Source organism: Abramis brama (assembly GCF_963993115.1).
Source record: "Abramis brama genome assembly, chromosome: 1".
Taxonomy (NCBI): Eukaryota; Metazoa; Chordata; class Actinopteri; order Cypriniformes; family Leuciscidae; genus Abramis; species Abramis brama.
Window position 1 is genome coordinate 23,227,728 of NC_139963.1, and position 142,431 is coordinate 23,370,158.

Sequence of the window (142,431 nt, forward strand, 5' to 3'; positions counted from 1 at the left end):
TCATTTTTCTTCATTAAAAAGATTAACATAGCCTGTTAACCAGCTGTTAACTCTTTCCCTGCCACAGACTTTTCCGACTTTCCGTGTTTTTACTGTTATACGGTAGGGAGCGCTAATACGAATCTTCTGGAAGAGTACACAGTCTCTGGATCAAAACAGGGAAAAGGAGCAGAAACAGGCTATAAAAGCATTGGTTATGCACGTTGTAGGCTATCTTTGAAAAAACGTGATTTTTTTTTTAGCTCTTTGTTTTAATGAAACTTACCCACATTTATGCATGAAGCTAGAATAAAAAGGCTGTTCTTTTAATATATTACATGTTTATATATTCATACAACAAAATATTCTAGGGGCCATTACATTTTTTTTGTGAAACATCAAAAACGCTGGCGGTGGCTGCAACTTAAATGCTGTCGGGGAAAGAGATAAAAATAGCATTTTGAAAACTTTAACCTCTTAGACCTGATTTTAAAAAAAATTATTATTAAATACCTACTTGCTATTTGCGCTTCACTGTAGAAATGAATCTAAACACATATGCATATATACACACCCTGTAAAAAAAAAAAAATACATGATCAATAAGTCATGACATTGTTTTTTTTTATTGCTTTAACTAATCAAAAATAAGTTTAACTTTTTAAAGTTACACAAGAACCAACTATTTTTTAAAAGATAGTTTAATGTAATCCAAGTTGAAATGACTTAAACATCCAAGTTGATTGGATGTTTACTCTCATGTAATTACTAGAAATACATTTTCAAAAATAATTATTGTTTTCAGTATGGGTCTGTATAATTTATGGTCACCACAGGCTTTATTTTACTAATAAATTGGAAAACACCTATAGAAAAATCTCGAGGGCTGACGTCATCCCTGCGCCAAGGTTTGCACACACACAAAACACGTGATGTCGATCCAGTGGACGCAGGGTCCGAAGGGGTTAAACTCATTGAGCTTCACGTGACTAGACGATTATTAGCTCAGAGAGGAGCGCATTCATGACGAATAGAATACATTCTAAAGCAATTTGTAACCAAATACTACAGATTTTGCTTGATACTGCATTATTGCCAATAGGAGTCAGTATAATGACTAATTAGATGTACCTTTCCAATTGAGCACCTTCAAAGTCGGTTCACTCGGTCCAGCAATGTCCATGAAGTCATGAAAGTACAACACCTACTACCTATCTGAACTGAAAATTTGCCAAAATTGTTCCAGAAAAGTCAAATCAACAATAATATCTGAAATAATTTTCATCTAAACGTTGTTTTAGATTAAATCATGTAAACAGTGAAGCTAAAGTGCATTGACTTTCTGCAGTAATTTAAAAAAATAAAAATAAAAATCTTTTATCCCTCCCATTTATTAGTGGTCTTTAGCTTCCTTCTCTACAGTTTCTGATAGTTTTACTTGAGTGGCCCTTTATCCAGCTATCTGTGGAATACATAATAAAGTCCAGTGCACATGAGTAACCTAACTTTCTCCATTGTCCTTGAACATTTTTAAAAAAAATATATACAAATATTTGTAACGGGATCTGGGTTAAGTTTAACGTCATAAAAAAAGCGATCCAAGCAGAGACCTGTAATGAATAATCTTGCTTCTTATTAACCTGATGAAAACATTTCACTAGTACAACAGAAAGACAGAAGACATTTGAGTACAATATAATTCACTTTTAATTTGAGAAGCACAAACGTTGCCTGTCTGTCCGATCGGCCAATTATCCATAAACTTTTTTTTTTCTTGTTGCCTCTGCATAAAGAAAGTGTTAAATATTCTCATGTGTCTTCTCCCTAGACAATCAGGACAGCTACAGCCTGAACATCAAACACAGTAAAGAATCAAACAAGGTATGTACAAAATAAACTTTTTTTTGTTGTTGTTTTGTACAAACTATTACATGCTAAAGGATATACCAGACTCACCCAACCCTCATTCACCACATTGGAAATTCAAAGTATGAAAATAACTCACACGATACAATATTGGCTTTTGAAAGCTAGTCAAACCTTATGGTACATTTGCCTGATAAGTACACAGACCCCCACAGAGAGAGACATAAAACCATAATTAATGATAAAGAATGAAAGGGGCGGCGGGTTTCTCAGCAGGAAATGGGACAGTCGTTGATGGTCCCCTTACAATTTGCCACACAACCTCAAAAGAAGAGATTTCTCTGACACTATGAATGCTGTTATGCTCCAGTGAGATAAAAAAGGAATATATTAAGGATTTCTGGTTTACATGACATCCCTTAAACAAGAACAAATGGCTACAATAGCTAGATTCGTGTGACAACAGATACAGAGAAGCTACTTATAAAATTTTTAAGTAACTGGTGTCCGCTATTAGACTTTATTACATTCATATTAGTTAAAATAACAGGAAGGAGCTGCAAGCAGTGACTCGCTGACTGGGGAACTAACAGAAATCGTTCCTCGTTGTTACCAAATGAAAAAAAAAAAAAGAAAAGAAAAAGAAACGGGGCTGTGACCGACAGCAACCGAGGAGCCAACGAATGAAATTTTGCCAAATCCTCTCATCAAGCACTCCAGCTAATGCTATAACTCATCATAAATCAAGTTACGGGATTTGATGATGGCTGTAAGTATTGCAGATTGTTGTATTAAACGAAGACAGAGTTTAGACCTGACCAATCAATGGAAGAGCTCTTTTCCACGGGGTTTGGAGATAAAAGGAGGAACCATGTTAAAAGGGAAACAAGGCAGGAAATTCCAGTTTATATTGGAGTGACTGCATGTTCTTTGGACTAACCTGGTCATGCATAGTACCGCCAAGTGCTTTAAAACTCACTGACGCAAGCCCACACGAGATGGGCCATTCCCCGATGCTGAAAGCAGCGAGTGCAGTCGAGTCTCCAATATCAGCAGCCTGTGCATGTTTATTCGGGTGCTGATTGTAGGATTCCTGGAAATAGTGTCATGCAAGAGAGACCAATTAAGTGCTCTAATCAGACCTGGTGGTGTTTAAAAAGCGCACGAGAGCAACATGGCAGTTTCATCTCCTGGCTGTGATGAAGGCACCTGCTATCTCCGTCACGTTGACAGAAATGGGACACATACGGACCATGGTATACAAGAGATCACGGGACAAAAATTGTGATTTATGCAATTCCCAGGCATTAAATATGAGGAAGTTTGTCTGTCCAAAATAAAAAAGGGAATGTGGAAAGATTTCAAAATGAAGTGCTTTCAGAGAGAACTAAGACGAGCATTGGCGCCTTCGTGCAAGTCTCTTGGTAATCATTATTATTGGCTTTATTTTTTGCGTTTTATCACTCCAGTATAAACTGCAAGGCTGAACGAGTAATTTTAGGTGGGATTTTGGAAAACTTCTGGAAGAGAACCACACACAATGCAAGCTGAGCCCCTCAGTACGACAGCATGCTAAGGGGGAAGTGCTCTTCTGCGATATACGATACGTTTTCAGAGCTTCTTATTTTGGTTTAGCACTCAAGCTAATCTCTCTTTCTTTTAATTGCATTTATCTTCCTAAACATTTTTGTCCTCCAGTGACCCAAAAGAAAGACTGAATTAAAACAGGTCTATATATATATATATATCGCCATACAATTCACTAAAAACTGTGAAAGAATTGACTGATGTTTGAATATCAAACAACAGGGACTTTCATTCGTTTTGTTGGTTTTCTTTCCGTCTACGTTGCTGCTGTTTCATAAGTTTCTGAAAGCTGGTGGGTGGGCAGAGTCTAGGCTTCATCGGTGAGTAGGTTTGGGTGGGTTGGTTTGTTGCTGCTTGGCGCAGTCGTCGCCCAGAGGTGACGAAGGCCCTGCGTCGGACTCCGACTTGGAAGTCCTGCTGCCGGACACACGTCGAACAGTCCTACAGGGCCTCTCGCCAGCCGGACTGAGATGGATTTCGCACTCCTGTTGCGGGTCCACGTCCAGCGGAAAGGTCCGGAGTTCCCATGGCTGTACCGGTTGGGGAGCCCGTAGGGACAAACAGAGACAGACTAAGTAAATATCTGCACACACAATTGAAGACAACTGCACATAAAGGTTAAAAAAAAGGTACTTTTTTTTTGTAACTGACTTACACTGGTGTACAACTGAGCATGTGTGAAATTGAATGTACAATAAAGCCTCTAGTTTATATTGGCGCACTAGCCAAATTCAACAATGGGCCCTTTTCACATTTCCGGGGTTCTCACAAGTGGAAGTCGTCATAGTTGGGTAAACCTCTATAGTGGTGAATGGAAACTACGACAAATATATTTTTTTTGCATTCATATTTGGAAAAAAACAAAAACACACAATAACATTTCTATGACTTTAAAAAAAAAATTGAGAGATTGTTCAAATTTGGTATTAGCCATTGAATTAAGAAACTTTCATGTAGCCGTGATAACTTTTATTTAATACAGAGGTGGTATGGTGTAATCGATGTACATACTTTTTTTATTTTTTTTATGAAATAAAACTAAATTGACATTTAATAACAGATCATTTTAATAACCATGATGGCGCTTCTACTTTGGGGGCCTACCATTTCCTCGCAGGTATCTGGGGTGGAGCAGCGCGTGTCCTCATTGGACAGCATCCGCTGGGAGTCTCTGGATCCAGGCGTGTACAGGCCGGACAGCATCAGCATCTCCGGGCTGACGGGGCTGGAGGGAGACGCCACTGAGCTGTACTCGTGCAGCAGGTGGAAATGCGCCGTGTCTGGAGATGAGGGCTGCGGCGTGGAGGGGTTGGTGCCGCACAGCAAAGGGGTTGTCCGTCCGTCCACAGACTTGTACGACCTGTGGAGAAAAAGACTGGCGCTGATTATCATGTAACTAACAGTGCGGCTGCGGTGAAATCAGTGTAATGCTTATTGCTTCAATGACTTCTCATTATAACATGTTGATGTAAGTGAACAGCCTGGTGTCATTATTCACTGCATTTCTTATCTCTCGCATTTAAAACTGTTGGTTTTCTTTTTTGCACCTCATCTGCCATCATGAAGGGCAAAACTCAAAAATCAGCCACATGTAGACAGCGGCAAAGTTGTTAACCAGGAGAAATCGCACTTATCCCTTGAAAGGGCTGAGAAAAGCAGTGCAAGTGGTGTTCCCTAACCTGCTGCCTCTTCTCATTGCGACGTTGCTGGCGGTCCAACTCCAGCGAGAGCGCTCCTGATCCTGATACGGAAGGTGAAGCTCAGAGAATGTTGCGTCAGAGAGATCCTCAACCTGAGAGAACGAGAGAAGATTATTAAATACATACACCAGGCAACATAGGGCTTCAGGCTATACAAAATTAAAGTCCTAAATGAAACATTTAGGAGATGAATGACAAATTACAGAATTGCTTAATAAAGAAGTTCACTTCAGTTCATTGAATGTAAATATTTAAATGTTTATTTTATCATTATAAATTTATTACAACAAAACATTTTGAATCTGGAATTTTGATTCAAAACACTAAAATGTTAATCTTGTTGTCTGACTCAGAACAAATTAGTTAATTTTATCAGTACGGTAATCAGACATTGTGTGGCAGTTTCTCCTTCCGGTCACAACACACACATACTTTAGTTGGAATAAATATGTCGAAACTGCATATGGACACACAATTTTTCCTGACTGTCTAGATTTTAAATTAGTGTTGCACATTTGTTGTTACATCTGCAGCCATTTTAGTTCAAAACCTATTGAGCTGCCTATCAAGAAAGCATTCTGAGGCATTATCGTCACATTCGAACCCTGCATACTTGGTGAAACAAACCTAGAATACCCTAAATTTCTAGGTAGGCGGCTTACAGTCTTGACAGCCTAAAATAACTGCTGGGTGACCCACAGCATGGCCGTACCTCCACTGCATCATCCTCTTCAGCTATTGGTTTTGCAAAAACGTCCACTTCTCGCCAACTACAATTAAAAAGCAAAAGGCAAAATAATCAGCAATTAAATCTTTGAAGATTCATGTGGCTAATAAACACGTGGGGAAACTCAGTTTGTGTCTCTGACCTTGGGGTAAGGATCTCTTTATACTGTAGTTTCTCCACTCGGGTGGTGGCGGCCACAGACATGGGGATGACGATGTTATTGATGTCAAAAGGGCTCTCGCCTCTCCGTCTTCGAATAGTCTGTAAGAATCACACACAGGCATAAGTAACTTGGTTCTCATGTGTTTACACAATCAGAGATGGAAAGCTTTCAAGAGCATCTTACAGAGGCGCTGCTGTTGAGGTGGAGGGGTGTGGAGGTCTCGGAGATCGATGGCTGTCTCATCAAGGGGCTGTGGGTGGGTGTGTTGAAAGCGGACAGAGATGGGCATGGACTCCCCATGTCCATATACAACTTCGTAGCATCTATAGAAAAAGTGTGTTAAAGGACTGAACTCAATGTTGATTAAGAGAGAGACGAAAGTAAACAAGACTGACGTGAATAAAAGAATGAATGAGAGGGAAAATATAATGAAGAACGTACTTTCTGTGCGGTCCAGCGAGGGTTCACGAGGTCTCTTGCGGCTGTGGCTCCTGTCAAAGGAACTGCTCTGCCGGAAATGCTGGCGAGAGTCAAGTTTACTGGCACTCATCGGGATGTCTAACTGCTGCCGGGACACCTTATCTGAGCGCACCTTATGATGCGGCAAACCTGAGATAAAGCAAACAGGAAGAGGAAATAAGAGAAAAAAGAGTCAAGTATGAAAGGAAGAGAATGATATAAAGGGTACATTTTATTACTTGTCAAATTAATATACATTTTTTTTTATAATTCTCATTTATATATTTATATATATATATATACATATACACACACACGTACATGTGTATCTATGTATATATAATACTACATTTGTTTTTAGAACTTTGCAATCTTTGTATTTTCAGGTTATTTTATGTATGAGATACACTGTTTTTGTTCTGCACTATTATTTATATATTAATTTCTAACATATTTTGTTTTAATTGTTACGGTTATCTGTTTAACATTCCCTTTTCAGTTACTCTGCATATTTTGTCTGATTATATCTTTTTTGTTGTTGTTGATTTGCTTTTTTACTTTTAACTTAACATTTAATCTGTACTGTTATCAGTCTTAATCTTTACAGTTATTTTACAAAATGTATGTGTTGCTTTGGACATTTTTTTTAAATCTCTAATTTCTAATCTTTAATGTTATCCTTTCTTTGTCAGTATACGTCATCTTTATTTTACGTAATTAATGTAAATAATTAATTGCCATGTCAAAATCTCAAACAATAAATTGCATTAAATAATACACAATAACCAATAATAGTAATTTCTTTATATTACATGTGACTCATTCAACTATACGCTACAGATGACCAAATCTGGACGCTTTTCAAAGTTCAATAATTCATACCCGGAACATGGGGAAAGTGTAAGCAACCGTGGCTGGACTTGTATGATGCCGGAAATAACTGCTGAGTCACTGCAGAGAGCAGCTAATGACGGCCAGACACTCACAGGTCACTTTAACTGCCCATAGGGGCTGTCACGTTTAGACCAAATTTAGACTCTCCTAAAGGTGTAAGAATTTGCCTCCATTGGAGAAAACTCGGCTCTTGACATTTCAGACACTGAGGATGCAGGGAATTTTCTCTCATAATTTAGTAGACCGTCAGAGCAGTGGCCTAGGCGCCTAAGCCTTGGTTCCTGTGCAGCCACCTCCATTTCCTATATCCTTTGTATTTTCATGTCCATGAAAGTGGAGAAAATGCCCTTTAAGGCTAATTAATAAAGTGGTGTTGTTTTCTTTTCTTTTTTCCCACACTTACGGACTGTGGAGAGGAGAGAATTGGCGAGCCTGTGTTTGTCTTTGGAGGAAGGGTCTGAGATGCGGCTACCCAAACACAACTTGTGCTTGAGCGAGATCTTCTTGATGGGCTTGATCTTCTCCAGAGGACGATTCTGCCAGTGTCCCTTCAGCACACGCTGCATATGGAGATTCATCATCACATCTGAGAAAAAAAAAAAGAAAAAAAAAGTTAATCATTTTTGCATTGATTTTGGTTTTGCATTGTCAGAGACCTCAATCTTAGACCTAAATGTAATAACTTTCTCCACCCCTGAAAGTCCTGGCCGACCTCGAGGCTATGAGTCAGACACAAACGTGTGCTGATTGTGTTACACGTACATATACATTTGCATATATCCATCACACATTCAAATGAATTTTCCAGATTTTCAATGCATTTAAGGAATAAGTTTTATCATTAGGCAAGTTTATTTATATAGAACATTTATTAAACAGTGGTAATTCAAATTGCTTCACATAAAAATGATTTAGAAAAATGAAATGATTTTTAAAAATGAAAGATGTAAAGAAAAGTTAAATAGAAAAAGGTCTACATTAAAATGAACATGAGAGACATAAAGGACAATTATGTGCATTCCATAGAAATCGAACCCAAAACCCGGAGTTGCTAACCATTTGTCATTGCTCATTCAGAAGCCTTTTCATCCTTTGGCTACTGTAATAATGTGAATAGTGAATGACCTAATGGTCTGTAAACATCTAAATCAGTGACACAATGTGTACCAGACATGTGTGTAATTCTCCAGAAGGGGGAATCAGAGCTTGATTCTAGAATTCATCGTACTTTGGTTCCTCTTTCTATTTCCCTCCATCTGCTCGGGTTTCACCAGCGGTGTCACCTGCCTCTTCTACGCCCATTATTCATTTGCACAATAGACGCCAGATTAGAGAGGACAGCGGGCTCATATTAATGAGGGAAAATACGCCTGTCTCAGTTAGTCTGATAAAGCTAGCCGCTACTGGCACAGTTAGCCAGAGTCAGGTTGCACTGCTCTTTAAAATGGTCATCACTGCTAAGGTCAGGCAGATGAATGCATGATCAGCTAATCTGACCAGCACAGGGAAGGATTGCTGATCTAAGATGAGCTCTTCAAATCAAATGTTACTGAATTCTCAGACATGAAAAGCAAAAACAGTTCTGAGATCTCAGCACTAATGACCTGCTCCAAACCCAGAGCAGCCTGCAGATTATTTTAAGAAGTGCAATAACCAGATCCAGAATAATTAACACTTAAATTAGCACCTAATTGTTATGCAGTAAAAAATCCTTGAGGCAAACTGGGAAACAATAGGCGGAGGACAGATAGAGCTGCGCCGTGTCTACGTACATGTACGTAGACACACCTCTATATGCGTCCGTGTCTACGTACATGTGTGCATTCTGGAAAGAATGAAAGAAACGTAAAGAGCCAGGGTGCGTCCTCACCATCTGGAAAGGAGAGGATGGGGTGAATGCAGGGGTCGAACTGTGCCAGTCTGTCCAGTAGGGGGAGCTGATGCTGGGTGTCTGCAGGAGGGAGAGCACATCCACTGCACATCACACACTGAGTGTTCAGCTCACAGCCACAGCGAGGAGCCACTGACCTCTGAGCATGACAGAGAGAACAAGGAGAAAAGTTAGTGTATGTGTATGAATAGTAATTATGGCGACCAGTCCATAAAAAAACAAACAAAACCCAACTGAAAAAAAAAAAAAAAAAATATCAACCTTTTTAGCCTTGCTAAATATGATATTCAGAATTCAGTAAATGATGTAACTATAAAACTTTTTTTTTTTTAAAGAAATTAATTATTTTATTCTGCAAGGATGTATTAAATTGACCAACTGTGACAGTAAAATTAATATAATATTACAAAAGTTTTCCATTTGAAGTTTTCTATGGACCAAAGAATCCAGAAAAACATGTATCACAATTTTCACAAATATAGTAAGCAGCACAACTGCTTTTAACATTGATAATAATAAGAACTGTTTCTTGGGCTCCAAATCATCATATTAGCATGATTTCTGAAAGATCATGTGATGCTGAAAATTCAGCTTTGACCTCAAAGGAATAAATTGCACTGTAAAATATATTTAAATATATTAATTTAAACAAATATTATTTCACAATATTACTGTATTTACTGTCATTTTGAACAAATAAATGAAGCCTTGGTAAGCATAAGATATTTCAAAAATATTTTTAAAAAAATAACCTGCAGCAAACTTTTGAACGGTAGTGTAACTTGTGTATTAAACGGATAGTTCACCAAAAAATTTACATTCTGTCATCATTTACTTGCACGTTCCAAACCTGTAAGACTTTAATTCATCTTTGGAACACAAATTAAGATATTTTTAATAAAATCTGAGCCAGTTCAGTATGCTTCATTCATAGCTACACAACTACCACTTCGACACTTCAAAAAGTTCATAAAGAGATCGTAAAAATAATCCATATGTAGTTTCGTCCAAATTTTCTGAAGAGAAACTATTGCTTTACACAGTATGATAAAAATATTGAATTTAGGCTTATTAATGACAAGAATTGTTTAATTTTGGGGTGAACTAACCCTTTAACAGTTACTAACAGACAGAAATGTTTACCTACACTAAAACTTTGCAATTCATATAAAATGACCTTTGATGGATGAAAATGATGATCAGTTTTGGGAACAAATTTAGGACTTCAACGAATAAGGCAAGACTAAACTGTTTGTTGTCTGTTTTGCTAAACTGGTAGATTTAAGACATTAAGGATCCGTGAACCCACTACACTTTTTTGTGTCTGGCAGTAATCCCAGCTCCAACCTTGGTAGAATCAAATGTGAATTTTTCACGAGTTTTGCAGAAAGAGCCTTTATATCAAAGCATATATAGACTGTCATCAATTATGCTTTTTATTAATAATAAATCCAGTCTTTCAAGTGCCTTCCACTGTGATCCTGCTTTAGTTAATAAAATCTCAGGAGCATCAGCGACTAAAATGTAGTTCTGCCAGGGATCAGCCTTTCCCTTTGTTTCCATATACTGGAGTCAACCTGATGCTCTCATTCTCTGCAGCAGATGACCACACATGGATCCTGAGCTGCTCACCCAGTTTTGCATGTGGCAGGTTCTCTAGTACTCATGTGCTCGTGTCATTAACCCAGAGCACAGCACTGGGTAGAAAGGGTTGCTATTGGCAACTGTGCCCGGTTTTTCCGAGCCTATTCAAACAAGAGTGCTTCACATTAGACCAGGACAGTTTGTACAGGGACCATAATCTCTGCAATCACACAGAAAACACCTGGAATTACAGAACTTATCTTCTTTCTTGGTTGTAATGAAATGCAAATTAGTATTTCACGATCCATTTTGAACATTTCAACATCAACTACTTTACTTACAATGAGATTAAGCTAAACAGTACGTTTCGGTCTTTGTCAGTGTTCAAACATAATGGTGTAAATTTTAAAAGCCACCGAGTGTCTGCCTCTAACTGGGATAGCGTTCATCTAGAGTGCTTGTTATAACGTTAGGATTGGACTGTACATCAGATAGCAGGTAGTTTATAACTGGCAGTGTGAGTGAATTTGACTGTTAGTACATTGATGACACTGGCAGCATTTCTCATAACATTTCAAGAGCGCCGTCTCTGAATGACATCCAAGCGCTGTTATTTGTAATGGAGCTGAGAACGACTGGGGTTGCGCTTATTGTTTTAGCACATGCCTGCGCGTTCTCGCTCACAGTGGGCCTGTGTTATGGGAGGAATCGAGTTTTAAAGGCTGCTCAGAAAGCAAACAGATCTATAAAAGCAGTGCTAAGACTTTGAAGCTGTGTTATGAACGCAGCAAAATGCTAGTGTGAATAGGGCAGATATTGCTCCATCATTCAGAGGACAGCTGCCTGTTGGACAGGAACTGTAACACCATGTCATAACCAGGTGTGAGGCGATGAATGATAAAAGTTATGGTTTCATATCCAAGTTTCTATCTTAACCAGCCAAACTAGTTTTCAAACTAAATCCACTTGGCTTCTACTTCACATGAAAAAACACTGAACCAAAATCCTGATCCTATATATTTAAACACCAAATATAATATTCATAGTAACTTAAAACACAATAAACGAGAGTAGTGTCAGTTCTGGAGCAGCACTGTGATCTCTCCAACACTGCAGTTTCTGTGTCACCTCCATTTAATCTGTAACCTTTGCAGGAAGCCTGCAGGGACCTTAAGGAGCTCAGTGCATCTTCAGTAAAACACATCCACAGGTGACACTGAAAGAGCTTGTTTGTTCTGTCTCACACATCTCTCACTACAGCTTTCAAGGCCCATTCACACCAAGTGACCTTCTTCACTTAGAATCTGACACATCTTACAGCAAAGATCTGTCTGTTTTTAGTCAGAATAAAGGGGGTTAAAATAAGTAAAAAACCATCATTAGTGAATATTTTTAGTGCAACTATATTAGTTATGCGTCAAGTATTCATATCAGACTCAAGTGTGAACAGCCCTTTTTGCTCAAAACTACACCAGCCACTGGATCTTGAGAAGATGCACATCTCTCCTTACCTTACGATTGAGACTGGCGAGCGAACCGGGCCGGAGCACCCTGCGTTTCCTGCAAGAGAGCAGTGGCCGCGTGCGGGACGACACACATGTGTTGTCATGCACAGAGGAAGCCAGAGGGCCCAGCTCCAACTTCTGCTGAGACTCAGAGCAGCTCTGCTCGTCTGGGCTCGAGGTGACAGGGGAACCGGGCCGTAAGCTGGATGAAGAGAGGAAATAAGCATGAATGAACATGACGGTAAATTTCTTTTTAGGGTAAAATTTTAAATGAAGAGAAAAAAAATTAATGAATGCACCTTTAAATAATATCTGTCATACCTGTTGATAACACCATTGACCTGTCTCACAGGTCCACAGCTTTTCTTCAAGCCAGTCTCTGTGACGATGCCATTGGATGATACAGACACTTCCACTCCAACAGTATCATGCTCCTAAAAAGTCAAAATAACAAAAACAAATGTGATGTTGGAAAGGACATTCCACCAATTTTCCCCCTGAGTTGGTCTGGAAGAGTTGAATGGTATCTTGCTGCATTTCTTCACTACTCTGATTGAATGAAAAGGTCAGCAGCGCTTTGCATACAACAGACAAAGAGATCGAGTGTTTGCAGCCCCTATTCTCAATCCTCTTGCTCAACAATCCCAGCATTCTCCTAGGCTGTGCGTAGGCCAGTATCATGGGCATCTTATCTGTTTGTAGGAGAATAAACACACTAATGGGTCTTGGACTGTTTTATGGATTGATAAATGATTACCTGTAATCTAACAATAACAGTAAATAAATGCATTGGTCTTGAATTATAGTTTGAACTAAGTTCAGGAACTAAGACTGGCTCTGTTGGTAGTTTATTTAATGTGGTCATGTGTCTGTGCTCCTGGCCTTACCCGTGCGACAGGGCAGGTAATGTTCTCTGTCCTTGAGTCACTGCTGTCCTCTGGTGCTGACTCACACACTGAGCTCACCCCAAGTACAACAGAGCCCTAGAAAACAAACAACCACACAAATTATAGACCAAAACTGTGAGACAATGCTTTTCCTCCCCTGTCAAAATCCTCAAATCTTTTTCTTTTAGATTTGCTAAGTCTACAAGCACACAGCAGATCAAATGTTTCTGTAGTAAATCACAAAAGAAGATTGGCAATCTGATGGTAGTGTTAATGCACTTGCTTTAATTCAAATAAACAACTTTTTGAAATCTGCATTGGCCAATCACATTCATTTGATCTAAAACTGCAATTTGCAAAATATTAGTCCAGTTTGAAAGAACTGTTTTCTATTTAACTTTTCTATACATTTCTGAAGTTTCACATTGAGTCAGAAAGGTTTTTAAATACTAGGGATGCACCGATACCATTTTTTCAGAATCGATCCGATACCAAAAATTCTGAGTATCGACCGATACGATACCAGCGCAGTTTTTTTTTTTTAATCAAGTAGAACTTCTATAACTCTGTGTTGAACTGATAATCACTATTGTGTGTTAAACACAATCTACTTAATACTGACAACTTCATTATAAAGAAAAAAAAATAAAATAAAAAATAATTATATATATATATATATATATATATATATATATATATATATATATATATATATATATATATATATATGATCATAATCTGACATAAATGCTATTATAAACTAGATTAGTGGATAATTCAGCAGTAAAATTTAGTCTAGAAAAATCACGAGTGCACAATAATTGTATAAAATCTGAACGTTTTGTGAAAAAAACGTTTAGTGGGGAACAAATTAGAGACAATAAGTGTAACACTAAATCTGGTAAAACTTTACACATTGCTCTTTGTATTGTTGTAAAATACATTCATGAAATACAAAGATAAAAATCAAAAATAGCAATTATTTTATATATAGCCTACTATAAAATTGAGACATTTTTTAAATGTATAGCACAGCTGTTTAATGAGGTAGCAACATATGATAGATAGGACAGAACAAGAAGGGCTATTAATAATCTTTCACTGCGTCACTGTATTATGATATGAAAGGCTCCAATACAGTGCGGCACAAAGCGCTTATGCGCATCCCGAGCGCAGAATGATGCGCTTGAAGCAACATGAGTCACAGCGCGTGACTTAAAAGAGTTTAAAGCACAAAGAAAATACATATTGATGCGTAGTGTATTATACAGTATCTATCTATGCAATAGTCTATTCAGCATTTTCTTTTAACAGTTTTAAATTTCAGTTATTGTGCACGTGAAGAACAAATAGTGCTCTGACTTTACTCCAGTGTTGTGATCTAACAGACACCCGGTAGAAAGTAACATGATAAAGGTACAGCAATAAAGTCCAGCAAGATAAAGTTGTTTTATGCGAAACCATAGACCTTTATCTACAGATCAAGTATAATAATAGTAACATTGAATCATTCTGGAGAGAGTTTCATCGCGTTTACTGTGGTAACCGAACGCGACGCGCTGTTTGAATGCTGAATGAAGAATGATTGACAGCCGCAGCTGAGGGAAACGTTTACGTGAGCTTGAATTTAACGACTTAAATATTAATTTCTATCTCACATTATACTATATAATGGCTTCAGAACACTTATAATATTGTGCACGAAAACTTATGGTGCTTTATAATGTTTGTGTGCCTTTTGTGGGGCTTAACAATAACACAATAGTATACGCACAATATCGGATTTGGATCGGCCTCGTCTGACCGATACCCGATCCGGCAAAAATGGCAGTATCGGAGCCGATACCGATACGGAGTATCGGATCGGTGCATCCCTATTAAATACATCCATCACTTCACATGTCAGATGAAAGACTTGATGATATTCTCCAAATTATGTTTGTATCACACAGGGACAACAAACTGGAGAAGCGCTTTGAAACAAAAACAGTGAGCTCAAGAAACATGAAACAACGATCCCACAAGAGTACAATTCACCACGGGAACACGAGAGAGAACCTGCGTTGCCAAGTTACCAGAGGCAGACGGCACCTCCGCTGGGTTAAAACTTAAACTACACTCTGAACTGAAGCTTAAACTAGAATTTCCATGATTCAAAATTTAAAAAAGCATGTGTGAATGTGCATGTTTTGTGTATCTGTGCACACCTTGCTGGAGCGTATTTGTCTGTAAATGTCGGTCTGTTGACGTATACGGTACTCCAGGTCTGAGACTTGGGCCTGTAGCCAGTTCCAGTGACTGATGATGGCGGCTCTGTCCACAGCATAACGGCCTTCTGCTCTCCTACATCTGGAAAACACACAGAAATATACTGGTTACAATTTAGGACAACAGTTTAACAAACATTTTTCATTCATGTTTTAGGCACTATCTGTCTTAGTAAATAGCGTTCACACTGTTTTTAGCTAAATGCACAAATGCATCCCCATTGACTTTTGCTAGCAGTTAGCATAAACATTCCAAATAAGATAAGCTAATTTGGTTTGAGTCATTTGCAGATTCTTTTCCTCACAATTTCCAATCCATTTTTCACTGCTACTAGTCAATTAAACAAGAAAAGTCAATTAAAAAAAAAGTAAGGTGTAATGACAGAGTGAAAAACATCAAGTAACCTAGTTACAGCACATGGTGACGTGGAAGTGAGAAAACAAAACCGAGAAACAAAACCTGACAGGAAGTTAACCAAGAACATCAGTTCAATCCAAAACTTCCTCTAGCTGTTTGTATGCGTGTGTGTGTGTGTGTGAGAATTTAGCAAGCCGTTTGTCACTGACCATTCGAAAATCCACTGGATTTGTTCCCATTAAACCGTAATTTAGTCCACACAAATAATAAAAAAATAATAACATCGGGTCAAGCACCATTTCGAAAATGCACTGAATTGACCTCTGACCTCTTTACATTAGCTCCAGTACAATCTTGCATAACCTCTGGTTTCTAAGCTCATGCAGTGAGGCAACATAAACAGAATAAAGCACATAACAAAATAAAAAGATTGCAAAACATGAGGAAAAATAAACAGCACATTTTCATCTGAAGCACAATAACATGAGTCAAGATTTCCCTGAATCAGAGAGAGAGAGATAGAGAGAGACTTAAGAGATGAAAGTGAAGGAAAAAGAAAAGGCATCACTGAAACCACAGCGGAGAATGATGAGAAGAAAAATAAAAAATTTGCTGAAACACAAGACAGAAACATGCACACATCACTACTTTTTGTGTTTTCTTTTAACAGTCCAATAAGAACGCTCTTTACAGGCTGGAATTACACTCAGCTCTGCTTCAGAGGAGCCTGACAACAACAAAAGAACCACACTAGAGAATATCAAATCAATGAACTCAACCAACAAGCCTCATTTCTACCCTTAGGATTTTTTGGTGTTTTTATCCTTCACTCTCAGATGTACACAGGGGCCAACTTTTTAAGGTTGTGTTACACTAATCAAAAGTTTGCAGTTCTTTTTCAATGGGAGAAAGGCAGAAGGTATCAATGCTCATCAAGCTCATGTACAACAATCCAGCCACTTCATCAAGCACGACTGTTAGCACACACACTGGGTAGGACAAACACATTTGCATGTCATTGAGCAATCATGTGTGACATTATTTACAACCAATCAAATGACACTTCCTTTTTATGTAGTCAAAAGAACCACACTGCAGCAAGGCACTAGTTATCGACAAATAGCATGCATGAAGTGTTTGTGAATGTTTTGAATGCTTGTTTTATGTCAGTAGGGCAGTGCATGGGTCCTGACTTGAGTTATCACAACCAACACCTAAAGAAATACCTTATTTTACTTGGCATTATTTCATTTAGCATGACTTGTTAAAGTATCAGTACTTTTGACACTTGCAATGCCTAACTGTATATTAGAGGCTGGAAAGATAACTGGCCCAGATAAGAGCCCACAATCTGTGATCGTGAGGGGATCGGGCAATGTGTCCGTACTAAAGCCAACACACACATACAAAAAATAAAAAATAAAAAATCATGCTCTGCCACACTCAAAAAAAGAAGAAAGGACAATGTACATTTGTTTCATTCTTTAATAACGCCATTTTGTTAATATTAAGAAAATTTAAAAACAAAAATAATAGAATTCACATTAACTATAATATTAACTATTAATCTTGTTCATAATTACAACAATAATATATTAATGTTATAAAAATGATCAGAACACCACATACGGGCATTAAAATGTAAATCAAACTTTCAGATTTTCCAGGAAATGTGACAATAACACAAAATCTATTCCAAAGAGGCAGACAAAGACAAGTATGAGGGCTCCTGTAAACATGCTATGACTCCCTGGAACAAACTAAACAAACACTGTGACCAGTCGTCATCTTCTTTACTGGAATGCCATGTTTCCACTCTTGCCAGTTCAGATGAGTGTTTTGTATTTTAGGCCTTCAAAATGTTTCCACATGGGTTCAAGGTGGGGAGGGGGCAGACACATTCTGTAATAGACACAGTTTGCCACAAGAGGCAGCTTGTCAACATGAAAGATTATGGAGCATGTTTGCTAGTAAAAAGAAATGTGACAAGATTTTCTGTCTAGGTACACAAAGCTTTTGAAATCATAAGAGAACAAACTGAGTGACAAGTCTGATCTGAGTGAGCGTTTGTGGTGCAAAAAGATTGAATGTGCGCAGATGAGGTATTTCCTGACCTGTTGTCCTTAGAGGAAGCAGGAAACAAACAGGACAAGGCCAACAGACACCATGTGAAGATCAAAGGCAGAAAGCTACATACAGGCATTAAAATGTAATCAGAAAACTGATTTTGCAGGACGTGCATATTCATTTTAACAATAACTACAATCTATTTTAAAGAGACCGACCAAGACAGGATTGAGGCTCCTGTAAACATTCTGTACGATGAAATTACAACACACACTCCTAGGCTGGGTGTGAGTGAGGATAATTTGCATAGACCAACATGATCTACAATATCTCAATGGCCTACAAGCCTTCAAATCAGTCACGAGTCAATGACCGATACATGGCCGCTATGACACATCATGCCCATGTAGAATAAATAAAAAGCAATACAACTTAGTAGTATTAATTCAATTCAACTTTACTCAAATGTTAAAAAAAATATCAGAGGACAAGACCTTCAATTTGTCCCATCCAAACATCCTGTTCACAAGGAAATTTGTCAGCACAGAAACAAAAAATGCATTAGTCAAGGGAATCTAAACAATTCAAAACGATAAACCCACAGGACTACTGCATTTTTAAACGATCAAATATGCTGTCAGTATCTTTAGAGATTTTGCTATATTGTGTTATGTAAATATATTTAGCACTACTGACACACCAGAGTGATGAAATGCATTACTGAGAATATAAAGAATGGGACGTGATTGATGTTAGAGGTATAACTGCAATATATCCTAAAAAGGAACTGGGTGCGGTGCTCGTGCTGACTGGCACAATGCCAAAGTGTGCGCAAAGAAAGCTGCCTCTCTCAGAAGGCGATCACAGATTTGGGACTTGCTGGATTTTAAAAAGTGTTAAGCATAAACAATAAGCAGTGAAAAACAACTCAACGTGGTGCACAGAAAGCTGCGTCTCTCAGCATGTGAATGTAAATTCAGTTCTCTTTCATGTCTTATTGCGCTTGAATGGTTGAATACACACGTAATTATGTCAAAATGCACATCGTTTGGAGTATTCATGTAAACACAGCCGGTTATGTCTCAAGTGAAAGTAAACAGTTGGGTGTAAACCGGATTTGTATCAGTACAATGGATCCGTGTGTTTGGTCTTAAAGTGACAGCAGCCTAATATACCTAACTGTCATTAATGTGAATCAAACAAACGAGAAAATAACTTACTGCTCTTGACTGAGTTTTTTTTAGCTTTAATAATAATAAATGTATATTTAAATCATACAGTGAAGACTATGAAATGTAGATATCTTTTTTGACATTTGATTACCACACTTCTGTACTAATTCTAACTACATGTTAAATAAACCTATTGTACCTGAAAAACTTTTGTTCTATTGCATTTGTCCTATTGTTTGTAATTTGCTTCTTTTTCCCCTTAATTTTAACAACAGGAATGAGATAAAATAACACAAACTAACTATAGTGATATACATAGTTATTGTGAAATAAAATTTCCCATTATCGTGAAATAAAAATGTGGTCATATCGCCTACCCCTACTGTCGGTGATAAAACCCCCAGCCAATTAGCATTTAAAAACAACCCATTTTTCAAATAAACCACTTTTGAGATTGAGTTTTGATCTAACTTTGACAAACAATAACAATAACATTCCATTTGACAAAACAGAAATAATTCAATAGGAAAATGACAAGCCCTCAACTAGTGATGGGCATTTTTCAAAAATATTGTATTTGAATATTTGGCCTCATAAAAATCTAATATTTGTACATTTAAATGATGTTTAACGAGAAAGACGTAATTTTTTTATTCATCAAGTCGTCGTCACCATTTCTGAAGAAGCTTACGATTAGGCAATATACACAACAAGCTTACGTTATATCTTAAGGTTTTCTTGTAGTTGAAAACATTAAACAATGTGTAAACAAGAAATATAAAGAACAAAAGCATTTAAGCAGTATAACACTAATAAAGCAGACTGCGCCAATTATCGTACAGAATGTACTTTCGCGTCAGATGGTTATCGTGTTTATATTGTTTCACATGTTCATGTTGAGAAAAACAAACGAACAAATGCCACATCACATACAGCCAAACATTTACAGGCCAAACAATCTAGAAACCTTCAGCTGATCGTCAAGTGGGTCATTATAAGAAAAGATTCACATTCACACTTCCAATGCTTACAAAAATTATAAATTAACAGAAAAGTGACCAGATTTCAAGATGCAGTGGATAATTTTGTGAAGAATCCTTGAATTATTACTGATTTTCTACATAAAAGTATTTTTTTTATTTATAATAAAATACTTCTTCCAATCCCAGTTTAAAATGCAGAGACAATTATGAATAAGCCATTTGCAGGTTAATTCACTTGTGGAGCTATTAAAATGTTGTTTGAGCATCCCCACACAAATGTTGTGACTTTGGGGCAGGAATATCTCTTTGAAAACAGTCATAAATTTAACAAAAGAAATAAAAAAATGACAACACCCTTAAAGCGAGCATTTATACCCCAAGTCTCATCTTTCAGCTGTCAATAAAACCAGTACACAAACAATGTTGAAGCTTTAAATCGATGGGAACATTACCAGACAATCTTATTCTGTGGAGCGCTTAAAATCATAGCTTGCGAGTGGAGAGCAACCACTTAAATGTCCCCAAGTGTAGCGAGACAGAGCTGATGATCAACAGAAATAAAAGGAGACATATATACCTAAAGATCCTTTCTCTGATGGTTCTTACAAACTGTGAGCCCTGTATAGAACAAACCATGATAACATTAGCACTTCAGCTAAGACACAATCACAGACCAACTCAAGCGCAAACGTGGAAGGACAGGGGCGTCCGACCTCAAGGTCAGAAAACACTACTGAGCTAACACTATCTCTCTGTAACACACACAGTCCTTGGGGATTTTGTCAACTCAAGCAGTACAGAAATGTGTGAAAAGACTGATCACCACATCATATTTTTGTAAAAAACAAAACTAAATATATATTTCTAATTATAAAAAAATATATTGTTGACATTGTTATAAAAAAAGCAATCATTATTGCTACAATTATTCATCATTAAAAATATATTTTATACGGAAATATGATTTTTATAGAATCTTTTGTAATCTAATTCTACTTATATTGCATTTAAGGTATACATTTGATCAGTTCATGCATTCCTTGGGAATCGAACCCATCACCTGGGCATTTGCTAGTTCCATGCTCTTCAATACTACTAAAAATAAATTAATAAACGTAAAAAACAAAAAACAATGAATAAACAAATAAATACACACATACCAATGTTGACAAAAGAACATTTCAAGCAGCGATTACTAAATTGTATCTGTTCTGTTTTTTTTTTTTTATGCTGCTGGCAATGTCTCTTTGCTTGTTACTTTATAACTGAGGATATTATTTAAAAGGGCGATATGTAGAACTCAGAAAACCTTGTTATTAGAGACACTGGTGGCCGACTGGCCGTTAAGTGAACTGCAGCCAGCAACTTAATGTTCATGTGCAAAAGACTGAACGTGATTCAAGGCCCCGATATAATTGCGGCGAATTTCTTCTTCGTGCTTTGCTTAGAAATTAAAATTACACATGATAATTTGATTATAAAATATATCTGAGACTATCTATAGATAGTTTAGTTGAATTAATCCCTTTTCTTTGCCTGACAAATTGAACATTACAGTACAGAACAGCTCTTTCGACATTATCATGAACGTTGTATAAGCATTCATTTCACGTGTCATTGAAGAGAGGCTCTCAGGAAAAACTGTCCCCAAGTCCTTGACATAAAAACAAGTCTACAGGCTTTCATAGACAACCTAAAAAAATCGGGCAAGTTTTTCAACGGGCAAAAAGGGTCTTGTTTTTTAAGTTTACTTACAAGCTGTTCACACATTGGCAATACAAAAAACATAATACATGAAAATTCTTACATAGCCCTTTTTGTTACACTATTTAAATAATGATTACATGGACAAACTTGAAGACTTAATTGAGAAAATGTAAGGCTACCACTGCTTTAATTTAATTTGTTAATAGCTATAACCATAATACAAAGCAAGTTTATTATTTGATACTGATTTTTACTGAAATATTGGTACCATAACAAACCTAGTGCAATTTCAGGCTGAACTGTTATTAACATCATTGCCTTCATGATGAACTCCTTTGCTTCTGACACATACACACAAGCGTGCGCATGCAAGCACACCCTGCTTTTTCAGGAAATGACAGAACGAGGTGGAGGAACTAAAAGAAAACACAGGAAATCAAGCCTGTGGTGATCATTACGAGGGTAACATGAAGACAGCTGAGACGAGAAGACTGAATGCACATACCTGCATGCATGCAAACATCAACAACCTTGAGAATCCAAGCACAATAATTTAGTTACGGTGGCTCAAAGATGGAGAAAAAAAAGAAGAAAAGAAAGAACTGGCAAACCAGTTGGGCATGATCAAAATGCAACTCATTTTTAATGCAGCCTACATGTGTAATCATTGTGAGAAAGTGTGAATGTGTGTGAAGGGCAGAATTAAAGCTGACTTCAAGGCCAGGGATAGAGTCACTCTACTGCAGACATGATTTGGGCGTCGTCTGGAGAACAAAGAGTTGAGAAAAAGAGAGAGAGAGTGAGTCCCACCCCCTTCAGGGTCACATGACTGGTAGGAGGCAGACAGGGAGCAAAATAAGAGGAAAGAAATGGAGAGAGAATAGAAAAAAAGAGAAAAAGAAAAAGGCATGCCAAGTTTAAAGCATGAATATAGTGTTTATGCATGCTTAAAATAGCTTTTATTGTATTGTTTGGGAGTTGAATGGGGATGAAATAAACTAATTTAACACGGTATTACGTCCAATGACTAAAAATGTATGAAGACAGCATGAATAGCATTCCCAACAGTCTTTAATCATGTCTATTTCAACAAACAAATCATCTTTTAGGCTAGTACTTTTTAAAAATGATTTACTTGAACGGTTTCACATTCAAATATGTTACAAATGTAATGTTGAGTGATGATGAATCTATGGACTGAAGGAACTGACTCCAATGTACCGATTTGGAAAAAATAAATCTATAACCAGCTTCACGTCAAATTCTAAAGAATGTTTTGCGCGTTTGTTAATAATTTTGGCTAATTTGACAATGCTTTCAGCAACCAACAACAGGACAGTATTCTAACATGTTTTACCATATTTCAGAATCATAAGTCCATACATAAACTCAGAGCAGTTGGCTTCACGCATGAGAATGTGTGGCATGTGTGGACGGTGGGCCTGGTCTCTTACACAGGAAGCCTGTGCCCATATCATCCAGGCTCCCAGTACATTACTGTAAGTCAGCAGATTTCCATAGTACTGACCAGATGCCCAAACCCTCTCCCATATATCCCCCCACCGCTCTCAGTGTGTGAGGGAGGCTGTGGTTTGCTAGATAGCGCTGTGACCTCGTAAATAACACAAGTCATGCATGGGGGGCGTTAGTACTGATAGAGGAGAATCTGGAGGGTCCGATAATAACCATGCTTCCTTGTTGACTACAACACACATGCTGATGCTAAGAACTGAGGTACTTCAGTACATATGGAACAACAAAACTATCAGATTAGCGTTTGAACATTCCTGATAAACAATAAACATTCAATTGCCCTTTGTCTAAGCACTTTGAACTTCATACTCGCTTGTCGCATTATATAAAAATATAAAACTCAAAATAACATCACAGGTTCCCACTAAAATAATATCCACAGGTGAAACTACAGGTCGGAGTAGGTCATGATCAGCTGATCAGTGATCACAGCTGCACAAGTACAGATATGATGACTAGAACATATAACTCAAAACACGTAATATTTCGAGTGAATTTAAAGAGAAACAAACTGAGCCATCTGGAGATTCAGTAACTGATAGAGCCTACATGTAAACTCTTGCATGTTGAGATTTGTTTTGCATAAACAGGTTGATGTTAAACACGCATCGACTTGAACAAACACGACAATAAAAAACATAACTTAAATTTAAGTGAACTTAAAACAAACGTCACAAACACATTACAATAAATGTAACATTTACCTGCCCTTCATTATATCAGGGCTCATTTTCTTTTCTATTGGCCCAGTCAGATCGGTTCAGATTTTTACTCTCTGTCAAAATGTTACTGTTAAAGATATTGTTTCATTGTTTTTGACGCATGTAACCTTGTAAACAGTGCTATAAGATTTTCAGGTAGCTCTAAAGAAATTGAATCAAGTTATCAAACACTTAACTGTCTTCACTGCATGAATTATAAATTAAATATAGATGAATCCTTAAAGTTACAAATGTTATTCAGTCAAGAGCAGTGAATGATTTTCTTTTTTCTTTTGTTTTTTGACTATCCTTAATGACAGACAGCAGCAGGTTTATTAGACTGCTGCCACTTTAAGACCTGCCGCGGATTTGTTTTCAACTCTAAAGTCTTCCACTTAAAGCAACACTATGTAACTTTTCGACCTTCATAATATATTTCCAAAACCCTTGTGATGGTACATGGACTTACAATAGGTTGAATGACACGTCTGCCATAGCCTGACGGGGTCTGTATCGCTTTTACTGGCACTATGTAACTTCGGGGTTCGGGTAGTTACCCGAGCACAAAAAGAACTACAAAATTCGACTGCTTTACGGCATACGTCACTTCCCCCACCACTTCGTCAAATTTGGACGCGAGAGGCCAACCAGCGTTTGTTTTTCCGGCTTTCATGCGTATGTTTTTGGGGGTGTTTACACCTGGCCACTTCATGCGTTTTCTCAATTCGGATAGCTATCCGATCGTGAAAAGACCAGGTGTAAATGCCCTCCGAAACGCATTCGAGACGGATTTGAAACCGATCGCTCAAAACCACTTCAGGAGGAGGTCTGAGACGCATTCCAGATGAAACTGGACAAGTGTAAAAATGCATCTGGTTGTTGAAACCACATATGTAAATTGTACTCCTCCCAAAAATGCAAAAAAAATAAATAAATACACGCGTTATAGGCTATATGTAATGTGATAGCCAGATATGACGACGCTACTGGAATCACCGCAGATGAGCAGCTGAGTAAGTTATGTATTCATCAAGCCAACGTGCAAACTATCGCAAATCAAAGTGAAAGTAAGTCGCAGACGCTTAACACACAATCATCATCATTAAAAGTAAATAAATGAAATGATCTTACCAGGGCTGTTGCTGCTCTCTCTTATTGCGGTCTCTGATTTTGAAAATTTAGCTGATGATCAATAAAATGCCGCTCGTATCTGTTGCTTTCAGTGACGTGCACTCCAATAAACATGCATATATATCACGGGAATTGAAGATCGGATTTAAATCCGTTTCGCAAAAACACATTTATGTGACCAGGTGTAAATGGAATCGTTTTGATATATCAGATAGCTATCCGATCTGAGAAAACGCATGAAGTGGCCAGGTGTAAACAGCCCCATGGCCAAAGCAGCAACGGACAAAATAAAAAGTCAGAAGTAGGCTAACTAGCCTAATGACTGCAGGCTGATAGTCATGTTTGTTTATTTATTTTTCTGGTGAAAGTGTCTTGCCTCAGGCTATAATGCAAATTGATTTTTCAACTTTGCAGATTCATCTATGGTAGCTTGATATTATAATGTTGACGATATATGGCTATTACCTACCCCACAAACATTGAATTGAATTAGAATTCTGTAAAACAGTAGCCAATAGGCTACTATAATGACGCTGGCTTGTAAACGTGAGCTACGCGATCTTTTGGCGCTTGAAAAAAATAAAACCCATGAAATTATATTCATATGACATGCTGAAATATATGCCACTGTACCTGGGTTGAAGACATTTCACACGCAACGCAGGCTGTCTGCCCAAGACGTGAGAACTCCTTCTGCAGAGTTTGGGTAACGGCTTGTCAACAAATGCACGTGTTAACCATGTAACCATGACAGATTTTACGACAGTAGTAGAAGACAATACTGTTTCCCAACTGTAGGGGGAGCCCGAGAGCAAAAGTTACTTAGTGTTGCTTTAAGACTTTAAACTTATTTAACTGTGCTTGTGAGGATACTCAACAAAGCAGGCATTTTGGCATCATTTTGTGCGTTTTCGTCTGTTCAAGTGCTGTCTGAAGCAGCTTTTTGTGTGCACGAGTGTGTGTGTGTCACACAAACAGGAGATTCACAGACGTGCGCCAATACCGCACTGGTTTCTCTTTTGTGTCTTATGACGCTTGAATGGTTTAAAAAGATTTGAATGAATAAGAGTGTGATCATATATTGTAACGCCAGCCAAAGGATGACGAGAAAAAAGCGGATGCAGCGCTAAATATTTTTAATGCGTTAAACTCAAAAATAAAATCGCAGCACTAATTTTAACAGCACCAATTGCTGTATGTCATTATTCTTCTAGTTAAAGCTGCAGTGGATTAAAAGCTTTCAAGTTACCACAGCTGAATTATTCAGTTTAAGCTTCTAACCTGAATACATCTATAACAGATCACCAGAAATTTGCTATGACTGTATCTTGCAATTTTAAGTGATAATATTAGATAAAATCACTGGTTCACCAAAATTACATAGGAACCTCAAGATGACTTAAAAAGAGGTTTCTTATTTTCACACCCTCAAATATATGAGGAAGCAAAATTAGCCCAAATTCAACATCTGGGAATATTATATATTGCAATAAAATCATAAAACTCCATGGGCATTTGTAACAGAAATAATCAATATACATTTTCTAGTTAAATAAAAAAAAATTGAAATTGAAAGTAAAAAAGTATTTTTAAAAAAATCTGTATCCTTATTCTTAACCCTTATCCAGTAAATCCCAAATGACTGGAAAAGTCATGCACGTACATTCATCAGGGGAAACTCTGAACATTCAGCTTTTAAAACTTCTGAAACTTTACAGAAATGATGAGTGTTTGGTCTTTGAATATTGTTGTGAAGAAGTGTTGTGAAGCTATGACTGTATTTGAAGGTGAACAGAACAGAAATGTAAACAGGAACTTATGCCAGGCAGGGAGTAGCCAATGAAACGAGAGGTGAAACCATGTGGAATTCTGGAGTTTTAACATAAAAGAGTGAGAAGAGAAAAGGGACAGAGAGAAGAAAACAAACTGGTTAAAAAAGCAAGTATGTAGGAACAAGTGAGTATATGAGAGAGAGAAAGAACAACTGTGATCCGTTATGCAGTGGGTGTGGGAGCAGATTTCCAGGGCCATCAGTTGTGCTGTAAGCAGCTCCAGATGTTTGGAGTTCAGGGTGGGAAAGTGACACAGCTGCTTGGCATGCTTCAACTTCTGACTGAATGCACTACCAGAGCAGGAACGGCCTTGCATCACACCAACAAAAGAGATCTGTGATGTGTTTCTAAAGGGAAGACAACTTGGGAGATGAACTGACAGATTCTAAGCAGGCCTATTATAGGATACATGCAGAGCGTATACTTCACAGTGCATACATCTGCTCACAGCTCTTAGCATTAAAATTAAAAAATGTGATTTTCCTGCAAATTTCAAACAATCTACTTAGGATTGATTTTTTTCATACGTGAAATACTTTTGACATACTTCACCTTGAATCTTGGAGCATATGAGAGAAAAAAAAACAAAAAAAGTGTTAATGTGCTGAACATTAGGGCTGTGTTTGATGCCTCGATGCGAAGATGCATTCGAGTATCGATTCAGCTGCTGCTTTATTCCTTGGCACGTGCGCAGCAGTGGACCACGCTTAATTTGAATACAAGAACAGCATTTAAAACAGAGTGGAAATGTGCTTAAATTAATGATTCGAATATATCGGCTAGAACAAGGTTTAATCTGGCCCGCAGAACAACAAAACTGGGGTTGCCTGATATCAAGAGATGTAATCCCCCAATCAGAGCTTTACACTTGCACAATATCTGCTAAGTGTTTTACTTATTTTTCCCAACTTGGCAACCATGTGCACTCGCACTCAGTCTCCAATGTGGATAACAGCACTGGCTTTCTGAAAACACTGGTAAGATTGCAGTTTCGCGATCTATAGTTCGATATTCTATTCATAGAAAAGTGTAATACATCAAGTATGATCATTTACGGGCCTGAGAGAGAGAAACTGTGCATGTATGAATTACCTCAGTCTGTACCACGTTTCACTATTAACAGTGAAGCGGTGAGTTTAATTGCTTCAAAAACAGTGATGTTACAAACTCCTTGCTGAGAAAAATGTAGCTCTTCAGTGGTGAAGCTATTTTGTTGATAAAAATGGCAGGGCAGCGTTGAGACGTTGTTGAATGTTTCTGTGTGTCTGAATGTGTGTTTGTGAGCAACATTATAATATATATTTATTAGAATAAGTACATTACTATTTATGTGCTTAAACAGAGAATATATTATAATATATATATATATATATATATATATATATATATATATATATATATATATAATTATATAATATTATAATATTTAATGCAGACCCGTATCATTGTAATGTGGCCTCCGTATCGGGATATATTGTATCGTGACACTGTTGCCAATACACAGCTCTACTGTACATCAGTAAACATTCTTTTTTACTATCATTCTGACATCAAACATCAATTAAATTACTTCTCAGTATTACAGGAAGCATCTTGTAGTTTGATATGTGAATTTGAGTCAAAACATGAGCAGCTGATTATCTATAATGTTTTTTTTAAAAGCACGTCTGCACCAATTATCAAAACGAGACTCATTAGTGACGCATAAAAAGGATGAAAAGTCTGTCAAAAAACATGCGTGGGTTTGTTACCAACTGAAACACGGAGCACTAAACACACAGCGAGGGTGAAGCCAAACATGTTCACCCATTATAAACAGAGGGGATCTGGTCTCTAAACAGTTGTGCATCTGTGAAGACTGAACAACCAAATGAACCAATTAGGACTGCACGATAATGGGGGAAAAAAAACTGACATTGCTATATTTTGTATATATTAGGGGTGAGAAAAAAAAAATGTATTGCGATTCCCTCTCCAATGATTCAGAATTGATTCTGAGCTTAGTTTTTAACCGCAGATGCACGATGACACTGCGTGTGTTTTAGAAACACCTGTATTCTGCTTGCTTCCAACTCCTCACACACACACACACACCACTCGAACCTTCCATAACATAATCTTTTATAAAGTTCAGAAAGGTTGAAGCAAATTACAAGGACATCCGCGGGCTTCATTGCACAGGATATGTGAGAAACGCGCACTTTGCTTGATGCTACGCTTGCAGTGTCCGGTCTCGCCCGCCGGTATTTTCCTTACAAATGCTCTACGAAGGCATAATTTGTTGTTTGGAATGCAGTGGACTTAAAAGACGGGGACATTGTTTATTTACTTTATAGCACTGTGTCTCACCAGGTGAAAACGTAGCGTTAAATCACCATTCAACAGACCATTTTACAGCCTGTAAAAGACACCGGACGCGGTGAAAGACAGTTGAACACATTATAATCAGTGATGTTGTCTACACTGGATGCGGCGCGGCGCGACGCGAGTAACACCCCGACAGTAAACCGATGCCTCGTTCTGCTTTGTAACGGGCGCTTTTCCGCATCCAGGGTAAACAGCTGTTGCGACGCGAGCAACAACGGCCGCGTACGGTGTAGACAGTGTTAAAGCCCATTCTGCCAATAGCGTTCAATACAACATCAAGCAATATTTCAATAATTTATATAATTATAACACTTTATATAGGGCATAAAGAGTAGTTTCACGTTTAGTACATTTTACTGACTACTTACCGAAAATAGTATAAAAGTACAGTACATATGTAATTAAACATGTTTTCATTATGGTATTATTACTTTTACTTTAGTAAAACAATCTGAGTTCTTCCTCCACTGGTAGAGACTAGAGGAATTAAGACTAATAATAGAAGATAAGGTTTTGCCAGTGACACTTTTGATATATTTATTGATACAAGTTATTTTTTATATAACGTGACTAAATAAAAAGATTAAGTCATTAGTGAAGATTTTGCAACAGTATTTAGAATATAATATAGAATAGAACATGCAATGCAAACTAGTTTGGTTACAGCTCAAATTCAAAAATCATTCTCATTCTATCATTCACCTTGCCTCCATTACATATCTGTCACACAGTGTTTAATCACCACATTTGAGTGAGCATTGCAGAAAATGTTTTTATATATATGTGTGTGTGTGTGTGTGTGTGTGTGTGTGTGTGTGTGTGTATATGAAGAGTTCAGATGCAAAAACCTTTAAGTGCCATCTGACATTTTCTTCTAGGATGATCATTTTTATCAAGCTCGTATATTTAAGTTCAGTAATTTCACTTAAATGGCAATGAAAATTACCTATTAATTGCCATTTAAGTGAAATTACTGAACTTAAATAAACGAGCTTGATAAAAATGATCATTCTAGAAGAAAATTTCAGATGGCACTTAGAGGTTTTTGCATCTGAACTCTTCATATAAACAAACTTTTCACTGGTACTATACTATAATATACACAAATAATATTGATACTGTATTATAATATACACACAAATAATATCGTTATATATCGCCGATATATCGATATCAGGCTTTTTTTACTCCCTAATATCGGTATCGGCCCCCAAGAATCAATATCGGTCGGGCTCTAATATATATATATATATATATATATATATATATATATATATATATATATATATATATATTAGGGGTGGGCGGTACACCGGTGTCATAGTCATCCGAACCGGTGTGACATTGCGCCACGACATGGATTTTCTAATACCGTCAATACCGTAATAAATCAATTATGTTCCTTGAACGGCTGCATTTACATTAGGGCTGTAGTCAACCAAAGAAATGCTTAGTCGACCAAAGTCCTGTCCTGCACAACGATTAGTCGACTACAAAAAATAAAAATAAAAAATAAAAATAAAAAAAAGACGCGATGTTTTGCATTTTGATTGAACATTTATTAAACAATTGTCAGAGCATTTATAAAACAACAACGAAAAAACTTTTTTGTTTTGTTTTATTGACACCTGGGATCCCCCGCGAAACGGTTCTCATTCGCGCTTGAATAAGGCCGGCGACACACTGGCTGCTGGCGTGAGAGTCTCAGCTGCGTTGGGTGTCTGTTTTTATTTCGGCTCCCATGTTAAAAGGTTGGAGTTTGCACACTGCCTGCGTGAGACACGCGTCTCAGGCGCGGCTCGAGCCACGCGGAAAACGCGTGCATGCTAGAAATAGAACCGACGCCTGAGTGTTCCTGCAACAAGAGTGTTCTCTGGCTAGAGCGCAGAACAGCGGAGTTTGTATGAACCGAAGTGCATGCCTGAGCTTGTATTGCTGCTGTTGCTTTGACATTGTGGAAAATAGAATAAACAAAATGTATTAGACTTTTTACCCGTTATTATCAATCTAAATTAATCTCGTTTTTAATTTAGGCAAACTTAATTTCGTTTTTTCTTTATTTAAATTTCGTTTTTCTTTATTTAAATTTTGTTTCTTCTTTATTTAAATTTCGTTTTTCTTTATTTAAATTCCGTTTTTCTTTATTTAAATTTCATTTTTTCTGTATTTAAATTTCGTTTTTTTCTTTATTTAAATTTCGTTTTTCTTTATTTAAATTTCGTTTTTTCTTTATTTAAATTTACTGTTTCTTTAGGCCTATTTAAATTTCATTTTTCTTTATTTAAATTTCGTTTTTCTTTATTTAAATTTCATTTTTTCTGTATTTAAATTTCGTTTTTTTCTTTATTTAAATTTCGTTTTTCTTTATTTAAATTTCGTTTTTCTTTATTTAAATCTACCCTTTACTGTGTCAGTAATTTGTTAGTCAGAAAAATATTAGACTACCTTAAAAGTATTGCTTAATTAACAGACTGTGTGCGTTTTATATCACTAGTGCAGTGTCCGTTCTCGGAGAATATAGCCGCCCTGCTCGCGTGAGGTGCGCCGCTTCCCGCTCGCGCTGTTCTGTAGTTTACTATTAATTCTGAACGTGTCGCGTCTCGCGTGTCTGTCTATATTGCACCAAATGCGACACTGCACTCCCTTGTGAAGTCGATTGGATGAACGGTTCTCGAAATAATCAAAATGCAAACGGACAGACAGACACATAGAGATTACTACCTATATTCCTTACTGAGCACGAAGCAGCAGTGCAGCCAGCCACAGGTGCGGTTCCCGAGTGTTCTACGTGGTGCGCTAAACTGTGGCGCTGTTACAAAATAGCCTAAATTAAAGCATTTAAAGTTGTGGATAAAACATAGGCTAATTATATTTAGAATACAGTAATATATAACTGCTTATAAAGGAATAAATATCAAGGAGTAAATCAATGAAAATTTCTTTATTGGTGAAAAAAAAAAGTTATACCGTGATATTATACCGTCACCGTTCAAAAGATGAAAAATACCGTGATATTAATTTTAGGTCATATCGCCCACCCCTAATATATATAATATATATATATATAGCATTATTAATTATCACAAAATATTGCAATGTCAGTTTTCTTCCAATAATACTGCAGCAATATTATTTTTATACTATGTTATAACTATTGTCTGTGTTACATCTGTTTTAATCAGACTTTCACCTGTCCTCAGTCAGCACTATGCTTAAGTAACCACCACTTTCACATGCTGGGTTAAAGAAAGAACACCAGGTTCAAGTTCAAGGTACTAAGTGCAGTTTAATCAGTACACTGGTAATGTGTGAGTGTTTTAAGGAAAAGTGGAAAGTACATGTGGTAGGACTTGTTGACTATGAATCAAAAAAAATGGCTAAATATAACCTTTATTTAAACAGGAAAAGTCCCATTGAGACACAGTCTCTTTTACAAGGGAGTCCTGTATAGCACGTTCAATCATAGGTTACAAGACAATAAATTACAATATAAAATACTGTAAGGATTTTTATATTTAAATAAAGACTAGAGCTAACAAGCCTTACAGGTGAGCCAGCAGGTTTAACTAGACGTTCAACAACAGAGACGCAATTCTCAAATAACAAAGATGCATCCTCTCAGATTTTGTCTAAATGCCATAAAGGACTGAATTTAGCATCCATATAAAGAAATGTGTCTGGTCTGCTGGACATAAACAGCCTAATTTTACAGGCTACCTGAATACTGACTGGTCAATTAAGAACATTTGTAGTTTTGCACATCCCTAGTAATGATGTACATAAAATAAAAGCTACAATAAAGTTCAACCGTTACCAGGCAACACGCCACGCTTAATTAGCTTATACACACAATGTATGTAGCTATTAAAACAAAATAATCAGACTCCACAATAAAGCCCACCAAGTCACAAGGTCTTCATGTGAGCCTGGATGTTACAAATGTTACAATGTCAGGGACAGAGAGGATTTCATTTCACACCACAGATGTGTATATGCTGATCAAGGAAGAATTTAGACCAAACACACTCTGGTGATCAGATATGAACCAGCTTGATCAAACCCCTAAAGGAGGAATCAGACGCTCCATTTAGAAATGTGTACGTCTGTGATGCACCAAACACCTGCTGGTGTGACATCAAACACGCTCTGATCTGAAAAGCAATCACTCACAGCTTACGAAAAACAGAAACCTTGAACCACCAACGATGAGCTAGCACAAGAGTAATGTTTCAGTCACTGACGTACATGCAGAACCACCAGATAAATGTGTTTGTATATACATCAATTTCAATAATATTAATAATAAATTAAATATAATGATAAAGCATATTATTTTATATACAGTGGATGTAAAAAAAAGTCTACACACCCCTGCTAAAATGCCAGGTTCTTATGATGTAAAAGAATGAGACAAAGATAAATCATGTCAGAACTTTTTCACTTTTAATGTGACCTATAATGTGAACAATTCAATTGAAAAACAAACTGAAATCTTTGAGGGGGAAAAATGAAAAATAAAAAAACTCACAATAATCTGGTTGCATAAGTGTGCACACCCTTAAACTAATACGTTGTTGAAGCACCTTTTGATTTTATTACAGCACTCAGTCTTTTTGGGTAGGAGTCTATTAGCATGGCACATCTTGACCAATATTTGCCCATTCTTCTTTGCAAAAGCGCTCCAACTTTGTCAGATTGCGAGGACATCTCCTGTGCACATCTTCAGATCACCCCACAGATGTTCAATTGGATTCAGGTCTGGGCTCTGGCTGGGCCATTCCAAAACGTTAATCTTCTTCTGGTGAAGCCATGCTTTTGTGGATTTGGATGTGTGCTTTGGGTCGTTGTCGTGCTGAAAGGTGAACTTCCTCTTCATCTTTCTAGCGGACGCCTGAAGGTTTTGTGCCAAAATTGCATGGTATTTGGAACTGTTCATAATTCCCCTCCGCCCTGACTAATGCCCCGGTTCCAGCTGAAGAAAAACAGCCCCAAAGCATGACGCTGCCACCACCATGCTTCACTGTGGGTATGGTGTTCTTTGGGTGATGTGCAGTGTTGTTTTTGCGCCAAACAAACCTTTTGGAATTATGGCCAAAAAGTTCAACCTTGGTTTCATCAGACCATAACACATTTTCCCACGTGCTTTTGGGGGACTTGATGTTTGTTTTTGCAAACTTCAGCCGGGCTTGGATGTTTTTCTTTGTGAGAAAAGGCTTCCGTCTTGCCACCCTACCCCATAGCCCATTCATGTGAAGACCAGGGAGATTGTTGTCACATGTAGCACACAGCCAGTACTTGTCAGAAATTCCTGCAGTTCCTTCAATGTTGCTGTAGGCCTCTTGGAAGCCTCCCTGACCAGTTTTCTTTCTTGTCTTTTCATCAATTTTGGAGCGACGTCCAGTTCTTGGTAATGTCTCTGTTGTGCCATATTTTCTCCACTTGATGATGACTGTCTTCACTGTGTTCAATGGTATATCTAATGCTTTGGAAATTCTTTTGAACCCTTCTCCTGACTGATATCTTTCAACAATGAGATCCCTCTGACACTTTGGAAGCTCTCTGCGGACCATGGCTTTTACTCTGAGATGCAACTAAGAAACTGTCAGAAAAATCCTACTAGAACAGCTGAACTTTATTTGTGATTAATCAGTCACTTTAAATGATGGCAGGTGTGTAATGACTTGTCTTTAACATGAGTTTGAATGTGACTGGTTCATTCTGAACACAGCCACATTCCCAGTTATAAGAGGGTGTACACACTTATGCAACCAGGTCATTGTAAGGTTTATATTTTTCCCCCTCAAAGATTTCAGTTTGTTTTTCAATTGAATTGTTCATATTATAGGTCACATTAAAAGTGAAAAAAGTTCTGACATGAGTTATATTTGTCTCATTCTTTTACATCACAAGAACCTGGCATTTTAACAGGGGTGTGTAGACTTTTTATATCCACTGTAATATATCATGCGCAAGCCAGACAACTATATATAAACATATTAGAGTTGTCAAAAAGTAAACACAATGGCCAACCAGAGGTGTTCACGATTCCGCTCAACAGCGCTCAAAACGTCACAATTTTAAAATTTCAGTACAGTTTGGTACCGAAGTCGGTACTTTTTGACAACTCTAACACATACAGCACTAATACAGTGCTGGTCAAAATGATTTGCCCCCTTGGAAAATATGATCAAAGATCATACTTGTAATACTTGTTCATTTTAACTTTCAATGTTATAGTAACACACCAGCTGACTGGATTCCCTGTATAGTTTACTGCATTAGTTGAGATTTTTTTTCCTTGAGAAAAATTAACATGTACTGTCCCTGATATATCCAAATGAATATATCCAAATGAGATTGAATCTATATCGGAATCGAATTGCAAGCTTATGAATAGAAATCGAATTGTCAAATTTTTGTCAATGCATAGGCCTAATAAAAACAGTACCAGTTATTTCAGCAGTTGGACTGGTGTGTTTTAAGTTCATTAAAATTAGATACATTTTTTTTTTTTTTATCTGCAGTGATTTCCTTGTTTTCATTATTAGTTAGAATAGGTATAACTCAACATTTAAACTGATTGCAAAATGCAAAAACTAATGCATCAAAATATAATACCTTATAGAAGAACTTGAGAATCGACAACTTCAGAGTTTGTTGATATAGGCTAGTCCAGGGGTCAGCAACCTATGGCAGGCGTGGGATAATCAGGCATGTGACATTACATAAAGATTTAATTTAACAATTTAATTTAAATAATGTCCCTTGAACTTACATATGGACGTATATTTTGAGGTAATCATTCCTGTGATCATCCCTTTGCATGCCATAAGGTTACCGAACGCTAATATAGTCAAATCTTCACACTAAAGTTTAAAAAAAGGCTAGATAATTTTCCAAAAGAATATGTATTTAACAAAGGGACAATAAACAGTTCATTGGTTTAAAGGCATTGAACTTTGAGTTTTATATAGACACGCACATTTCATTATTTTGAAAAACAAACTCAATTACTCCAAGTTACTCAAGCAGCCAGCAAAACACAACCACATGTGGCTGTGAGCTTCCAACAGCTTAGGGAACACTGGCCAATCTTTGCAGTGAGAAAAAAAAATGCTGCATGGAAGAATATGACTCGAGTGAGTGCATGAGGACCGCATATATGTGTTTTAGCAGTTTCGAGGAACCATGCTAATGTTCGTCAATGTGTTCAAGACTACAAATCTGTACACAGTGACGCTCCCAAAAAGCAGGAGGACACATTTCAGCAGAGGGATATGATGTTCATCCAGTGTTTCAGACACAGCAAGAGGATCTCCTCTTGAAAACAGTTCCTGAAGCATCAGGGTCCAATCTGCCTCTAAGCTCTGAGCTGAATCAGAGCCAGTGTAGCGATCAAAAGCCAAAGCTGGACGAGAGCAGAGACTCAGTGTTTCCTCCCCAGCACAGTTCAGCAACTCAGGAATTTGTATTGTGGTCACTAGACAATGTTCAAAAACAATAAGATTATCTGCAGTGCATTACTGCTGCTTCCTGATCAAACACACACACACAGAACTCATCCTGGGACTAAAGACTTTCCGCAGGTTTAGGATTAAGTGCTTTAAACATGTTTAGGATTACAAGTCAACTTCAAGACCAACACAGTACAAACTGCTGACATAAGATATTATTAACTAAAGAGAGACTAAGCAGAGTTACCGAAAAATTTACTTCAGCACCACAAAAGGTCAAAAGCTCAAAGAACTGCTCCATGTTTATGTCTGATTTTGTCCATAAAATTGAAGGTTTTTTTTTCAAAAGCTCAACCGATAGTATTAATCATTTAAAATTCGTACTGTTAGTTAACGGTTAACTGGTTAATTATGAGCATCCCTAGAACAATAAGAAGCAAAAATTGGCAATGTGGCAATGCATCTGAAATTTTGACCAATAAATTTACATACTTTTCCAGTTGTTCATGACACTGGATAAGGATAAAACTTTAAAAAGATTACACTTAAAGTGCCATCTGAATATTTTAGAGCGAAGCAAAATTTATATTATAGAAATATACACTATCATTCAAAAGTTTGGGGTCAGTATGATTTTTTTTTGTGGAAAATTAAAGAACTTAATCAGCAAGAATTCATTAAATTGATCAAAAGCAACAGTAAATACAGTAAAAATGTCTAATGTTTCAAAAAATAAGAAATGTTTCTTGAGCATCAAATCAACATATTAGAAGGACCATGTGACAATGAAGACAACTAATGATGCTGAAAATTTTGCTTTGCCATCACAGGAATAAATCACATTTTTAAATATATGAAAATATAAAACAGAAACAATCACAATGTGTCACTGAGGTACTAAACCTAGCTTGCGTTTAGTGTTGTTTTTGGCGGCCTGTTTTAATTTTAGTTTTAGTCTAGTCTTTGTGTCAAGCTGTCATTTTAGTTTTTATTAGTTTTAGTCACGTTCATACTCTTTTTAGTCTAGTCAAGTTTTAGTCGACGAAAACTGATGACATTTTAGTCTAGTTTTAGTCAATGAAAATGATTTGTCTCTTTTTAGTAATGCAATTCTATTTAACCCAGTCAATATAGAATTTCAAACAAGGTTATCTTATTATATTTAGTATATTTAGAGCTGTGATGGAGGCAGTTTTTTTACCACCGTGGTGATGGACCAACTACCGGCGGTGGTTGGGGGGTTATTTAAAAAAATAAAAACTCGTTTTATATTTCCACACAAAGACGCGTGATATAGCCTATCGCTCTACGCTTTGAGAGGGATGTGGGACACGAGCAGGAAAGAGACCATCGATCTCTTTATGATATCTTCGTGTTTTCTACTTGATGTAAATTGGTCTGAAGAGCGAATTTTATCCTCCACAAGGGCGAAATATTTAGGCTATGTTTGAGATTGCGCTGCCAGACAAAGTGAAACTAAAAATCACCCGCGCGTGTGAAACGCGCTTTACAACTTAACTTGACTATGTCTATAGCTAAATATAAACTATGTCTGAAATAACAAGCACAAACTGTGTTAAAAAGAATTTGACATGCAAGTACAAATGTAGGCTATCTGTCCTACAGCGTTTTTCTACTTTACCACAGTAAAGAATACGAATATAATAGGCCTAATTAAAAGCGAACCAATGAAGAAACGTTTATAATCCCTTTAGAAAATGGGTGAGACGCGAGTGAAGATTTGGGAAAAGAAACAAGAGATTCCATGCAGGGATGAGTCACGATTTTTGGATATCCGATTAGTTTATTTAAATTATAGAATATCGAAAAGGTTGTGCGATTATTCTCAAAAATAAAATCTCCATGTTCTGGTGCTGATGTGGTGACGCGCTCATGTACATATCAATGTCAATAACATACAGCTGTCACAAAGAACCGGCAAAAGTAATGATTATGAATGTGTCAAATATATCATTGAGACATTTTAATAGAATAACTAATGGAGTAATATTGTTAAATTCGCTGATAATCGGGTGACCAGATCGCAAACCAGAATTCAAACCCGACAAAGCTATGGGTTCACGCACAACTCTCTCATTCGTCATGACGTTATAACATTTCGTCTCGTCTCGTTTTGGTCAACGAAAATGAAGAGACATTTTAGCATAGTTTTTATTTTGTAAACCACATTTAGTCTCGTTTTTATTCGTCAACGATATTGCATTATACATGTATTTTAGTCATCGTCACATGACCAGCATTTACGTCTCGTTTTTGTCAGGTGATAACGGTTCGTTGACGACAATATTTCGTCATAATTTTCGTTGACGAAAGTAACACTACTTGCGTTAGCCTATATGTGATGCTATAAGTGACAATAACCTGCAATCAATGTTTGTCACACAAATGTAAGGGAAAATAACAGCCAAGTAATCCATTTAATGCCAAATATCCCATGGCCAGTAAGAAAAATTAATGGCCATTCAACTGCCAAATAGTAGGTGTGGCAGAAAAGACATTTTGAACCCTGACTTGATTATTCTGGCAAAGTTCTTGTTGAGAGAAAGAAAGAGAGATATATATATATATATATATATATAAAGCTTAATTTAGAGTTGGTCTCAATTATTTTCTCTTTTGACTCCTAAAAAGTACTACTAAAAATATAAAATAAAATAAATAAAATAAGTATCTATAATTCAGAGATCTGCTTGCGCTCTGGGCATTAGTGACAGCAGCCTCACGTTAACATAAGATCCCGTTTTTTATGGCTCCGACGCTGAAGAAAAATAAGCACGGCCAAATTGTAAAAAGAGGATTGCTGATGTACTGCCACATCTATAAACTGCTTGCTTGGCTCCATACATATATTGGCCCTACAAGCAGTAAATGAGTACCATTATTTGTGCCGTTGCTTCTAGAAGGTTCTGGCACTGTAATTTGACCACCCGGGAATAAGTGATAGAGCAACAAGGACTTTAGCTTTAGCAATAATCTCTTTACTGCCAAACAATGTGAAGCAAAACTTTATCCGATTGGTGTGGGGAAATTGACATGGCGGTTCTATGATGTCACAATAGTGATGAGTCACACTAATAAACCGGCAAGTGTGCGCAACATAACATTCATTAGCCTTGATCCACACTAGCACAAAAACACAGACAAACCCTCGGGGAAGGGTATGTGACCTGAACCACAGCTATGATGACTTGCATATTTCGTTACAGAACAAAAACAGGCCTCAGAACGCAACACATTGAACGGTTTTATTCAATCACTGTGCCACACACATTCACAGAGGCACACAAACACACACCCTTCACAGAGGAGCCTTTTCATTATGGGCCAGGCACTGCGGGCGCTGCCAGGTACAGATGATAGTGAGCCATATAGAGAGAAAGACCTCAGACCTCTGCTGTAGGTATAACTACATTATCAGACCAAAAAAAAAACAACCCTCATGAAATAACATCTGGACATTCTACCACATTTTTTGACATATGCACAGTATAGGCTACATCAGGGCTATTCAACTGGTGGCCCGCCAATCATCTCCTCTTTTCCTGGCGGTGCGGCTAATTTAGTTTGATACTCGCTCCGATTGACCTGAGAAACGTTTTACGAGCGAATATTTCAGCAGTTATTATATGTGTCCCGAATTTATGTCGACTGAACCAGCGATACCAATCATTCGTGAATGAATCATTCTTTTGGTTCGATTCTTTCTAAATGTGCTTGCATAACGGTCTAAAACTATTCGGATTCATTCGGACCGCTCCATCACTGAATCATCTGAAGTGGTTTCTCGGTCAGTACAGTAACAACAAATAGCGCTGTTTTCAGTTGTTTTACTAGTTGTTTCAACACGGCCCAGCACAGAGTTGCGTTTATTAAACAGCGTTGCGACAACCAGTGAGAAGTGTTTCAATTCGACAGACACCTCTCTAATACAAACCACTCGATGGTTTAACTAGTATTAAATTGGATGAAACAGCCTCAACATTCCCAACAAGACTGATGAGGAAAGCAGGAGAAACATTGTGGTATGAACGAAATTAGAAGACTTTAAATCCCCTAACCACCCTTACATACATTTACCATGAATGTACTGTAGTAATTTACCATGGGTTGGGCAGAAATGTGCAATATTTATATTGAATACTATGTTATAGTGATTTATATTGCATTAGATTTATTAGGTGGGTAGAAGAATATATAGGCCTAATTAATTTTTGTTATGAAATTATGTCAGTTTCTTTGTAAAGGTGCGTATAGTTTTTAACCTGTGTTTAGGCATTTTTTATACAGTGGGAGTGAGTAGCCTGTGATTATCAAGCCTCACTGTCAGAATATTTTCATTTAAGCATAACAATTATAAATAAAATAATAATTATTTCTCACCAACAGCTGAGTTTGTATAATTAATTTATTTGTTCCAAGGAAAATAGTTGTACACAGCTGTAAACTATCAAGTTTTTATTTATTATGGTTTTATATATCTGCATACTGTTGTGTACCACATTTCCAAGTAAATACCATACTTTTTTAGGTTTACTTTAACATATTCATTGAAACTGTTATGTTTCAATAAATAAGCTAAACCCCCAAACCAACCCAACGGCCCACCTCAACTTTTCAAGCGATTTCATAGGATCTTTAAAAATGGTTCAAAAATCAGCACAGGCTCAATTTAACCACACTTGCACTCCACAAACTACCAAGCATCAATTTTTCAGTGCAGTAGTCTTTCATACTAAGTGCAGGTAGCAACAACACACTTCCGACTGCAACATAAAAACTGCAGCTCTGAAAGGTTGTGGACATGAGCTCAGAATGAGTGCCAGATGGCCAGAGCATGGTAGACATCTAAAGGTGAAAAGCAAAAAACAAAAACACACACACCTTTACATGGTTTCCAGGGAGATACTCTGCCATCACCAATAAGACACAAGAGATGGTGGGCTGCTGTATCCCGCAGTCCAAAGGGCAACAGGGAGGATGGAAAAAGCTGCTGGCAGTTTCAAAGCAGTGCTGATGTTTAAAAGGATGCCCTGAAATATTCATCTGAGAGCTGATTTACCGTTTCTACACTAATGGTTAAGATGCATACTCAAACAGAGAAAACCGGTGCTTGAGCAGCGGGTAAGAGCAAATTAAATGATTTGCAATTAACTTTGGGTAGGAAGTTAGGATGGATGGAGGAGAGATCACAGAATAAACATGCAATGGAGTGCAATAGACGATAGAAAAGCAGCAGAAACTAAGGAGTATGGGTATTTCAGCTTTTTAACTCAGCCCAGGGTTCATTCAGATTCTGTAAAATGAAATTCCAGGACTTTCAAAGCATTACTATTTTGGATTTCAAGGACTTCAATCAGCACTTATCAAATCCCCTTAACCATTGAAAGGATATTGAAACAGATTTTTTCCCCATGAATATATTATTGACCTGAAGAATGAAAGTTGTATTATATACTTATCATATACTTAATATCATGCTCATAGCCATGCGAAATAGCTCTATATCTCAGACAGGCTGCAGCGTTAATTTTGAGTGAAACGTTTGTATTTTTCCTATATATATAAAAATATATATATATATATATATATATATATATATATATATATATATATATATATATATATATATATTTTTTTTTAATTAGGGATGCACCGATACAACTTTTTGCAGAACGAGTGCGATACCGATACTTTCATTTTGGCACTCGCTGATACAGATACCATAACCGATCCCTGGATTTTCACTGCATTTCAAATTTTAAATGTATTAGTAGATAAACCAAAAGAATATAAATCATATTAGTTGGCTTAATTTGTCCATCAAATATATATTTCCTTCAGTTATTTTCATGCTTAATTAAGCCTGCTAAAATGCATTGCATGAGCTTCTGTTACTTTCACTGTTCATTCTATTGCTCTATCATATTTTATCTTTCATTCAACAGTACAGCACATATTTAGACTAGAGCAGCTCCAGCAGGGCTCAGTGCTGAGGATTGGGTCAGTGGTACAAATGTTTAGACACCAGTGAATTATCAATTATTTAATCCAATTTTGATACTACAACAAAAACTACCAGCCTAATTAATGTGAATTTAAAACATTATTAAAGACAAGTAAGCAGTCAGTAACAAAATAAGAACAAATAATCGAATTACAAATAGCACAAATAAATACAATAGAACAAAGAAAGGCTACAAATGAAATAGTGTTTTTAGAGTTTTTCAGGTAGATCTAACAGATACAGAAATTTGAATAAAGTAATCAAATGTGAAAAAAATGCATATTCAGTATAGAGTGCGGATCGGGACGAATTTTTTTGTCCGAGCCCGGCCCGCGTCCGACAGAGCAGTAACCGAACCCGACCCGAGCCCGACAGGCATAAAGATATTTATGTCCGAGCCCGACCCGAGACCGACAGTTAAAATCCCATTTTTTTTCTCATACTAATGACACATGTACGTTTGTTTGTGTGAAAAACCCGCTTTTATTAAGCAACTGTAGGAAGGCATTCGGGAATGTCAGCAGGATGAGTGCATCAGCGCGCACGGAGCAACAAGCGCACTTAACGCAGGCGCGCATGCACGCGTTTCGTTGTCACGGCTACATAAACAAATTTCCGCACACAGAAAGACAGATGTCATGGTAATATTTTACATGTATTTTAATCACAAAAACGAACGTTTGCATCAAGTGAAAGCATCAGGCACATTGGCTACCAACATAATAAGCTGTTTTAAATTTAAAATGTTCAATGCCTTATCGCGCTGATGTGACCGAGCCCGACCCGAACATAATTTGTAAATATCTGTCCGAACCCGGCCCGTCGGGTACCGACGGGTCCCGTCGGGCTCGGGTCGGGTATCCATCCTCTAATTCAGTAACGTATAAATTAAATATAGATGGACCTTTTTGTAAAGTTGAAAAGGGTAGCCTATTTAGTCAAAGAGCAGCGAGTAATTTATTTGTCCTTTGTTTGATTAACATTAAAACACAGCAGCAGGTTTATAAAAACCTGTTGCCCCTTTAAGACCGAACGCACGGACCCCATTTGAACACGTCTACGTTCACTTGAGATATAACCGACTTTGTTTACTAGGATACTCGCCAAGACGGGCGTTTTTACATAATTGTGTGTGAATTCGCCCGTACAAGCGCAAGACGTGAAAGACAATTTAATTCAGTATTTGCGCGCTGAGACGCTGCTTTGGATGTTTGCATTCATGGAACTTGAACTGCACACGTCCTGTAAGTAATAATGTAGGGAACCACTCATTATACATAAATCAGGTAACAGTTCATGTTTTACTTGCATATTACACGATTTAGTTTATCCAAATAACACGTGCTGAGTGAACGATCAGCAATCAAGAGCATTCAACAGAAGTGCGCTCTCACTCTCGTCAGTTAACGTTAATAATAAACTACATGCCTCGTTTTACTTTCTTTGCCATTGACATCCGACTGAACTACAAACTTTCCACTGATGTCTGTGAAAAAGGGATGCGCTCGACCAGCTCGCGTCTGTGCTGCTGCACACTCAATCCACTGTGCGTTTTTCTCTTATCAGCTCTGTGTTACTATATTTCATTAATATTCCACTAATAAGATACATTTATTTCATAGACAGCCTTCTTTATTATCCCCATTATACTCTCTGTTATGAGTGTTTCTTTGTCTGGACACACACACTGCCTGGTAGGCCTATCGGTTGTTGGTATCAGAGCATTTTTATGAGTACATGAGCTCGGTATGCATCCCTGTTTTTAATAATTCAAGCACTTTTCAAGTACCTCTTCAAAAATATTTCCAGGTTTTCCAGGACTTCAATTTCAAAAAGTCAAATTCAAGTACTTCAAGCACTTTAAGCACCTTGTACAAACCCTGTCAGCCTCATGTCATTCCCTCAGAGTAACACAAAAAACATAAGAATTTGAGTATACACTTGCCATTCCTTCACACTAAATGAGGCCTGTGTCGTAAATATTATGGCCTGTTCATCACACAAAGCTATCGTAGCGTCAAAAGACATGGAAGACAGCCTAGTACAAGAGAAATGGACTACTTTCATGGTACTTTAGCATACTTTTTTTTAACGTGATAGCTCTGGCCCCCATTCATTTCTCCTTTTGTGTTCCACCAAAGAAAGTAATACAGGTTTGGAACAACATGAGGGTGTGTAAGCGATGACAGAATTTTTGGGTGAACTAATCTTACGTTACAGATCTACAGATTCAAGTCTGTGTATAAATAAGACCTCTGCTTTTCATAAAAAAATACATTTTACTCATGCAGATAAAGGAAACGTTGAAGCTGAACAGAGCTGCCTCATAGTGACAGCCCAGAGAGTAGAGGGAACAGCACACAGCTGGGTCTGCCCTTTAAAAATTAGTCAGTCTTTCTCTGCAGTTGGCTTCAGGCTACTACAAACACAAATGCAGTTTTAATCACTCAAGACCTGATGAGATCCTCAACGTATCACGGGTCCATCCAGTTGTTGGCGTGAATATCTGTGGACAAAAGACACACATTTTCCCTACAGTTTGGGGTTCACGACACAGGACAAGTCAGAATGATTGTTTTGCTGTCTGAGAGTTTGTTGTTCTCTCACACTGTGTGCGAGTACCGGAAACCACAGTGCCACAATATAAGATCTCTCATTTCCTGTACTCACTAACGTGGGCCGCTCTGCACAAACTCAAAATGGTAGATGGTAACTTCAACTGTACTACGCCACTCTCATGATTTGGTAAAATGGGATTTGAGTTTGTAAAATCCATGAAATGGAACAGAATAGAACATCAAAACAAACTATACTATACAAACTAAAAAAAATACTGATATAACGCCAAATATTGAAATATTTGTGTGCAATAAAATACTCTTTAGAAAGAGAAAGTAGTGTTTCTCTAGTACTATCTGCCTGACTAGCAATAGCAAAAAACAAATCAAATTCAAGGCTGTAATGTAAATGGCTATTAGCCTTATAACAAAGACAGTGGATAAATTGATTAAAGGGGTCATGAACTGGCTTTTTTAATTTTTTTATATTGATGTCTGAGGTCAACTTATGACGTTCGCTTGGTTTTTACATTCAAAAACATCAAAATGAAAAAGTAATAGGCTATTTTCTTCGGTTTTTATGGGCGTGCCGCATTGAAGACTTGGAAGTAAACATCCACTGCTATGATTGGATAACAGTTTTGCATATTATAATGAGTTTCATGAATCGGTGGGCGGGGCTAAACAGGCAGCGTTGAAGTAGGCGTTGATCATTTTCTGCGGAGGCGGTGTTTGATACCCTTTGACGTCATAGATCCCCACTTTGAAAAACCTGTTGTTCGCTGTGCCTGGTGTCAATAACAGCTTTTATTGGACTAACAAGGACGTTTTCAGTTCTGAAACTTACAGGATATTCTTATAGTATGATGACCTCTTATATGTCAAAAGCTCAAGGAAAATTTGATTTCTCAGTTCATCACCCCTTTAATATATCAATTGGATGAAAACTGTCTATCAACTGTTAAACAGCAGTACTTGACGTACTTTCATTTGTGCACACACACCAGCCATATGACTGTGGACGGGATGCAGAGTCAGAATATGTTCCTGGCAGTGCTTGTATTTCAAGCAGCAATGGTCTGATTTTAATGTGTGTGAAGAAGATAGAGAAGATGGAGGGCAAAAAGAAAAGAGAAAGCAACAGAATATAGAAAAAGTAGCACAAAAGCCTTCACTAAGGTTGTTGAAAAGGAAGAACACAAATGTTAAATAGCCATCATGTTAAAAAGCCATCTGTGAAGAATGAAACCACTGCTAGAGCTAAAATGTTTTACTCCTTTCACACAGGACTTGCAGCCAGTGGGCAATGGGTTTGGTGTATTATTATGGTGTACCAGACTGATTAAAGAGACGTCTCTCTGACTCAATCTATTCATAATGGCCTTGTTCTGTGACACTTCATCTAACAAAGACAGGACACAAAACTTGGAACTAAAGAGAATATAAACATCAAAATAGGGCGGTGCACTTAATTGTAATTGATTTTCGATTTTGGCTTCCAATGATTATGAAAATAAAATAATCAAAGTAAAACGATTATTATGCCACTGCCACATTCAGCGGTGCACTTTCACAATCGGTTGTCTTAAGTGAATGTAAACAGTTGAGAAAGAAAATGCATGTTGAACAGTATATTGGAGTATTACTGCTTCAGTCTGTGCCATTAAAAGGTACAATATGTAAGAATTTTGTATCAAAATATCCACAAAAAAACACTTGCACAGTGTTATACATTTCTTTCAATTGTGTACTTCCATTATCCTAAATGTTTCCAAGTAGAGGAAAGTTCCATGTAAAGGTGTGTGCCCATCCATGTTCACTTATTGCCTGTCAATGACGCAATATCTGCTTTAACCCTGGTAAATTTTTTTGGTAATTAGTGTTATTGTATTGCTGACTGTTTACTTGTCTTGTGTGACTGTTTTGACTTTTACTTACGTCAGCAAAAACTAATACTAGTTTAACTAAAGTAGCCTACTGATAACTGGGAAATTTTACTGATACCTAAAATTACTCATCATGAAATAAGACTGATCATGTCACCCACCAATAATAGTGTTAAATAATCGGGATTTCAATATTGGCCAAAAATAATCCCGTTTATGATTTTTGCCATAATCGAGCAGCCCTATAGATCTTATGTAGCGCCGCCCCTTTTCAGCGCTGCACTCGTTGTCTTTTGTCTTCCGGTCTGTATTTTCACAGTGATTTTGCGTGTTTATTAATGAACGGCTCGTTTTAAAATCTTCCTGGTCGACTGACATTTGTTAAGTCATCTGCTTTAAACATCACAGTCCTCATGATAACTTTCGTTAACTTTATATTAAGTAAATCCACTTCAAAAGCTAATTACTCCTGGACAGCAATACCATAGAAATATACAGAGCGACCACAAAAACGGAAGTTAAAAGACAATATTCTAAAGATGACGGCTCCCTCGTTTCTCTGGTGGATAAGGTCTATACATAAAAATGTCAAGTCTGTCAGAACACTTTTGAATTAGGCTAGTAGACAAGACAACTCTGATGAAAAACAAAAACAAAACAAAACATGGAAGTGAATATGTCAAAAAAGTGAAAAACTATTGGAGAGGGGACCAAAAAAAAAGCTTGTCGGCTATCTGACCAAGAAGGTTTACTGGTAAAACCAGAAACCATTCCAATGGGGAGGTCTTAATAACAGAAGAAAAAAAATAAAAATAATAAAAAAAAATAATAGTTTGTAGGCATTAGCTGAATAAAGAGTGTTAGGTTATCAAGTAAAGGGTATAGTCCATTTTCTGATAGACTTTTCTACCTTAAAAAAAGAAAAAAGAAAATTTAATATCTACCAAAGTCTAGAAAAAGCAGGCAAGTTTTTAACATTACCTAGGACAGATGCACACCGCAGGAAAGACAAAGGGCAAAAGTGTAAAACGCCAGGCTTTATAATGGTTGGTTTTAGAGGTCGATATTGATTTTTTTGATGGCCGATGTTATCTTAAAGAGAAGAGTGTTCTATAGCCGATCATGCTAATTTAAATATTCTGAAATTAAACGTATATTTAGTTTACTTAAAATCCTTCAAAAAGTTTAGCAGAATAAAGAAGTTCATACAGGTTTTGAAACTTGAGGGTGAGTAAATGACAGAATTTTCAATTAAGTTATTTAAAAAAGTTAAGTTATTATTTTATTTCATTTCATTTCATTTCTATTCCCTTAATATTTACTAAATTAGGAAAAATTTGAAAATTAATCACACTGGGAAATGATTTGACCTTGAAATTATTTTATTTTTTTTACTTTTAAGATAAATGAATATTTGCTGAATGCTGACGGTAGATGAGAAAAGGACTTTGTTTTTTTTTTAGTGTTTGTCGTTCTATTACTAATAATAGAAAAGCAAACATTAAAATACTTTTTTATATACAGTTTACCTTCTTGGGTTAACAGTGTTATCTAATAAAGCATTTGACAGAACTGTTAAATAGAAATGATAAACTAATGAAGATGGAGAAAGGCACTGGTGCTCTCAGCGTTGTCAAAATAAAAGTCCCACTTAAGACACATCGGCCGATGCCGATAATTAAAAAAATGCCAAACATAGGCCTTTGCGATAGATCGGTTGTCCACTAGTTAATTTCAGTAAAAAGTCTGAATATCCGAAGACGTACAGATCATTAATAGAAGAACCTTTAGGAGACCGGGTACATGGAGTACCTAATTACACTCAACTCAAACTTAATCACTCCTCACTTAAATCATCATTATTCTTCCTGAAGGCAAACATCTTAAAAACTCCAGAGACAAAAACATTGATTAATGGTTACAAGGGGGAGATAAAAACATTTAGTAGCTCCATAATGGCTTGTTTTGTTTACATTAAAAAATAAATAAATAAAAAATTAAAAAATAAAAAAAAAAGGTAAAAAGAGTTTGATCAAAAAAAAAAAATAAAAAAAAAAAATAAGATTTTTACTAATATTTACTAACCCTCATCTCCTTTTAAACCTGTATGACTTCCACTGAATATGGAATAGGCTACTAAAGAGAATGTTTGAAGATCCTGGCTGTTCGTTTCAAAATAATTAAAGTGACAAGAAGTGGAGATGTTAAACACCAAAATGACAAATAGCATCACTAAAGTGAACAGATGAAAATGTAATTGATTTGATTGATCCTCCTAGCTCTCCTGGTGTATCCACGCCCAATCAGTAAAATAATCTTTTCAATTATTCAATTCATGCAGTTCACAAAACCTGTGTGAATGATTCATTACTACATCCCTTTTCAAAAATACATAAAATAACTCCTTTTGTGGTCCACAGAAGTTTGGAATGATATAAGGGTGGGTAAATTAGGGCCCTATGAAATCCATTAATTTTTTTTCAAAATACTCCATTTTATTGATTAAATTAATTTTTGTAATCAAAAAGCATGTCTAATTAATTGAAATCATGAAACTTATACAATTTAACAACAATTGATTCAAAAGTTCACAAAAATTACTTGTTTTGGGCCCTATGAAATATGTTTTTTCCCCTCAAATTTTGTTTTCCATTTTAATGGTTTAATTTAATGTCTAATTAATTGAATTAATAAAAAAACATTTTAATAATTAAAAAAAACAATTTCTATGTAAGGTTCCACTAGTCTATATCGTGATTTGATTTAAGTGCACTGACCTGCTTTTTATTTATTCACCAAAAAATTGACAAATTCCGTAAAATTCCGCATTATACAGTAAATTCAGTTTTTTTATGGCTGGCTTCCGCGATTCCGTCCGTGTTTTCTGCATCGCGGAAATCATAGAGCCCTAGTAAATAACAGAAGTCTTGAGGAGTCTTTACAGCAGAAAGCGGTATGACAGGTATGATTTGATGTTCGACCAGTTCAATGGCTCCTTTTCATTCAAACCGGTTCTAGATAACAGGATTACAGCCCTGAAACAATGAATGCCACCAGCTGGTGCGTGAAAGTACATGAAAGCTCATTTTTAGCCCATGGTACCAGAAGGACACTTGCAAGACTGAGAAATGTGGTTGCGCTTGTGTGTTCATAATGGATGTTGAAGCTGGTCTTCATGGAAACATGGTTATTTAATGGAGTTTCATCCCAGGAGGAACAAGGAAGCTTGCAAACACTGCTAATAATTAACCTGAATTGCCAAAGGTGGTCCTTATACAGTGTTTGAGCACTCTTAATCTGTCTGAGGTAGGGGAATGGTACAAAATAATATCTACAAAAGGCACCAATAACAATATAAAATCTCAATAACTCTACCTAGCTGAATCAAAAACAGCAATAATGAAAAATCATATGGGATACATTTTCCTTCTAGTGACTTGAGGAAAGCAACCGTTTACCACCAATAAAGCAAAAACTAGGCAAACACAAATGACCCACTGGGTACTGCAGATTTGCTTTGAATTGCACTCAAGTGACCCCTCGCACATCAAGACACTGGCTTTAATGGCTGATTAAGCAGCAAGACAAATCAACTAGCCTACCTAACAAAAAGACCTTGCATGAAGTTACAACATGCTGTACTCAAAGGAATCTGTTGCTTTATCAATAAAGGACTAAAACCCCATTTTAAAGAAGTACCCATGGATGTGTGGAAGGCATGGTTAAGTAAAAAAATAAAATAAAATAAAAAACATAAAATAAGTTAAATAGTCCTTTGTCAACGCGCTTCACTATGCTCGTCGCATAATCTGCAAGTAAGCCTATTTGTCCTTGCGCAATAGTCATGTGACTGACTCCACTGAATGTAGGTTATCCCCTCATGGAGCAGTCTTAGTCTGTGTTAAAAAAAAACAACAAAAAATGCCCAGAAAAAAAATCTGCCTCACTGGGCTACTGAGACACCATACAACTACAATGATGCAGCAAAAGAGACCACTTGAAGACCTGTAGCGATGGAGAAGCCAATGTTTATTGAACAACAAGTAAAGCAAAATTAGGCGAAAGTGGTATTTATCAAAGCTATACACGTTTTATGTGCCAATGCTTTTATCATTGATCTAGATTTCCCTCATAAAGAGGATTACTTTCCTTATGTCTGGATTATTTACTGGGTTTGAGTATTGGGAAAATTAGAGCAAATACTGGAAAGATAGGAAAAAAATAACCCAAGCTAAAATAAACAAATATATATAACAAATACCAACAGGAAGTAGAAGTTAAACAGTGCCTTATCTTTGCCTTCCACTTGTCCAGTGTGTTCTTAACCAGAGGTTGGGATGGGTGAAAACAGGCCCAATCACTGAATGAGAAAGTGTGTGAATGGATTTAAGGAAGTGACACACTGCCTCTCAAGAAAAATCCTTTGCCATGAGTGTATTTAAACAAGGCTCTGCCCTTGGGAAGGGAACGACTGGCTTGCTGTATGTAAGAGAGAGTGCAGGGCATGTGTCCATGTGTAACCAGAATAGAAATGATATTCAAGAGATGAACACCTTCATTATCAAGAAAATTCCTCTGTAACAAAAGCAAATCAATGTGATCTTGAACTGAAAGAACAAATCTACACTTACAAATGTACAGATATGTACAACAGCCACTCACTGAATTTACAATCAGTCAATAACATCTGCACATCATGATTCATTAACATGTGAGAACGCAATGGTTTCATGAAACAGCATCACCCAGCCTGCATCAGCACTTATCCGACATCATTAAACCATCTAGATTCACATTATCAGAGGAATAATGAAGGTCGGTACTCACAGAGGAATGTGGCGTTGCTCAATGTCGACCCGAGCCAATTCATCTTCCTCCACATCAGTTTCTCCTCCTGAGCTGCTTTCCGTGGCGTCGGAATCGAAAGCACATTCGGCAGATTGCAGGTTGGTGGTACAACTCAGGGACAGTCGTTCTAATTCAGCCGGCATAGATCCACCCTTCAGGAAACGTCCCAGTCCGTCCCTCTCCTGAGGGGTGAGGGCTTCGTCACCATAACGGCCTCTTTGCCGTCTGGCATCCAGAGCACCCAGCGTGCTCTTGAGTAGTCCGCCCAACTGTTGCTGCACATGGCGCTCAACCTGCTTGGCCTGCACCACCTGTAGCCGTTTGCGTAGTCGCCGTAGCCGTGCCTCGATCTCCCCTTGTCTGCTCTGGCTGTGCTGGGTACGGTCGCTTAGCTCCGCTCCAAGGTCACCTAAGGGGTCTTGCTGGGTAGCGAGCGAGAGCGCCAACGGATCTTCACTGCTTAGCGGGATACAGTCTGAGATTTTGTCCACTGTGAAAGGTGCAATGGAGGTTGGGGATGTTGCAGGAGGTTCTCCATTGCTGGGACAATTCTGGGACTCACCCGTTGACAGCTGGTGCTGCTCCGCACCGTCTCGAAGAGGACCATTCGTTGTCAATCCCCTGGTAGCAATGACAATTTGAGTCGGATTTGACAAATCCTGCTCGACAGTATGTTGACCACCATTAAAGGTCACTGCATTGTCTCGTTCAGTCGGTTTAGTCACTTTCTTTGTCACGCCATTGACAGTGGTGCCTTGGACAGTGGGCGGCCCACATGGCCCACCTCCTCCACCGGCACTCATGATGCTCTTTAGCTGCTCTTCAGAGAGCTCTAAAGCCTGGTGCTTGCGTGGTATGAGGTTTGGCAGGATGCTGTGCGTCTTCAGTAGAACACCTTGCAGCTTGAGAGACTCTTTTGCTGAGGACACAGAGGTCACATCTGAACAGTGATATGAGGTAACGAGGGGCTTGCAGGGGCCGGCCCCGCGAGAGGGGCGCTCCTCCGAGGCCTTGCGCTTGACTACGCCGTTACTGGACACGAGGATATGGTTGGTGGTACCACTTTCCTCCACGCCACTCGGGGAGAGGGTGGAGGAGGGCGGAGCCAGTTTGAAGCGTATGCGGTGAGTTTCGGCCGGCGCGTCGGTTAAAGCGGGCGCCATTGCAGCCATGCAGCGCTGGGAGGGGGCGGGCGAGGGGGCCTCTCCCGGTGCCGAGGCCAGCTCCACACCACCCACCCACCACTGTTCCAGGGGGCAGCCTGAAAATAACACAAGACAAAGAAACATCAAAAGTCAAATTTAGCGGTTTATTTGTTCTATAACAGGCCAAACTGGCCTTAAAAAACATCTGTAGCCATTTGAAATTAGAGGCAACCACTGCATTTTAATCACAATCCAAACAAGTATGCTACACACATGTAGCAGGAGCAGTTGGTTTTGTTACATAAGACACCTGCACAAAACAAAAACGGACAGACTGAATGAAAATGCAAATTCACTCTCACAGCTGGTGGAGCTTATGGAAAAGAAGCATTTCTTTGGGTACCGCTATAAACAAAGCAGCGTTGCATTTATAAACATTACTTTGTGCAGCGGTAAGAGGAAAAACAAATGCCATCGAAACTATTCTGAAGACAGTCAGTTTCCTTCAGAGATACATTCATATAAATCCCCACCCCAATTAAATTTTTAGATTTCTCTTCCTATATTTCGAGCATCGCGAACAGTGATCTTGCTGTGTCTGGTATTTTCTCTGCTGCGTGTCTGCAATCTCCTCCTTGCGCCCGTCTTCAGCGTGTCGCATCTCTGGCCTGTGTTATATTTCCACAAAAATGACATTTCGGGAAATGATTGCAATGAAGTTTGCGTGCAAGTCCAGAATTGAGATCAGCGAAAATTAAACTAAAAACAGTTTCCGATTTATGGCCGGTCTGCTGGTGCATCTCTAGAAAAAACGCACCACCATAACAATTATTAGCACTTGCACAAATGCTGCCAAATAAATTCGCACAGATTAAATTTCATGAGAATATGCGACCAAAATGGTCGCAATTTCGAGCCTTGATATCAATATAAATGGTATTGCCTCATCATTTGTCATTTATAAAAAAATATATTGATATATCATACAAACTTGATATATAGCCCAGTAAATATGTGTGATATGATAAGCTACATTTTATTATTTGCATTTTAACAGACATACTACCCAATTACGACTCATGATCCACCAGTTGAGGACCACTGCTTAACGGTAGACAGTATCAATGTAGGTCAAACCTTAAGAGGAAAAAACAGAGCCAGACACAAGGACAGTTTCATATGGAGACCAACTAAATAGATATGAGCATATTTCTACATCAAGTAACTGTGAAACTACAGCCTTCAGACAGAGACATCAGAAATATTTAGGCCAATTCTCTCTCAAAACAATGACAACAGACCGTGACGTTCAAAGTGACTTTGAATGCAGGTTGAAGTTGACAGAACCAATAACTATATCTGTAACAAACCAATTCATTCTGCACTGTCAAAACCCTTTAGGTGTAAACCAATCTTATTAAATCTAACAAGTGCCATGCCTTAACGGATTTGGTGAATATTTTGAGAGCAGTGACACAATTAATTTGCAAAGAGACTTAGATTCTTAAGACATAAAAATGGAGTGGGGTGACTCACACTAAAGCAACATGGCTCAATGCTGAAATGTCACCTTGTCTTGTAAAGATGACCATTACAATAATGGGGAAAAAGGTAGCTAAACTGCCTCTATTCAAAATGAAAACGGCTACTTTGAATTTGAAAAGAACATCCAAAAATGACATGCAGATTTTAAAACACAAAACACTAGATGGCATTTTCCATGAAGTAACAAGTAACTGAGCTTTCAAAAAGGAAGCACAAGAACCATGAAAGATTAAATTAATTATTCAGACTTGTGGTAAAATGGAGCAATCGATTCTTTGACGTTAAACTCTGACAGAATGATAACTTTTGAACAAACTATTTCTAAGCTGTTTGGTTAATGCAGGGCTCGACAACAAGGACTGCCCGATGGCCCGGGGCCAGTGTGAACAACACTCGGGACAGTTGACGGAACTGTAACTTGCCTGATCGGGCCAGTGTTGTAGGGGTGTGCGATTTATAGTCTATGATATCGTAATTGTTGATTTAACGATCTGACATTATCGAGTATGTCCCTCACTTTACAAAAACCTACTGCATTATTAATATCAATGATTTTTGTCTATCAAGTCTATCTAAAAGGAATATGACCGTCTCAAATAACCCAATCAAAGTCAATAATGTCGGACATTCCATTTGAGCTGAAATTGATGAGTGAATGAACGGTCGGTAAACTCCTGCATTTTGCTAGCTCGTTATTAAACTCAACCAAACGCTTCTTATTTGAGATTAATCAGTTATAGACAACATAAAAGTAATCTTACAACTGGACGCACTCTCAGTGCGCTGAAAAACTAAAGCACAAAGAACTTACAACATTCTATTACAATCATTTTCTCATTATAATGTCTAACGCTAACAAATCAGACCTCAGGAACCGCCCGAAATGCCGCAATAACCAATCAGAAAAAGTTTTCATGATCATCATCATCGTTTTCATGATCGATCGTTGCTGTCACATACGAGTACTCAAGTACTCGTGCCCATCCCTAGTTCCATATTAGTACCGGGTTTCGATACCCAACCCTAATGCAGGGCTCGACATTAAGCCTTTTCATGTGCTTGTCCTTTGGAACAAAAAAACAAAACGGAAATTTTTTGGTGTGTGTGTGCTGTAAATATAATTTATTCTGAAGAAATATCCTCATCTGTGTTCAGTCAGCTCTGATATATTTAAATCCGCATATTGTCAGATTTAAATATATCCTCCCCCAAATCTTATTAAGTGTATGCTTCATCTTTAGTTTTAAATTTTATCAATAGCCTAATAAGATAATATAGGGCTGTTGTTACCCTAGGTAGGGCTGATCAAATTAAATCATTTACACTGAAAATTTACAACTGTATTAAATAATGTTATGCATATGAGATTGTTTTAAATATTTTTGAATATACAAATAAGAAACGTTGGAAAGAATGATACTTTTAAACATGAAAGTAAACCACCAGTAGGAGGCGGCAGGCAACCATCTTAATGAGCGAGTCATTGAGTCATTCATTCAAACGATTCGTTCAAACAACTGATTCATTCAAGAATGAGACAGATGTTTATGAATGGGTCATTGAATCTTTGACTCGGCCAATTCGTACACAACGCTGAATCATTCAGTAATGAAAACACTGTTAAGTGTTGCTGTGAGATGCGTTACGGTTCTGCTGTTATCTTTATTTGGAACTATTTTTGCTGCTGAAACAGAACAAAAACAGTCAATATTGTGTTTAAAATGTAAGTGACTTAATTTGAACTGTTTATTAAACTGTTGTATCAAAAGCAATGTCACATTTTCAGTCGTGATGGTAGGCTACTCAAGAAAACAGCACTCGTCGTGTGAGGTTGCTAAACTGTATCATATGTTAAAAATATTAAAACACATTTTGAATTTTGGCACTGGCAGTATGTTGTTAACTGAGTTTAAACTGAGTTTACTTTTGTTTGGATTTCTCCTCGAGAGGCTGCACGAGCCTCAACAGCGCAACCTTGTTACCGTCAGTAATACATTTATTATCCACTATCGATCGCAACTTACAATAAATATAATATAGTCAGAATCATTCTCTCATTTTAGTGATTCCCTAGTTATTTTTTTGTTATTGATGTTTAATCAGGCTACTTGTCCGGTCGGGCAAGTAAAATTCTCTTTTACTTGTCCCTTCAAAAAATCCACTTGTCCCGGACAAGCGGACAAGCGTTAATGTCGAGCCCTGCCTAATGATTAAAAATATGACATTGATTTTATACAACGTACTGTTTAATAAACAAGTTAATATTAAGTGACTTACATTTTAGACATCAAATCACCTGTTTCGCTCTATTCCGCAAACGAAAATAGTTCCAAACAAAGTCCACAGCACTGTTTTTGCGTCTCTGAGCAATCAGCTTTTTTAGAACGAATTAGCTGAATCAATGATTCAATGACTCACTCATTGGCTGCATCCGAAAACTGATAAATGCTGCCTTCGGAGGATGCATTTCAAGGTCGGAAGGCATCAAGGTATGTCTGAATGCAATATTAGTTTCACTTCCTGTCTCCTGAAATACCTTCATCTGATCGATTTTTCAAGGCAGCATAGATATATCCTTTGCTGCCTTTGATATCCCACAATCCTGTGCTTTCCATTCTGTGACAGTTGAGCTAGAAAAATAAAGATGGCGTCTGAAAGTTGCGGCTGGTCGTCAGTTTGTGTGTAAATGTACATTTTTGACCAACGTCTATCACTTTTGATGTCATTTCTAGCGAGATGTTACTATTGCAGTCATTAAATATTCACTTAGTTTTCACCAAAGCTCGCTCTATTTTGCTGTAGATCATTAAAAATGTGACACTGCCTCAAGTTGAAGTCCTCTACTTGGAATCTTGTAACAGAGCTTTTAACCACTATCTCCATTAAGGAACTACTAGTTAGTGCTGGGCGGTATGACCCAAAATGTATATCATGGTATTTTTTATTTAAATTTTTTTAAATTTTTTTTATTTTAAATTACCGGTTTCACGGTAAATGGGGGCTATATTTTTTTGAGCATGACTGGGTGTTAACCACATTTTCTACTGATTGAGAGGAAATACTGCAGTAGATTGACTTAGAATGCCCTATTTTACTGTCATGAGTGAATATTGTAGAAAAATTCCACACTAGTATTAATACAGGTTTGCAGGCCCCACAAAATGATGCTGTTTACAAAGAGGAGCCAGCAGGAGGCGTTTTAGGACGTGTGTGACGTGTATGTCACACAGCAGGAAGCGCCCGCGCCCTCAGATCACTTGGACGTGGCTGTGTTTTAAGAGGTAAAAACAATATAAATACTGTTCGTTTTCTCACACAAACCGCTCGTTTCGTGTCTTAGGCCATCAATGTGTACTTACGATGGGGAATTGTTTCATTTGGACGACGGGGAATTGTTTTAATTTGGACTCTGTGCATGCTCTTTGAGACCGTGACCATAGACCTGCATGATATGACTGTCAGACAAGAACGGTTTGACCTAAAAATATCAAAATTGAAACTACTGCGGAAAAAAAGACACCTACATCTTGGATGCCCTTCAGGTAAGCTAAAACATACCAAAATTTAATTTCAAAGTGAACTATCCCTTTAATGCACTGTGATCTAACATGAACACAAATATTTTATTAACTAACATTAACAAAGGCTATTGCTCTCTGTTAGTTCATGTTAGTTAATGCATTAACAAACGAGACCATATTGAAAAGTGTTACCAAAAAATCTATTGCCTGACAAAAAATTTAAATAAAATACCTAAATAATGCAAACAAGTAATTGGATAACATTGGGCTGCATATAAAGAAACAAAATGCATGTGCCATGGATAAATAAAATGGAATCGCCTCCGCATGGACAATAAGGAAATTATTTTAAATCAAACCATACTGTTGATGAAAATAATACGAGTTATTAATAATAACGCATTCATGTTTTTGATTTTTTTTTAAACATTTTTTATTTTACAGTAATAGTAAACATCTTTAATATTAGGCTTACTGTTTTAGATGACAACATTGCTGTCTGAAGCTGAAGAGAACGAACGTTAAACTGAATTGCTTTGCTAGAAGGTTAATCAACTCAACGGTTGCTGATGAATGCAACTGAACCCAAAGAATTTACAACTTTTTATTATAATAGTGTATACAATTATAATGATATGACAGTCCCAATCATAGCTTTTAATGTTTTGCATAGCTGTTTGATCGCGCGCGCTGAAGCTGATGAGAACGAGCACCGGGAAACTGAAGAACTTTTCTAGCAGGTTGTTCAAATCAACGAAACGCATCCTACATGAGATTAATCAGATATTTATATTACATACGACTTATGTACAAAATGACGTGAATGCACAAGCGAACTTGACTGTACTGGTCAGAATGTGTAATCCCTGTTCTGGACACGCTATTTCCACAACAATGCGCAGAAACAGCAACTAAACCCAGAGAATTCACAAAGTTTTATTACAATAGTATTCTCATTATAATGCCATGTATATATGACAGGCCCAATCATAGTTATTAATGTGCATTGCTGTTTGAGCTGCGCACGCTAAAGATAAAGATGATCACCGGTACAATTAAGCGCTTTAATGCATACACACACACAAAATAAACCTATTACAACAATGGCACAAAATGCTGCGAATGCTCAAGCTAACTGACTGTCCTTGTCATTAGTGCTGTAGCGGTGCGTCGATGACGTCGACGTCAAAATTACGTCGCCGTCATATTTTTTGCGTCGACGCTTCTTTATTTTTTTTTATTTTTTTTGTACCATTCCCGGAGGTACAGCTCGCCACACACACACCGCCCGCCGTGTTATTCTGTCATGTTTTCTCCCTTTCTTTCCAAACCGTGACAAACGCCAGTCTCCTTTCTCTGCAGAATGTGATAAATCCGCTCAACCAATCACAGCGCACCATTCCACGCATTGTAAACAGTAACGGTGGCGCTTTGAATACACCCGGCATCCTAGTTTTCCTTATCTACTTTGCACTTTTTGATCAACAAACAAACAAAAAAAATTATACATTTGACGGCATTGATGAACCTGTGGTGATTTCTGCCGTAGGGAAGAAACGTAAGCCATCGAAATCTAATCATTTACGTGAGGAGATTAAGAAGATGAGGCACGCGGGAGGAAGAGAAATGCCGACTGTTGCTTGTTCTCACACGACAGCGTCAAACTTATGTCGAATACTGACACGTTAACCCCAGGGGATCTTTTAAAAAACTTTCAATTCTTGTACTCAGTCAACGAAAACCGAGCAGGACCATTTTACAGCTGATCACCGTCAACAAATTTCAGAAGGTATTTCTTAGCGATGGCTGATTGAATGTAGCCTATGTTTAGCCCAGTACGTGCTAAATATAAGATTAGTAACTTATTGACCGAGTTCAGAGGCTGTCATATGTGGATCAACTTACTTTGTTGTGTATTTTCAACAGTTTCAATATGAAAAATAACTTTTATATTGATTCAGTGGATTAATTGCATTTTTTAAAAAAAAGGTGTCATGAATTTATTGCATTTTTGGGAAATAATCTGTTTTTATAATAAATCTTTGAAAATCAAAATCTGGATTTGAATTATTTATGTTATTATAACCTAAAGATGCTATGTGAAAGTTTGAAACAGAAAATAGTGGTTTTCATCTTGCCACTTTCTTGGTAAAGAAAACACATTTTTTACTCAAATTAATCAAAATGGATTTATCACGTTTATACTATATTATTCAGAAGTAAACATTGTAGCTGACAGTGTGTTTATGTCAGAATGTTTATTTTTTAAACCACAACCTTCTAAGTGCTTCTTTTACTGATATATTTAACAATATCTTTTGCATTTCTCATCCAAACAACGTCAAACTTGGCACTGCACTTACTCGTGGCCCAGACAGCTGTCGAGTTTGAAATCCATCGGAGTAACGGTTTGACAGAGATATGCGAATAACAGACAGGATAATTAATTCAAATTAGTCGTTAGATTAGTCGACTAATCGATAAAATAATCGCCCGACTAATCGTTTAATTAATAATCGTTTACCCCAGCCCTACTTCTCATGAAGGCTTAACTCCACATACGCGCTCGTCGCACTGAAACACTAGCGAACACAAATTCACAACAGTACAATGTTTATATTTGGAATTTTATATAGCAATATTTTATGTTGGGCCTGTAATCATTTCTTTTTTAAATGCATTTTATATTGCATTCATAGTTTATATTTCTACATTCTTAATCAAACATTTGCCCAGAAGTTCTAAATAAAGGGAGAAAAATAATCCCATTTGAATAAGTACATTTTTGATTATATACTTTAAAATGTAAAAAAAAAAAAAAAATAGTCCTTTCCATGTGGTAAATATATATAACATACATACATACATACATCCTACCTTTCCTGTAAATTCAATCAATTTAGTTACAAAGACCTTGCTGTGAAAGTATTAAATATTTCAATTCAAATGAATCAATGAATAATCAGCATTAGTGACATTAAAGTTCAAAAACTCTTTTATTATTATTTTCACTGTTCAAATAATTGAACATTATTATTAATAATTGTGTTGAACATGTTATTGAAATAATGTTCAAATGTTCAAAGGGTGAGCATTGAAATAATTGTGCCTAGCAAATAATCAATACAATACAATTGAACATTATTAAATTATTGAACATTATTAAATTATACATTTAATATTAAACATTAAATTATAAACATTATTTACACTTGCTTCTACAGGTTTTTAACATTACTTCGAAAATGCTGCAATTTAAAGTTTGAGATGTTTTTCATCTGTTTTAGAAAGTATTTTTAGACTTTTGTTTTTTCAGAATAAAACTTGTTTTACAATCTTGAGCATGTGTTGCAAAACCGAAGCATAATTCAACATTGGTTCAACGTCGACATACAATCTTTATTCACACATATTGAAAGAAGAGACGGTGCAACAACGTCACAAAATCAACAATGAAACAACGTCACAACATCAACAGTGAAACAACATCACGATTTCAACGTTGATTCATTTTGCACAATCGAAACATAATCCAACATTGATTCGAGCTTGGACCAATCAGCTGTGAACAAAGTGACATGTCTGATGCGATAAAGTCACTCCACCTGTTTCTAATCCAAATTAAAGGTCACTACATACAGTAACAAATAATTTTTAAAGACAAAATCGCCTGGCTTTTAGTAATGCTTATTTAGAATAATAATTTTGAATGATTTAGATATTATTTATGTAATTGTTATACCCTTAATCGATCACACATGTACAATTTTAGTTTATTAATTATTATTACGCAGTTTAAATGAATAAATATAAAGATAATATAATACGCTTTAGAATCAATAGATAAAGTTATAAAAAGGACTACATGTGAGCTTAAATGTTCAATTCTCTCTAAACCTTTATCAACTGTATAAAATAACTTCAAAACTTTTGCTTGCACTGACATAGCAAGACCTTTTCTTTTAGTTGTCCTCATAGACAGCTATTTTCTTCTTGCTGTGTAAATTAGTTTAAATTCATAATATTTTTCATTATCTCATAATATTCTGCAGAAGAGAGAAGTGAATCACGCTGCTTCTCTTGCGAGAAATGAATCGCAGTTTCATTCTTTCTCAGCATGTGATTGGCTGTTCGCTACTGATGTCACACCTAAACTTCTAAACTCAGGATCAAAGCCTGAGTTGACAGAGAAAGTTGATGATCAGCATCATGGTACCAACAAAGTCTGGTTGGATTGGTTTGGTTTTGTCAACTTGAAACTAATCCTGTAAAGCCCAATTTATACTTCTGTGTCAAACTCACGCCGTGTAGCATGCATACCCTTCGGCGTACCCTGACGTGCACCTCTCCAAAAAATTTAACAACGCGTCAATTCTAAGCAGACCGCAAGCGCAGTGATTGCTAGAACCGATCCCTAGGGGTTTCACATGCTCCATCTGAATGTGTAATTGCACGTCAACGCGGACAACGACACAAGTATAAATGAAAACCAACGCAGCCTTAACCCTGAGTTTGTTCAACTACCATCATGGTACAGGCCCCTGCTCTGAGACGCATGTAAACTACAAGCATGCAAATATTTAAAATGCATATATTTATTTAACTGAATCACAGCCTTTGTGAATTTACAATAACACTATGATTTAGTATGGTTTTTAAATTGGTTTTTGGTTTTAATACGGTTCATGGATTCTCTTCCATGGAATCCGCCACTTCCGGTATTTTGCTGGTTACTCGACATGGGTAAATTGCAATCAAGGATTTTTTTTAAATAGAGTACACAAATTTAATCGAGGAATCATGACAGACCTAGTGGATATAATGACAAATAAGATGTACACAAACTTGCTGACTTTCCTTTCCTGAAAAGGAAAATATGTGCAGTATGGATTGACAAGGCTGTAGGTCGATTCTGGAACTGACACAAAACAGAATGACTTCTGTTAAGCAGACAATCAGTATGTTTGCATGCACAATATAGTAATAACTATCAAAAGGCAAATGCTTTAACATGATACTTATTAATATTTATAAATATATGCACAGCGTGTTTCATATTGAGGAGCGGCAGTGTGATCAGAGCGGCTCGATCAGCTCAGTAAATTCTGCTCCATCTTTGCAAGCACTGCGAGTTTGAGTCAATTGCATTTGAAAAGCAAAATGCAGCAAATATTAGCCTACATGTTTTTACTCCAAACTTGTTGATAACGTCAGTCAAGTGTTTGAAATAACTTTCATTTGGGATCTAAAGTGGCTTCTTGTACAGAATGAGGCAGATAACGTATTATTTTGTAGTATTCTATTCAGTAATTATCTAATGTCGATTATTCGCTTTCTCTGGCAGCGCAAAATTAAACATCGCTTAAATGTCTTGCCTTTGTGGAAGATAAAATTTGCACTCAGACCTTTTACAACAAGTAGAAAACATGAAGATACGTGTCCCACATCCCTCTCAAAGCACAGAGCGGTAGGCTATATCACACATCTTTTTGTGGAAAACAAAACGAATGTTTTTTTTTTATATTTACCTTTATTACATTATTTAAGTTACCATTATTTACTGATATTTATTTCAATGCTTTACAGGCAAACTGTCTGTTTTTTTTAATGGAATTGCTCAACTAAACTCGCATGTCTGTTATGAAATGTTTGAGCCTTGTTTATTATTATTTTTTTAATGAACAAAACAACCCCCATCTTATCTTCATAAAATGGCACAGCTTTTTACATTAAGATACACTCGTATGTGATATGATCTGAAAGCAAAACAACTACACTTTTAACATCAGTCAATCAAGCGTTTTTTTATGATAGAACTTCAATAGCCTAATTAGAACTTGGTAACCATGTATGAATGCATATTAGGGTTGCGCAATATGCTCCATTTTCATATCGTCCTATCGTCAGCCTGTGAGATCGGCGATACACGATATTATCGTGAGGGGGCGGGGCTTACTTATTTGATTATTAACTTGCTTATTTACTCATCAATTTGCTTGTTTTATTACTTCGTTTTAAATGAGAATCTTTTTTCTATTTTGCTAGCAAAGGTGGAGTGTTTATTAATAGGCTAAATCAGGTTATTTCCTGGTATAGTGAGGTAAAAAAAAGATCCTAATCATTCTTGTATCTGACTCGGAGTATTTCAACATGTCAGCGGGAAATTTACGGACACACATTATCCTCTCATGCCGTTACAGATATGCAGCATTTTGACTGTTTGACGAGATGTGAACACGTTTTAATTTCTTGATTCAAGAAAGAGTCGGAGTCTGCGATATATGTCCTCATATCAGTGCTCTCTCTGTCTGGATGCACTTCACATGCGCACCGCACTTCAATAACGCAGGTGTTTTAAATGCCAGGAGAAATCAGAGGCAAAAATCTAAAAGTCGATCGGTTATATGCCGACTTAAACTTATGACTTGACTCTGATAAAGGAAAACGGGTTAATCCGTTTACATGACCACATGCATTGTCAGTTTATTCAGCATAATCGAGTTAATAACGTGCATGTAAACGCGCTCAATCCCTGAAAACGAAAGCAGAAACGGACTGAGCTTTCGCTGCATTAACGGCGCGTTCTCTCAGAGTCGATGGTGGATAACGGTAGGCTACAGCAACTATCTTAATTTACTGGCTGAATATTTCTCTTGTGGACTTACATTATTGACAGCGAAAAAATTAGAAGAATATTTCTTGTTAAACAAGTTTGAAGTTGCTTGATTTTCACAGATGGCAGAGTTTCACAGATGCTTCGTGAACTAAAGACTTTTATTAGGCCTAGGCGGCCTATATCATTTTATTGATATTATTATTATAATTAATATTTTGTAATTGTATTGTTTTTAGTGTTATTCGTGTCATTAAATATTTTGTTAATGTGCTATGGAAACAAAATACTGACGAACAACGATGCCGCGTCTTCATCTAGGCTCTGTATAAAAATTATGCGTCTGTTAAAGCACTCTTGACAATTTGTGAATGGATCACCTTGCAATGAAATTTCGTTGTGGGATGTAGTTTTTGTTTTGTCTGTTTTAAAAACATTTTCTTTGAGGAGTCCTCATACGCGCGTGATATGGCGCAAGTGTGGTTATGTGGTGATGTCGTTATGAATTTAGGCAAGGCAAATATAATTGTAGTTCCTAATTAATTTAATAACTATACTAGCTTCATAATAATAATAATGATTTAATACATTAATGGAAAAACGAGCCAATTATCGTATTGATATCGTCAAAGGCATCTGCCATCGGCGATATCTCTGTCTATCGTCGATACACGATACTATCGTCTATCGGCACAGCCCTAATGCATATTTGTCATTTTAACAGAAATTAGGGTTGGTGATGCTTGAGATATATATATAATAATTAACAATACTTATAAGATAATACCACTACTGATTCTAATACTAATAACAATATAAAAGACATTAAGGTCTGATGAGCTGCTGGGTTAATGAATATTAATCATGTTGTCTGCATTCATTCGCGTTCACACAGAATGCATTTTTCCATGCCACCGCGCTACTTTTCAATTGTTTTTCAATGTAAACACGCGCTAGTCGGAAGTCTTGAACAGTTGCGCTCGCGTGTCGCATCTTTTGCAGTGTCTTGCATGACACGGCATTCTAGAAACGCAGTGCTCAAATTAAAAGAAATTCAACTTTTAAAAAAGTGCCTCTCTAGACCTTGCACTATTTGTTGTTCCACTGACCTGTATCTCACGTTTACGTTTTTACGCGTTATCAGTTCCGCCCACAACTGAATAAACCAGCAGAGGCTTCTGCTTGTTATTAAAGGTGCTCTAAGTGATGTTGGGTGACGTCACTTTTTGTTGAGTGAGGTGACGTCACTAAGTATTGTCGACGTTTAAAGTATTGTCAAACAAAATGGAGGCTAGCTAGACCCTCCCTCCTCCTCATCCGCACACTAACCCCCCAAACCCCACCCCCAAATCCTTCTTGTCGGCTATTGGCTGGAACAGTTTGTTATGTTTCGTGGTGCGGGTTAGCCCAGTTTGTTTTTCTTGCTGTTTGTGAAGCCTGGGGTGTCTACAGAGACCGTGTTTTTTTACAGTGTGTTCAGGGGACAGGCAGCTAGCGGATGGTGAGATGTTTGCTGTATGTGACAAAAAATGTTTTGGCCTAAAAAACGCGTGACATCGCTTAGAGCACCTTTAAACACAGAATAATTCCAAATGAACTGTTTTGACAGGAAAATACAACCAAAGAACATATTTTAGGGGCTCTCAGCTAAACGACGGTTAGTCAGGCGCCTTCACAAAACAGTTTACAGTGCGTCAAATACGCTGCGCATCCATTGAGATCAATTGTAACAGTGCATTTTAAAGACGGAGAGCGAAACTCAAGTGCTCAGAGTGTTCAAGACGAGTGAAAATATATATGTGCTGAACTTATACTATGTGATATAGGCTACTTATACTAATGATAGACATTATTTAGTCGCCTAGCATGAAAATTGTCGCTTAAGGGAGTGACTTACTTGCATTGTAGAGGGTTGATGTGCCAAAGAATACACAAAATACAACCCTAAATAGGCCTACATATATAATGTTGTTCCTTCCTTTAGTCCCTTTTCAATAAAACAACAAAAATGTTAGAATAAATTGTCTTATCCTGTTTTTGTCTTTTTAAGCTTTGTGGCTCTAATCTGGGCCCTCAAACAACAATCTATCACAAGGGAAGTTTTCAAACGATCTGCTTTGTCGACTGTGACAACCTCCTTCTCTCACACTCCCTGAAACATGTGAAGGTCAAAAACATGTATTTCAATGACTCCTGAGTGGTGGAGAGAAAGTAGTAGTTCCCTGGGTCCTCTCAAACAATCTCAATTTTCCCAAATTTGCATTTGGACACTTATTTACATACCAAAGACGGGCATGTCATCGCTAGCTAGCAACTCTTATTTTCTAAGGGGATATTGAGCAATTACAATTACCTAAAGCCACAACAGCACTACCAACACAGATCTCAGAACAGTCATGTTTTTGTGTAACCTATGCCACACACAGTGCTGACTTATGAGAAAACACAAGGTTCTTACAAAAAAAGTTTGTACTTAGACAACTACTCTTGCAGGACATCTAAAGATAATATCAATCTATTAAATTTTTTTAAAAATCCATCACAAAATGATTAAAATGTAGGTATTGATCGATCACATTCTACTGATTAAAATACAACCTCTACTCATCTAATCATAATCAATACATCAATTAAACAACTGATTTCAAGTGGTTGTAATAAATCCAGATCATGGTTCTCACACTGTCTGGCCTGAGGAGGAAGTGTGTGAATGAGAGCTTATCTTTTGAGTGTGTAAATGTAGGTGTGTGTGTGAGAGAGAGAGAGAAAGCCTTTATGAAAAGGCCTTTATTTGTGGAAAGTAGACACATCACATGTCCTTGAACTATTTTAAGACACACGTGAGAATCTTAGGTTAAAAGTTATATGAATTTATAATGGGAAAATGCACATTTTGCCTTCATTTTTGCAGTATTTGTCCTGTGGTGTGATATCCAAGTCGTAAAAGTTCAAATATTCCATATAGCATGAATTAATATGAATTCATAAAAGCTATAAATTTAATAATTATAAAATAAGCAAAATGAAATAGCTTTAGATGGATTACAGCATGTCACACCACTTGGACATGTCAATTTCCCTAAAGTTTTTCATGTCAACTACCCTTGTGAGAGGTAAATGAACTTTAAACTCAAGGTTCGGCCTAACCTTAGCTAACAACTTTCAACAACTGTCACGGCTCGTTTGATAAACAGTGGTGGTTTATCATTCTCTTCAGAAGATCAATCTACAAAAAAGGAGGAAATTTCGGAGACTTCAGAGGCAGAAGGTCAACTCGGCATTCTCATGGAGTCTGGAAAGCTTTGATTTCTTCCATATGGTTCAAGTATTCCCAGCAGGGGGAATTTACTTACAGAAGCCCTTTAAGACTGAAATAAAAAAAGTATTTCATTTAAAAAGACTTAAAGTGAATAGCTTTGCGAACAAAAAAGTGCTGTTGTTTGTAAAACAGACACACTTGCCCTTGTAACAGAGAATTCATGTTAATTGGACTAAAACTACAGAGGTTTTCTCTGGATACAGGCCACCGGGTCAGGTTATTTTTTCCAAACACATTAAACAGGTGGTCCCGTCTCACAATCTGACTGACTCCTCTCTCTGCTCCCAGCCAAATGGATGTCTTCAGTCCCGGCCTTGTACTTTCCAGAGAGAAGAACAACCTTGATGTTTCCAGACACTGTTTGTCAGTAGCTTGCACTTTCTTTCACTTTTCATTTTTTAACCCTCCAAAGTCCTGCCAATATAATGCCCTGCCAAGGAGAACTTAAATTACACTTAACAGATACAAGCTAGAAGCTAAGCCTTTTAAGTTTAAAATAAAGCCAGGCCTTGGGGTTTTTGAGTCAGACAAAAACAGGTACTTTTTGTGACACAGGCTTATACTTCAAACTGACATTGACTATGAGTTGCACAGACTTGCAATGGTATCAATACTCAAATGGATCATAAAAGGATTACAGGAAGATTGATTTAAATGCCTTAAAGCAATAATTCAATTCTCTTTAAATTCACTTGGACAGCCTTCAACAGTGTGGGAGCCAAAAATAATTTCATGCAGCTCAACAGCTGAGAAATGTGGCGGCCCACACAAAAGGTATATCAAGAATGTCTAGAGAGAAATAGACAAATTTTAGGATTTTTATGAATACCTTAAAAAAAAAAAATTTTTTTTTTATTTTTTAAAAACCCTACAGTGTCTAAATGACTTTAAGGTCAAATAATTGACCTAAAGCATATTAAGTGCTTATTTATGCACCAAAAACACAAAGCAAAGGAAAAGAAAGTGTTGATGAGATTTCCAAATGACTGCACCGCCTTGAAAAAAATTAAAGCACTTAGTCAATGGTATTGATGTGTTACGTAACAGCTCTTCCTGTAAGGAGGGGATGTAGGACAATGATAAATCTGGATGAAACGAAAAGTACACAACAGCTCATAATCATATGTTGACCCCTGGAGACTCTTAAAATATCCCACAGACAGACTTTAACAATTCAATGCATTTGCTGTGCAGTCAATGTAATAAAGAGCTAGTTTAATCCAAAACAGACTTTTCCAGTACAGAACACAAAAGACCTCAAAACCAGGAAATAAGAGAGCAAACGGAACAAACAGCACAAGAGAGAGACATGGCATTTACCATTAAGGATCAATACAGTATCCATCTATCAGACGGGGGGGTTTGGGTCTAGGGAAGTCTTTGTTTCAACCATGTTTTAACCCCATCTAGGAACAACAAGGTTTCAGAACGACAAACAGGCCCCCATTTAATAAATTACAGTCAATGTCTTGTGGGACAGACAATATATAATGTATCTGAATGTCTTAAAAAAAGGGCTAAACATGTTAAGGTACAAAAGGCATAACAATAAAAACACGTCATTAATGAGGGACAATACATCACGAATGTCTCTTCAAACCATAAACATCACGTACACATGCGGAATCTGTTATATTTGTGACCTGAGATCAATGGTGTGCTGCGAAAAATATGCAACGTAACACATTATATAATGGAAAAGTACAGCGCGTTAAACTAACCACAGGTTGAGCAGGTTAATGTTCTATTACACCTAAAGCCATCTGCTGTCCACAACCAGGCAAAATACTGAGCTAAATATAAATAAACCCCCTATTATACGGAAAATATGGGCTAGGACGAACTGAAGGCCATAAAGAATCGCTGGCTGCGTTTCGAAAGCTGGCGTGTTGCCTACCAAAACAGCATTTTTGGACATTATTTCGCTACGTTTCGAGACGCAGCCGATGGCGCGAGGACAGAGACGATTCTCTCGCGACGTCAGTCCGGTTCAGCGGAGCGAGGGCAAACCAAAGGGGGTTAGAGGGAAAAACAACCAAATATTATGTAATGCAGCTAGTTATGGAAAACTCCCCGTGTCCAGTTTCAATGCAAAAGTTGTAACTGTTTACCGAACGATTGCATCATTTTTACACATACATGCGTATGTTCAGTACTGAACAGACCCCGGAAATCAAATTTATGTGGTATTTGTTTTCTTTAAAATATATTAGATTTAAAAAAAAAAAAAGAACTCAATTTTTTGTGCGTCTTAAAGGGCCAGTACGCGTTGACTGTATAATTAATCTGTATTACTGGAAATCCATGCGATGCATAGGCCTGGGACAACATCCAATAACAGATCTTAATGCAATGCACAAGATTCGCACAGCACAGGCGAAACCCTACTGATCTAGATGCAGCAGACAGACATATACTGCGCACCCAACCCATGATCACACACGCGCATATTGCATGGGTTTAACCTACTCAAGGCAAAAGCCTCTGAGTGAACGAACTCGTCTCATGTGTGATTACTAACTACGTGCTTTCGTAAAGTTGACACGTATAATTATGTCTGTGCTAGTCAGGCTGATTTTGCAACCTTGATGGTCTGACTTTCAACGCCGCCTACTTTATGAGTTTAACCAGAACAAACCGTGGAAAATAACTAACGTTACCGAGAGCAAAAGGCGTCCGATCTGAGCCGCATTTATAGAGTTAACGCGCCCTCGACATGCACTGTTTCACCGCACGTCGATTTAGTGCATAATTGCGTTAAAAATGTCTGAAGTTGCCTCACGCCACCGAGTTATAAACTAACAAAGAGAAAAGGAGGAACCTACCACGTGATGAGGAGCCGATTCCGGGGGAAATTGATGTAATAAATCCCCACACTTAAGAAATATAGTAGTACTAATAACTGACAGGCAGAAGCAATTATCCAGATGCAGATTCCACTGTTGCACGTTCAGGTGGAAAAATCCCCGGCCTCTCGCGCGCTCCGGTGTTCGGTAACCCCCCTCCTCTTCCTCCTCCCACTCCTCCAGGCTGCGTTTAGGAATCACGAAATGGGCGAAAGAAACGGGGGCAGTCGAGCTATAGGAGCCCAGTCGGCTGTTTTTCAATCGCCCCCGACAAAAGCCACGTAAAAACAGAGAAATGTATCCCTTTTCCGGTCGTTCTTTGAGCGCAATCACTTCTCTCCTTATCCGAAAGGTCTTCGTGTTCGATTTCGGCTGTTAAAACCCCGTTTTCGTCCGTTTTTTTATTGTTGTCGTTCGAGGGGGAAGCGACGAGCTCGGAAAATGGCGGCTCGCTCCTCTCCCTCGGATTGCGAGTCTGACAAACAGAAAGAAGCGGAGCGGCGCAGTGGCGGGAGAGAGACGCGTTACTCTGACTGGCCGCTAGAGGCGCCAAGCTTCCTGACATAATGCGTCAGGGCATTAGGGGGCGCCACATTTAGACGTGCATTTAGTACATCACCAAATTAATCCTATTCGAGCAGAAGCATAATTGGTCGAAAACAGTCAGAATCTAAATTTTACCATAATTCAAATGTTTAAGTTTTAACAAAATAACATACTATAAAATATGGATAAAAACAGCACAGTAAGTAGTGCCTGGAGCCCTGCCTATTGTTGCACATTTCTAGAAAGAAGTTCTAAAACAAATGTTCTACCAGCAGAGGGAACTCAAGGGCATCTGAAGTGCTCTATAGTGACCAAGGGGTATGAAGTGTTCAAGAAAACAATACCAAGTGGAGTGGAATACGACCGAATAACCACTATAGAATAAGATAAATGTTATTCAAGACCCCTGCGTGTGAACTTAAACACAAGATTTGTATTACCAGTTGTAGTTGCAAACAGAAAGACAAATATTAGCAACAAAGTAAATATAAATCAAAATACACTTAACACAAAGTGGCAAAAATGGGCTTTTATCATATGAGGTTAGAAATTATGCAACCATGATATGGAGGGTTTAGACTGAGCTTCCTGGTTACAGGGGTCCTCATAAATAAAAAGACAGCACCATCTACTGTTTAAAATGGGAATACTCAATTTCTTAACTTTTATGTGGCACTGGTTATTTTTAGCGGACCCTTTTTTGATTATTCTAACAACTTACAGTATAGATACTAAAGAGATACTACAGGAACATCCCCCTAATATATTACAAATAAATGTAAATAAACATGAAAATAACTTAAGAGTGTCAGACCTTAGAGATGACTGGTTTCAGTCTATGGTTTACTGAAACCTCCATTATTAATCCAAATGTAACTTGTAAACTCAAAAAAAAGACAGACAGCGATCCAACCTAGAGTCTGTAAAACAAACAAACAAAAAAGATTATTAGCATATACATTTATAATTGTAATAGCCCATATTCCTAACAATAACATGCATGATTATTTATATATATATATATATATATATATATATATATATATATATATATATATATATTTAATCTAAATTGCAAAATTTTAAACTTTATATTTTAAAAGTTTTAAAATATTACACCTACATGTTCATTACATAATATAAAGCTGCAAATGTATCGTGTCTTTCACTTATTACAGTCAGATCTTTGGGAGACAATAACAGGAGAGAACTTATTTCATAAAGTTAGTTCAGTCAGATCAGTGAAATGTAAAAAAAATAAGATAACAATTTTTTTTTTTTTTTTTTTTTTTTAAACAAGACTAACGAAGTAAAATACAAAAACAGCGCATTAGAAACGGCATCTGAAGCCAGATGATGGAGTTTCGGAATGTGTTTCAAAAGCACGTAAGCTGCCATAATACGTGCGTTCAATATGCTGACTAGGTTTTGAAACACAACTACATACAATACAATATAATAAATAAGACGAGTAGAGTATAATACAGATATGAATAAGAATAGCAGATTTACTGCAATTTAATTAGATAAGTTTTTTAAAAATAAAGTTCAGTATTAATTTCGTTTACTCATGCCCGTTCACAGTAGGTTTAGCATGCTAACATCATCAGCTGACAGTCTTTGCTGTATTACAGCCTTTCTTTCATCACCACTCACATCTTGAAGACGAATTCAAAGGGTACAATTTTAACTGACATGCTCACTTGCAACTACAGGAAAAATACAATTTTATAGTTGGTTTGATTTTATGTGGAGGTTCATTCTGATGGACTGAGAGATTTTTTTGAACCCAAACAATTTTTGGCCTGTTGACTGCAATCTCCGGGATGAAATTACTTTGTCATTATGTCTACCGCTCACTGAATGAGATGAAAAATGAAACAGCGTTTTCCTTTATACCTTATACAACATTTTACGTTGAAAACAGTATTTTTTCCCATACTAAAACAGCAAAATAAGTATATTTTACATGACAGAGTACAGAATTCACGTTCACTTACCTGCACAGATCAACCAGACTTGAGCCGGAAGTACCGCCTCATTTCAACCTATGATTGGTCAGTGGGTGGAAAGCCGTCTGCTGATTGGCTGGTTTATGTGTTTTTAGAGAGAGATGGGCTTACGAGTGAAAGTAAAAAAATATGTAACTTTGCAAAAGAGTTGATTTTTGTTTATTTGTTTGAATTTATTGTGTATTAAATATACAAGTACCCAACATACTGTCACGTTTGAACATACCTCAGGCCTATTAAATAGCTTAATATCGCAGTATCTTTGTCTGTTGTTGTCATTCTCGCAACTGTCGCAAGCTATTTTATAAATGTCAGCGCATATCTACGGGAATACATTATTATTAAGACATTTATAATTAAGTTAAAAATGCCGAAACCTTCTTACATTGTCCAGTGAAGGAACATCCCATTTCAGTTGTTTTTTACAGCAGTATAAATAACTAGGCATTCGAGTGGAATCATGGCATTTTGATGAAAAACAATGGTAATTTTACGAGCCTATGCACTTTTGAACAGTGTTTAAGAAAAAGCCAAGTTTAGATTAGTGTACAGGTTTCGTATTTTTCTTCAATGAACACATCAGGACGTTCAGTCAAAGTTGTTTATTCTATTACCTTTTAATTCCTTAAAATGTACAATAAGAAGCATTTAGCAGAGATCAAAAACATTTTATAATAATAAACATGTTCTGGTAAAATAAAATCCATGAAAGATACTTTGTGCACATTTTCTGTTCATCAGTATTATCCTCAACAGCACCAACATTTCAGAAAATTGTCTCAAGAAGTCTGACCACTGGTCACTGTGCCATACAAGTGTTGTAAATTTGGACATTGTGGTATGGGTTCCTAAACACACAGTAAGACTAATGTGTGCCAAGGAAACCACCACACCCATATGCTTATCGTTTAAGCAACAATTCTCTAATCAATGTCTTGCAGCTAGGCAAAAATATGGGTGCAGATGTTTTGAAGGTTCATAACTGTTTGAGTAAAACAGATGAGTGTGAGAGTGGCAAATTGTTCGAAAAAAAAAATGAAAAAAATAATACAAATAAATTAAAACATAAGAAGTGCTTTTTGAGTATCACTCACAGGTTTTAAAATCTGGTGGAAAAAAACTGCATCATTCAGAACTAGTACTTTCTAAGGTTAACTTTCAAAAAGATTTTTCTTCTAAACAGATGGCAATCTGATAGAAGATATGCAGTTTACATTGAATCTCTTAAGCCAAACACTTTTTTAATTTGGATGTGGGCAGAAAGTGCTTTTTTTTCTCCCAGCAATCACGTTCCATGAAGAAAAAGGGAGGGGAGAGGAATCAAAGGACTACCAACTCTTACACAGGTCTTTATTCAGAGTAAATGGCGATAAAATAACATAAAAGGCCTACGCATTAAGACAGGAACATCGATGAATGTCTGTGGCTCTTTTTTGAGTCTTAAATTGACAGTTAACTTGTTGAGAAGACAGTGGAGTCATTGGCAAATAAGGGCAATTTGAGCTCAGACAGAACTTGAATTCTTCAAGTGATCATGTCTGCGATAAAGGTGACGATGCCAGTGACGATGAGGGATGAGACAGGACCAGAAGATCAGACCGATGAGAGACCTCTAAGGCATGATGACGAGGGGGTGGAAAAAGGCAAGAACGAATGATGAAAATAAAATGACAGAAATGAGGAGGTACTGTTATTAGCAGCAGTTTGTTTTCCTTTTTTTCTTCTTCCTCCTTTTTCAGAGCTGGAGTCTTCGAGTAGCCCCCATATTGGCATATTTTTTTTTTCAAAGTCCAGAGTGGTGTCCAGGGGCTACAGAACCTCATCGCTCTCCGCGGTGTGGAGCTGCGTGTCATCAGCGTCCGTCATACTGCTCTCCTGTGACTCCTCCACCTCCGCTGCTGAGACCAAGCAACAACATTAGATAGAGCACACAGCACCACTTAAATGGCTCACTGGGTAGGATACTTACTTGAGTAGTAGGGATAGTCATCAGGAGTGACAGGTTCATCATCATCTGGGAGGTATCGCTTATCTATGGCCTCTTTGATCTGATTATTGGCCCCTTTGGGGTCTAAGTCCATGGCCCAAGAGAAGTTCATTAGTGCCAGATGAGTCTGGCCAAGCTTCTTATAGACCTATAAAGATGATGTACATTTGTTTAGTGGACGTTTTTAAAATGATGATATCAGCATATAGCTGATGTAAAATATATGCAAGTAAGCAGCTGAGCTTTAGGTGTACCTTTCCTATTAAGAAGTAAACAAGGGACTCTTTGGGAACTATTTGCTTTAGCTCTTCAAGCTCCTGCAGAGCCGCCTGTGAAGAATGAATTAGTTACTTAACATTTAAAAATGTATATCATCTTGGCCGACTGATGTAAGAAGTTGATAAGTACCTTGTACTTTTCATTGGCAAAGAGAATAGAGGCCCTATGAAATTTGCATAGCGGGTTCTTGGGGTCGATGCTAATGGCTCTGTTCAGGGTCTCCAGTGCATGGTCTGATTTTTTCAAAGCATGTTGAACCTGATTTGGAGCACATGAGAATGGATATAAAGGTAGCAACGCAACAAGTACATATAGAGCTAGTCTGACATTTCAAATTCCAAGTAATAATCTTGCACTGTCATTTACCTAAGAAATAAGAGGATGTGATCCACAAATTCAGGCTGAATCACTTTAGACTGATACTATTTTCCCTGCATTCGATTTACTCACCACTCCAATATGACAGAGCAGTACAGAGCTCTGAGGATTGATGCTCAAAGCCTTCTTGAAATGAATCTCAGCTAGGTTAAACTTCTCCTGCTTGTAGTAAATCATTCCCAAGCCGTACCTGAAGTAGCAGACAACATAAAATTAACTAGTGAGATTCAACTTTCATTTTATGCACTTTAGGTTTTATCAAATGTAGTCTCTCGTTTCCAAAGTCAAAGAGTAGAGTCTGAACCATACCAGGCATTGTAGTGACGTTTATTGAGGCGTATAGCATTGCGGAAGCAGCCCAAGGCTTTCTCCAGCTCCTCTGTGAGAACTAGTTCATGCCCTAATAGTGTGTATGCATATGCAAAGCTGGGGTCCACCTGGATGGCCCGTGTGAAGAACTTAATGGCAATGTCATGCTCCCGCTGTAAGCTGAAACAGTTACCGGCCACACACCAGGGCTGTACACAGAGAGAAGAAAAATTAAACCATGAGATAAAGCACTGCTAACAAAACCTGTGCATTTGCTATATTGCAATGAGAAACTTACCTCTGGTGAGTTTTTGTCCATGTCAGTGAGATCTTTAGAGAGGGCAGAAAGCGCCACATCCTTCTGTAAATGCCAGAGTGTTGTGGAATAGATCTCCATGCCTTCCACTCGATAGCTCTCGATACGCCGGACTTCTGAGAAAATCCTCTCCGCCTGGTTAAACAGACCGAAAAATTCAGTCTTGGTTACCTTTTCTGTAAGAATAACTAGAAATAAATAATTTTTACCACTGATAAGTTCTTGAATGCCTTCAATTATAAATGATGTCATCTGATTTAAGCAGCCCTGACTCACCTGCATGTATTCAGCCAGTTCAAAGTGGGCTCGCCCGATCTGACCCAGCACCCACCCTGTGTTGTAGTGGTGTGAAGGCAGCTGACTTAAGATGTTAATGGCCTCTCTGCAGTTATAAGAGCAGAGAGCTTGATAGCCCCTCCCAATATCCCGCATCAACGTCATCAGCCCATCTGAATAAAACAAAGGAGAAAAAATGAAGAACCTGCTTCAGTTTTGCAGAAATTTAATTATTTGCAATAGTAAAAAAAAAAAAAAAAAAGATAAATAGATAGATGTGTTTATAGTTCTTCCAATACATCTTAAAAAGACAAGCATTCTCAGATACCTGCAGCAGCCTTTTGTAAATTAAAAGCTTGGAACTGTGGTGAGCTGATGTTGCCTTTGCCCTCCGATATGGAAGAATCCAGCTTGAGGATCTCAATGCTCTCATTCAGGTTAGATGGGGTGATTCCTCCCTTACCCGTTTTCGTTTTGGTCTTTCGGTTAGGAATCTTGGTGGGGAACTTCATTTTCAGCTTCTTACTATTCTCCTATTCAATTCCATCATTAACAGAGTGTTAATAAAACCTTCTCTCTCTCTCTCTTTTTTTTTTTGCAAATGTATATGCATAAACTTGCATGCGTAAAAGACAGTACCTTGGCAGTGGAGCTGGCACTGGTGAAGAGTCTTGAGCTCCGCCGTGGCTGCACATTTGGGGGAGCAGCAATGGTTGGGCTCAGCACTTGTGGTGTAGTACTACAAACCAGAAAGAGATGTCATCAGAAGCCATTATCATAGCTATTAATTGCCTATATAAATGTGTAGTGATATTTACCTGGTCTGTGGGGCAGTGGTCTGAGTTTGGTTGAAAGGGTTTGGAATGACCTCTCTGCTGTTGCCACTCTGTGCAAACACTGACTTCGTCCCCACTTGGCTAATTCTACTGACGGCCTGAAATGGGGGAGGGGATCGTTTATTTTTTACAAAGCCTTGCATAAATGTTTTTTTTTTTATAAAAGTTTATTTTTATAGTCTGTATTATAAATGACACACAGAAGAATTTTTCACACTCTTGTGGAATAATGACATAATGCATGTCATTCAGCAAAACAATTCAGCAATAAAAAAAAAAAAAAAATAGGGTGCAAAATAGTAATATACAAACTAAATGACTCTTCCAGTGCAAAAAACCTTGGATAATGGTATAAAACGTAAAAAAATTAAAATAGAAAAAAACCCTGCATTCATTCAAAAGTGTAAAACAAAGCCCCTTTAAAAGTCCCATGGGAATATTATAACAGCAAGCTGCTATAAGCAAAGAAGATTACCTTCTTTGGAGGGCCAGGTGGAGGAGGTGGTTCCATCCCAGTTCCACTGTGACCGTAATTCTGAAGGTACGTTGGGTCTCCCGGGCTCGGCTCCAGAGGCAAAATTCCAAAACTTCACAGTTTTAAACAGAAATAACAATTACTAGAATGAAATCATAAGATAACCAAAGTTCTGCCAATTTATCACATTCATAATCGGAATCAATTAAGAAAAAAAAGTACTTGGAACTACATTAAAAAAAGTATTATGCATGTGTGAGGCATAACAGCCCTAATGTTCAATTTGGGTCTCTCAAAGTGGTCGTTACCTTGGTGTTAGGGGGCTGAGTGTGGCTGTGCCCCCCAGCAAACAGCGGCCACTCTTGGGTTTGTTTTGCACCTGTTTGGATAACAGTGAGCCACCGGTGCCCAGTGGAATGGAGTCTGGCGAGATGACGGAGGAGTCGATGTAGGACACAGAGGAGTCCGTATTCAGGGAGTACTTTGAATTAGAAGATTCTAGATTGAGCCGGTTTAGCTCCTTTAGAGAGGGAAGAAAGACGATGCCAAGATATGATGAAGAAGATAATCATAGTTCACAACATTAAATATAATAGTCAACCCATGCCCCTCATATTCTTAATGCATAAACAAATCTGTCTTTATAAAACATAAAATGCATGGCAAACCAGAGGAAGGACATACCAAAGTATCCTGTGGGGTCTCCATTAGGACGGTGTCGACTTGTCTGTGTCCCATGTTGTTACTAGGTGTGTGCGCAGGGCTGATGGGAGGAGGGGGGATGCCTCCTCCACTGCCTCCACTGAAATTCTGCAAGGAGGTCAATCTGAAGATCTGTTCTGGATCCGGTCGTTCCCCTGTAGCACAGAGGGCACAGTTTAAAATCACATTATCTAACATCTCCTCATGGAGTCCTGTAACTGTGTAGCTTGGATAAGGTTGGATAATGACCCTAATTAATAACGGAAAAGAAACTCACCAATCTGACACAGAGACTCAAATGGAGACCATAAGAAAGGGTTCTCGGTCATGCTCTTTTGGTAACATTCAGCTCCTTTTGCTATTCGATCTGTTTTGCTGCAGGGACAAAGAAAGGTGTATTAGTTTTGTGCATGATCACCAAAATTAGCCACTGAAAATGTTTCAGTTCATAAAATGCCATTTTTGGGTTTCTGCCAAAATACACAATAGGCTGAAAATGTCAACAACAAAAATCAAAACTTTACAATCCAATAACAATCTCTGACAAAGAAAACAGCAGGGTTTTTTTTAATTCAATGTAAATAACAATGGATTATTTGCTGTAAGAAAATGTCACAATTATAGCTGTCGAGAACCACAGCTTCAGTGAGACGCTCACGGAGAAACCCAAACACACAGCGAGCACAACAGCATAACTTGACGTCTACAGAGGTGTATTGCAGACAAAATTAAAACATTACAGATTTAGCTGTGTGCATTTCCTAGTTGTGTATTGAAGTACACATCCCCAAAAGTGTGTACTTTTTCTGTTTTCTGAATTGCGATTTTTCTGGTTAAAATTAAGATCTTTTTTTCAAATGAAATATGTATATATAAGAACACCTGGTTTGTTGTGCTTGTGCTTATCATATTAATCATCATAATTAATCATAATATTATCATATTAATTATTATTAGTCATATTAATATATACAGTGAGGAAAATAAGTATTTGAACACCCTGCTATTTTGCAAGTTCTCCCACTTGGAAATCATGGAGGGGTCTGAAATTGTCATCGTAAGTGCATGTCCACTGTGAGAGACATAATCTAAAAAAAAAAAAAATCAAGAAATCACAATATATGATTTTTTAACTATTTATTTGTATGATACAGCTGCAAATAAGTATTTGAACACCTGTCTATCAGCTAGAATTCTGACCCTCAAAGACCTGTTAGTCTGCCTTTAAAATGTCCACCTCCACTCCATTTATTATCCTAAATTAGATGCACCTGTTTGAGGTCGTTAGCTGCATAAAGACACCTGTCCACCCCATACAATCAGTAAGAATCCAACTACTAACATGGCCAAGACCAAAGAGCTGTCCAAAGACACTAGAGACAAAAATGTACACCTCCACAAGGCTGGAAAGGGCTACGGGGAAATTGCCAAGCAGCTTGGTGAAAAAAGGTCCACTGTTGGAGCAATAATTAGAAAATGGAAGAAGCTAAACATGACTGTCAATCTCCCTCGGACTGGGGCTCCATGCAAGATCTCACCTCGTGGGGTCTCAATGATCCTAAGAAAGGTGAGAAATCAGCCCAGAACTACACGGGAGGAGCTGGTCAATGACCTGAAAAGAGCTGGGACCACCGTTTCCAAGGTTACTGTTGGTAATACACTAAGACGTCATGGTTTGAAATCATGCATGGCACGGAAGGTTCCCCTGCTTAAACCAGCACATGTCAAGGCCCGTCTTAAGTTTGCCAATGACCATTTGGATGATCCAGAGGAGTCATGGGAGAAAGTCATGTGGTCAGATGAGACCAAAATAGAACTTTTTGGTCCTAATTCCACTAAACGTGTTTGGAGGAAGAAGAATGATGAGTACCATCCCAAGAACACCATCCCTACTGTGAAGCATGGGGGTGGTAGCATCATGCTTTGGGGGTGTTTTTCTGCACATGGGACAGGGCGACTGCACTGTATTAAGGAGAGGATGACTGGGGCCATGTATTGCGAGATTTTGGTGAACAACCTCCTTCCCTCAGTTAGAGCATTGAAGATGGGTCGAGGCTGGGTCTTCCAACATGACAATGACCCGAAGCACACAGCCAGGATAACCAAGGAGTGGCTCTGTAAGAAGCATATCAAGGTTCTGGTGTGGCCTAGCCAGTCTCCAGACCTAAACCCAATAGATAATCTTTGGAGGGAGCTCAAACTCCGTGTTTCTCAGCGACAGCCCAGAAACCTGACTGATCTAGAGAAGATCTGTGTGGAGGAGTGGGCCAAAATCCCTCCTGCAGTGTGTGCAAACCTGGTGAAAAACTACAGGAAACGTTTGACCTCTGTAATTGCAAACAAAGGCTACTGTACCAAATATTAACATTGATTTTCTCAGGTGTTCAAATACTTATTTGCAGCTGTATCATACAAATAAATAGTTAAAAAATCATACATTGTGATTTCTGGATTTTTTTTTTTTAGATTATGTCTCTCACAGTGGACATGCACCTACGATGACAATTTCAGACCCCTCCATGATTTCTAAGTGGGAGAACTTGTAAAATAGCAGGGTGTTCAAATACTTATTTTCCTCACTGTATATATATATATATATATATATATATATATATATATATATATATATATATATATATATATATATATATTTTAATATGACTAATAATAATTAATGATTATTATTTCTAAATAAACATTTAACAAAATAAGAAATATTACTATTGCAATAACATTTACATTTTTAAAAATTAAAAATAGAGTATTTAAGAATAAACATAATATAATATTAAGAAAATAATAATATTTGTATTTTACAGAAAACTTATTTTTACTAAATTATTTAAAAATTGCAGGGTTACCTGTTAACATGCAGGCAGCCTATGACTATAAATCATTAGAAAGGTCTAAGGATTTATTATAAAAATATTATATTATAATTTTCAAAATCTGTGACAATCATTTATTATTTTTGTCAGGAGGTATGCAAAGTCAAAAACGGAGTCCATGTTTTTAATATGAAATATGAGCTTTTTATGCATCCAGTGTGGGGAAAAAAAACTTCTGTACACTGGAGAAAAACATATGTAATATCATATCAATTTCTTTAGAGAGAAGTATTATTTTTCCTATTTTTTAACCCAAAATAGGATGGAGTGAGCATTACTAGGCGTTTGTTTACTGGATGCCAAAAGGCGCCCTCGAGCAGAAACTCCAAATATGCCTTGCAGAAGTAATACAATGACATTCCCGGAAATCTCAATTCAGCCAATACAGCTATCACTGTAGATGAATTTAAATGAAGATAGAAGCGCTTTCTTCTATTCTTAAAGCCTTCTCTGGTATTTTCATAATAATAAAGTATATTTATAATGTAAAGCAAATCAACATAACCTTTATGTTATCACAACCTTTACCTTTGTCTCCCTAATTCCGTGATAAGAAGCCACATTAGATCGACTGATGATATGAAGCGAGTAAAAACATGTTATTAAATGTTGTCTTTTGTTGGACAACAGGTTTACAAGTTTGAGATGATGTTTGGTGCAGGTTGTTTTTCAAATGCACGATTGCACGTTATAAGTGACTCAAACTTGCAGTGCTTTTAGAGATGGAGCAGCATTTACTACTGATCACAGAGCCGCTCTTCACGAACATATATTTATTTAAATAAAATAAATAAATAAAAAAATCTCCATGAGTGCAAAACAAAATACTCAAAACAGTCCTGTCTGTCTCTAAATCCATTACAGCTTTGGTTCCAGTCAGCTGTATCCACAAGTTAAACAACAAAGACTCTCACTAGTGTCTCTTTCCCAGGAACAACTGCAGAGAATCTGTATTTTCTCTGTATTTTCATTAAGGTTCACTGATTTCAGTAGGTCAAGGTAAGTAGACAAACAATCTCAACATACCAGTAGATTTGCCCCAGCAGTGCCAGAGTGAAGCAGGCGGAGTCTCCAAACTCAGTAATGATGTCATCTTGGCTCTTCTGTTTGTTAAGGACTCCTCCGGTCAGAATCTGTTCTCCCTCTGCCAACCTGACAGAGAAAAATATAAATAACTCAAAACTTGCAATTCAAAACAGTATTCATCGTTAATGAGATCTATAGCTTTCAGTCCCAATCATTCTTATGATTAACATCCTATATTTCATTACATGGCCCTCAGGTAGAGATGTCCAAAGTACTTCTACTTCAATACTAAAGTAAAGATACCAGACATTCTACAGTAATTGGTAGTACTTAAAACTCTTAGGATTTAAAGACGTTCACAGCCAATGGCATGTTTTGCTCAAAATGTTAGGTACAAATGTATACATGGTCACTTTGTCTTGAAGGGCCCTATCATATACCCAGCGCAATGGAGCGCCAGCGACGCAAGGGTTTTTTGCTAGTTTCAGCCTGACCCAGTTATCATTTTCACGTCCTGCGCCACGTTGTTTAAATAGCAAATACATTTGCACCCATTTGTGTGCCCATGGGCGTGCTGGTCTGAAAACGAGGTGTGTTCAGGCGCATTGTAGTCATGTTCCTATTTTGAGGCAACTGAAATAGACTGCGCCATTGACCAACTGAAACCTGGTCTAAAGTGAATGGCGCAATCTTTTTTTTGTTATTTAAAGAGCGTTATTTTGTTATTTTTAGTATGTGCGCCTATAGGCGAGTCCACAATGCACATACACTCTGCTTATTACACACACAGGGATGCCCAGCAGCACACAAACTAGCTAAAAATATTGTGTTCATAAAGATATGGTGGAATCCGGCTTGTCCCATAGATGGTCTGCTTCCGCGTTTTAACCTCACGCACGAACAGATCCGTTTCCTCTCTGGAGACGCGTTCAGTCTTTCCGCATGCAAATTCAGCCATGTAAATAGCGAATCTGCCATGGCGCGAGCGCAACTGGCTTTTAAAGGGAATGGGAAATTACAGTCTGATTGTTTTTTTTGCATGTTACGCCAAAAACACACCCATTACCCATTAAAAGAATAGGGACAACCCTTTTAGACCATGCGCTGGGTGCGCCGACCATTTTCCCCGTCGTTAAACTAGCAAAAGTGGATACAGACATTGCGCCGCGCGCTTTAAACCGTACGCTTAGATTGTTAAAATAGGGCTCAAAGGGTTAGTTCACCCAAAATTTTTTATTCTGTCATTATTTACTCACGTCATGTCGTTCCAAACCCGTAAGACTTTCGTCATCTTCATAACACAAATGAAGATCAAATGAAATCTGTGAGCTTTCTGTCCTTCCACTGACAGCCTACGCTGTCACTTTCAAGCCCCAGAAAGGTAGTAAAGAAAATCAAAAAGTACTCCATGTGACTCCAGTGGTTTAACATACATTTTATGAAGTAACATGAGTGCTTGCTTTGTGCAAAAAAACAATTTACCACTTTATTTACAAAATATTAATCTCCAACGCACATTCACTAGACTAGAGCACCATGATTCATGCACGTTATGTTGACGCGAGAGCAAACGTTGTTGCGTGAACGTGCATTGGAGATTCATATTTTACAACCTTTCTGGGGCTTGCAAGTGGTAGTTGCGTAGACTTTCAATTTAGGTACAGAAAGGTCTCAGATTTTATTAAAAAGATCTTCATTTGTGTTTCGAAGATGAATGAATGTCTTTTGGACATAGGTTTGGAACGACATGACGTTGAGTAATTAATGACAATTTTCATTTTTGGGTGAAAAACCTTTTAAGTGAAAGTAAACAGAATAAAAGACAGTATAAATGCAGAGACTTGCTGCTGCCTATTATCTCATAATATTATTATATTAGTAGCATATAGCAGTTGCTTTTGAATATTGCTATGATTGTGAGGTATTGAGTATTTTATAAGGAATATCAGAGATATTAGAAATAGGCACTGGGATATGATGATCATGAGTCATGTGTTATGATTAGCTGGGGAATCATCCATACTTGCTCAGTTCCACACAGCACTTGGCAAGGAGATATTTGCATTGTGGCGTGGTGCAGCTGTGTCCTTTCAGGAGGTGGTAGGCCTTGTACGCTTTCCCTGAACGGTAATAGCATGTGGCCAGCAGGAAAAGTGCCTCTTCTGAATGGACTGGCAGGCAAAAAGAAAAGAATATTCATAAGAACACAAATGATAGAAGGGAACAGGATTTGTCCTAAATTATATAATCAGTCTGGATTTAATATGATGGACATAAAAAATAATGCAAGCAGTGTAAGGTATTTTAAACAGTTAATGTTCGAAGGGTAAAATTAATACAAATGTCAGCTTCCATTTTGAGTCACACAAAGTTGTTTTAATGCAATGCCTCGGCTCAGCTCTGAAAGATGAGGGGAAATGGAGGATGTTGTCTGTCTGTACTGAGCATGATTTGTGCAATTACCCTCAGCATAGAGCCTCTCTGCCAGGAATACAGCATCTCGGTAGGCGTAGTGGTTCAGAGCATGCCATACAGCAGCCTATGGATCAAAACAGAGCTGCTGTTACCTTCATCCCTTTTACAGTTAGCAATAAGGAAGATACATAACAAAAATGGTCAACAATAGCAGGTTAATGATTTTATTAACACCTGGCAGCAAGTAGGCTATACAACTGATCATCAAAACTGCAGATGAAATTAACTCCTACACAAACAATGAGACTGCAAAGATTTTCAAATGTATATGAAATTATTTACTGTCATTAAATCATGTCTTAATCACAGTTTCAGGAAATGGTGAACGATTTCAGTAAAGGTATACACAAAGGTTCCAGAGAAGGAGGGAAGCCAGCTGATATTGACTGACAGATGTGATGCATCCAAAATACTGACTAGGTAGGCAGCTCATTCTGATTTGAGACAGCCAATGTGTACACATTGTATATGCATTTGAATTGATGTCTGACAGACATAAATTACACAGGTTTAAGAGCTGTACTCGATGAACAGTTGGCTAGCTAATATCTGACGAAGACTTATAAAACCCACAACCTTTAACGTTTATGTTGGCCAATTAAAACAGCATAACTTATAAATATGAAAATACACATTTAAAAGGCAATCACATGTTATGTTTTTATTTCTAAGGAGCTCATATATCAAACAACTAACCAACTCCAGAATTGCTAATCATCAAATCACTTCAAATGCACTGGTTAATGTTACTTTTCCTATATTCTCTTCAGCAATCTCTGTAAACATGCAAATCTACAATTTACAATTATCCTTACCCCAGCAGATATTTTCACACAAGCGTCAAAATGAAACATCACTACCCCAATAATAAAAAACCCAATAAATCAGGCAGCTGGCTAACCTGCAAAACAACACATTAGCTTGCCTGCAAACTACTAACAAACAAAAAAACTGCCCCAAGTTGACAAGCACTGCATTTATTAAAACAGCAATTGTAAATACAAATAAAAGCAATATATTGTATGTTTAAGTGCAGGTTTTGTGTGAGGTAAAGGGCAGAGGCCCTTAGCATTAGCCGCTAACTGAGGCCGCGGTGTAGCAGCGCACAATCATCCGGTCTCTCGGGCTGGATAAAAGTCTTCTCCCGCAATTGGGAGTGCAATGGAGCGCTTTAATATTTAATTCAAATACCTGGACAGGTTCCTGCAACACCGTCATTCCGTAGCCAGGCTCCTCTTCACCTCCTTTTTTTAGTTTCTTCGCTCCTTCTTCAGTCGCTTTCTTAGCTCAATATCCACTCCAGGCCAGAAGTAGCAAAACTAGCATCGAAGATTTGAACATTCCAACCGTTATCGTGAATCCGGAAATACCCGAACACAACCGATTCAAATACACACTTTACGATAAGGGGCGAATTCTGTCGGAAATAGCCGATTAGGAATTCTCCAATTTTCGGAATCTTCGGGCGAAGCAGGTACAGGCGACATAAAAAATAAAAGACATAAAAAAAATATATATATATATATATATACAGTGTATAATATGACATCTCCTGTTTGTTTACCGTTGGATGCTTAGCTGAACAGGACCAGCCTGAAAAAATAATTGCACTATAGCTTTTACTAATTGCAGGTTGTTGTGAGTTAGTAACAATTATGAAAATCAAAACTCAGTTTGGTTATTTTTTATTTGGCTTGGTCTGAAGTTCATGTGGGGAAAAAAGTAAAAATTGGATTTGTGATGATTTGTTGGTGGAGTAGTGAAAACATAGGCTACAGTATTCTATAGTCTATTTAATTGACCTTGGAAATTGGTTTAATCACCTATGAAAAGAAAAATATTTCAAAAGAAACGTTATAAACTAAAAAAAAAATGTCTAAAGCTGATCATGGCAGTAGAGAGTTTGACTTAGATCAGTGGTTTTCAAACTGGGGTCTGGGGACCCCCAGTGGCAGAACTTGCGCCAGGACACACGGTGGGGGACATAGGCCTAGCCTATAATTTATTCTAGGGGCTCAAGCTGACCCCCCAGCGTGAGTTTTTATTAAATTTTATTTTAGAACGTTTTAATTCCATGCAGCATATAGGCCTATCGCGTTTATTTTTATTTTATTCAAAATATTCACACATTTGATAATTAACGTTAGGCCTATATCATGAACTAGCCTATATTCCGACTGTCAAATATGTGTACATGCATGTGTTTTGCCGTTTAAACACCTTGAATGATCACGTTGATCTAGCTATAACGCGCAATGGGCGACGCAATGTTTGCACCTCAATTCATTGAATCGCATCTAGGCTATAAATTCATCCATTTCTTCTGAAATTCATAAAAGTGGCCGGTGAACTGGGAGAAGAATAGAGTACACTTAATAGACTGTAGTTTCCTACACAATGTGTATCTGTGAATAAAACACTCGAATTATAATTGAAAGGATTATTATTGCAATTCCATCAGTGTATGGAATTTGTATCAAACAAACTATACATTTATTTTTTTATATAGCCTTCATTGAAATATCTGAAACCTAAAATAAACAATCAGAATCAGAAATACTTTATTGATCGCCGAGGGGAAATTCTTTGTCACAATTGCCCACCTGTCAAGCATAAGAAAAAGAAGAAATAGTAATAAAAGTAGATAAATAAAGAATATATAATATAAAAGTATAAATAAATATAAAATATAAAGAAAAAAAAAGAGAAAAAAAGAAAGGAGGAGAAGCTCGCGGGCAATCGGGGGGACGTGGAGGCAAAATGACAAAATAATTAATCAGAAAACTTAGCAAAAGTTGCTCCTGCTCCTAGCTCATGGACAGCTCCTACTCACGCTCTCCGTCTCTGCAAGTTTCGGAAGGGAATGATTCAGATTTCTCTTGGCACAGCTACTAGAAGACAGACGGGTTGCTCACGTCACATCTACGTCGTCAAGCTCAGTTTGAGTCTGCGCAGTACGCTCGGCCATCAGGAAGTGAGAGCTTCTAATTGACTTCACTTGTCTCCGTTGAATCCAATGGGGTCGCTGTGTCCAGTTTATATACTGTCTATGCCATGGTAATTTCCCTACTGTGCGACAGAGAGTTGCGTGGTTATGATGCAATCGTTAGCATATTTTTACAAAAACTGCTTCTACGGGGCCATAACGATACAAGGTAATGGAGCCTTTTATACATTTTCGTGTTTCTTTAGAAATAAATAATGCACAAATGGAGTCTTTAAACGCCTCAGATATAAAGTTATTCGCTGTCAAAGTGACGCCAAAATTAATGGGAGTCAATGGAATGCTAACAGCAGGTGAGGGTCTGCTAATCAATGGTGGCCCCCGGGGAAGCTTCAGTTTTTTCTGAAAGATTACCCCCTTGGTGTATCAGGCACTTAGAGGGAGGAGTTATAAAACTTGATGGCCACAGGCAGAAATGACTTCCTGTGACGCTCTGTGGTGCATTTTGGAAGAATAAGTCTTGCACTGGAAGTGCTCCTGTGTTTGAGCAGCACATCATGGAGTGGGTGGGAGACTTTGTCCAAGATGACATGTAGTTTGGACAACATCCTCCTCTCTGACACCACCGACAGAGAGTCGAGCTCAACCCCCACAACGTTGCTAGCCTTACGTATCAGTTTGTTGAGTCTGTTAGCATCTGCTACCCTCAGCCCGCTAGCGGCCCCAGCATGCAACAGCAAACAGGATAAAACATCCTTAGCATCGTCCTGCAAATGTTGAAGGACCTCAGCCTCCTCAGAAAATAGTGTGGTTAAAAACACTGAATAGTTGATATAAATGGTCAGAGTAGTGTAAACTTGACCTCACAGTGGATGCAGATCTCCATTAGATGGCACTAGTGTTATTCATAATGCATCTCCTCTTCTGCATCTGTACTGACACTTCTGTGCTCATAAAGCTAATTCTAGATGCAATATCACTTCCGCTGAAAACATTGGCTTATAGCCTAAAGACAACATGACAAATACAGACATTTTGTGTTTGTGCATGTGCAGTGTTTAATTTATTTATGCATTTTATTTTAGTTGTTTGCCTGACACCACATGACACATGATGATGTGGCAAAAAAAAAAAAAAAAGATTTTAGATTTTTGCATTTGGCAGTATGTATGAATTCTTAAAATTTAATTGCATTTGATTACAAACAATATTGGCAAATCTCCTTGAAATGTTGCTGTCTGTTAATGATTTCCACTACTCCAAGGCTTTTTTTTTTTTTTTTGAGAGCTGACACATCCTCTTGGGACTAATAAAAGCTTAATGAAAGTTCCTCTTAGGTTGAATGAGTATCTCATATTCTGTGCTCTAAATTTACTATCCTCAGATAGTAAGTGACACACTTAATTGATTGGGAGTTGGGATGAACTCCAGCATGCGACTGAGGATACTGGGATACGAACCTGGGGCACACCAGCACTGATGATGTGACATGCTCAGCTGGGATGATGTGACACTGGGTCGATAAGTAATTTAGCTGTGGTATGTTCAGCTGGGTGCTGCATTTACAACATTTAGATAGCACAACACTTGTAAGTCTGTCCTGTAATTCACACTGTGAACATGAGGCAGAACCAATTCTGTGCCATGTCTGATTCAGAATGAAGTTGGCCTTCAAAGCGTATCTATCTATCTGTACTGTATATATTTTTTTCGTTTACACAACTAACTTGTAAACAGCTAATCATAAAATAATAAAATAGCTTTTATTAATATGATGATCCAGACTTTGTTTCCTCCGGTCTTGTACAGTGGCAGTTCTTCAGGATCCATTTAAATGTTACTCTACATCTCACTTGGTGGCACTGCAGGACCATGTTCAGCTCAGTCTGACGAGTCATTGATTTTGAAATTCTGCTTGTAAGTGTAATGGCACATGTTAGTAATTACAGCTTTATGTCTGAAACATGGTTCTTGAGAATAGCTGCCTTGAGGGCACATTGACTTTTGGGAGAGAGGGAGAATGGCTCACGGATTTTCATTATGGTTTGGGATAAGGTCATCAGGAAAATTTTTCTTTATTTGAACCTGCTTTCTCTTAGAACCAATTACATTTTCTTAACCAAATTTGCAATGATATGGTGGTCGACAGTGGTTCAATGAGGTTATATAAGATTCCTAAGCAAGTCCATTAAAAAAAAACAGGACACTGATTCACAGAAAAAATGCTTATGATAGTCAACAACGTTTTTTTTTTTTTTTTTTTGTGAAAGGTGAAATTTGTAGTTGTTGACACAAAGCCATTTAACCTGGCAATTTTGTTGTGGACTTATGTATATAAGGGCAAGCCTCATATCCCTCTGATCTTTTTTGTTAATTTATTAGATATTTTGGATAATTTGATAACGCTTTCAGCTGGCAAAATGTTTGTAGTACTTTCAGCTCCATTAAACACATTTTACCAGGTTTAAATCCATTCTGCAGAGCTCCAAAATTAGTGTACAAAAAAGTCAGCAGATTCTGTTTGGACCTGCAAGGACTGAGAGAATCATAACATTGTTATTGTTCAAAGATGTTTGATGTTGCATTACCATCGACTTGCGCTTCCCCATGAGAAGCCTTTTTTTAAATCAGATGTTGCAGATGATATTTTCCTTTTTAGATGTAGAGAATAATGGCCTGAATTTGGTCCCACTGGCATTTGTTTATGCTCCAAGACATCAAGCAAAAGAAAATCAATTAACGAAGAAAACCATCACTAAGAAAAGACACATTTGGCATCAGATATAATCATATTGAGATACTGCAGACCTCAATTCACAAAACACCCAACCGACTGTTATGTGGTAAATTCTGTAAATATGGTTTTACTTTGCTCTCTTTGTTTTTTTATGGGCTTGTCATCCATTCATGGGAAAGAGATGATAATCACAAATCCATATGCTGTGAGTGTGGGCTATTTCAGAGCATAATAAAACCAGCAGGTCCATTTCTTCCCACGCCGGGCTTCCGCGTTCAGCTGCCCTCTATGATTCGAGGCCCAATCCGTCTGGTTTGCTCCATGCTGCCCTGTGACGTGTATCTGCAATAGCTTCTGTTGATATAGTGAGTGGATTTTAATATTGCTCATGAGCTTATCATGCCACATCAGTATACATCATTTTAATAAACTGCTAATCCCAGAATGCATAGCTAATATTTGACAAATTCTGGGTCAAAAAATAATTGTAACACAAATTGTGTCAATGGTAATTTAGATTGTGTATGTGATAATGTTTATCGGTTTACCTATACAATTGTCCTCATAAGTTTGCATACCTCTTGCAGAATATGCATTAAGAGCAGGTGTGTGTAAACTTTTTTTAATTGGATAATCGGGGTAAATTGTACTTATTTTGTCTTTGGGGAAACATTTAAATATCTAATGTAGCTCCTAATGACAATGATAAATGAAAAAATAAAAGAAAAAATCTTTAAACCAAATTTTATAATCCATGGCTCTTAATGCATTGTGTTGCCTCTTGAGCAGAAACAGCTTATTGAGGATAGTACAAAATATAAATATAATTAAAATATAAGTATAAATATAAATAACTTGCTATTTCTATATATGATCCCATCCTCTTCTTTTGTTAATATTATTAACGTCTTGCATATTCTGCAAAAGGAATGTAAACTTATGAGCAGAACAGTAGTTTTGGGAGACCCAGTGGAGACCCAGAGACCCAGTTACCCCCTTATAGTATTTTAAAAGCTGAGTAAGCATACACACACACACACACACACAAGAAAAAAGAGTATTTGCACACCCATGTACATGCACAAGCTCCACTTGATAAAGTTCTCCAATTACCAGAATGCTTCAAGAGCATACTGAGCATCCTCTTTCATCATGCATAATTCAACCTCTCTGTGCCGCAGGACAAAGTCAGTAATCAGCTGGTTGGACTCGCGGTTCAATAACCAATAAGAGGCTCTTATTGTGAATGTTGATTAATTGATTGAGATTGTTTGATTGATCTTTATTGTCATTGTCAAAAAAAAAAAAAAGAAACAACGGAAATTAGTTGAGCAGCTCCTCAAAAAATGTCCATTAAATTAACAATAATAATACTATACTGTACTATACTATACTACAATATGTACCGGTGCTTCCTTGTAGGCCTGCGATTCTCCGGTTTCCGGTCCGCGAGTCTGCAGATTTAAACACAGTCCCATTCCCTGAGAAGCTTATGTTATCATTATTTAGCCATGGTTTCTGGTTGGGATACACTTTAACTGTCTTTGTTGTTGTCACACTTGCAGCACAGAAGTTTAAATAGGTGAGGACAGCTGACTACTCCACTAGATGGATCCTCTAGATCCTCTGCAAATATATTCCAGTCGGTGTTATCAAAGCAGTCTTGCAGTCCTGAGGTGGCTTCCTCTGTCCATACTTGAAATGTTTTAATGTTGATTTATGCCTGCAGACCACTGGTTTGTATGCAGGTATGAGAAGCAAGGATGATCAGAAAGTCCAAGGTGCGGCAATAGGGCAGCTTTGTAAGGATCTGAGATACTGGCGTACACTTGATCGAGTGTATTCTTCTCGCGTGTGGGGGTTTAAATTTTTTTTTAAATTTGGGCATGACTGAGTGTAAATTAGCATGATTAAAATCCCCTGCTGCTACAACAAAACTGCCCAGATGTGCTGACAGATGACAACTGATTGCGTCCTGCATATTTGCGTCCTCTGATGCTATCCTAGTATTAGCTTGTAGTGAAACATACAGCAATAATGGCGACTAATGTGAACTCCCTTGGCAGATAAAAAGGTCTACAATCCAGCATAAAATACTCGATGTTCGGTGATTAATGTGTGTCAATGACCCTAGTGTTGGTACACCAACTATTGTTGATGTAAATTCAAACTCCTCCAGCCTTACTCTTACCAGAGTCGGCAGTCCGATCTGCTCTATAGTCGGCAGGCCTGCTAGCTCGTTGTTTATGTCTTTGGCAAGCAGGGTGGGGCCGAGAGCCATGAGTGAATGGAACGATGCAAGTGGTGATTTTATTCCGAAGCATAAAAGGAGGAGCGACGACAGTGAAGGACAAGAGAGGACCAGGCCTGGACTATTTATGTTATGTTTATGTGTGTGCGACAGTCGTCCGTGAGGGGCTGCCGCTTTTACTTTCGTTTTATTGTTTGTTTACTTTGGAATGAATTAAAGTATGTAAAATATCCTCCGATTCCCACCTCCTTCTTCCCAGAACAACATACCTTGCTACAGCGTCCAACCACATCTCTGATATTACCATCGCACAGCAGTCCAAGTTTTGCAAAGTTATATGCAGTCTTATCTCACCCATCTTGTTGTTTAGTGACCGGACGTTGGAGAGAAAAAGGCTTGGGATAGCAGGTTTGAAGGGGTTAGCTTTTAACCATGCTCGTAGCCCCACTTTCTTACCCCTCTTACTTTTTCTGTGCCTGTGGTATGTATCGTATCCCCTGCGAGAAAGCCACTTGATTTATATGAGTGTCGTATCTCTGTTGGAATATGGTTGTGAAGAGTACGAACAGTGTAGCCTGCGAATCTGAGCAGTTCTGATCTGCTGTACACTAAATATTTGGACAAATATGATGTTTCTGCTGGCGGTGCTACTGGTGTAGACACTTCAGTTACAATAAAGAATGCCCGTAGGTTAATCCACAAAGTAAGATCCTGGAGTTTCCACTGTTGTAATCACAGCACCTTTTTCTCTAGTGTCACTGATCCACACAGACTCCCGTGGAATCAGCTGTGGTAAATCATGTGCTCTGTCTTTTATTAAATTGTTTTCCTTGTTTCTCTCTCTTAACTTTTTCCGCTTCTTTCAGACAATTTAAGTCCACCCAGCCTGGGTTCAACACTGATGGTATGACTGGGTCTGTCGTGCAAAGCTTTCTGCCCATCAGCAGTTCTGCAGGACTATATTCACTGGCTAATGGTATTACCTGATATTCCATAAGAGCATGGTATGGATCTGCTGCTTTGCTAAGAAAATCCTTCACAGTCCTCACTGCCCTTTCAGCTTCACCATTAGCTTGTGGATATCTGGGGCTGGACGTTGTGTAAAAGAAACCCCAGTGAATTTCCTAAAGTATTCTGCTCTGAATTCTGGGCCATTATCATCTCAGTAGCAATTCCATGATGAACAAACATACTTTTGAGATGGGTTACTGCACATGTAGCAGTTGATGATGACAGGTTTGCTATTTCCACAAACCGGAAAAAATGGTCAATCACCAGCAGGTATTGATCCTCTTTCCAATGAAATATATTTGGTCCAACCTTTCTCCAATGTCTCTCAGGGAATTCAGTGGGAATCAATGTCTCTTTGAAGTTTTCCGATGGCTTGCACACATATCACTTTTCTCCACCTTTGTCTGAAGCTGTGCTCTGAGATCTGGCCGCCAAACTGATTGCTTAGCAAGTTCTTGACACTTGGTTATCCCTTGGTGTGCAATATGTAATTTTTCAAGATTTCACTCTATAGAGATTTTGGAATTGCCAGTCAACAGCCTGTTTTTAGTCAGTCAGCCCTCTAGAGAGTACTTGTTCACTAGCTGTTTTTCCCTGGAACATGTGAAAATGGTGTAAGTAAATTTCATGAGTCTTTGGATACATGGAGGCAGTTAATCTAGAAGTCGAACTTTTGCAGAGGCGGCACTTGAAACCAATCCATTTTCTCTTATTATGCAGCTCTCTCCTCTTCTCCGTGATTTCACCTCAAATAGCATGAATTCTTTGTACCACTCATGGCAAAAGGGTTCTCTCTGTCTTCCTATGCCATTCTTGTGCAAACGTCTGACATGTTGCATTAGGATGGCTATTTGTTGATGTTTCGTGCATAAACAAGCCAGACAGTCGTGATGAAATACAACTTTATTCTCTCCCAGTCAAAAGTGTAACAGTCACTTTTCACCATTCAGTCAATTCCTAAAAATAAAATAAAATAAAATGATAAAATGAAATCTCTTCCGACATTTTTTCGATGAATATCTTGTTTAACTCAGAAATACATCTAATTACAAAAGTAAATGGCAGTTTACAAACACTGGCTTCCACTTTGTTGATCTTTGACCTTATGATGATGTATTTTAAAATTGATGTGATGTTTACTCATTAGCACCATGTTCTATCTGAAATTGCTTGGCATGACATTGAAGCTCCAGGGTCAATTTTCAGGCTGTTCCTTTGTTAGAGGGGGATGGCTTTGTTGAACTCATGGTGGTAGCTCAACAAAACCAGAGAAAAACACTGAGAAGCATCTAAGCTGTTTTGACACCTTGTTGTTCATTAAGGCAATGTGCTATTGGCATGAGACGTCCCTTTAAATAGAATGCAAGCCATCTTGTTTTCTCTCGTTTTCTCTCGCTTAAACGTCTCGTCTTTGTTTCCCCCTCCTTGCTTAGCATTATGAAATAAACTTTTTTTGTTTTATATATGCAAAATAATAAACATGGGAACAGTCATGCAGTTCAGTTCATCACTTTTTTTATACTTGAAGGATTCTTAGATCCTTCGTTAATGATTTTTGAGTAAGATAAAATCTTTCTCAAAAGATTTCATACAATTTCTCTCTCTCTCTCTCTCTCTCTCTCTCTCTCTCTCTCTCTATCTCTCTCTCTCTCTCTATATATATATATATAATAAATCATGTCCACAGGGAAATCGCATGCAAACCGGGAGCGTTTTTAAATATTGTGTCAAATACTCTGGTTGATGTTTATTATAATTACATTAATTGGAAAGTTTTATTGCTCTAGTGAGGTTAGTTCTGTCAGGACCACTATCATCGAATACGATTGACAATAAGATACAGTTTGGATTGGCGGTATGGGAGAGCAGCAATAAACCCCCCTTAGGGTAAACAGAACAGAACCAACATGAATGTATGCAGATCATTAATTCAAGATTTTAAAGTACAACATAATTCGAGAATTTATTCTGATTCAAGGGGAATCAGAAGGCCAAATCCTGGCTGACGAGAGGAGGAGCTGGGGATGGAGGAGGGTAATTAGCTCCTGAGAAACACGATAGCTGCTGATAATACTGAAGGAGCTTATACAGTATATGTATACAGCGTCGTATTCCTATAGGTAGACGTGGATCAGCTGAGAGTCAGCTGATGCGAGCTTGACTAACATGACCTGCCAGAACTGATGCTACGCTTGATATTGCTGCAAATTTGTTAAGCCTTTTAAGATTTAGTTGCTTGAGGGTGCATACATGATTTAATATCTTTTCTGACTGAAGCTTGAAATACTTAAGACGAAGAGACTGAGAATGCATTTAGTGGGGCAGTTTAGTCTTCTTGCTAAAAGGTCTTTGAGGCTTTTCCCCATGAGTGCATGTAAATACATATTCACAATGTCCACATGATTGGATTGGGGTCACGTCCTTTTACTCTAGAGACAGAATTGCCTGGGATACAGCAGGTCAAAAATATTGGACACTATTAGCAGAGACTGGATGAATTCGATCCCAGAGGTCAAAACAGAGAGACTGTGATCACTCTACCTATTTATTTGATCCCTGGGGGCATAGAGGCAACATCATACCATATCTGAACTTTAATTTCACAAGGGAACCAAATATATATTTAAAATGGAAGGTTCTAACCCAATTTCCTCAGTTCATTGCAACATATAGTCAAAGTGAGTGGACTTGTGCCCCATTCCACTAGATTTGAGAGCATGCATCTGCATCGGATTGCGTAAATCAGTATTTGTTTGTGTCATTCGGTGATGTGTGTTAGTGTATATTTGTTCTAAAGCTGTTTATGATTGAATTTATATTAGCATTCATTTATGATTTTTGAGTGAGATAAAATCAAGAGATTTCATTTTATTCACTTTGTATAAATGTATGCATGTATGCACCCTCTGAGTATCTAGTAAATTGAGTTCTAGTGATCTAGTGAAGTTTCTGGTATTTTCTCTTCTGAAACTCTCAAGGAGACATTGCTGTGGTGGGAAAAAGACTTAAGCAGAAGCCTCCATTTGATCTCCACTGACGGTCTAAGAAAAACTTCTGAGTTATAATTGATATCTCATTTTTGATTTTCTTCCCAAATTACTCCATAAAATGCCAGACAGGAAGTGACTAAAACATTTTACATTTACATATTTATTTAAAATTTCTGCAGTAGATGAAAGATCTCTATGTTTGTGTTGAGTTCATTGACGATTTCTGTTTTTCCTCTTTCCCTCTTTTTTCATTGTCTTTTGCACCAAAAACAAATATTTATATCACATTTAAGTAAACAAACATACAAGAAGATAAAAAAAAAACACACAATCACATTCACAAAATCAATCAAATTCACCCAAATGCACAATTAAAGAAAGAAACTTCTGTGCAGTGCACCTGCTGTTTTCTTTCATTTTCTGTGACATTACTGCAGCTCACGATGCTCATTTCCTCATAGGCATCCTCAGCTCACCTGTAGGGCGAGCACCTAATCATCTCAGCAGGAGAGAGTGAAGTGACTCAATCTCATTGTCATCTGACCATGCTTCAACCCTAATGAAATAAAAAATCATTTTCTAAATGTATTTATAGATCAATTATTGTGAACAATTCACAGATGAATATGTTTCATCTTTTTTTCTTCATAAGGTTTAATCAAAATGTCATAACTAGACCTTTTTTGTCTCACCTCATAAGGTTTAATCAAAATTGCATAAAATGACATTCTGTTATTGCATTTTTACAATTCTATATTTTATTTCAGTGTTTCTCAGCTGCTGGGGCATGACCCAAAAAAACAACAACAAAAAAAACAACAACAAAAAACCTAATTCTAAATGTTTTACTGATGCAAGACTTTTATTTAAAATTTGTGCGCTGCAGCAGTGGGAAACAAACTTTGCTGTCCTGTCAAACGTTAGTGGTGCAGGTATGATGTCACTTTGTAGGTGAACTAGAAAATTCAATTTATTCTTCCATAATTTTGTGACTACTATGGGAATTTCCACTATTCGCCCCTTTCTTCCTTTGATTTCGGCTCCAAAAACCTTTAAAAAAAGAGGAATTTTAGAGGAATTACGGCTTTTTTCATTGTTTTTAACCAAAAGTTTATCGATTTATGATACAGGAAATCTTTTATTTGAAAAACAGTCAAAAAGTGATAACCCTAAGGGGCCATTCAGACAGAACGCGTTTTTCCATTCCATTGCGCTACTTTTCCATTGTTTTTCTATGTAAACATTCACTAGACGGATGTATAACCATTGCACTCATGTCTCGTGCATGACACGCCATTCTAAAAACGTGGCGCTCAAGTTAAAATCATTTCAACTTTTAAAAAATGCGTCTCAAGACCTTGTGTTTTTTTCCCACAACCCATGTCTCGCGTCTTTCAAAGCAAAAACGCGTTCTGTGTGAACGAGCCCTAATGAACACAACTTTTATGAATTTTGAAGCCTAAATGCAGTTGCTTGGAGTAAAAAGCTAAAGGCTAAACGCTCTACACCACGGTCCCAAGACATCAACGTCACCATCACTAAGCATCCAAAAACTCTAAAAACATTTTACCGGGAAATGTTTTAGTTAGAATATAAGAGAACAATTATAAGCATAACGAGGCTGTAAAAGCGAACTGAACTTATCTGTTCAGCGTGATGATGTTTAATGTCCTCGACAGCCTCTGTAGTCCCATTAAGCCGCAACCACCTTTTTCAAGACATGTAACCGCTTAAAAAAAATCAAGAGCGGGGTAATACTGATGTGTTTTATGTTGTTGAATAAAACGTGAAAGTGTCTTGATTTTGTGTTAACCATAGACTCATTCAGCCATTTAACCAAAAACCCATTGTCTTCGGGACGATGGAACCGGAAGTGCTAAAATGCTAACTCATTTCCGCATTTTGCCCAACAAATTTACCTTCTCCACTCTATACTGTGTGCTCGCTGTATATTACTTCACTAAAGAGCAAAAGGGCCTACACCTATACTTAATGCATTTTTACTGGTTGGATAGCCATCCGCTTTGTTAAATCTCTTCCATTTACTTACCATGTGACTACCGGGAGCAGGTAGCCTAACATGTTCTCACATGATTAATTTTTTACCATATTGGGAGGAGGGCATTTACATCTGAGACCCGTTCTTCATACGTGGATTACTCAGATATCTGGATTTTACAGTTGGCATTTTGACATGATCCAGGATTGATAGTTCTTCGAAGTTCAGGTGATCCTGATCCTTAAGATGATCCTTAAAGTCTGTCCCAGCCACTGCTACTTGCTTACAAGAGTACCCTATTGAACCAGGGACAATAATAATTTAAAATGATAATAATAATAATAATTTAAAAATTAATTTGAAAATAATATTATGATGTTGTGGAGTCTATCATAAATACACAGATGAGAGATTTATTCGTAAGGGAATAATTACATAATTTTATTGGAGTCTTACACACATGATGTACAGTTAGTCTAAGCTGTGCATTCATTTGGACAGTGACAGCTATTGGATTGGTTTGATGCAGCGCAGGAGATACAGATAAAAAAAGTATGTCTTCTATGCCATTAGATTTTTTTTTTTGACCCATTAGAAACTTTAGACCTGTCGCTCTCATGTCTGTGGTCATGGAGTAATTTGAGAGACTGGTGTTGGCCTACACTGGACCCTTGCTGGACCCCTGCTGGACCCCCTGCAGTTTTCCTGTAGAGCAAATTGGTCTGTGGATGATGAAGTCAATATCGGACGGTGCTACATCCTGAAACATCTCGACAGACCTGGGTCCTATGCAACTTATTTGTGGACTAAGTTCAGCCTTCAGTACCATCATGTCTGATCTTCTCACAGACCCAGCTGACCCAACAATGGAGTCATTCAGGTTGCTGGGCACTACCATCACTTCCTTCGTCAGCTGAGGAAGTTCAACCTGTCACAGGAACTGCTAAAACAGTTCTACTCCGACATCATTGAGTCTGTCTTGTGTTCATCTATAACTCTCTTGGTTCAGCTACCAAATCAGACATCAGGAGTCTATAACGTACAGTCAGGATGGCTGACATGATTATTGGTTCCCTCCTACTCCACCTCCAAGATCTTTACACCTCAAGAGTGAGAAAAAGGGCTAAGAAAATCACTTTGGACCCCACACACCAAGCCTCGTTCTCTTTGAAATGTTGCTATCTGGCCTGTGCTACAGAGCACCGAGCACCAGAAAAGCCAGGCATAAGAACAGTTTTTTCCCTCAGGCTATATTCAGTCTGAACAGTTAAAACTCTCATAACTATCGTAACTGTCCATTTGTTCATAACATCTACAAATTTTACATCTGTAAATAACATCTTAAACGCTATATCTGTAAATAATATACCTGTAAATTCATAAAACTATTATTGTTTTACTATAATAATAGTATAATTGTTCATAAAACTATAATAGTTTTATGCTTCACATCGGGCAGTTATTTGTCTCCACGTCATGCATTAAAATAGTTTAATGCACAGCTAGCTGTGGATTATCCCTAATGGTATTATGAAGAACTTAGGTATTTTAATTATTATACATTTTTTTAATGTATTTTTTTTAATTAGTATTATTTGTAATATATTGTTATACTGTTAACAATATATATTTTGTATATTGTTAATTAAAAGCCATTTTTAAAAGTTTATGAAGGCCAAAGGTAGCCATTGTCAATGAACAAGTAGGTGAGCACTTCACAATGTTAAAAGGAAAAAGTGATAAATACTCATGGGGTGGCTTTAACGTTAATGCATAAACCCAAGTAATAATAGAAAACTCTAACAATATGGATAATAAATTCAATACTTGCTGAGTGGAGAAGAGGAGAGTGCTGGTCACACTTACATGTTCTTAAAAAAAAACATGATTGAGCAAACCAGTTACAATTTACATTTTCACATTTTAAGAAGGATATCAAGTTGGCATACCTGTATAGAGATTACAATCTGTGTAGTATGGCTGAGCTCCAGAAAACCAATAATGAGTACTTTCTGAGTATTCAGACCTGAAAAGAGCTGATCTATATTAGCCTTTGGTGTACTGCATCTGATAAAATGGAAGCAATTTGCTCCATACCTTTGGGAACATTCCAGGATACTCTCTCTCTCTCTCTCTCTCTCTCTCTCTCTCTCTCTCTCTCTCTCTCTCTCTCTCTCTCTCTCTCTCTCTCTCTATATATATATATATATGTGTGAGTGTGTGATTGCATGTATTGATGTGATATATTTGTGATATTTCTGTCATCATTTACTCATAAATTCCATATGACCTGTGCACGACTTTTCAATTGTGAATATGTAAATTCACAAATAACATGAATATCTTCTCAGAAATCTATTGTACAACTTGAGAGTACTCATAATATTGCACTAAAGTCATGTGGACCACCCATGCACCATATGTTGATGGTGCTTCTATGGTGATTTTTCTTTTCTCATGTGATCTCATGACAAACTTTGTTTATCAGATCAGTGGATTATCTGATCATCAGCCATTGGTAAACACACTGCAATTCTGAATCTATTTGTGTCAGCTGTGATGTGTTTCTCAAATATTTTTTTTTTCACTTCAAAATGGATTTGTATTGATTTGAACTTTGCCATTATCATTGACATTTGTTTGTTTGTCTGCATGCATGTGCTGAGAGGTAGGTTAGTGATATACACGCCTCATAATAATAATATTTAACTGCTGCATGCCGCATGGCACTTGCCTTGCAATTCATATAAAGTTACAATGAGTCATCAAGGGGGCTGTGATGATAATAACTCAATTCTCAATTTAAGGTGCTTCTGTTCCAGGAATTGGTATTCCATCACAATTGTCTTTTATTTGAGAAAATCGATTTCCCACTGCCTGTTCAAGCACTAAATATAAAAATCTGCAGGAATAAGGGGGTTGTGGTAACGTACAAGTTAATTCTCAGTAGGTCACTGTGTAAGTGAAACAGGTCAATTAAGCTCAAAGGGAATTATTCATTAATTTATAGGGAATTTTGAAGGAATTACTTTTTTTACAGCTGAACAAAGGACTCGTTCAGTGCTAAATTAAATGGGCCATAACTATCAACTCTGTCATGGATATAAATATCCACTATAGTTTATCCGTTTATAATATTATAACTATAGTGAAAACATCTCGGGTTACCTGACTGTAACCCTGTTCCCTGAAAAAGCGGGAACGAGATGCTGCACTGACAGCGCTATGGGAAAACATCTTTGTTTGACCAGTTGTGAAGTATGTGTGGCAAACACACCAATAACTTGGCTTTAAGTAACCTCTGACAATGACGTCATTGGATTGTGCGCTCATGAGAGGGTATAAATAGACTATAAATAGCCTCATGAGAGGCTATAAATATAGGTGCGCTTTCAGGTCACTTTGTCTTAAGAGATATCCTAAACACGCCCACAGTGCGGCAATGCAGCATCTCGTTCCCACTTTTTCAGAGAACAGGGTTACAGTCAAGTAACCCGAGACTCGAATGCCGCGCTGACAGCGCTATGGGAACGAGAATACCAACGCCGCCGCACTGGAAGTGTCTGGACCAGTCAAAGTTGTGTAGAGTGTGCGCACAAACACGAGAAAGGCCTCAGACATGAGCTTGGGATGTCGACTCAAGGGCATGTGAACCCGGAGTAACATGAACATCCAAACTATAAAATCTGATATATGTGTGCGGAGAGGACCAGCCTGCCACATCACATACCTGTTTCAAGGGGGCATCTCTTGTCAAAACCCTGGAGGATGCAACCACCCTGGTGGAATGAGCCCTAACTCCTAGAAGCGAAGCTTGACCACTCACTTCATAGTGGTTCCCAAATTTTTGAAAGCATGGCACCCCTTTGTAGCATTTTTTCCCATGGCACCCCAACCCAATTAAACTAAGGGCCCTATTTTAACGATCTTTAAATAACTAAAAATAATAATAATATTGCGCCATTGACTTTAGACCAGGTTTCAGTCGCAGTCTATTTCTGTTGTCTCAAAATAGCAACGTGCCAACAATGCGCCAGAACACACCTTGTTTTCAGACCAGCACGCCCATGGGCGCACAAATGGGCACAAATGCATTTGCTATTTAAACAACGTGGCGCAGGACGTGAAAATGATAACTCGCTCGCTCGTTGGTGAGACGAGCTGTCAGGTTGACAGAGTCCAACTCCAAACCGAGAAAAGAGATCCTCTGCACGGGGGAGAGTTTGCTCTTTTCCCAGTTGACCTGAAGCCCAGATGTCCCTGTTTCCCTGGTCCGAATGAGCCAGCGCGGCGGTCTGGTAAGCGCTAGCTAGGCCCTCAGAGACCGTGCAAGTCAGAGGGACCACAGACGTACCCTCAGTGGGGAAACAAGGTGGAGGGAAGGGAGCCGACTCGGAAGGCATCACACCCTGAAGTGGGGTCTGAGTGTCTGAAGTGGGGTCTGAACAGAAATAAAACTGAACAAAGGATTCTCCACCTGGCCCTTCTCCTAGGGAGGGAGTGGTGCAGTCACCATCTCCCCTCCGTCTCTAGGTCACCCCTGGGTCTGGCTGGGGTTGAGACGGGCTGTGGCGCTCTCCTGCTGCCGGCTCCATGCTGAGGCCTAGGTGGAGGCTGCTGCTGAGGCCTTGCGGGAGTGGAGGTGGAAGCCGCAGGGGGGCACCCTTGGCGATTGTGTGGAGGCAGCAGCGGGCCGCATGGGCAGGATGTGTCTAATCGCCTCCGTCTGCCTCTGTGCAGCCGAGTTGGGCAAAAACAGTTGGGTAAAGCTCTCGACCATGTCGCCGAAGAGGACGGCCTGGGAAATCAGGGAGTCGGGAAAATGTCTGTCAAGCTCCCTCATATCATCCAGGTTCAGCCATAAGTGCCTTTTAAGTGGACATTGTCTGACTCAGAGCACACAGTGACTTTCGTGACCCGTAGGGCGAGGTCTGTCGCTGTGTGCAGCTCCTGCAACAAACCTGGGTCTGAACTACCCTTGTGCAACTTTTTGAGAGCCTTGGCCTGGTGTACTTGCAGGAGAGCCATGGTGGAGGTAGCCTGTCCAGCGGTCCTGTAAGCCTTGGCTGCAAGCACTGGCGAGAACTTACAGGTCCTGGATGGAAGACGCGGATTTCCCCACCAGGCGGCAGCACTCTGCAGACACAGTTGCATCGCTACTGCGCGCTCCAGTGGGAGGATCTCCACGTACCCCTTGGCCGCCCCACCATCGAGGGTAGTGAGGGAGGGAGAGAAACCAGATCGGTTGCGATGGGACAATGGGGCCTGCCACGATCTGAAAGTCTCTTCATGCAATTCCGGGAAGCATGGCACTGAGAAACCAAGAAACCAATCATCCAACCTCGAGTGTTCGGGACACAGTGGAGGCGTCCACTGGAGCCCGACTCTCTCGGCGGCCCGGGAAAGCATGGCCGTCAGCTCAGGCAACGCTACACTCCCGAAGGGGGCAGCAAAGCCGAATCTTCATCCCTGGGGGACTCTTTTTGCAGGTTATCCAGACTCGACCGCAACATTGCGATGGTCATCTTCCCGCAGTAGGTGCATGACTCATCCACAAACGCTACCTCAGCATGCTTTAAGCCCAAACACATGAGGCAGTGATCATGACCGTCAGACGAAGCTAGGTAACGACCGTATCCAGAAACACACGGGTGGAATGACATCTTTAAAAAGACACAGTGTCACACCTGTGCTGCTCTTTTAAGGAAATTGAAACTTTTTAAAAGTTTTTTTTAATTTTTGAAAGTGCTGAAGCGCACAGGGGAACCGGCCGCCACACAGGCTAAGCAGGAATTTGATGTGTTAGAGAAATGCTCTTTTAGAAAGCTGAATAAACAACAGGAAATTTGCACTCTTTCAAGTGACCACCGCTGCAGCGCCATCACACCAACACCAACGAAGAGCTTCCCAGACTCGTAGACACTTCAAATGATGAAACGCTCGGCTCCAAAGCGAAAAGGTGAATGGGCTAGATTAGCGGGCTTCTTTATATATCAGTTCGCGATGCAAATCTTGCCTGCCAATATGCATTGGCTTGTTTAGTTACACTCGAAGATGACTGGGCTCTCAGGCAAGATCCCAATTCGTTGGTACGTTCCAAACCTAATTAGCCAGATCATGATTAGCACGATGATATCTATGGAGCGAATTATGTGCCATAATTTAACAAACAAATCCAGCATTTTGCAAACAAACTCAATCTACTTCGCAAAGGAAAACTCCACTCGCAAACAAACTCGATCCGCTTTGCAAAGGAAAACTCGACTCGCAAACAAACAGAAAGCAATGTGCAAGCACAAAGGTCAGTTTGAGTGAAAATGCAGTGGAGTTACAAATATGTATTGTGTTTTACAAATATAAATAAATGAACCAAGATAATACTTAACAAATATATACAAACCATCCTTCAAATTGCATGTAACCTTTGAACAAATACCAAATCTAGTGCATACAAATGCATATCTGTCTGTTATGATTGTGTGACACTTCGCTTTTTATGAGATCTCTCGGCTCGATTTTCTCACAAATGCGTCCAGGCAGATTTTCTCACAAATGCGTCCAGGCAGATTTTCTCACAAATGCAGTTGAGCAACTTCCTCTTCTAAAACAGTAGATGGCGCTAAACTAGAGGCTAATTTAGCGCTAGTCTCCCAGGAGAAGCACTGATTTGAAACTTGCCTTTGCCTACAGCTGAGGAAAATGACCGGTGAACGGGTGTGTTTCTGTCTTATTTGATCTATAATTAACCTTTTTGAGGTTTTCTCTTGCAAAATGTTTATTGCCTATCTAGACAAAAAATCCACATTAGCACTTAGTAGCACTTCATTCTCTCTAGGATCGGGGAATCTATAAGCTGAAAGCTCTGCCATCTTGTTGCTTTTTGTCATTTTTTTCTGCATCGGACTCATGCGAAATTACTAAATTAGTGATTATGTCTACACTTGAACAAATCTATTTCTTTCGTTCTCCATAAATGAATGAGAACATTTCATTTAATTGAAAGGAGGGTCCCACTTATTTATTCATTTAGTTGGAATTCAGTCAGCTTTACTGTTAATGTAATAAAATAATTAATGAACAAAACAAACAATATACAATTGTTTCTTAACTTGCCTGTGACGTATGCCGTGCCCAAATTATTATTTTGGACACACAAATGAAACCCGCCGCTCAATTAAATGAAATGTTCTCATTCATTTATGGAGAACGAAAGAAATAGATTTGTTCAGTGTAGACATAATCACTAATTTAGTCATTTCGCATGAGTCCGATGCAGAAAAAAAATGACAAAAAGCAACAAGATGGCAGAGCTTTCAGCTTATAGATTCCCCGATCCTAGAGAGAATGAAGTGCTACTAAGTGCTAATGTGGATTTCTGTCTAGATAGGCAATAAACATTTTGCAAGAGAAAACCTCAAAAAGGTTAATTATAGATCAAATAAGACAGAAACACACCCGTTCACCGGTCATTTTCCTCAGCTGTAGGCAAAGGCAAGTTTCAAATCAGTGCTTCTCCTGGGAGACTAGCGCTAAATTAGCCTCTAGTTTAGCGCCATCTACTGTTTTAGAAGAGGAAGTTGCTCAACTGCATTTGTGAGAAAATCTGCCTGGACGCATTTGTGAGAAAATCTGCCTGGACGCATTTGTGAGAAAATCTGCCTGGATACATTTGTGAGAAAATCGAGCCGAGAGATCTCATAAAAAGCGAAGCGTCACACAATCATAACAGACAGATATGCATTTGTATGCACTAGATTTGGTATTTGTTCAAAGGTTACATGCAATTTGAAGGATGGTTTGTATATATTTGTGAAGTATTATCTTGGCTCATTTATTTATATTTGTAAAACACAATACATATTTGTAACTCCACTGCATTTTCACTCAAACTGACCTTTGTGCTTGCACATTCCTTTCTGTTTGTTTGCGAGTCGAGTTTTCCTTTGCAAAACTGATCGAGTTTGTTTGCGAGTGGAGTTTTCCTTTGCGAAGTAGATTGAGTTTGTTTGCAAAATGCTGGATTTGTTTGTTATAATTATGGCACATAATTCGCTCCATACATATCATCTTGGATGTCTCATTTGATCTCTGATGTTTTTCAGCAACGTATGAAGACTATCGACTATGAATTCCCATCTAAACCTGTATCACACACTTCTAGAGTCCTAATGAGAAATCAGATCAAACTTGCTCAGATTTGAGCCCATGCTGCAAGCATGCTGGGTAGTATAGTATAGTTGTCACAAGCAGGTTGAAGCAGAGATGCAGGACCTAGATGCAGCAGTGTTTATTAAACAACCTCAAAACTCACAAACTGGCTCAAAGAAACAGAACCACCTATGAAACACAACATTGACATCAAGTAGAAATATTCAACTAAGAACCAAGACAGACAACTAAACAGGACAAAACACAGGGCTTAAATACACAGGGACTTAATCAAAGAAACAAGACACAGACTAACAAGGTAATGAATTAACAGGTGACGGGAAAACAGACACAGGGAAACTTGAACTGAACACAGGGGAAACTAATCTTGAAACAGACAATCACAGAACAGTAAAACAAATTAGAAGCAAACTCAAAACATAGCAAACAAACTCAGGCCACATTTACACATAGCCAAGTATTTAGAGAAATGAATATTTACCCCCCTCCGTTTTCAAAAATAACATTGTGCACACAACATCGTTTTCAAAAAAGTTGTCATTTACATCAACCCGCATAAATACGCAGACGAGCGCCATCATAACTATGCCAAACCTATGGGTGGCAGTGTAGGGAGAAGGATAAAGCCATGCAAGCCAATCAGTACTGTAAACATAGGGCGCTCACATGACGTTAAGCATTTTCTGGCGCATAATGTGACGTTTGAGAACCTAAAACCCCGTTTCTCCCATTTGACACGGCAACACATAACCGGCGTTATCAGAAATCTCCACTTTTTTTTTTGGCAGGGAAATATCAAATTATAATAGTGTAGTGTAGTGTAGTGTAGTGTAGTGTAGTGTAGTGTAGAGTGTATGTAGTGTAGTGTAGTGTTACAGTGTAGTGTAGTGTAGTGAACACATGCAGAGGCTGAAGGGAGATTAACATAATATTTCTAGCAGAAATGCTGCAAAATTTACTTGATGAATTCACTCAAATAAATTTAAATAAAATAAATTTAACTCACAAATTGATTCTCCTACACTCATTTAAGTTGTTATAAATGCATGTGTTCATTTTTCTAATCCAAGCACAATATGCCCTGAAATAGATAGTCGGCTTGAAAATCAGGTCTGTCATTTAGTACAGTCAAAGCTATCATTATTAATTTACCATTTAAAGAAATCTAACAGCTTGGCTTTACAGAGTCGGCCTGTCAGAGACTGAAAGCTGAGTTCCCAAATCTGTCAATGTTTAGCCACAAAGCTGTTTGAGGCTTAAACCCATATTTTCCATCAAAGACCCCATTGTCATCAAGTTATGATGTCTTTCCCAGAGTCAAATGATGTTTATGCACGGACGGCAGCCTCACAGAAGAGCAGAATCAGGCAGTTTTCTTGGATGAAAGGAAGTGACTGTGACTAACAGCCATCTGGATGATGCTGTGTGGCGTGAAAGCAGAGGGGTCTTTTCAGTTTTTGTCTGTGCAAATGGCCACTCACACGCTGATACAGGAATTCTAAGGGGAGAAAAATCTAAACAGTGCAGTGGTGGCTGACAGAGATAACAACTGCTTCAACACACACACACACACACACACACACACACACACACACACACACACACACACACACACACACACACACACACACACACACACACACACACACACACACACACACACACACACACACACATTCAAATATTACTACTGAAGACACATTGTGATTTCATGCTTATGACTATGGTCAACAATCAGTATAAACAACTATATTCAAATGTCAAATAACCAAAAACCATTAGACATATCCTGTGTTTTAAAGCCTTACATATTCAAGGCACTATGTAATAGAGGAAACGGGAGAAGAGTGTTCAGTTATGAAAGAGATGTTTTTATTGTATAACAAAGAATGGCACGAGGTAAACATTTAGTTCCTGAGACCATATGGTTTGTATATTCATCAGAGTTTAGGTTTTAAATTGTGAATGTGTGAACTCTTGAAGAAGATTAAAACTGACTTAGATGAGATCAAAGTCATTGGAATGCATTCTCTAATTTACAAACCTCATTGTGCAAGAAGTTTGAATGTTTATATATGCATTGCGTCTGTATTCAAATGAGATTATTGGACTTGACTTTGAGTCAGTACAAAGTCAGATCAAGGCCGCTGAATGTACTGTACTTCATCTCAAAATGTCATTTCTCAAAAACTTGTGGAAATAAAATTAAAATAAAATAGTACTATTTCACTAAATAGATAAAAATGTAATTGTTATAGTTTAAATGATGATAATTTTTTATGAAAAATAATTATTGTGATTTTGTGATTGTGAAATTATTGTGGCCAGTAAGTGGTCAATCATTGAAACGATTTCTCCAAAAACACGGACTCATTCAAAAACAAAACAGGTGAATGTCGTTATGACTGAGTCATTGAAACATTCAGTCAACTGATTCAATCTAATGAGAATTGTGTTTTTATGTCATTGGCTGCGTTTACACTTGGCATTAAAGGGTTAGTTCACCCAAAAATGAAAATTCTGTCAGTAATTACTCACCCTCATGTTGTTCCAACCCCGTAAGACTTTCATTCATCTTCGGAACACAAATTAAGATATTTTTAATGAAATCTGAGAGCTGGCTCACTCCTCCATAGGCTTCTATGGGATCGAAACTTGCCGGCCCAGAAATGTTAGTAAAGACATCGTTAAAATAGTCCAAGTGACTACAGTGGCTCAACTATAAGTTTATCAAGCGACGAGAATACTTTTTGTGTGCAAAACCCCCCCAAAAATAACGACTTTTTTCAACTATTAGTTTTCTTCTGTGTGGGCCTCTGAGTGAGTTCACGTAGTGTAACAGCCAAGCGGAAACCTCCCTGTCTCTCTCTTGAAACCAACACGGAAGTGAATTAAACGGCAATTCATCAACTGGCCGCTTGAGGCTGGCTGCAAAAGTGAGTCAAATCTGCATCTCCCCCATGCAGAAATGCCCAACTTTACAGCAGAAAAAAATATGTTTACAGCCTGGAGCAAAAAGTGGCTTTGGTCTATACAGCTAATTTTGCCCTTCATGACAACTGTGAGGGGGATTTTTTTTATAACTCATCCGTTTAAATTAAATTAAGCCTTAAATTTCTGCATAGTTAAGGGTGTGTCCACTTTTGAGTGACAGGTGGATTCCCGCTGCTGTGGTCATTAGTCATCATTAGCCGTTTGTCTGCTGTCTGTTAGCTGTCACGTTACCTCAGCTCATTGTCTGACTGTAAAAATAAATAAATTCGGGAGTGACGCGCTGCCAAGATGGCGACGGTCGGCTACGCCCACTTTAGGCTTCAAAAACGGTCTTCAGAAACCTACGGGTGACGTCACGGACACTACGTCCATATTTTTTTACAGTCTATGGTAATAGCGCAGCGCTTCTGGGTTGTACGTCAGCACGTAGGCTCACTATTGGCCGACGCTGGTCATGTGTGTGATGTGTGAGCCTACGTGGTGGCGACCGTGGCGTTGTTTGTTTTTGCGCACAAAAAGTATTCTCGTCGCTTGATAAACTTATGGGTGAGCCACTGTAGTCACTTGGACTATTTTAACTATGCCTTTACTAACTTTCTGGGCCGGCAAGTTTCGATCCCACAGAAGCCTATACGGAGGAGTGATCCAGCTCTCAGATTTAATCAAAAATATCTTAATTTGTGTTCTGAAGATGAACGAAAGTCTTACGGGGTTGGAACAACATGAGGGTGAGTAATTACTGACAGAATTTTCATTTTTGGGTGAACTAACCCATTAATATGCGATCAGCCGATCAAGCAGATCGGATCAGAAGCCAATCAGGACATGGTGCATTTACACCTTTCCACATCAAGTGGCTTCTGTATGTGGATAACAGATAGGATCTCGCATTCCTGCAAAAAAAAAAAAAAAAGGATGACTCCGGTGCAAAGACGACCTGTGGTGAGTTTTCTTTTAAAAACAGTTTTCAGTAGGGGGACATTTTACAAATCTCGCAAAATAAGGAGATGAAGAGGCTGCAAGTAGGCTACTAATAATGTGGAGAGATGCCGTAATGAAAACGGTACAGAGAAACGTATGGGTCCGAGAACGTTGCCAGCTGTGGTGGGAAAAATGCACGTTCTTTACAGAAAATTAATGGTTTTGAAACTTTCGTGTGCGAACTGTGAAGGCAAACATTTCAGTACATTTGCGATTTAGCCTACATGTACTTCACACTCGACTGTATCGCAAAACCATACAGCTCTCAGTTCCGGAGAGAGGAGGGGGAATAATGACAGTGGGCGGGGTTTTGTGTGACGTCCACCTGTGAATGCAGACACAGTGGCTGGATTGCGTTTACATTACAATGAGATCCGATCACAATGCATCCTCGACTACCTCCGAACCTGGACACGCTGATCGGATAACATTACGATCAGAAGTGCGTTTACACTTGTCTTTTCAATGTGTATGTGGACAACATCCGGATACAGGTCGCATGTTAATGCCAAGTGTAAACGCAGCCAATGTCAGCTTGAACTTTTACCTATCCAAATAAAGATCACTTGGCTTTGAGTCCGTACAAAGTCAGATCAAGTAATAAATATCAAATAAAGATCACAAAGAAATGTTCTGAGAACCTCACACACTTTCCAGAGTGTTAACCATGGAATAAATTCTACTTCCTGTACTGGAACAATGCACTGCATCAGATATGGATTACTGCCCTTCTGAACTTTTACCAGCCTTCTTATTCATTCATATCTCCATTACTTTTGTGCAGAATTTAAAGGCCCAATGGGGTCATTTTGGGCCAATTTATCCAGGCCTCAAACTTATTGCCAAAACTATTTATATTTGTAACTTCTCCCCTTAGTACAAAGAAGAGGAAACACATGTGAAACAACCCATTGAACCCATATAACATGGTGACATTGATACAATGTTGAGTTTTGATCCAAACTATCATTTTGGTTGAGACTGACATTTCAATATTTAAAGTGTGTTGGATCAGCATTGAAATTTTGATGAAAGCCAACAGCACACATGGGTGGAGACAGTGACATTGAAACAACAGTGATTTGTAGTTGATGAGCACAAGATCATTCAGGCATGTATCTCTGCAGAACACTAGTGGGTGTTTCTCAATCAATGGGGTGTTTTCAAACCACAATGGGCATTTTCAACTGCTTTACCCGATTTGCTCTAATCCACTGGGGGCTAGGTTTAGGGGTGGGCCTTCATGATTTTAGCAAGTCTGTTGAAAAATGGTTGAAAAACATTTATTGTAGTTTGAAATTGGCCACTGATTGGTAAACGCCCATTTTGGTTTTGCATGTGCACTTCTCAGTAGTCTAATGCTTCCTCATTAGAAAGAAAAGGTGCATCCTATACAGAAGTTTAATTTGTTGAAGCACTTGACATACTTACATGACTTCTCTAGCACAGTTTCAAACAATGGTGCATCTACCTCATTCCTCTGTTCCTTTGTTTTGCGTGCTTATTTGCGTTTGAATAAAGCATCTATTTTTCTACATTCTTAAAAAATGCACCTTGCTTTAGTAAAGTTTATTAGGGATTTCCTGAATAAAGTTCTAACATCATTTAACAGATTTCTTGAAGTGCAGGAGACATGAACATGAGCGATAATGTTACACTGCAAACATAGCCCATGTCTTACATTTACATTTATTCATTTAGCTGACGCTTTTATCCAAAGCGACTTACAATTGCTATATATGTCAGAGGTCGCACGCCTCTGGAGCAACTAGGGGTTAAGTGTCTTGCTCAGGGACACATTGGTGTCTCACAGTGGATTTGAACCCGGGTCTCTCACACCAAAGGCATATGTCTTATCCATTGCGCCACCACCACCATCTTGCATCCGCCAGTGCTTGCATACAGAGCACATTGCTCCTTTAGTAGGAGTGAAGGCAGATGAAGATGGACAATACAAAAAAAAAAAAGAGAAGCATCCTCCTGATAATGCTGACATTGATTATACACCGAGTCGACAGCATAATCACCTGACCTGGGACTTGATGATATCCTGTGCCTTATCACTGCTTAATCAGGTAATCATTCATATTCCTGAATCTGTATTCAATTTGAGAAATGCAACTGATTTCCATTCAGTTTAGCTTGTTTCCACTGAAACACAATAACAAAAAAATATCTTGTCTTTATTAAGAAAGTGACTGACATGTTTATTTTGTGATATTTAAAGAGATTAAGGTCTAGGGGAGCGCGGGACACAACCTAACGCGGGGTTAAATGTAACACGGACCTTTTACATTAGTCAGGGTCAAGCAGGTTGTGTTTCCGCTCTTTTTCTCTCGCTGCCAGAAGACAGTCTCCCGCGGATTTGTGGAAAGTTTTGATAAGATTCTGGACAAAGTGTGTTTTGACACCATGCAAGTAAATTTTTTCATCATACTTTTTTTTTGGTTTCTGAGTTGGGTGTGTACGTCACCAAATATAACTTTATATTACCTTAATCACTATATTGTTGACTAAAACATGGCACCATTTTGAAACATATCAGCAACTGTTAGCAAGGCTTAAAATATTTTTTACACAATGGGGTTAGGTGTAGCACAGTGTTACAACTAAGCCGCCAAGTGTACAACGATAATGAAATGAAAACAGAGCCACACAAATTTTCAGGTTTGAGTATTTATTTATATATATATTTTGCCACATTTAACTTTGTTGGACTTTCACAAACAATGTTGGAATTTAAATGTCAAAGTATGATTTTTTTCACATTTGTTTACTATGCATTGATCACTTGAAATATAGCCTGTTTTCATGCAATAAACTCTTTAAAATGTGATTTGAGCTCGATTTTATTATTATTACTATTAATAATAATAATAATAATAATAATAATAATTTGAATGCAGCTGCCACACACAAATTTAATTCAATTGCAATTACAATATTTGATGATTTTATTTATTTACTTATTTAATGCAATACTGTGCAACCCTTTCCTATATCTCTATCCATGATACTGATCCATAATAGAAGGATGATTGGATGAGGGATGGATGTATGGATATCTATCTATACAGATGTACAAACAATATCAAACTATACAGATAAAACAGTACTGAATTATGTGTGTTACACACAAGGGTTACAACTAACCCCTCTGTCTGTTACAATTAACCCCGCATAAGGGGTAAGTTGTAACATTTGCACTTCTGTCACTTTCAGTGCAACTGTATGAAAATGGTAGGTCCTAGAAATAACTTTAAGTGTTAATTTGTAGCAGAGATGTGTATGTTGCTTGTGTAAAAAAAAAAAAAAAAAAAAAAAAAAAGATTAATCTAACTTACATTTTTTTTTATTAATTGAGCCAAAACCAAAATGTGTTAGGTTGTGCCCCACTCTCCCCTACATAAGGTGAATCTACAGTTTCAAAGGGATAGTTCAGCCCGAAATGAAAATTGTCATCATTTATTCACCCTCAAGTTGTTCCAAACCTGTATGAATTTCTTTCTTCTGCTGCACACAAAAGAAAATAGAGTGAAGAATGTTGGTAACCAGACAGTTGATGGTAGCCATTGACTTCCATGGTATTTATTTCCTACTATGGAAATCAATGACCAACATTCTTTAAAATATCTTAATTTGTGTTCAACAGAAGAAAGAAACTCATATAGGTTTGGAACAACTTGAGGGTGAGTAAATGATGACAGAAGTTTAATTTCGGGCTGAACTATCCCTTTAAATTGAAAAAACCTAAGCTCTTTTATTCCACAAGATAAATTTGTTACTTGAATGCTATATAGTTTCACAGAAATGAGATTCATGATCTCCTGTTTTAATGTTACAACAAACAACAGTGACAACTTGACTGCTGTTAAAGAATGTTTCCCAGATAATTAGCATCAGTTTTTCATGAGTGTCTGTAACTTAGCCAACAGTTTTACAGCCTGTTCACTGACAACACCTGCTCAGAACAAGTAGTCTAGGCCTAGTCATATTTTCGTTATCACATGATGACTGACATATTGTCACATTATAAACATCTCTCTCTCCAAATAGGCTTAATAATTTTATTAGCACTAAATAAATTAAAGTGTATTGCACAGTCGATGTTATAGGTCACTTTTAAAATCATATCATATTTTATAATTATATCCTGGCCATGGATGCATTAATCATTGCATTTGTCTTTCAAAGATGTCAGGTAAAAAGCAATTAAGCATCCTCTCATTCGCGCTGAGAGGAAAGTCCTCTAAAAAGGCCAGGTTAGAGGATGCTGGCCCAGAGAAGTTGGCGAAAAGGGTAGGCCGAATTATTTTTATTTTTTTTGATTGGCTGATAAGTGGCAGGCTCGACTAAGAATTCCAGGGGAGACACGCTTGATTCCTGCCGGTTCCATAGCGGCGCGGCCAGAGAAATTTTGGGCGCTGCGGCATATTAAATATATTATAAACAGTTTTTCCGTATGAGAAATACAATGTGTGGCGGGAGTGCCTGACAAAAGACCGAAATGAGTGACTGTCACGATCAATGCGTGACACTTGAGAGCCCTGTTGATTATTTTTGTTAATTTCAGAGTTGATTCAACAGCAGTGATGTAGATTCAACATCACAGTGTAACATTGATTTAACAATATTACCATTGATTATTTTTGTTAAAGGAACACGCCGACTTTTTGGGACTTTAGCTTATTCACCGTATCCCCCAGAGTTAGATAAGTCCATACATACCTTTTTCATCTCCGTGCGTGCTGTAACTCTGTCTGACGCACCCAACGCTAGCCTAGCTTAGCACAAAGACTGGAGGTAAACGGCTCCAGCTAGCATACTGTTCCCAATAAGTGACAAAATAACGCCAACATTTTCCTATTTACATGATGTGATTTGTATAGTCACAGCGTGTACGAATAACAAGGTCACATGAGACACAACCATCTTCTAACCGTATACATAATGGGAACTATATTCTCAGAAGACGAAGCACTGCTACTTCTGCGGAGTGATTTACTCCAACTCTGAGCGAACTCTCTGCTCCTCACCATGGGGCTTCTCAGGTGCAGCGAGCAAATTTGATCTGAACGTCTGATAGATTGTTTACAGGAAATTAGGCCTTTATTTGGTCATTTCATATATTTTAGGTTTTTCTCTCTGAACTGAGATCGTCAGCTGTACAAAAAGAATTCATAGTTAATTCAGTTGTCATTTAGTCCATTTAGCAGTTTAAAAGGAGATTGTTGTAATTAAAACAATTTATAATTCATATTCAGGTTTACTACAGTACAATAAGGCAAGGTTATTACATTAGCCTGCTCACTAAAAACTTGAGTTATCACACTATTTACTAAAGCAAATTAGAATGTAAATGTGTATTCTCATGTGTTTGTTATGGACATGTATAATTTGCAGTGAGATGTCTAATGTTTGTTTGTTTACTTTCATTTAGCTCTTACGGTGTTTCTGGGAATAAAATTCTTTATAAACATCAGTCTCTGAGAGTAAACTGCATCTGTTCAGCCGGGAATGCTACAATATTGATTCAGCATCAGTGATGTAGAATCAATTATAGTGTAATGTTGATTCAATAGCATTATCATTGATTTTTTGTTCAACATAGTTTCAACATTAACTGAGAGTGCAAAAGTGATGTTGATAAAATATCACTTTGTAATGCTGAATTAATACTATTACCGTTGATTTTTGGTTGAAATTTCAACATTATTTCAACATTAACTGAGGGTGCAAAAGTGATGTTGATAAAATATCACTTTGTAATGTTGAATCAATACTATTACTGTTGATTTTTGGTTGAAATCTCAACATTGCTTCACCATTAACTGAAGGTGCAAGAGTGATACTAAAGCAACATCACTTTGTAATGTTAATTCAATGCAATTAGCATTGACGCATCAACACTGAGTCAACATTGTTTCATTGATTACATGCTATCTGGGAAAGTACTATGGAGAGGGAATGGGACAGAAGTCTGTAGATATTGGCATCACTGTAGTGATAATCACACAGGCTTTTCTGTCCATTCCTCAGCCTGATCATTTTATGGACAAAACTGTCTCATTCAGCTCTTAACTGGATCTTAAAAGGTCCACGAAGATAGCTTTCTGACACAGTAATCATGTTTCACATTGCACAGTTCAATACAGTAACCCGTCAGAGATGTGGCTGTTTTAGCACCTGCGGACAGGTTTGATGCCCCAGGCCACTTAACATTCTGCAGATGCATTCCCAGTATTGTCAAGTCAAGTCAAGTCACATTTATTTATATAGCGCTTTTTACAATACAGATTGTTTCAAAGCAGCATTACAGAGATAACAGGAAAATAATGCAAAAAAGTTTGTTTACAGAAGAAAATAGTCACAGTCCAGCTTAAGTAAGTTCAGTGATGTTTCATTTTTGTTTAAAAATAAGTTATTAATTTAGTTCATATATATTATTATTATTATTATTATTATTGCCTTTATTGTCATTGCATATAACAACGAAATTTCAATTGCACTTCCCCTGGTGGTGACACATAAAAAAACTAATACATAAGTTTTTTACAAAAAAAAAAAAAACAACACACATAGGGCCCTATTTTAACGATCTGAAATGCAAGTATCAGACGTGAAACGCAAGTAACTTTGTGGGCGGGTCTTGGGCGCTGTTGCTATTATACCGGCGGGATAAATGACTCTTGCGCCCGACGCAAATCTAAAATGGGTTGGTCTGAAGTTAGCTTCATTATTCATAGGCGTGGTTTGGGCGTAACGTGAAATAAACCAATCAGAGCGACATCTCACATTCCCTTTAAGAGCAGGCGCGCTTGTTCCATGGCGGATTGCTATTATAACGGAGGATTTGCCAGGAGCGGTTCACAGCCGAGGAGACCGACGTTCTCGTCAGGGCAGTAAAAGACAGAGAAGTTACATTGGGGATGGGAGAAACCCACCCAAATTAGCTTCGGTTAAACAGGCGTATAATAATTTGGGTAAATGTGTAAGCTAGATTTATGCCTATTTTTTCACATCTTCATGGACACAACAATGATTTCCCTCGTGTGTTAATATTTTTCCTTGTAATAATGTATGGTTTTCTAAAAATGAGAACTGCTGCGTCTGTGTGTAGATGAGATAAGCAAAGTGTATGTCATATATGTCAGTGAGTGAGGGGAGCTGTATGTGAATTATGTTTTGTGCTGATTTCCTAACTCTGTCCAGTGCCTTTTTGTCAGCAGTGGTGCAGCTACTAAACCACACCAGAATGTCGTGTGAGATGATACTTTGGACAGAACTGTTGTAAAAGGATAAAAGCAACTTCTGGGAGAGGTTAATTTTGTTAAGTGACCTGAGAAAGTACAGCCGCTGCTGAGCCTTCTTCACAAGGGCTGTAGTGTTGGTTGCCCAGGTGATGTCCTGTGAGATGTATGTCCCCAGGAATTTGAAGTCCTTAACCCTCTCCACAGTGTCTCCCTTGATGTAGACCGGGGCAAGGTCAGTCCTCTTCCTACTGAAGTCTATCACCACCTCTTAATCTTAGAGGTGTTGAGAGACAGGTTGTTGGTGGAGAACCAGATGGAGAGTTTTTGGATTTCATCCCTGTAGGCGGACATCCTTATTATGGATAAGTCCAACTACAGTGGTGTCATCCGCAAACTTAATAAAAGTATTGCTTTCATGAGCTGGGGTACAGTCGTGAGTATATAAGATGTAGAGCAGGGTTCACCAATCTCGGTCCTGGAGGGCCGCTTTCCTGCAGAGTTTAGCTCCAACCCCAATTAAACACACCTGAACCAGCTAATCAAGGTCTCACTAGGCATACTAGAAACTTTCAAACAGGTGTGTTGGAGCTGGTTGGAGCTAAACTCTGCAGGACAGCGGCCCTCCAGGACCGAGATTGGTGAACCCTGATGTAGAGTAAGGGACTCAACACACAACCCTGGGGGGCCCCAGTGCTGAGTGTGAGAACAGAGGAAAGTTGGGAGCCCAGACGAACTGACTGGGGATGGTCTGTGAGGAAGTCCTGGATCCATCTGCAGATGTTTGTGCTGATGCCCAGTCCGAGTAGCTTGGACACCAGTCTTCCAGGGATGAAGCAATTGAATGCAGAGCTAAAATCCACAAACCACAGTCTTGCATAGGTGCCAGGATGTTCAAGGTGGGTCAGCACACAGTGCAGGGCTGTGCTGATGGCATCCGCGGTTGACCTGTTTGCTTTATAGGCAAGCTGGTGCTGGTCCAGTGTGGAGGGGAGGGAAGCTTTTATGTGATTTAGCAGCAGTCTTTCAAAGCACTTCATAACAGTGGAAGTGAGGGCCACTGGTCTATAGTCATTAAAGCTACTCACAGCCGATTTTTTCGGGATCGGCACAATGATGGCAGATTTGAGGCACTTGGGGATGGAACAGGTAGACAGAGAGATGTTGAAGATGGAAGTGAATACCTCAGCCAGCTGGTCGGCACAGTCCCTCAACACTCTTCTAGGGATCCCGTCGGACCCGGCAGCCTTCCTGGGGTTCACGCCAAGAAAATCCCTCCTGACCTCCTCTGCGCTCAAAGAGAATGTCAGGGCATCTGTGGGCAAGAGTGTTATTGGTGTGGCCGATGTTGACTCAGTCCTGGTCCCATTCACCTCAAAGCGCGCAAAGAAATAGTTGAGCTCCTCAGCCAGATTGCTGCTGGTACTTGGGCTTGGGTCTTTTGAACCCTTAAAGTTTGTGAGGTGTTGGATTCCCTGCCAAACGCGCCGGGGATCCCCCTCATTAAAGTGTCCCTCGATGTTCCTCCTGTAGGCCGCTTTTGCTTCCTTGATGCCTGTCTTTAATTTAGATCTGGCGGTTCTGTATAATTCCATGTCCCCGGCCCTAAAGGCTTTATCACAGTTTTTCAGCAGCAGCTTGACCTCCCTGTTCATCCATGGTTTGTTGTTTTGATAGCATTTGACCTGTCTCTCGACAGTGCAGAACAGTGCAGGTGTAACCCTCAAGACTCTGCTGTGAGAAAAGTGCCCAGTCAGTGCACTCAAAACAGTCTTGCAGTTGTGGAATCGCAGTAGCAGGCCACAGTTTTGTTAGTTTCACTGTGTGCACAAATCTCTTAAACACAGGTCTGTACGCTGGTGTGAGAAAGAGGGTCAGGTGGTCAGACTGCCCTAAATGGGGATGAGTGGAGACCTTGTATGCCCCTCTGATGTTACTGTAAACATGGTCCAGAGTTTTTTCACCTCTGGTTGAACATGTTACATGCTGGTAAAATTTGGGAAGGACAGTACGCAGGTTAGCATGATTAAAATCCCCTGCCACAATAAAGATTCCATCTGGGTGGGTGGACTGGAGTTTATTCACACTAGTTTGCAAGATGTCCACAGCTACACTAGCATTAGCACTGGGTGGATTGTAAACAGCTGTGACAAAAACAACCGTGAACTCACGCGGCAGGTAGAAGGGTCGGCATCTCAGTGTGACCAACTCCAGATCTGGTGAGCAGTGTCTTTCAGTCACTGTGGCATCGGTGCTCCAGCTGTTATTAGAGTAGATGCAGAGCCCCCCTCCTTTGCTCTTTCTGGAGTTGCCGGTTCTGTCGGCCCGGTGTGCTGTACGGCCCGCTAGCATGATAGCTTCATCCGGAATCCCAAAAAAGTTCCTGTCGATTATATGTCCGGGTGTTCGTAGACACGGGAACAAACAAGACAAACAAACACAACCACAGCCACTGCAGTCGCCTGCACCGCCATCTGCATCTGAGTAGCACTTTAGTGTGAAAAAGAAGCTCGGTGCCTCGTTACACTCCTGCATATATATATATATATATATATATATATGTATATTGTATATATATTGTATGTATATGTTGAATATTAAATTAAATGTTAAATTTAATGTCCTCAACTAAGCAAGCAAAGCCAATGTCAACAAAGGTGGAAAAAGGCAACAGTGGCAAGGAACCAAAACTCCATCAGGTGGCAGAATGAAGAAAAAAACAAGTAATAAAAACTCGGTGAGTGTTTTAGCGCAATTTTCTAACCTCATGGGATCACAACACTAAGAGATAGTAAATCTTTTCCTGGTTTTTTTTTGTGCGTTCCCGAGATTAGACCTTCCTTAACATAATGCCGAAAACCCGAAGTCTCTAGGTGGTCTGGTTGAGGAGTAGATAGAAGTGCAAGATTGGTGCGCACAGACAGAACAGAAATCATGAGTTAACAATCGCAATTTTGTCCGGTGGAAAATTGCGCTAAAAACCTTGGGAGAAATCAGGCTCAGTCGGAGGGCCAGTTCTCCTCTGGCCAATGAACGAACAGCGTATGATTGATTCAGGCAGCATTATAGGTCTCAAGATTAGATTGGTTTGGAACAATCAGAATATTATCCAGTTCCATCTGGTTTAAGATCAGAGTCATCACACTGGGATGGAGACGGGTTTGTTGAGGATCAGTGCTGATGGCTGTCGTGTCGATGAGGCATTACAGGAGAGAGTCTAGTTGACACAATCTCTGCTGACACTTCAGGGATGCATTGTGGTCGTCGTGTCTAGGAGCAGGTCCTCCATCTGGTCTGGATACAGCCTGGATCCGGCTGACTACATCATGCGTTGTGGTCGTGTCTAGGTGCAGGTCCTCCATCTGGTCTGGATACAGCCTGGATCCAGCTGATTACAGTAAACCTCGGAATAAGCAGAAAGACAAACATTAGCGTAGATGCCATTCCTCTTATGATGTAACGGGTACATCGGGTGTTATAGGAAGTGTTCCCGGTTCTGGCTGACCTAATTTTGATCTCTGACTGGCGAAGTTGAACATCATTAGTGCCGACGTGAATAATAATCTTAGAGAATTTATGATTAGCATTAGCCAGCACTTTTAAATTTGCTTTGATGTCAGGCGCTCTGGCTCTTTTGGGGAGAATATATTTGTTATGGTAATCGGAATGGAAGAATGGTGTTTTGTCCCGCGACTACATCATCTCACGGTCACCCAGTTGCCCTGCTGCACGGGCTCTATAGCCGGAACCGAACAATGTACAGAGTTCACTAAGCTAGTTGCATCCAAAGCAGTATCTAAAGCCCTTGCATTCTTACTATCCTCGATTAAAGTTTGGATGCGTGTCTCTAGTTCTGAAATCTTCTCCGTCAGCCTGACTATCTCCCTGCATTTATCACATGTGTAGTCCTCACCGTTGACAGAGAAGGCTATGCTATACATGTGACACGAAGTGCAAGTGACAATTACAGAAGACATTACTAACCGTGTTTGTTGACTGACCCTACTCACCACAGTTGTTTGATGGATTTGTAAAAGGCGCGAGCGCACACGAGGCGGCAAGCACGGATGGCAGGTTAACAGGCTAGCGAGAGACTAGCGTGTTGTGAGACGCAAACCAGCAGCAAGGCAGACAGGAGCAATCGATCAGCGTGTTTTATTGAGCACTTTGGTGAGAAAGTGAGTAGTTTGAACATGTTTAGTTTTGGTAAATGTAATTACTGAATCCTCTCTTTTCCATGTTAGTTTCCATGTTTTCCATCATCAGGTTCTGTGTTTTTGATTTGACGGTTGTCCTGCCACACTGCAGGACTGTGCGTCAAAATTTCTGACAGCGCTAGAATTTCATTGGAGTAAAATTTGAATCGCAATGGTCATTAATTGGCTGTCGGTGAACTTTTGAATTAGAGATCAAAGTCTTCAGATCTTGGTTTAGTTTCAGAGGAATTTTTTAGGATTGACAAAATTTGTCTATGATGGACAAATTGTGGTCAAAATCGTACAGTGTGCACTGTGCAGTATACGGTGACTCATAATAAACAAACCGCATTTAACCAAAACAAAAATCTCAATAAACGTTATTACATATACTTTACACTTTTCAAGCTTTTAAAATGACCTTGTGGTCTCTGACACACCAAACAAAACATGAAAGTTAAAGTTTGTTAAAGAAAATTTGTTAAAATGACTTTCAAAAGTGTGACTGATTGTAAACTTGATTTCTTTAATTCTTGCTGTTGTATGATAATTGTGGTTTTTCTGCCTGACTTTCTGCAGCATTCTACAGTCACCTTTTAAGCTGTTGCCTTATCTCCAAGAGATCAACACTTCAAAGCATAATCCTCAACTGGCTGACACCCTCTTGACACCCAATGCCACCTATTGTATCTGAATGACAGCTTCCTGCATGTCGATTTTGATCCATTTCTCACATGCTCACACGTGTGTATTCACACACTCACGCACCTATGGATAGCTTTGTAAAGTGAGGTCCCAGACCACCGACAACTTTTTTTCAAGGGATGAAAGAAAAAAAGAAAAGGTGAGGAAATTGTTGTTTAGACTCTTTCTTCTTTTTAAAAGAAAGGTCAGTCCATTCATCGTAAAGCTTTTTAAGACTTTTCATAGACAGCAATCTCTCTGAAGCTGAAAAAGAGAAAGAGATGCATTGAGTGACAACAACCACCATAATTTGCATTTGAGAGAGTAAAGTTGATCCCCCTCCCCCCTTTCGTTTACATCAATGGCCAAACGAGAAAAATATTCTATGTTAGTACAATAGCATAAAAAAAAGCTATTCACTTTGTGTCACTCACAGATGAAGGCAGCAGGCAGACAGGCCCTAAAGATCTCCCTCAACAGCATAATTTCATACATCAAAGCCTGTATGTATGGCAGAATATATATTTGTTGCTTTTATTTAGTCACCACAGGTGAATCTGTACAAGCTATTTATATATATATACATAAGAACCTTGAATGACCTTGATAAATGCCTGTTCACACCAAATCCAGTGACTAAGGGAGACATATTGGGGATGCATAATATATTGGCAATCATATCTGTCATGATCTGTGTGTTTAGTTTCATTTTTTATAATGGACTTTTAGTTTGTATTATAGTTTGTATTGTATTATAACTGTTTTCTGTGTTTTCGTGCTTCCTAGTTTCCCGCCAGACAGTCATTAGTTGTCATGGACACTCATTCAGTCATTATACCTGTTTGTTATTTTGTCCTCATCACTGTGTATTTTAGGCTACGTTCAGTCCAAAAAATGGACTGAATTTTTATTTTTATTTTTTATCACAGACTTTCAGCTGTTTGCAATGAACAAATCAAAGTAACTGAAATAACTCAAAACATGTTTCAAATGTTTCAGGTTATTTCCCAGAATTCAACTGAAAATGCCAATTTTAATAACTTCTCAAAAAGTCTCAAAAAGATTTTATAAGTCATTATAAAATCTACTGTATCTCTCCCCTAATAGATTTACTTCATTAGCCTACCAAACGAAAATGGTCACTATAAAATAGTTAAAATGTTCAGTAACCATTAGCTTTTAGGTTGAGGTTGTTCTGTTTCTTCCACAAACGCAGTGGTTTTGTGAATGCTTTATTACAGATATTATTTTTTTAAATTTTTTTTTTAACTTTATTGACAAAGTTCCATTTACAAAACAAAGTGGCATGAAGTTTCAGTAGTAGCATAGTCCTTGAAACAGAACGGGTGCAACAAATAAAAGACAATACAAAAAAAGTGCATCTTTAAACAATCATAAGGAACACTGTAGGAAAACATTCTAAGGAAACATTCTAGGGGCTAGGGCTTGTTCAGCAAGTCATATTTATCAATTAAATTATCAAGTTTGATTGCATATTTGCATTTCATTCTCTTTAAAGCTTTAGTAAAAGAAATAAACTCATTGTGAAAAACAGGAAACTTAGGATTAATCGACCTGAATTTACATTTATGTATGTAAAATTTACTAAGAATCAGGACATTGTTAATCAAAAAATCTAAATCATTGTTTTGTAAGATAATACCATAAATAATATCATTCTGAGTAAAGGGATCTAGGGGGATATTAGAATGGAGCCAGCCATGAATGTCAGTCCACAAAGCATCTATCAAAGGGCATTGGAAGAATAAGTGTTCTGTGGTTTCTATATCTTTACAAAAAACACAGCTATTTGTGTCAAAGCCAAATCGTAGATGTAGAAATTCATTTGAAGGATATATACCATTTAGAATTTTAAAATGCATTTCTTTAGATTTTGGAGAGATGGGGAATTTAAGATATTTGGTTCTTAGAGAATATATAATGTCCTTTGAAAAGAAGTTAGTTATAGAGTTTCGGAAGGAAAACATTGGATAAGAAATTTCATTAAAGACTTCTGATTATTTTATTGGGAAATTTGGTGGATGCAAAGTCACAACCGCCCATTAAAAGACGTGGAAGACAGGGAGTGACAGTCACAGAGTTTAAAAGGTCTCCCTTAATTAGGCCCAGAATGGTGGCAGGAATTGCTTTAGTTATAGAATGGAATAATTTCGGGCAAATATTCAAGTTGTATTTCAAACAAAAATTTTCATGGGACATTATACAACCTTCTCCATCAATAAAGTTTAACACAGACCAGATGTCTTTATCCATTAATTCCTTATTGTAAATTGATTTGTTTTTAATCAGGATGTATCTGTTGTTCCAAATTGGTGTACTGTGTGGAGTGAAATTATGACTGTACAACATTTTCCAATATAAAAGCACTTGCTGGTGAAAAAGGGATAGCTTAATAGGCAATTTTTGAATGGTGAAGTCACATCTTAATAACATATCAATACCACCTACTTTCTTAAAAATTTCTCTAGGAATATGAAACCAAAAATTTTCATTACTTAAAAGGGACTTTAACCAGTTTATTTTCAAGGTTCCATTTATAAAATCAAAATCTATGGCTTGTAAACCTCCATGTTTATATTCTTTGGTCATTACAGCTTTTTTAATATAATGGGTTTTCCTTTTCCAAATATAAGCAAAATTAATTTGGTTAATCTTTTTCACGGCTCTGTTAGAAATAGCTAAAGAATATGCAGGATAAATACACCTCGAGATACTTTCCATCTTAGTCAAAAAAACTCGGCCCAGTAAACTGATATCTCTTAACAACCAGGAATTAAGTTTAGCTTGGCAATTCTTCAATACCTCATTTATATTCTTGCTTTCTCTTACAGTGACATCTTTGGAAATATGTATACCTAAATATTTGACAACTGTCCTTATGGGAATGTTGTATGCATTTGTTAATACACAATGATGGATTGGCATTAATTCACATTTGTTTAGATTGAGTTTGAGTCCTGAGGCTTTGGAAAAAATATCAATGGTTTTTATAATCTTTGGGACCTCTGTTAAATGTTTCATAAAAACAGTTGTATCGTCCGCTAATTGGCTTATGATTATGGGTTTACCCAACACATTTAAAGGAGCAATATTCGAGGTTTTGACAAAAATAGATAGCATCTCAGTGGCAATAATAAACAGAAAAGGAGATATTGGGCATCCTTGTTTGATTCCCCGTTTGATAGAGAACCTCGGCGTAGTGCCACCTGGTAATGAGACCGAGCTGTTTGCATTATCATATAAAGATTCAATGATGTTACGAAATTTGTCCCTGAATCCAAAATATTTAAGGCATTGGAAAATGAAAGGATGTTCAATCGAGTCGAAAGCCTTGTAAAAATCAAGAAAAAGAATAAACCCATCATCTTCTATTAAGTGACTATAATCTAAAAGGTCTAAAACTAAGCGAATGTTGTTGTGAATCGATCTATTTTTCATAAAGCCAGATTGAGAGTCACTAATAATTTTGTCTAAATTGGATTTTAATCTGTTAGTATAAACATGCGTAATAATTTTATAATCCGTGTTCAGTAAAGTAATAGGTCTAAGATTATCTAAAATTTTTGGGTCTTTGCCAGGTTTTGGGATTAGAGTGATTACTCCTTGCTTCATTGTGGGAGGAAAAGATAAATTATCAATCGCCTCTTTTAACATTAAAATAAAGTCTTCTTTAAGCAAGTCCCAGAAATGACGGTAAAAGTTGGATGTTAGACCATCACATCCCGGAGATTTGTTCAAAGAAAGGCATTCCACGGCCTTTTCGAGTTCATGAGCAGTGACATCAGAATCACACAACCTTGCAAAGTCCTCATCTATATGCGGAATACAATTTTCAATATGTTTGAAAAAAGTGTCAGAGTCATTCTTAGAAAACACAGTGGAGTACAGCTTACTATAAAAGGAGACAATTTCTTCAGCAATGTTTACTGGGTCAGAGCATAACTGATTATTAATCAATAAAGTTTTAATTGAGTTCCTCTCCTGTCTTCTTTTTTCTAAGCGGCAAAAATATGACGTGCTCTTCTCACCATCCTCCATCCATTTGGCCCTGGATCTAACATAGGCCCCTTCCGCCTTTATGAGAAAAACTTTATCAAGTTTATTTTGCAAGGTTGATAAATTCTGCTTATCCCCGTCAGATAATGATGCTTTCAGACAATAGTTGTTAATTTCTTTAATCAAATTTAGCTCAGTTTCTCTGTTACTTTTATTAAAGGATTTGCCAAATTGAATAGAAAATTCCCGAATTTTGAATTTTAAAAACTCCCATCTCGAAACATATGAGGTTAAGGAACATTCAGATTTAGTTTCTGCAATTAAACGTTTTATACCATCACAGTATGTTTTATTATTCAATAACCTAGAGTTAAATTTCCAGTAGCCTTTGTTTCTATAGTTGAGTCCAGGTGGTGAGAAAAGAATTTTTAAAACAGAATGATCCGTAAGGGGAGCGGCTGATGAGAAACAGCTAGTGACCATCTGTAGCATAGTAGCAGAAATTAGCCAAAAGTCAATTCTGGACTTTGTCACATCGTTTGGTTTGAACCAGGAGTACTGTTTGGTGTCAGGGTATTTAAGACGCCATGGATCTAATAAGTTGCGAGTACTGCAGAAGTTAGATAGAATAGGGTTTTGAGAATTGCAGTTACCCCTGGGAGGGTATCTATCCAGATATTCATTAAAAAACATATTAAAATCCCCCCCCATAATTATATTGGCAGATGGATAAGTGCACCTAAAATTTTTAATAACTTCTGAGGCCTCCAAGATCAATTGTTTGTTATGTGTGAGATTATTATACCCATAGATGTTGACTAAAATTATGTACTGTTCATCAAATTTAAGAACGCAGATTAGCCATCTACCAATGTTGCTGCATTTAGATGCTATTAAATTGCCAGGAGAGTTATGAAACAAAATTGCAAGACCTGCTGATTTAGTGGAACCATGATCATAAAGGATCTTATCCCCCCACTGGTTAATCCAAAACTTTTCATCTTCTGGTGTGGAATGTGTTTCCTGTAACAGAACAAAGTTAGTTTTTTCGCCCTTACAAAACAAAAAAAATAGCTTTCCTCTTGGTGCTGTCTCTTAAGCCCCTAGCATTCAACGATAAACAAGAAAAGGAAACAGAGTTCAACATAAAAGAAAAAAGAAAAAATGTATATCTAGCAACTGCTAAACCAAGAACCCAGACAAGAGTTTGAGAGGTAAGTAAAAGGCCCAGCTGTAGGCAATGTCCCTTTAATGTGATAACATATGTAACTGTTAAACTTAACTCACCGACCTGTTTAGGTTAAGAACATTTGAACCCCTATGACGTACAAAAATAAGCTACACTCAACCTGTAACCCTTCTCAGGTAATTCTTTGTCCGTCAATGTAAGCATCTCCTCCTCTGAAGTAGGCTCTCTTCCCTGCGGCCCGTGCCTGTTGGATTTTTGGCCACGCCGCTGCGCGCGTGTCTCGGTCGGCTTTGCAGAGGTCTTCCATGAAGCCAATCCCCAGGTCCCTGCAGATGGGTGAATCTTTGGTCAACCTCCACAGCGCGTCGCGGTGTACTCTCTGGGTAAATTGGATGATGACGTGCCTCGTCCTGTTTTCTTCCCGTCGACCCAGCCGGTGCACCGAGTCCACAATGTAATTAATGTTCGGGGACCATGGTGGGGAGATTTTGATCAGCAAGCTGGTCACGGTATCACGAAGGTTTTCTCCTTCTTTCTCTTTTATTCCGCGAATTTGTAAATTCCAATGTCTCTTATATCTTTCCAATTCCAGGACTCGTTCTTTCAGTTCTGCAGTATCTTTCTTATTAGTAGCTGCAACCTTCTCCGTCACTTGCAGTAGGGTTTTGCAGTCTTTAATCTCTGCCGCATTAAATTCGACCGCCTTCGCCATGTTAGCAAGCATTACAGAGTTTTGTTAAATCTGAGTGCTGAGAGACTCGACCTTGTTAGTTAGCATTGAAGTTTGGTTTGAAAGTTGTTTTATTGCGTCCAGGATAGCACTTACACTTTCTTCCGACACCAGATCCTTCTTTTTGGGATTCGGTTGGGTTTTGATCGGAGAAAACGGGTCTTTTCGCTTGGCGCTGTCGTTCGAGACCTCCATTTTGGTAGCGTAGTCGTGTCCTCCAGCTGACACACTTCCTCGTCTTGTTGTAGAGGGTTTCATGAGTCGGGAGGTATTTGTGTTGAGTTCTTTTCACGGGGTATATAAAAAAATTAGTCAGAGAGTAAGCTTGAATAAAAAAAAATTCTGGGACATGCAGACGGAGCTCAAGCCTTCACATGCACCTGCCTCGCCATCTTGCCGGAAGTTGCTTTATTACAGATATGCACAGTACAACAGCAGAGGGAAGTGAGGCAGTCATCATTATCCAGCAATGAGCCGACGCAAATGACCTTTTAACCCCTTAACGCCCACTGTCGCGAATTTGCAACAAACCCCTTCCATTCAGACTGCAGGCGAGATAGCGTGTGTTTTCCCCCAATGCCTGTTTGTGCCAGGCGGGAAGGAAGTCGACCGGAAGTTGAAGCCGGCCGCGTGCCACCATCTTGTAGCAGAACTTCACCTGCAGTTAGCATCCCATTGACTCCCATTCATTTTGGCGTCACTTTGACAGCGAATAACTTTACATCTGAGGCGTTTGAAGACTCCATTTGTCCATTATTTATTTCTAAAGAAACACGACAATGTATAAAATGCTCCATTACCTTGTAGCTTATGTTATGGCCCCGTAGAGGCAGTTTTTGTAAAAGTAGGCTAACGATTGCGTCATAACCACGCGACTCTCTGTCGCACAGTAGAGAGATTACCGTATGGACGGGAGGAGAAGCTCGCGGGGGGGGGACGTGGAGGCAAAATGGCAATATAATTAATCAGAATACCTAGCAAAAGTGTCTCCTGCTCCAAGCTCATGTACAGCTCCTACTCACACTCTCCGTCTCTGCAAGATTCGGAAGGGAATGATTCAGATTTCTCTTGGCACAGCTACTAGAAGACAGACGGGTTGCTCACGTGGTCCGTGTAACGCTTTGCTCGGTTTGAGTCTGCGCGTCAGGAAAGGAAGTGCTAAGAAATCGCTAAAAATGGGCTTCACTTGTCTCAATTGAGATCCAATGAGATGGCTCTGTCCACTTCTTATACTGTCTATGGTTTGTGCACATTCGATACATACCTAGGAACATTTTGCATGCACTGGTTTCTCGTAGGAGCGGTCGGAGTGGGAACTACTTCCGGTTCACCGAAGCTAATATTTTGGTTTGCAAAATCCGCATATCAAGGGCGCAAATGTGGAGAAATTGCCCAAAATGAGTTAAGTTGTGCTAAGATAAAAATATGTACCAGCTTATTGATTGCTTCTAGCTATGTTATTCATATAGACTTCATGTGACGAATATTTTTTACGTACTTTGTAGATTTCTGTTTGTAGCAAATTTGCGACATTGGTCCATAACGGCTGGATTGGGCTAATGGCTACATATTATAATAATGCTGTATTTAGATGGTTTCAGCCAAAAAAAAATTTTTTTTTTTTTTTTTTTTCACAAAAAATAGCATGTTAGGATATAACACTATAAGAATATATAATGTATGCACTGGAGAAACAAGGAAAGAGTTAAACAGAGTGTAACATGGAATGTATAAAAACTACTGTCAATGTTAGGGAGTAGGAGAGTGTTTTGTTTCTTGCTGTTGTCAAGATTCATTAATTTGTCAATTAAAGTTTATAAGTTCTAACAACTTTGTGCCATGAATAAAATCTACATACCTGAGATGGGAAAATGTGTTTTATTAATTTTACCATTTTGTAAAAAATATTACCCTAAATGCCCGTTGTCGCAAATTTGCAACATACCAAAATTTCTATTTATTTGTTGTGCAAAAGTGAAATTGATAATCTCAACATTATTTACCATCTACTTAAAGGCAAAAACACACATAATTTTTTTTTTTATATACAGCTATATAAATTCAGGCGTATGTGCAGGAGGAGATTAATTCATATGTCAGAGGAGAAAGCAAAGGAGGGTTTTTAAACCCCAGGCTAGATTACACAGACATGTGTGAAGGTTTCATGTTGTGTTGAGCTTCTTATTCTATGTAAAATGTTTGAATTCTAACCTGAAACAAAATCAGTAAGCTAATATTTGCTGATAGTGCTACACATTCTCATCAATAACATACCGTAGTCATGGATTTCCACAAGGGTCATGCACCATTCAGGATTAAAAAAAAAATTAAAAATTCAGAAAAATATCATGAGCCTTCTGTCATCATTTACTCACATTGTTCCAATATCTGTACGACTTTATATCTTCTGTGCACTGAAAATATAAAATTTTTAAATATTAATTATAAATTTTTCTGACCCCATTGTAATATTTTTTTGTGATTTCAGCATAAATTCACTTAATTTTGATTTGATGAACATATGAAGTATTTCCAGAAATATTACAAGATAAATATTAATAATATTTTTTGCAAAGCTACTTATGAATTTTTTTAATTCAGTTTTCAATAAATTAACTTTCATTTTATGGACCGCGATGGAAGAACACATTTCCCACAGTGCTCTAATTTAACCAAGATGGATACAAAACATTTTTTGGTTGAGTCTAATACAATCACTGTGACTGCTTTGAATTTATTTTGCAATTCAGTAAAACCTTCATGTTTTTCATTTTATCATCCTGTGTGACCAATTCAATTTAAACTTGTGAAGTGAAAAGAAGCCAATTCTTAATTCTGAATTTTACCCAAACCTGACTTTCACAAATCAAGCGTATAGTTTATCAACTGTAGTCGTCATTTTCCACATCTGTGCTTTCTGGATAACTGCTTCCTTTAACTTTCACAGTCTGCGGAGAGTCTCTCACTCGGCATCAGCTATGGATTAAACTCCTGGAGCATGAAACCTAAATTCACTTCAAACAGGCCTTATTCCAACACAAACACAAATAATCACATGCATTTTCACACACATTTCTCCTCAAAACACAAGACATTATTGTAAAAGTGCTACATGAATGAAGACCATGTTCTGTTCCATCTGACCCTTTTAGCCTTTATCTGTCAGAGACGTGCCCCCCTGCAAAGCCTATACATACATTCCCTCTGAACTGTGCCCTAGGATGTGAAGGAAGACCACCAAACAGCAAGGCAATGACTAAATGGAAACAACAGCATACCCTTTACGTGACTGAGCATATTGTTTTGTATTTATATTACATGTCCATCTCAGTACCTACTGTGTCATTGCATCTGCTCCTTTTCTGAGATGTTCCTCATTGAAAAGTCAGTCCTTTTGAATTTTCTGTGATTCCTGCACCATTCAAAATGTGCTCTTGTCACAAAGTGCTTTTAGTGTGTGAAATGTTTCAACTGTATAGTTATCATCGCCATTTACTCATTTACCCTCTTGCCATTCTGATGCCATTTATTATCATTCCTTTACTCCATGAAACACAAAAAGAGATTCTATAGGTTGAATGTCTGAGCTGTTCATTTCCATGTGATGACAGTGGATGTTTTTATTTTAAAGTAGTCTGACTGAAAGTAGTCCATATGACACATGTGTTATATCAAATGTTTTAAAGCTATATTTTAGCTTTGTGCAAGACTAAAATTCAATATTAAATGTAAAAGACTTAAAGAGATAATTCACCCAAAAATGAAAATCATTTGCTCACCCTCAAGTTGTATGTAACAAACCTGTATGAATTTCTTTCTTATCTTATTTTGTATTCATACTGAAGAAAGAAATTCATACATGTTTGGAAAAACTTGAGGATGAGTAAATGATGACAGAATTTTATTAATTTTATTTTAAACTATCACTTTAAATGTATTTTTTTTTTTTATTAATAATCTTCCCCTTAGCAGTTCATCTTAATTTTAATTAACAGTTGTGTATCTTTAAACTCGGTCACGTGAAGTGCTTTGTTTTTTTGTTTTTTGATGGAAGTCAAGACTTGAAAATAATTGTTGTACTTCTTTTATGTTGCTTCTTTGTCCTTTTTGGAGCGTAGCAGTAAAATTCTGATTGGTTCATTGTTTGATTGTGCACAGGTGTCCCTTGTTTTATGTTTGATCTTGCTTTTGAAGAGTATTAATAAACTGCACTTGGGTTCGTCAAGCTCGTCTCCAGTGGAATGATTACAGAATACTTGACCAACAATGAACCCAGCAGTTGCCCTCCGGTTTACGCCAGGGGAATCATGTTCAATATTTTTGTGGACTGTGCTACCAGGTAGATTTTAATGACGTGGCCCTTAAGGACATTTTTCGGGGGGGATTAAACGAACCCATTCGCTCAAGGCTACCTGGGGGAAAGATCCACTGGTCCCTGGAGCAATATGTTGATCATGTTCTGTTGTTGAGCGGCTCATCCTTTACTGTGGGCTTTATGGATGAGGAGCCCGCAATCCCACAGTAACTGCCAAGCCTGAGACTCTTCACGTCATGCCTGCTGAGCCAGAGCTTCTCACGTCATGCCTCCCGAGCCTTAGTCTTAGTCTTGTGTGTATTTAAGCCCTCATGTCTGCCATGTGTCCTTGTCAAGTATTGTTTCCCTGTAATCACTGTTGGTGAGCACCATGTTCATGCTTTTGTTTTGAGTTTCATGCCACGCCATGCCTTTATGTTTGATCTTGCTTTTGAAGAGTGAAAACCTGCACCTGTGGAACCTGTGAAAAATAAATATGGAAAATTGTCTCAGGTTACATATATAACCCTGGATCCCTAGCAAGGGGAACGAGACGCTGCATCAACAATGCAGCAAATGCCCTCAGCATGACCAGTGTCTGAATACATGTAACAAATATGCCAATTTATTGGCCGACAGCAGACCATGGCGTCAGAAGCCCATGAATATAAGAGAGCGCCTGCAAGACACATAAACTCTTTTGTCTGAAGGAGACGTGCAGGCAAACCCAATGCATGGCAACATGATGCAGCATCTCGTTCCCCTTCTCATGGATCCAGGGTTACATACTGTAAGTTACCTGAGACATTCCTTTTCAAAGTGGAACTTCAACGCAGCGGCGACAATGATGCTATGGGGAACTAATACCCACTATGCCATGCTGAGGGGATGCCTGCCGCACTAATGAGTATGCACAAACATAGTGGGCATAGCATGAATTGACTACAGATTATTTAGCCAGAGTCAGAGTACATCAACTTACAAGGCGCAAATGCAACTCATAGACTGCTTAGTAGCAGGGATTAGCGGGATTAGGGATTACCCCTATGCCCAATATCTCTAATAGCAAGAGAAGGTAACCAGGCTTCTATGCCCTCCTGCCAGGGAAGTCCCAGCTGATACATCATTCCTCCCTCGCTCACAGGACAGGCAAGAACTTTAAAGGCCTCATGAGCAAAAGCTCTGATAAAGGTGTTAGCTATGTCCATACTTTGGACAAAGCCCTTATGGAGTATCTTACCAAATGGAGTATTTTAACTACAACCTTAAATGTACTACTAATTCCAAGGGGATAAACCCTTAATCGTATCAGAAGGGATGAAAATACAAGAGTGGCATAGAGTAAATGCCAACTCTTGCCATTGCAACTCAACACCTAGGGAAACCATATAGGGGAGCTTAAGCTCTACTGAATTACCCTAGAGTCATGGGGGACTATGCTATTGCTGCCCATCGAAGGGGGAGCCTACATTCTTACTCCTTCTCAGGAAAGGAGGGAGAATGAGAGCAGGGCATAATGCAGTGTGTCCACCACTCTTAACACCCAGACTCTAAACCCTCCAGGGAAACGCAGGGAAGATTAGGTTCTACTTTAAGACCCCAATATAACTGAGGGAGAACAGCTTATCTCTACTTTGAATAAGACCCATTAAAGCTAGTGCTTCTTGTGATATTTCATAACAGAAAACAAGGGGGGATGCCCACAGGCAAACTTCTACTTATTAGTACTGTCGAACCAGGGCCATAGTCACATCCAAAGGGAAGTGATATCCATGCTTTAAGACACAACGTGGGAGGTAAAAGAAACAGATAGAGTTTGAGAGTTTTACCCTGCTCTACTTGAGCAGCTTATCACAAGGAGCAAGCAAGGTGCTAAAAACCCACAGTAATTAGCCCTTCAGGCTCCTTCAATGTTGCCACTCCTCCAAAGAAGGATTCTACATACCTACTCGTACTCAGGAAAGGAAGGGAAATGAAAAAAGGACATAATACAGTGTGCCCAGTAACTCTCGTCATCCAGGCTCTAACCCCAAAGGGAACCGCAGGGGAGCTCAGGCCCTACTTAAAGGCCCTAGTGTCATTGGGGGAGAGCAACTCATCCCCTGACTAGAGTAAAGGTACTCTACTCAAACCCACTATGGCTGACAGTTCATCTGTAGTAGAGCACTCATCCAAAGGGGACCGAGCAGCTAAAGAGTTTTTGAATGGATGTCAATGGAGAAGAGGCTTCACTACACTGAATAAACTGCTTTTGTGAGGATATAGCTAATCCTTTAATGAATTGACTGCCTGTTCACTAATCTTCAACATGTTTTACACTAAACAATACTTATGGGAACAATATGTAGATTTTACTAACAAGGTTATTTTATAAGAGAAGGCAGAGAAGGCAATGTCACGACAGGTAGAACTCAATTACGGCATTACCATAGTATTTAATAGTAATATTGAGTGATATTATATATTGCCCCCCCCCCCCCCCCCCCCAAAAAAAAAAAAAAAAACAGATGTCTTCTTTCTTTGGCTCTTAGGTTTGACCAGTTATGATAAGACTTGATTTGTAATGACTATTATAACTGCATGTATGCATATGACGCTAATATTATGCATTTGAATGAATAAAGTTATAATTATTTATAATTAAAATAATTTTATTATAAATAGTGTTAGATTGTATAAAATTAATAATTATATTCAATAATAATGTTATATTGCATAAAATAAAAAATTAAGTGTTCTTTTATCGCTGCCAGGTCAGTCTTGTGTTGTAACAATTTATGTCTGCTGTGTGCCTAATGATGATGATATAATACTTTTTAATGAATGATGGTAAAATAATACATATTTAATTCATTAAAATTATATTTATTAAATTACAATTAAGTTTTTAGTGTAATCTCAAATGTAGTATTATGCGCCCTGCAGTGACTAGTACTTTGCAGCTAATAGAGATATTCAAGCTCTTTATTTTCCCACAGTTAAGCACATTCCACAAAAAATGCAGTCCTGCTGTACATTTACTAGCGATATAACACCAAATATGTAACATTTATTCACAAGACCAACGCGATAATTCACAAAAAAACTGATTAACGTAAACTGTAACTGACTGTCATAAAGCTTTGAATGGTGAGCACTGACGTCAATGCCATTACACGATAGGCTGAGGTGCCTCATGTGATCCGAGTTAGCCATTGTGCTTTCTCCAGTGGTAGTAAGACATATATAAGACAATCTCCTGTGCAGAAGCTGGACACTCATCTCTCAAGAGAGAGTTAAACATGGGTGGAGCTTACCACAGTTAACGCATCACAGTAAATGCATTTGCACTCTTATCATTCTGAGAATCAAGCAAGAACAAAGCTTCCCACTGCAAATGCATCGCCATGATGGCATTTAACTCCCTCAGGAGCCGAGCACGCTCCACGTAAATGTTAAATTCTATCCTGCTAGAGAGAGAATCAAACAAGAACAAATGCTCTTACCATGAATGCATCACAATGAGCGCATCCAGCTCCCTCGAACACTCTCCAAACGACTTTTGTCTTACACACGCATAACAAACTGTGTCCTGAAGACAAAAAACAGCTGATGTTGTGCCCTGCAGGTACCTCTTATACTCACAGGCGCTCCACTTGTGATGTCATGGACAGCCGTCAGCCAAGAAATGTGCGTGTTTTTTATACATATTCAGACACCGGTCACACTGAGGGTGTTCCCCATAGTGTTATTGTCGACGCAGCGTTGAAGTTCCACTTTCGAAAGGGAACCCTTCATATTAACAGTACATTGGGCCATATTTTTACTGACTTTTCTTAGAGTGTAGAAGTGTTTTGTAAGTCTTTGTATGAAATTAAAAGCTCTGCTTCTTCCTTGTAGTTGACTTGCACTCAACAGAGGGCTCTGATAGCATAAACCCTTTCATTCATCTAGGAGAAATTTGTATTACAGGCTTATAACAAAACAAGATAATTGACACTGTCGCCTCCTTTAAGTGATCAAAGTGTGCACATGTGTCCTTTTTCATGTTTCCACCTGGGTCTATTCACAGAGGAGAGAAAATGTATTTTTAATGACTGACTCACTCTTGTACAGGTCAAGGATACTGCAGGTATTCACAGCAGCAGTTGCTTCATGCATTGTTCCTTAAGTGAATTAAAAAGCTTTTTCTTGAAGATGCCAAGGAAGTTAACAATAACATGAATAACAGAAAATGTAACTTCAATTCGATAATTGGATCCGTCGGATTTAGCTTGGCAGCTGTTTTTAAACACTTTTTATTAGTGAATTATAGATAGTCATTATAGTCATTGCCACCTTGTCGAAATTCACCAATTGCTACCACTATTATTGCTTTATTGCATTATTGCTACCACTATAGCTGAAAATGTTCTTGCATCTGGGTGAAAAGAAAAATCCTATGGCATCTAAATTTCATAGATTGACAGCACTAATAATATGTATATATTAGTGCTGTCAATCAATAAAAAAAAATAAAAAAACTAGATTAATCTCACATTTTTTTCTGTGATTAATTGCAAATAAACCCCCAAGTTTGTAATATAACTTTTAATATTTTATAATGTAATGATTTCACAGTTAATCTCCAAATTAATGTAGAAACAACATAAAGACAATATATTTAAAATATTTGTTGTAATGGCATCTTTTTATGAATGAAGGCCAGAATAATTGATGATGATAACTGATGTCTTGATGAATGTTTTTTTTTTTTTTTTTTTTTTTTTATATTAATTATCCATATAAAATTACTGTGTAATGTGATGGTATTTAACTCATTTAAGACTGCTCTTATGAGGATACTCAACACAACGGAAATTTTGGCATAACTGTGTGTGTTATTGTTCCTTCAAGTGCGAAAGAGAACTGTATTCTGGCGCGCTGTTTGTGCGCACGTCTTTCTGTGCGTTGTGTGTGTGATGTGTCACATAGACAGGACATAGACAGCTCGTTCTCTTTTGTCTTGTCGCGCTAGAATGGTTTAAAAGCATTTGCATGAATAACAGCGTGATCATATAATGTAATGCTAGCCAAAGGATGACAGAAAAACATAATTTATAGACTGCATCAGACATAATTCATCAGAAAATTTTAAATTTCTGTCCCCAGGACATTATATGTATAAAATTGCATGAAAATGAACTCTAAAATACATTTTATTATTAAGCAAAATTTCCTGCACATTAAGCTAATTACAAATTTAAAATGATTAATTAAAAACTTTAATAAAAACTACAGAGAACACTAAAAAATTGCATTTTCTGCATGTCCCCACTCTCTATCTCTAAACTTTACCATGAAATATAATTATTAAAATCCTTCAGAAATCTTTTTTGTTGTTGTTGTTGTTGTTGTTTTTTCATTGTTTTGTGACTTTATATCCAATCCAATATAAAGCATATATGCTTTAAAATGTTTTTTTTGTTTTTTTTTATGTAAAAACTTGGAACATTCCACAAGACACATTTTCAACAGGAAGTTGCATCATCTGGATCTTCTGAAGGCAATGGGAAGACCATAAGTCCTCTCATTTTAATTTACGTGTATTTGATGAAATTGTAACTATGACTGAGAAGGTCAATCTCAATACTGTCCTGTTACCTAAATTATTTCTTAGATTTTATTAACTTTTGGTAAGTCACTAGAATTTGCTCAGTGTCCTCATGCTAGCATGTATATGTGGCCATATGCAATGTATTTGATAACTTTTTGCCTAAAAACTCAATCCTGTTACTTTCAGTCCTGTTATATATGAAAAATAACAGGAGTGAGTTAAAGTAACAGGAGTGAGTAGAGTCTTCTGTTTTGTTGATTTAATACTGTAAATATTAGTAGATTTAATACTATTCACCTGAATTATGAGTTTTAAGGTTGCAGCTACTTATATTGTAGACATTAGCATTAGTTTTACAATGTGAACACTATACTTCCAGGAAGCCAGTCCACCACGAAGTGACTTAAATGTTTTGTCTTTGTCTTTCTTATATTTTGAAGAAGATGGAGAAAACCCATACTATGCAGGTGCCAAAAACCCCAATGGCATACTGCAATGGAAGGAGCAATACACACCCGCAACCCTCTCTTTTCTCCCTTTTTTGTCTTAACGTCCCTCTTTCTCCCTTCCTCGCTCTTCTTCTCTCTCTCCTTCTTTCTCTTTCCACATCCTTCGCTGTGAAGTACTACTAGCACATAGTGCATCACTTCAACACAGAAATCTTATGCACACACAGTCATGTACACTCTCTCTCATACACACACATGCACACACATATGGACACTCATTCCTGTTACCTGTTACCAAGTGTTCATTCCATTTCTAAAAAAATAAAGTTAAACCACTGTCAGTTTTGTTTGGTCCATCATTTATACAATTGTTTAATAAATTAATATATATATATATATAATATGCCAACAATTTCTTTAAAATAAACACTTTCTTGTGGGGAAAACAAAGGAATTAATTGACATGCTTTTAAACATGCTTTTTAAATGGCACATGAGTTTCGGTAACAGGACTGAGAAAACATGCGTCCATCTTCTGCTTAGAAACCTTGTAAAAAATTAAATAAAGTTGCCTGAGATTGACCAATACACATTTTGAATATGTGTAATATTAGATTCAGTGTTGAAAATTTTGAAGAGTTACAACAAGCACATGTCACCCATTCGGTGGAATGGCCCTTATATTAGCGTACTGCTGCTGAATAATATTATATTATACATTTTTACAGCAATTTTTATTATTTTTTATTATTGCTTTTTATTGCAATTATTTGTATGACAATTAATCGTCAGCACTATATTCAAGATCATGATATACCTAGCTAGAATGCATTTTTAATAATTGGCCTATAACTGGTCCATGTTAGATTATACAGTTACTGACACTATTCAGGGTTTAGAGTTGTTGGGAGCATTTTTTGTTTCTCAAGTTGTTTTCCATCAAAAACCACATTAGCTACACATTCAACAGCACTTGCCTCTGAGACAATAAATACAGATTTCTGACAGCTAAAGGTCACTACAGTGTCTGCACTAAACCAATATTAAACCCACAGGATAGGCCTAGAATAGAATATTATGAAATGTTATGAAATATGTCTATCTGGGACATTTTTCCCAGAGTTCTGGTTAACGTCACGCTGTGGCATCTTTCCAATTCAGTTTCAGTATTTCACAAAGAATGACAAATGTATTATAACATTTCGTTCCAGACAGGCTGCCGGTCTGTGCATCAGTGGTAGGGGTTTTCACTCTTTTCTGTAGGTTACATCATTACACCAGTAGGTGACGACAAAGAGATTCACTTTATGAGTGAGTTGCTTCAATCATTCACTCAGTTTAAAAGATAAAGAAGTTTAAAGTACAACATCATTTGAGAATTTATTCTGATTCAAGGGGAATCAGAATGCCAAATCCTGGCTGACGAGAGGAGGAGCTGGGGATGGAGGAGGGTAATTAACTCCTGAGAAACGTGATAGCTGCTGATAATACTGAAGGAGCTTATATGTGTACAGTGATAGGCGTCGTATTCCTATAGGTAGACGTGGATCATCTGAGAGTCAGCTGATGTGAGCTTGACTAACGTGACCAGCCAGAACTGACGCTACGCTTGATTTCTGCTGCGGAGCTCACGGATTTTGCAAAAGTGTGAGTGCGCATATAAGCCGCAACGGGGCACTTGCGAGCACCCTTCTGAAACCTTAAATGGCAAATGGGACACCCTCTTGTGGACTCAACGGACATGTGCACACAACGGGCATTGTAAGTCAACAATTCACAAGTGTACATGAAGTGTGCCATTTAGGCCTTAGAGATGCACACTATGGCTTGCCAAAGAGATACATATTTGTTGCTGTATCTATCTATTGGTTTAGTGAATAGTGTCACATTCTTCCTTCTTGACTGAAAGAAACATCACATCACTTTGTGTGTTACAGCACTACTGCAGTTCTGTCATTTGCCCTTAACAAGGCACTTAACATCAGGCTGCTTAAAGGACAACTCCGGTGAAAAATGAACCTAGGGGTAATTAACACATGGTTACCGAGTCGATCGTTCCCTGGGATGCGTTTTCATGAAAATCGGATGCAAAGAGTTTTATCTCTAAAAACAGAGTAGCTTATAACGCAAGTATATGGGGCACAGAGTAAGTAAAAGTAAATCGCTAGTTAATACCACTAACAAGGCTCAAAATAGCCTCACACTAACACATTAGCATAATGAGGGTCCCTATATGCAAACCGAAGCATTGAGAACTTTGTAAGTGTACAGACAGTTTAATAAGAAGATACTTTATAAAGACAGTACATTACGCGTTTACAGACAGGATCCATCTTGGAAAACAGT

At 38.0% G+C, this 142,431-nt stretch overlaps 2 protein-coding genes across 3 annotated transcripts; both read right to left on the reverse strand.

Annotated features, from left to right (window-relative positions):
• Positions 1–1,668: 1,668 nt before the first annotated feature.
• kansl1b (KAT8 regulatory NSL complex subunit 1b) lies at positions 1,669–71,243 on the reverse strand. Its single transcript, XM_084087548.1, has 15 exons — positions 71,100–71,243; positions 52,111–53,392; positions 15,450–15,591; positions 13,243–13,338; positions 12,677–12,789; positions 12,362–12,557; positions 9,246–9,405; positions 7,779–7,961; positions 6,464–6,631; positions 6,206–6,345; positions 6,002–6,120; positions 5,845–5,902; positions 5,112–5,224; positions 4,536–4,792; positions 1,669–3,979 (listed from the first exon to the last, which is right to left on the reverse strand). The coding sequence occupies exons 2-15, from the start codon at positions 53,301–53,303 to the stop codon at positions 3,747–3,749; spliced, it is 3,171 nt and encodes a 1,056-aa protein (XP_083943674.1). The 5' UTR covers positions 53,304–53,392; positions 71,100–71,243; the 3' UTR covers positions 1,669–3,746.
• A 3,022-nt stretch (positions 71,244–74,265) lies between these two features.
• On the reverse strand, positions 74,266–86,974 carry cdc27 (cell division cycle 27). 2 transcript variants are annotated; one of them, XM_084127980.1, is made up of 19 exons: positions 86,817–86,974; positions 85,614–85,689; positions 85,174–85,321; positions 83,151–83,276; positions 79,514–79,611; positions 79,219–79,391; positions 78,843–79,054; positions 78,535–78,646; positions 78,042–78,157; positions 77,863–77,962; positions 77,552–77,756; positions 77,224–77,396; positions 76,930–77,082; positions 76,632–76,840; positions 76,395–76,512; positions 76,074–76,202; positions 75,920–75,994; positions 75,648–75,813; positions 74,266–75,573 (listed from the first exon to the last, which is right to left on the reverse strand). In XM_084127980.1, the coding sequence occupies exons 1-19, from the start codon at positions 86,841–86,843 to the stop codon at positions 75,488–75,490; spliced, it is 2,502 nt and encodes an 833-aa protein (XP_083984106.1). In that variant the 5' UTR covers positions 86,844–86,974; the 3' UTR covers positions 74,266–75,487. The 2 variants fall into 2 exon arrangements, with proteins under 2 accessions (XP_083984106.1, XP_083984105.1); XM_084127979.1 differs by having other exon boundaries at positions 74,266–75,576.
• Positions 86,975–142,431: the final 55,457 nt, after the last annotated feature.

Bases quoted from the DNA above. Each gene is read 5' to 3' on its own strand.
- kansl1b (XM_084087548.1), bottom strand. From the start codon at position 53,303: ATGGCTGCAATGGCGCCCGCTTTAACCGACGCGCCGGCCGAAACTCAC. The intron at 9,406-12,361 runs GTAAGGAGAGAT...TGTCATGCTCAG, and splicing joins TCGCCAGTCTCAATCGTAAG to AGGTCAGTGGCTCCTCGCTG. The intron at 6,121-6,205 runs GTAAGATGCTCT...TGATTCTTACAG, and splicing joins ACCTCAACAGCAGCGCCTCT to ACTATTCGAAGACGGAGAGG.
- cdc27 (XM_084127979.1), bottom strand. From the start codon at position 86,843: ATGACGGTGTTGCAGGAACCTGTCCAG. The intron at 79,392-79,513 runs GTGAGTTTCTTT...TCTGTGCTACAG, and splicing joins TGAGTCTCTGTGTCAGATTG to GGGAACGACCGGATCCAGAA. The intron at 77,757-77,862 runs GTACTGTCTTTT...GGAATTGAATAG, and splicing joins GTGCCAGCTCCACTGCCAAG to GAGAATAGTAAGAAGCTGAA.